This window comes from Bufo bufo, chromosome 10 (assembly GCF_905171765.1).
Source record: "Bufo bufo chromosome 10, aBufBuf1.1, whole genome shotgun sequence".
NCBI lineage: Eukaryota > Metazoa > Chordata > Amphibia > Anura > Bufonidae > Bufo > Bufo bufo.
Genome location: NC_053398.1, coordinates 4,723,702 through 4,845,597, shown reverse-complemented (window position 1 = coordinate 4,845,597; position 121,896 = coordinate 4,723,702). Strand labels below are relative to the sequence as shown.

General features: G+C 50.6%; 2 protein-coding genes across 4 annotated transcripts; both read left to right on the top strand.

Annotated features, from left to right (window-relative positions):
• Window positions 1-6,379: 6,379 nt before the first annotated feature.
• ABCC8 (ATP binding cassette subfamily C member 8) lies at window positions 6,380-91,022 on the top strand. 3 transcript variants are annotated; one of them, XM_040409928.1, is made up of 39 exons: window positions 6,380-6,632; window positions 15,629-15,770; window positions 19,399-19,520; window positions 24,162-24,328; window positions 27,939-28,181; window positions 29,365-29,553; window positions 30,236-30,400; window positions 39,175-39,330; window positions 40,105-40,239; window positions 40,463-40,625; window positions 41,521-41,561; window positions 48,414-48,559; window positions 49,601-49,706; window positions 49,782-49,901; window positions 50,256-50,331; window positions 50,417-50,522; window positions 50,925-50,957; window positions 51,157-51,192; window positions 53,831-53,929; window positions 59,779-59,863; window positions 60,099-60,179; window positions 62,767-62,904; window positions 65,270-65,395; window positions 66,555-66,633; window positions 66,978-67,216; window positions 67,317-67,483; window positions 67,571-67,640; window positions 67,920-68,077; window positions 70,530-70,622; window positions 71,766-71,868; window positions 85,036-85,140; window positions 86,048-86,168; window positions 86,249-86,379; window positions 86,462-86,540; window positions 86,985-87,093; window positions 87,176-87,279; window positions 88,603-88,736; window positions 89,585-89,647; window positions 90,824-91,022. In XM_040409928.1, the coding sequence occupies exons 1-39, from the start codon at window positions 6,434-6,436 to the stop codon at window positions 90,959-90,961; spliced, it is 4,767 nt and encodes a 1,588-aa protein (XP_040265862.1). In that variant the 5' UTR covers window positions 6,380-6,433; the 3' UTR covers window positions 90,962-91,022. The 3 variants fall into 3 exon arrangements, with proteins under 3 accessions (XP_040265862.1, XP_040265863.1, XP_040265865.1); XM_040409929.1 differs by lacking the exons at window positions 15,629-15,770; window positions 19,399-19,520 and having other exon boundaries at window positions 90,824-90,961; XM_040409931.1 differs by lacking the exons at window positions 6,380-6,632; window positions 15,629-15,770; window positions 19,399-19,520 and having other exon boundaries at window positions 24,223-24,328; window positions 27,965-28,181; window positions 90,824-90,961.
• Window positions 91,023-99,975: 8,953 nt separating this feature from the next.
• KCNJ11 (potassium inwardly rectifying channel subfamily J member 11) lies at window positions 99,976-101,207 on the top strand. The gene has a single exon (XM_040409899.1). It carries the CDS (start codon window positions 99,976-99,978, stop codon window positions 101,143-101,145), a length of 1,170 nt encoding a protein of 389 aa, XP_040265833.1. The 3' UTR covers window positions 101,146-101,207.
• Window positions 101,208-121,896: the final 20,689 nt, after the last annotated feature.

Below are 121,896 nucleotides of genomic sequence, written 5' to 3'. Positions count from 1 at the left end.
TGATCTGTCATCTACGTTCTATTACAAATAAAATATTGACATTTGCCATCTCCACATCATTGCATTCAGTTTTTATTCACAATTTGTTTAGTGTCCCAACTTTTTTGGAATCCGGTATGTAGTATTGTAATAGTTTAATAGGTTTGTTTATACTATTTTAACCAATTTATTAAAAGTTATATTTTAATATCTGGGACAAGAGAGGATATTAGCTTGTAGCTATTTGGATTGTTTATTGTTAATCCTTTCCCAGATGGGGTCTAATCTATTTTTTTGCTGGGTCTAGTCTGAGTACTATTCTATCCTCCAAGATTCTAAGATAGGGTTCTCTAATTGAGATCGCCTGTATCTCACTCAGCCTCCTTGCAGATGTGATCGCAATCAGAAACGCTGTCTTGAAAGATAGGAATTTGAGAGGACAGTTTTCCAGAGGTTCAAACGGACTCATAGTTAGGCCATATAAAACGGTATTGAGGTTCCAGGAAGAAACTCGTGATTTTAATGTGGGCCTCAGTCTTGCTGCCGCTCTTATGAATCTTCTGATCCATCTATGGCTTGCTAAGTCCGCATCAAAGAAACAGCTTAGTGCCGATACTTGTACCTTAAGAGTAGATGGTCTAAGACCTAATTCTAGACCTTGTTAAAGAAAATCTAAGATTTGTTGAATCTTAGGTCTAACCAGGTTAGGAGAAGATTCCCCTGACCAAGAGCAGAACCTCTTCCAGATTTTTAGGTATATGGCCGATGTCGCCTTTTTCCTACTGGCCCTGATTGTAACTTTGACCTTATTATTTTGACCTCAGGATCCAGGCTGTTAGTTTTAAAAATTCTGGATGGGGATATAGGATAGGGCCCTGATGTAGAAGATCTTTCCTGAGAGGAAGATACCATGGTTCGGAGATTGAGAGTGTTTTGAGGGAGGAGAACCAACTCCTCTTTGGCCAGAAGGGGGTTAGCAGGATGACGGTCGAATTCTCTTGAAGGATTTTCTGAATTACTCTCGGAACAATTGGTATTGGGGGAAATGCATAACATAGGTTCCCATTCCATGTAGTGGAAAATGAGCCTATCATCCAGGGATTGCCCCTGGGATCCAGGGAACAGAATCTGTTCACTTTCTTGTTGTCTTTTGACGCAAACAAGTCTATGTCTGGTGTCCCTCATCCGTCTGCTATCATCCTGAAGACTTCCGGATTTAGGGACCATTCAGTTTGGTCCAATACATGACAGCTGAGGTAGTCCGCTTCCTGATTGAGTCCTTTTGAGATAAGTCGCCGAGATAGACCTTTCTGCCCAGTAGAATATTTTGTTTGAAAGGCTTAGAAGCTTCTTTGATTTTGTTCCTCTTTGATGTGAGAGGTAAGCCAACGTCGTTGTATTGTCTGACAGGATCCTCAGGTGGTGATCCTGAAGAATCTCTTCCCCGATTTTTGCACCCCAGCCCGGCTGGCTGGCGTCGGTCTTGATCTGGACATACGGAGACTTCCTCCAGGCAACTCTCTGTGAGAGATTGCTGTTCACCTTCCACCAGTTTAGGGAGGTCTTTACGTAGCCTGGAACTTGAAACTTGCGATCTAGTGACTTCTGCTGTTTGTCCCAGATGTCCAGAATCCAGGACTGCATGGGACGGGAATGAAGCTGACTCCACATTACTGATGGGATACAGGCTGTCAATGCCCCCAGCAAGCTCATGGCTTCTCTCATAGAGCAGATCTTCTTCCTCTGGAAGGTCTTGATTTTCTCCCTCAAAAGACTGAATCTTGTCCGTGGGAAGGAAAGTAGTCCGTGACTGCGAGTCCAGGATGACTCCCAGGAACCGTACTCTGGTCGATGGGTGTAGACAACATTTCTGAGGATTGACAATCCAGCCTAGCTCTTTTAAAGTGAATAAAAAGGTGTCTAGAGCCGTTAGTAAATGGTCTACCGTATCTCCCACTAATATGAAATCGTCTAGATAGGGGATCAAATTCAGCTCTTTCTGTCTCAAGAATGCAACCATCTCGACCACCAGTTTGGTGAATATTTTGGGAGCCGAGGAAATTCCAAACGGAAGAGCCGTAAATTGAAAATGGCAAGTGTTGCCTTGCTGGTCTTTTATGGCGAATCTTAGAAATGTTTGAGAGTAGTGGTGATAGTACGCATCTTTTAAGTCCACAGTACACATCCATGCATTCTTTTTTATTAGGGGAATTAGGGATCCCATCCTGAATTTCCTGTAGGCAATGTACTTGTTGAGGAACCTCAGATTTATATTCATACGGAAAGACCCTTCCTTCTTTTTTACCAGAGAGAGACTGGAGTAAAATCCCTGGCCTTGTTCTGAGACTGGGACCTGAATTACAACTCCTAGATCTATGAGGTCTTTGATACTTTGCCAAATGCTGCTCTGAGCTTTCCTGGCCCAAGATTTGATATAACAAATCTTCTTGGGGGGACTGAAGAAAATTCTATCTTGTAGCCTGCCCCGACTACTTCCTGGGCCCAGGGATTTGTTGTTATCTTTTCCCAGGCAGATAAAAAATCGTTTAGTCTTCCCCCCCACTCTGGCGTCATTGTTTATCACTGCGTTTACTCTGGGGGTTAAGGAGAAACCCTTTCCCTCTTTAGGGTAACTCCAGCGGCCTGACTTCCCTCTCTGGGCGATTGTGGTTCCGGGCCTGATATATCTGAATACCAGACCTCAGATCAGTCCAACACGCAGCTCCTTGCTTTGCCAGCCGGCATTTGAACGCTAAAAACCACTGTGCGTCGCCCGCCTCCTACGTCACTTCCTGGACTCACCGGAAGTTACATCATCCAAGACGCTAGAGGGCCAGTCGGAGGACACTACCCCAGGAGCAGGCTCCGGATCAACCAGAGCGAGTCCTCCCTTCTCTCCCCTGCCCAGCATTGGTACCAGACCGCCGGCGAGCAGGGAAGTACCGCTTGTCCTGCGGATCAAAGATAAGTGCCACAGCACCTTTCTCCCCACCGGGAGATCCACAATAATCTCTCATCTTCTTTCTTCATCTTCCTGAACAACAGGGAGACCTTTCTCTGCCCTAGCTTCTGCAGGGACAGGAAACCCTGGTGTATGGTGGATGTGTCCGTGAGGCTGGTGGTACTTGACGAGACTATTTTGGTGGTGATTATAATCAATTTACAGCTCACAGTAAATGCTGGCAATGAGTTAATATCAGTATATCGAGCTATAGTTATGTATTACCTATAATATTTATCATTTATTATGATTTTCTAATTTGTCCGTAAAAAATCTTGTCTGTCCGTGATTTTGGGATAAGTTTTCCAGAAAAAATAAAAATTCTGGTTGGCAACCCTGGTCTCAGCTGGAGGAGGACCCCAGGTATTACAGGGGTCTCAGGAGGAGGACTCCAGGTATTACAGGGGTCTAAGGAGGAGGACTCCAGGTATTACAGGGGTCTCAGGAGGAGGACTCCAGGTATTACAGGGGTCTCAGGAGGAGGACTCCAGGTATTACAGGGGTCTCAGGAGGAGGACTCCAGGTATTACAGGACTCCAGGTATTACAGGACTCCAGGTATTACAGGAGATATACATGTTAAAGGCATCCCTTCTTCTGTCTCATTCAGTAGCTATATAACTATTGAGAGAGACGTATTTTTAAAAAAAATACATTTATACATTTAACCCTCCATTTTAATTATATTATTTACCCCAGTGTTAAATTCACCCCCCCTGGATGCTTTTTTTTCCCCTACAGTGGGGTAGATGATTACACACAGGGTTTTAAAGAATAAACTTCCTGACTCAGACCAAGAGCCGACTCAGCGAGTCAGCAAGTGAATCGAAGCATCCGCGCATGCGCATTGCGCAACCTAAGCTTCGGTTCACTTGCTTCTTGTCAGCTCAGCGAATGAACCAAAGATTCGATTCATGAATCGGTTCATTTGAATAAACTGATTCAAATGAACTGATTCATGTGAAAGATCCGACCTTCCCATCTCTAGTTTACTCGCAGTAAACCTTTCCGGCAACCTGTAGCAGTGTCCCCTTCTCGGCGCGTGCGCACAGTGCAAGAAGAAGCCGATGCCAGCAGTCCGCAACGGCGCATCAGGCTGAGCCTGTGCGCACGCGTGGGATCTCAAAGCGGGAGGAGGGGGAGGGAGAGGCGGCACTGAGGAGTAAGAGGCGGCGCTGGGCACGAAAGGCGATGCGTGCGGCCGAGCACCGTGCATCCACAGACCTCCCCTGCTTGGGCACCTTAATTCAATGATTGACAGGTTAGTAAAACCTGTTTTTCCGCAGAATAAAGCCACAAATAGCTTTTATAAGGCCACCTTAGAAATCAGAATGCTGCCACCCTGGACATGAGCAGATGTTCAGCTCACAGGGCTGATAGGTGGTGACAGAATCCCTTTAATCATATATATAAATAGGATAATTTGGGGTAGGGTAATGAGCCCTGTCCTCCACACCATAGAGCACAGTGTGCAGATACTGCAGATGTCTGGAAAATGTCATAAAAAGTTTGTGAAAGAAAAAATAAGAAAACATCCCTGAAATGAGTTTTTGCAGGTTGGGATGTCTGAAACACTGACGTGTGAATGAGGCTTTACATGGATCAATCGCCCGGTATTACAGGGGTCTCGGTAGGAGGACTCCCGGTATTACAGGGGTCTCGGTAGGAGGACTCCCGGTATTACAGGGGTCTCGGTAGGAGGACTCCAGGTATTACAGGGGTCTCGGTAGGAGGACTCCCGGTATTACAGGGGTCTCGTCTCGGTAGGAGGACCCCGGTATTACAGGGGTCTCGTCTCCCGGTATTACAGGGGTCTTGTCTCCCGGTGTTACAGGGGTCTCGTCTCGGTAGGAGGACTCCCGGTATTACAGGGGTCTCGTCTCCCGGTATTACAGGGGTCTCGGTAGGAGGACTCCCGGTATTACAGGGGTCTCGGTAGGACGACTCCCGGTATTACAGGGGTCTCGGTAGGAGGACTCCCGGTATTACAGGGGTCTCGGTAGGAGGACTCCCGGTATTACAGGGGTCTCGGTAGGACGACTCTCGGTATTACAGGGGTCTCGGTAGGAGGACCCCGGTATTACAGGGGTCTCGTCTCCCGGTATTACAGGGGTCTCGTCTCCCGGTGTTACAGGTGTCTCGTCTCGGTAGGAGGACTCCCGGTATTACAGGGGTCTCGTCTCCCGGTATTACAGGGGTCTCGGTAGGAGGACTCCCGGTATTACAGGGGTCTCGGTAGGAGGACTCCCGGTATTACAGGGGTCTCGGTAGGACGACTCCCGGTATTACAGGGGTCTCGGTAGGAGGACTCCCGGTATTACAGGGGTCTCGGTAGGAGGACTCCCGGTATTACAGGGGTCTCGGTAGGAGGACTCCCGGTATTACAGGGGTCTCGTCTCGGTAGGAGGACTCCCGGTATTACAGGGGTCTCGTCTCCCGGTGTTACAGGTGTCTCGTCTCGGTAGGAGGACTCCCGGTATTACAGGGGTCTCGTCTCCCGCTATTACAGGGGTCTCGGTAGGAGGACTCCCGGTATTACAGGGGTCTCGGTAGGAGGACTCCCGGTATTACAGGGGTCTCGGTAGGAGGACTCCCGGTATTACAGGGGTCTCGGTAGGAGGACTCCCGGTATTACAGGGGTCTCGGTAGGAGGACTCCCGGTATTACAGGGGTCTCGGTAGGAGGACTCCCGGTATTACAGGGGTCTCGGTAGGAGGACTCCCGGTATTACAGGGGTCTCGGTAGGAGGACTCCCGGTATTACAGGGGTCTCGGTAGGAGGACTCCCGGTATTACAGGGGTCTCGTCTCGGTAGGAGGACTCCCGGTATTACAGGGGTCTCGTCTCCCGGTGTTACAGGTGTCTCGTCTCGGTAGGAGGACTCCCGGTATTACAGGGGTCTCGTCTCCCGCTATTACAGGGGTCTCGGTAGGAGGACTCCCGGTATTACAGGGGTCTCGTCTCGGTAGGAGGACTCCCGGTATTACAGGGGTCTCGTCTCCCGCTATTACAGGGGTCTCGGTAGGAGGACTCCCGGTATTACAGGGGTCTCGGTAGGAGGACTCCCGGTATTACAGGGGTCTCGGTAGGAGGACTCCCGGTATTACAGGGGTCTCGTCTCGGTAGGAGGACTCCCGGTATTACAGGGGTCTCGTCTCCCGGTGTTACAGGTGTCTCGTCTCGGTAGGAGGACTCCCGGTATTACAGGGGTCTCGTCTCCCGCTATTACAGGGGTCTCGGTAGGAGGACTCCCGGTATTACAGGGGTCTCGTCTCGGTAGGAGGACTCCCGCTATTACAGGGGTCTCGTCTCGGTAGGAGGACCCCGGTCCGAGCAGCCGGTCTCCCGCGCCCTCCTCCGCCTCCTGCTCTCTGGCGCCCTCATGAGTCGCCTCTCGGAGCCGCGCTGCAGCAGCAGATACAGGAGCTGCCGGAGGTGATGGGTCTCCCGGCTGGATGCTCCGCACGGTCCCCACTCGCCCGGTAGAACCGCCGCCGCCGCTCACCATGACCCTGGCTTTCTGCGGCACCGACAACGACTCCAGCGCCTACAACGTGGACGGCGGCGTCCTGAACAACGGCTGCTTCGTGGACGCGCTGAACGTCGTGCCCCATGTGTTCCTGCTCTTCATCACCTTCCCCATCCTCTTCATCGGTGAGTGCAGCATCCGACCTATAGATATACAGCCCCGTGCACACTGACCTATAGATATACAGCCCCGTGCACACTGACCTATAGATACAGCCCCGTGCACACTGACCTATAGATACAGCCCCGTGCAGCATCCGACCTATAGATACAGCCCCGTGCACACTGACCTATAGATACAGCCCCGTGCACACTGACCTATAGATACAGCCCCGTGCACACTGACCTATAGATATACAGCCCCGTGCACACTGACCTATATATACAGCCCTGTGCACACTGACCTATAGATACAGCCCCGTGCACACTGACCTATAGATACAGCCCCGTGCACACTGACCTATAGATACAGCCCCGTGCAGCATCCGACCTATAGATACAGCCCCGTGCACACTGACCTATAGATACAGCCCCGTGCACACTGACCTATAGATACAGCCCCGTGCACACTGACCTATAGATACAGCCCCGTGCACACTGACCTATAGATACAGCCCCGTGCACACTGACCTATAGATACAGCCCCGTGCACACTGACCTATAGATACAGCCCCGTGCAGCATCCGACCTATAGATACAGCCCCGTGCACACTGACCTATAGATACAGCCCCGTGCACACTGACCTATAGATACAGCCCCGTGCACACTGACCTATAGATATACAGCCCCGTGCACACTGACCTATAGATACAGCCCCGTGCACACTGACCTATAGATACAGCCCCGTGCACACTGACCTATAGATACAGCCCCGTGCACACTGACCTATAGATATACAGCCCCGTGCACACTGACCTATAGATACAGCCCCGTGCACACTGACCTATAGATATACAGCCCCGTGCACACTGACCTATAGATATACAGCCCCGTGCACACTGACCTATAGATATACAGCCCCGTGCACACTGACCTATAGATATACAGCCCCGTGCACACTGACCTATAGATATACAGCCCCGTGCACACTGACCTATAGATACAGCCCCGTGCACACTGACCTATAGATACAGCCCTGTGCACACTGACCTATAGATATACAGCCCCGTGCACACTGACCTATAGATACAGCCCCGTGCACACTGACCTATAGATATACAGCCCCGTGCACACTGACCTATAGATACAGCCCCGTGCACACTGACCTATAGATATACAGCCCCGTGCACACTGACCTATAGATATACAGCCCCGTGCACACTGACCTATAGATATACAGCCCCGTGCACACTGACCTATAGATATACAGCCCCGTGCACACTGACCTATAGAGATACAGCCCCGTGCACACTGACCTATAGATACAGCCCCGTGCACACTGACCTATAGATGGATACAGCCCCGTGCACACTGACCTATAGATGGATACAGCCCCGTGCACACTGACCTATAGATGGATACAGCCCCGTGCACACTGACCTATAGATGGATACAGCCCCGTGCACACTGACCTATAGATGGATACAGCCCCGTGCACACTGACCTATAGATGGATACAGCCCCGTGCACACTGACCTATAGATAGATACAGCCCCGTGCACACTGACCTATAGATAGATACAGCCCCGTGCACACTGACCTATAGATAGATACAGCCCCGTGCACACTGACCTATGGGTATACGGAATATTTAACTTTCAAGCAAAATTTATGGAAAACATAAGACATTCCGGCTCCAGTGATCTTATATGAGGAAAGTCGGGCATTAAGTAGAAGCAGCGATGGGGATTTCCTCGTCTCAAACAATTTATTGATACAAAAGCCGACCCCAGTGCTGGGTATACTGCCACAAAACGTCAGTGTCTCAGGAAGTTGTCCTGTGGTCTTGAGCATCAATTCCAGCTTGACAATGACGTCTCCGGCTGTTCACAAGTCGTCTTATCGTCTGCTGAGGCATGGCATCCCACTCTTCTTGAAGGGCAGCCCTCAGGTCATTGAGGTTCTGGGGTACAGAGTTACGAGCCTCTACACGGCGACTCAGCTGATCCCATCGGTTTTCAATGGGATTCAGATCTGGAGAAAGTGCAGCCGCTCCATATGAGGTCCCTAGGATCCGTTCCCTAATGATGTGACCTCGATGAGCTGGTGCATTGTCCTCCATGAAGATGACATTAGGCCTGTGTTCCTGCAGAGGCTCCATGACTGGAGTAATGATGTTTGTTACGAAAGCTGGTAGTTGTAGTACCTTGTTCGCCTTTTCCTCACAAACTGCTGATCCTCGGGGATTATAGTGGCAGTTCGGGTGTGGATAGGAATGGTTCCCCAGCCAGTAGATAGTTACCCAAACAGGAGCCCAGACTTCATGAAGGGTAGAACAGGAGACTTTAATGGGGCTACAGGTCAGCCTTTTATGCAGGTCTTCAAGTAAGGGACATTCCCCATGGGGACCTTGTGGAGACTGAGACAGTTTGTTACATAAACCAATCACACGCAGTTACAGGCAGACAACACCCACCTGTGATACAATTAACCAACACAATGGGATAAGGTAATCACTCACAGGCAGAAGCTACACACTCTTCCCTTTGTAGAATAATGGGGGGGGGGGGGGGGGGGGTCGGTAGATTCCTCCACCGAACTAATAAAACCTAACATGGCCTCACATTACCCCCCCTTAGTTTCATTGGTCGGCATACCTGCCTAGACCCTGTCGGGTTGGCTTGGGGATGTCCGGGCACGATAGTTCTAACTCCAGTTCCGTTTGGCGTGAGAGGCTATCCGCATTACTGTTTTGTTTGCCTGGGCGATATTGTAATCTTCAGTTGACGGGGCGCAGGACGTTCAAAATACGGTTTTAACATGTTCACATGAAAGGCCCGTCTGGTCCTTTCATCTGAATATTTTCCTACAATGTAGGTGGTGTCGCTAATCCGCTCCACCACCTTAAAGAGCCCTTGCCAAGCCGCCTATAGCTTGTCCTTTTTGGAGGGTCTAAGGGCCAATACCTTTTGCCATTCTCAACAGGTCCTGGCTTGGATTTCTTGGCCTCTTCTATCTGGCGCTTCAACTGTTCCATACGACCATTATATTTCTCTGCCCGGGCTTTATACTGTTCGGCACTGCGCCTTTCGTCTTCCAGTTGCATTCGCACATCCTTCAGCTTTTTCTCTGAGCGACGGACTTGTTTATTTGCAGCCTCTCTTTCTTTTGTCTCAGTATCAAGCTGTTCGTCTAGTTGTGGGATCTTTGCTTCCAAGGCCGTGATGGATGCTTTGAATTTGGTTTCAATAGAGTCTTCCAATTCTTGCAATTTTGTTTTTAACTCCTTGTTTTGTTGCTCTGGTTGCTGACGGGCATTCTCTTTCTTCTGAGCATTTCTATGTTCGGCCTTCAGATCAGCAGTTATCTGGTCAATTTGGAGAATAGGTTTTCTCAGTCTGTCGTTTGCCAGTTCAGTATAACCCTGTTGGGCTTGCCTTATGGCCCGCTCTGCCATAGCAAGCTCCTCCTGCATATGGATCATCTCCATCTCCAGACTTTTAAGTTTTATTTTTTTATTTTCTTTAGACTGACTTAAAATATCATCCCTGGATGCTCTAGTGTCTTCCAACTCTCTCTGGTAATCCTTCATTTGCACCTGCACCTTACACAGTTGTTTAATAGCATCTTCTCTAGTTTTTACAGCCAACGAACGTTTCTTCCTTTCATCTTCAAGCTCTGCTTCAATTTCACGGCGCATCTGCTTGTTAAGCCTTTCTAACTGAGTCTTCATTTTAAGGGCCTCTTCCAAAGAGCATGCCAAGGAGAGCGCTTTGACCTCTCTTTCATGAGCCTCTGCTTCAGGATGGTCACGTTCTTCTGCATGCTCCTTCGGGATGGTCACGTTCTTCTGCATGCTCCTTCGGGATGGTCACGTTCTTCTGCATGCTCCTTCGGGATGGTCACGTTCTTCTGCATGCTCCTTCGGGATGGTCACGTTCTTCTGCATGCTCCTTCGGGATGGTCACGTTCTTCTGCATGCTCCTTCGGGATGGTCAGGTTCTTCTGCATGCTCCTTCGGGATGGTCAGGTTCTTCTGCATGCTCCTTCGGGATGGTCAGGTTCTTCTGCATGCTCCTTCGGGATGGTCAGGTTCTTCTGCATGCTCCTTCGGGAGGTTCAGACCTGCTAGGAAGTCTTCCACTGCCTGGGTATAGTTCTCAGACACTATACTGACTTCTCCCCACTTAATCAGGTTCATGTCCTGAACCTACTCGGGCTCTCTTTCATTTGCTTGGTTTGCGTTGTACGTTACAACATCTTTATCAACACTGCACCTGATCTCTCGACCCATAGAACACTGTGGAGACTGCTTATCCGCACTTGATACGTGTGGTACCCCCTCTAACCCTGCCACACTTTCCTGCACACTTACTACAGTGGGTTCCCTCAGCTACCATCATTATCAATCAGCATTGTCACATCAAGCAGGGGGAGCTTCTTCCCCGATCACAGCCTGCAAAAGGAAAGGGAAGGGGGGAACAGTGATCATCATCATCATCATCACATTTACATATTTCACATAACTTCGCCTTTTCTCAGTAACCACATTTACTTCAGATTTTACAACAGTTCTGTCAACCTCAGGTTTCACTATCCGGCTTCCTCTTACACGGGCTAGCATAGGATCCCTGAGTTTAGCCATCCCAAAGTTACCTCTTGTAACTGACAATTCACTTTGCACCTTATCTGCACCATTGATTCCAATGGTCATCTCCTTTACGCCTTAATTTAAAGGGATAGGCCCCAGTTCTGCCGAAGTTTCGTCACTTGCTGCAGAAGTGTCTCCATATCCCCACAAATCACGGCCCAACACTACACCATGCATGAGCGTATTTTCAACTCCAAGTTCATAAGTCCCAGTTCCCACTGGAGTCCTTGCTATCCCCATGAATGTCCAGCACACTTAAAGGGGTTGTCCGGGTTCAGAGCTGAACCCTGACATATCCCTATTTTCACCCCGGCAGCCCCCCTGACATGAGCATCGGAGCACTTCATGCTCCGATGCTCTCCTTTGCCCTGCGCTAAATTGCGCAGGGCAAAGGCATTTTTTGGAGATCCGGTGACGTACCAGGGCTCTCTATGGGGCTGACCGGAACCCCGGTGACGTCACCGAACACACTGCCAGGCGGAAGTTACCGCCCGGCAGTGTGTTATTAAAAACAAAAAAGCCCGTGCCCTGAGATGCTCCGATGCTAGCCTCAGGGGGGCTGTCTGGGTGAAAATAAGGGTATGTCCGGGTTCAGCTCTGAGCCCGGACAACCCCTTAGACATTTTGTCCAGCATATAGTCCCCGGCTACCAAACTGGCATGTACCAGGCTCCCCTGGCTCCGCGCGTCCATCACTGCTTGGACTGGACGGCCATCCACCACGATGTCACACATTTTCTTAGAGGTCCCTAGTCCCGGTGTCTTAACACCTACCAGCTCGGCACATAGCGACTGCTGCCGGCTCACACCACAGTTCAGGGCTTCTGAGGTAAGAGGGCAATGGGCAGCAATGTGTCCCCACTCACGGCACCTCCAGCACTGGAGCAACCCCGGTCTCCACAGTGGGAAGACCTCGCCGGGACCAGACTGCCCGTGGGACTCAGTCTTTAGTCCACGCCCAACCTCTACAGCCTTGCTCACTCTGTCTGCTACACGAGCAATAACCGGAACGCTCTTACCCATTGACGTCACAGGTTCGGCACTCCCAGTAGATGAGGGTGCTCCAGGAACATCATCCTTCTCCTCGATCTTAGGAACCTCCGGCCCTTGGTTCCTGGCGCCACGATCACCTGCAAACTCCTCCATGCAGTGGTTGCCATAAGAAACGCCTTGGCCTTGAATCCCGTTTTTTTTCCTGCACTGTGAGTCACACACTGTTCCTTGGATTCTCCAGCCACATCACCGACACCCTGGACCTTCACAAAGTGTCCCCTCAGCGTCGAAGACCCCCTCTTCAGGGCCAACTGCAGTTGTGCCTCCAAAGCCTCCTGCTCTGCAACAAACCGCATTAATTCACTTTGGGGGTAACCAAGCACCAATTGGCCACCTCTTCCTGTTGTTTTATTCGCCACAACCGTCTGACATATTTCTCCACGAGACCCATGGTAACACAGTCCTGTAGCAACTCGTGAACCCAAAAAAATGTTTTGTTTTGTTTCCTCCACAGATCAGTTTCTTTACTGGGGCTTCTGGCCCTTTAAATCACTGCAAGATTGCCTTGCAACACAGCAAAAAACTATCCATATCTGCAACAACAACAGATTCACTTCCAACACCGTAGCCACTTTACCTTTTCGTTACCCCTAGCTACAATGTTGTGTCCTTTTAGCATGGAGACTGCCCGCATCCTCTACCAATTGTAAGAGATCGCTCTCTCTCTCAGGGGGTCACAGTCACAGACTTCTTCGCAGACAACCGAATTTAATGTCCAAACTGGTGCTTTATTGGGGCACTTCAGCACCTGCACAAACACAAACATCAAATAAACACCTGCCCGTCTGGGCTCTAACTAATACACAGTAATGTTCCGTGACTCACCTCTAAGTACAGGTTATACTCAGGCTCCAAGGCTTAGCAGATCCGGACATCAAACACAAGTTCATACGGGGAAGAAGTCCAGCTACACGCAGCCTCGTGGCCCCTCAGCCCTCCTGGCTGAGACCACCCAGAGCCTCACTAGGCCTCTGCATACAAGTCCTCTCTTCTCCCAGACTGACACACACAGGGTTGGTTTTATGCCTCCTTAATTACAGCAGACCTTACCTGCGATGACCTCAGGCTAGGGGAAAACCTGCCGTGCAATAGGGGGTGGACTGGGAAGGTCCCACTATCAAACCTACTTTCCCAGTCCAAATAAAATCCAGCCCTTGTACTCCAACAAAACAAATAGCTCCAGCAGCTATGTTTGCTGAAGCCAGCGTCATCCTCCTGGATTTTACTTATCTCACCCAGTTGAGGAACCTGGGTGAGATATACACCCCTTCCAGGACTCTTACTGTACACCTCACCACTAATATATATATATATTACACACACACACATACACTGCACAGTACCACTTCTCTCAGTGTGTGTGTATGTATGTGTGTATTCACCCCCTTGACTTTTTTCGTATTTTGTTACATTACAGCCTTAAATTCAATGTTTTGTTAATCTGAATTCTATGTGATGGATCAGAACACAATAGTCTAAGTTGGTGAAGTAAAATGAGAAAAATATATAAATAAAACAATTGTTTAGAAATAGAAAGCAGAAAATTGTCCTGTGCGTATGTATTCACCCCCTTTGTTAGGAAGCCCATAAAAAGCTCTGGTGCAACCAATTACCTTCAGAAGTCACATAATTAGTGAAATGATGTCACCTGTGTGCAATCTAAGTGTCACATGACCTGTCATTACATATACACACCAGAGGCTGCAACAGCTAAGCAAGAGGCATCACTATCCAAACACTGCCATGAAGACCAGGGAACTCTCCAAACAAGTAAGGGACAATGTTGTGGAGAAGTACAAGTCAGGGTTAGTTTATGAAAAAATATCTCAATCTTTGATGATCCCCAGGAGCGCCATCAAATCTATCATAATCAACTGGAAAGAACATGGCACAACAGCAATCCTGCCAAGAGACGGCCGCCCACCAAAACTCACGGACCGGGCAAGGATAGCATTAATCAGAGAGGCAGCACAGAGACCTGAGGTAACCCTGGAGGAGCTGCAGAGTTCCACAGCAGAGACTGGAGGATCTGTACAGAGGACGACAATAAGCCGTACGCTCCATAGAGTTGGTCTTTATGGTAGAGTGGCCAGAAGAAGCCATTACTATCAGCAAAAAACAAAAAGGCGCGGTGTGAGTGAAAAGGCCTGTGGGAGACTCCGAAAATGTATGGAGGAAGGGGCTCTGGTCTGAGGAGACGAAAACTGAACTTATCGGCCATCAAAGAGAACGCTATGTCTGGAGAAAACCCAACACATCTCATCACCCAAAGAACACCATCCCCACAGTGAGACCTGGTGGTGGCAGCATCATACTGGGGGGACTGGGAAACTGGTCAGAGTGGAGGGAAAGATGGATGGTGCTAAATACAGGGATATTCCTGAGCAGAACCTGCCCCACTCTGTGCGTGATCTGAGGCCAGGACAGAGGTTCACCTTCCAGCAGGACAATGGCCCCAAACACACGGCTAAAGCAACACTTAAGGGGTTAAAGGGGAGACATGTAAATGTGTTGGAATGACCGAGTCACAGCCCAGATCTCAATCCAATAGAACATCTGTGGTCAGACCTAAAGATTGCTGTTCACAAGCGGAAACATCCGACCTGAAGGAGCCGGAGCCGTTCTGCAAGGAGGAACGGGCAACAATCCCAGCGGAATGGGCAAAAATCCGACTGCTCCTAGAGACTTATCCAAAGCGACTCGGAGCTGTGATTGCCGCAAAAGGCGACTCTACAAAGTATTGACTGTAGGGGGTGAATAGTTCTGCACATTGACTTTTTCTGTTATTTTGTCCTATTTGTTGTTTGCTTCACAAAAAATAAAACAACATCTTCAAAGTTGTACCACTTCTCTCAGAGAGTGTGTGTGTGTGTGTGTGTGTGTGTATATATATATATATACACACACTGCACAGTACCACTTCTCTCAGTATATATAGACTGCACAGTACCACTTCTCTCAGTATATATAGACTGCACAGTACCACTTCTCTCAGTATATATAGACTGCACAGTACCACTTCTCTCAGTATATATAGACTGCACAGTACCACTTCTCTCAGTATATATAGACTGCATAGTACCACTTCTCTCAGTATATATAGACTGCACAGTACCACTTTATTTTATTTATTATACACACTTACATAGCGTTGTACAGACATTAGCGGAGGACTCCAGCGCTGCAAGGCACCAGTCCTAACCACTGAGCCACCATGCTGCCCACTACCACTTCTCTCAGTGTGTGTGTATATGTGTATATATATATTTTTTATACTCGGGGGGTGTGCATAGTAGCGCTTCTCGCTTCTCTCTTGCAGGGTGGGGCAGTCAGAGCTCAAAGGTCCACATTCATCACAGCACGTGGCTGCATTTCCCAGGCCACAACTTGCGCTGGATCCTGACCTTCATCCTTCTCTTTGTGTTGGTCTGTGAGATCGCTGAGGGCGTCGTGTCCGATGGGTAGGTCCTTGTATCCGCTGCAGAACCTGCTGCTCCATGAGACACGCGTAAGGAAAGTGCATGCACTGTGCCAGTCCCATGCAGGAACCTGCTACAGGCAACCTCTAGATGATGATGATGATGGTGATATTTCCCTGCCTACATCGGGGAGCAGGCGCCATAGGGATGAGGGAGGGGCACATACATCGGGGAGCAGGCGGTATAGGGATGAGGGAGGGGCACATACATCGGGGAGCAGGCGGTATAGGGATGAGGGAGGGGCACATACATCGGGGAGCAGGCGGTATAGGGATGAGGGAGGGGCACACATCGGGGAGCAGGCGGTATATGGATGATGGAGGGGCACACATTGGGGAGCAGGCAGTATAGGGATGAGTGAGAGGCACACATCGGGGAGCAGGCGGTATAGGGATGAGGGAGGGGCACACATCGGGGAGCAGGCAGTATAGAGATGAGGGAGGGGCACATACATCGGGGAGCAGGCGGTATAGGGATGAGGGAGGGGCACACATCGGGGAGCAGGCGGTATATGGATGATGGAGGGGCACACATTGGGGAGCAGGCAGTATAGGGATGAGTGAGAGGCACACATCGGGGAGCAGGCGGTATAGGGATGAGGGAGGGGCACACATCGGGGAGCAGGCAGTATAGAGATGAGGGAGGGGCACATACATCGGGGAGCAGGTGGTATATGGATGATGGAGGGGCACACATCAGGGAGCAGGCGGTATATGGATGATGGAGGGGCACACATTGGGGAGCAGGCAGTATAGGGATGAGCGAGAGGCACACATCGGGGAGCAGGCAGTATAGGGATGAGCGAGGGGCACACATCGGGGAGCAGGCGGTATAGGGATGAGGGAGGGGCACACATCGGGGAGCAGGCAGTATAGAGATGAGGGAGGGGCACATACATCGGGGAGCAGGTGGTATAGGGATGAGGGAGGGGCACACATCGGGGAGCAGGCGGTATAGGGATGAGGGAGGGGCACACATCGGGGAGCAGGCAGTATAGGGATGAGGGAGGGGCACACATCGGGGAGCAGGCAGTATAGAGATGAGGGAGGGGCACATACATCGGGGAGCAGGTGGTATAGGGATGAGGGAGGGGCACACATCGGGGAGCAGGCGGTATAGGGATGAGGGAGGGGCACACATCGGGGAGCAGGCAGTATAGAGATGAGGGAGGGGCACATACATCGGGGAGCAGGTGGTATATGGATGATGGAGGGGCACACATCAGGGAGCAGGCGGTATAGGGATGAGGGAGGGGCACACACATCGGGGATCAGGCGGTATACGGATGAGGGAGGTGTACACATCAGGGAGCAGGCGGTATAGGGATGAGGGAAGGGCACACAAATATCTGGGAGCAGGCGGTATAGGGATGAGCAAGGGGCACACAGTGGAAGGCAGGCGGTATAGGAATGAGTGAGGGGCACACATCGGAAAGCGGGCACTATAGGGATGGGGGAGGGGCACATACATTGAGGTGCAGTGGGTATAGGGATGGGGGAGGGACACACAAATCGCGAAGCAGGCGGTATAGGATATGTTGGGGGGGGGGGAACACACCGGTAAGCAGGCGGTATATGGATGATGGAGGGGCACATACATTAGGGAGCAGACGGTATAGGGATGAGGGAGGGGCACACACATCGGGGAGCAGGCGGTATAGGGATGAGCAAGGGGCACACATTGGGAAGCGGGTGGTATAGGGATTGGGAGGGGCACACACATCGGAGAGCAGGCGGTATACGGATGAGGGAGGGGCACACACATCGGGGAGCAGGCGTTATACGGATGAGGGAGGTGTACACATCAGGGAGCAGTCGGTATAGGTATGAGCAAGGGGCACACAATGGAAAGCAGGCGGTATAGGAATGAGTGAGGGGCAAACATCGGAAAGCGGGCGCTATAGGGTTGGGGGAGGGGCACACACATTGGGGTGCAGTGGGTATAGGGATGGGGGAGGGACACACAAATCGCGAAGCAGGCGGTATAGGATATGTTGGGGGGGGAAACACACCGGTAAGCAGGCGGTATATGGATAGGAGAGGGGCACACATATTGGGGTGCAAGCGGTATAGGGATGAGGGAGGGGCACACACATCGGGGAGCAGGCCGTATGGGGATGGGGGAAGGGAACACTGCCAGGTACAGGGAGGACTTGAAGGCGCAATGTTCTTCGCTAGCGACTCACACGTAACATGGCAGAAGCCGAGCTCCGGGGTAACGGGAGCAGGAAAATGCAATAAATCACAACATGTCCAGCAAGTAGTGAGATCTGTTAGTCCCAGAAAAGAAGATCTTAGCATCCTCCTCATTATTAACACCTCTTCTGCCTCTTCATTATTACCATCTTCATCCCCCTGACCACTACCATCGTCCTCATCACCACCATCATCCTTTTCATTGTCACCACCATCATTGTTATGGTCCTCAGCATCATAATCACCCTCTTTGTCATCATCACTTCTGTCATTATTTTATCATCATCATCACCACCATTGTTAGAATTCCTATCCTCCTTTTCATCCCCGTCTTCTTCCTCGTCCCTGTCCCTCTCCTCATCCACATCCTCCCCATCTTCCTGCTCCTCAACCCCATCCTCCTGCCCCTCCTCCCCATCCTCCTGCCCCTCCTCCCCATCCTCCTGCCCCTCCTCCCCATCCTCCTGCCCCTCCTCCCCATCCTCCTGCCCCTCCTCCCCATCCTCCTGCCCCTCCTCCCTATCCTTCTTCCCTCCTCCCCATCCTTCTGCCCATCCTCCTGCTCCTCGTCCCTATCCTTCTGCCGCTCCTCGCATCCGCATCCTCTTGCTCCCCATCCGCATCCTCTTGCTCCCCATCCGCATCCTCTTGCTCCCCATCCGCATCCTCTTGCTCCCCATCCGCATCCTCTTGCTCCCCATCCGCATCCTCTTGCTCCCCATCTGCATCCTCTTGCTCCCCATCCGCATCCTCCTGCTCCTCATCCGCATCCTCCTCATCCACATGCTCCCCATCCTCTTGCTCCCCATCCGCATCCTCTTGCTCCCCATCCGCATCCTCTTGCTCCCAATCCGCATCCTCTTGCTCCCCATCCGCATCCTCTTGCTCCCCATCCGCATCCTCTTGCTCCCCATCCGCATCCTCTTGCTCCCCATCCGCATCCTCTTGCTCCCCATCCGCATCCTCTTGCTCCCCATCCGCATCCTCTTGCTCCCCATCCGCATCCTCTTGCTCCCCATCCGCATCCTCTTGCTCCCCATCCGCATCCTCTTGCTCCCCATCCGCATCCTCTTGCTCCTCCTCCTCATCCTCTTGCTCCCCATCCGCATCCTCTTGCTCCCCATCCGCATCCTCTTGCTCCCCATCCGCATCCTCTTGCTCCCCATCCGCATCCTCTTGCTCCCCATCCGCATCCTCTTGCTCCCCATCCGCATCCTCTTGCTCCCCATCCGCATCCTCTTGCTCCCCATCCGCATCCTCTTGCTCCCCATCCGCATCCTCTTGCTCCTCCTCCTCATCCTCTTGCTCCCCATCCGCATCCTCTTGCTCCCCATCCGCATCCTCTTGCTCCCCATCCGCATCCTCTTGCTCCTCCTCCCCATCCTCCTGCTCATTGCTGTCATTTGTATTTGCAGGTTCTCCCAGTCGCGACATCTGCACCTCTACATGCCAGCTGTCATGGCGTTCTTGGCCGGTATCACTTCTATCATCTATTATCATAACATTGAGACGTCCAATTTCCCAAAGCTGCTGATTGGTAAGGCCGGCACCATGCGGACCAATCATTGGTGAACAGCAGGGTCATGTGACTAATAGCAGTTGTAAATACAGCGCCTCCAGTGGACAGCGAGAAGATGGGGGTGCTCCACACGTGTTCTCTTATAATTGAGCCGTATTGGTCACCTGCTCCCTGTCATATACGTATTCATTCCCATATAAATTCTCCTCCCCTATAATGTTTATAATGTTCATCTATTGTTTTATCATCTCAATGTCACCCCGGAGAGCTCGGCGACCCGCGTCATCCCGGAGAGTTGTATACTGTGGGAGCGTTCTCAGGTGTTCGGACCGGTTTTGTCTGGATTTATTTCGGGTCACAATAAGTTAAGGGTTAATAAAGTTGTAAATGTGGATGTGAACCGCACGGTGATACAACAAACTCAGCTCGGCTGCCACACCGTTGTGCAGGGCTGTTATAGAGAACAGGAAATGACAGGAGATAATGAAGCCCCAAACCGCCCCCCGACCCCGCAGGGTGAACACACAGCGCCCTGTAATAGCACGTTCTCACGAAGTCAGGAACGTGTCCAGTGTCACTGGGACTGGCAGGAATCCAATCTCCACAGGACACATGAATTATTCAGTGTAGAGAGGAAATCCATCGAATGAACCGTAAGAAAGCACCGTCCCCCGCCACCTTAACCTTCTAGTAATTGCTTGTTAATGGTCCCAGCCCAAGGTCTGCACTCACAGCACCTGATTGACGTTGGCACAGAACTGACAGTCTATCCTGTTACTGCGCTCATTCCCTTCGATAATACAGGTCTGTGTAGTATGGAGAGGCAGTGTACTGTACAGCAGATAATACAGGTCTGTGTAGTATGGAGAGGCAGTGTACTGTACAGCAGATAATACAGGTCTGTGTAGTATGGAGAGGCAGTGTACTGTACAGCAGATAATACAGGTGTGTGCAGTATGGAGAGGCAGTGTTCTGTACAGCAGATGATACAAGTCTGTGTAGTATGGAGAGGCAGTGTACTGTACAGCAGATAATACAGGTCTGTGTAGTATGGAGAGGCAGTGTACTGTACAGCAGATTATACAAGTCTGTGTAGTATGGAGAGGCAGTGTACTGTACAGCAGATAATACAGGTCTGTGCAGTATGGAGAGGCAGTGTACTGTACAGCAGATAATACAGGTGTGTGTAGTATGGAGAGGCAGTGTACTGTACAGCAGATAATACAGGTCTGTGTCGTATGGAGAGGCAGTGTACTGTACAGCAGATAATACAAGTCTGTGTAGTATGGAGAGGCAGTGTACTGTACAGCAGATAATACAGGTCTGTAGTATGGAGAGGCAGTGTACTGTACAGCAGATAATACAGGTCTGTGTAGTATGGAGAGGCAGTGTACTGTACAGCAGATAATACAGGTCTGTGTAGTATGGAGAGGCAGTGTACTGTACAGCAGATAATACAGGTCTGTGTAGCATGGAGAGGCAGTGTACTGCACAGCAGATAATACAGGTCTGTGTAGTATGGATAGGCAGTGTACTGTACAGCAGATAATTCAGGTGTGTGTAGTATTGAGAGGCTGTGTACTGTACAGCAGATGATACAGGTCTGTAGTATGGAGAGGCAGTGTATTGTACAGCAGATAATACAGGTCTGTGTAGTATTGAGAGGCAGTGTACTGTACAGCAGATAATACAAGTCTGTGTAGTATGGAGAGGCAGTGTACTGTACAGCAGATACTACAGGTCTGTGTAGTATGGAGAGGCAGTGTACTGTACAGCAGATAATACAAGTCTGTGTAGTATGGAGAGGCAGTGTACTGTACAGCAGATAATACAGGTCTGTGTAGTATGGAGATGCAGTGTACTGCACAGCAGATAATACAAGTCTGTGTAGTATAGAGAGGCAGTGTACTGTACAGCAGATAATACAGGTCTGTGTAGTATGGAGAGGCAGTGTATTGTACAGCAGATACTACAGGTCTGTGTAGTATGGAGAGGCAGTGCACTGTACAGCAGATAATACAGGTCTGTGTAGTATGGAGAGGCAGTGTACTGTACAGCAGATAATACAGGTCTGTGTAGTATGGAGAGGCAGTGTACTGTACAGCAGATAATACAGGTCTGTGTAGTATGGAGAGGCAGTGTACTGTACAGCAGATAATACAGGTCTGTGTAGTATGGAGAGGCAGTGTACTGTACAGCAGATAATACAGGTCTGTGTATTATGGAGAGGCAGTGTACTGTATAGCAGATAATACAGGTCTGCATAGTATGGAGAGGCAGTGTACTGTACAGCAGATAATACAAGTCTGTGTAGTATGGAGAGGCAGTGTACTGTACAGCAGATAATACAGGTCTGTGTAGTATGGAGAGGCAGTGTACTGTACAGCAGATAATACAGGTCTGTAGTATGGAGAGGCAGTGTACTGCACAGCAGATAATGCAGGTCTGTGTAGTATGGAGAGGCAGTGTACTGTACAGCCGATAATACAAGTCTGTGTAGTATGGAGAGGCAGTGTACTGCACAGCAGATAATACAGGTCTGTGTAGTATGGAGAGGCAGTGTACTGTACAGCAGATAATACAAGTCTGTGTAGTATGGAGAGGCAGTGTACTGTACAGCAGATAATACAGGTCTGTGTAGTATGGAGAAGCAGTGTACTGTACAGCAGATAATACAGGTCTGTAGTATGGAGAGGCAGTGTACTGTACAGAAGATAATACAAGTCTGTGTAGTATAGAGAGGCAGTGTACTGTACAGCAGATACTACAGGTCTGTGTAGTATGGAGAGGCAGTGTACTGTACAGCAGATATAACAGGTCTGTGTAGTATGGAGAAGCAGTGTACTGCACAGCAGATAATGCAGGTCTGTGTAGTATGGAGAGGCAGTGTACTGTACAGCAGATAATACAAGTCTGTGTAGTATGGAGAGGCAGTGTACTGTACAGCAGATAATACAGGTCTGTGTAGTATGGAGAAGCAGTGTACTGTACAGCAGATAATACAGGTCTGTGTAGTATGGAGAGGCAGTGTACTGTACAGAAGATAATACAAGTCTGTGTAGTATAGAGAGGCAGTGTACTGTACAGCAGATACTACAGGTCTGTGTAGTATGGAGAGGCAGTGTACTGTACAGCAGATAATACAGGTATGTGTAGTATGGAGAGGCAGTGTACTGTACAGCAGATAATACAGGTCTGTGTAGTATGGAGAGGCAGTGTACTGCACAGCAGATAATGCAGGTCTGTGTAGTATGGAGAGGCAGTGTACTGTACAGCAGATACTACAGGTCTGTGTTGTATGGAGAGGCAGTGTACTGTACAGCAGATAATACAGGTCTGTGTAGTATGTAGAGGCAGTGTACTGTACAGCAGATAATACAGGTCTGTGTAGTATGGAGAGGCAGTGTACTGCACAGCAGATAATGCAGGTCTGTGTAGTATGGAGAGGCAGTGTACTGTACAGCAGATACTACAGGTCTGTGTTGTATGGAGAGGCAGTGTACTGTACAGCAGATAATACAGGTCTGTGTAGTATGTAGAGGCAGTGTACTGTACAGCAGATAATACAGGTATGTGTAGTATGGAGAGGCAGTGTACTGTACAGCAGATAATACAGGTCTGTGTAGTATGGAGAGGCAGTGTACTGTACAGCAGATAATACAGGTCTGTGTATAGTATGGAGAGGCAGTGTACTGTACAGCAGATAATACAGGTCTGTGTGGTATGGAGAGGCAGTGTACTGTACAGCAGATAATACAGGTCTGTGTAGTATGTAGAGGCAGTGTACTGTACAGCAGATAATACAGGTCTGTGTAGTATGGAGAGGCAGTGTACTGTACAGCAGATAATACAGGTCTGTGTAGTATGGAGAGGCAGTGTACTGTACAGCAGATAATACAGGTCTGTGTAGTATGGAGAGGCAGTGTACTGTACAGCAGATAATACAGGTCTGTGTATAGTATGGAGAGGCAGTGTACTGTACAGCAGATAATACAGGTCTGCAGAGATTGATGTCCTTCATGGTGCTCCCAGATGTGTGATGTACATGCTGTATGGCAGCCCCTTCCCCCCAGTTATTATTTGGGGATGCCCCTTCTTTCTGTCTTTGAGTGGAGCACTGTTATCGGCCCCTTTCTGCTTCTCACGTCATTGCTGGGGAATCGGCAGCAGTGGCCGCTCCCAGTGTACTCCGAGGGCAGAACTGGATCCTGATGGGGCTGCTGGTGACGTGACGATGATGGTGGAAGTGGTTGTGAAGAAGATGTAGTCTTATAATACTACTGGTGCTGTATTATAATGTGTAACGGGTTCTGTCGTCTCTTTTTGCTTCTGCACGCCCACTACCCTCAGCGGACTGGTCTGATGGAGATTGTTAGACAGCAGCACTGGTTTCCTGCAGCTGCACTACTGCCTCACCAGGTTACTGGCCGATCTCCATGGCATGCTGCTGGTGGAGATGTCGAAGATGTGGGCAGTGGTGATGATGGTGGTGGTGGAGCTGATGATGATGGTTGAGGTGTTGGTGGAGCTGATGAAGATGATGATGATGGTGGAGCTGATGAAGATGATGATGAGGGTGGTGATTCACTGTTGATGTATTGTTAATACTGGTGCTGTATTATGATGTGTTACTGGTTCTTTTGTCTCCCCCCCCCCCAGCGTTACTGGTCTACTGGATGTTGGCTTTTATTACCAAGACCATCAAGTTTGTGAAGTTCTGTGACAATGGCGTTGGGTTCCTGCAGCTCCGCTACTGCCTGACCGGGTTACTGGCCATTCTGTACGGCATGCTACTGCTGGTGGAGATCAACGTCATCAGAGTGCGGGTGAGTGATGTCACAGACCGCAGAGACGTCCTAGACATGTAGATAATGGACATATGTCTACACACGTGTGTGTATTTAGGCTTAGGCTCCTTTCACATCAGCTTATTGCATTCCGGTTTTGGGATCCGGCAGAGGCCCCAAAACCAAGGCCAAACGCTTCTGTTTTGTCTCCATTCATTGTCACTGGGGACAAAACGGAACAAAGCAGATCGGGATGCGTTCCGGTTTGCGAAACTGAACAAACCAGAACCGGCGCCCATTGACTTACAATGATTTTAATGCCAGTTTGTTCAGTTTCTTATTAATACAACCGGATCCGGACGAAACGCGTGCATCCGGAAGTAGTAAATGAAGAGAAGCGTGTTATTCAGGTTTAGAGATCTTCTGCCGGACGCGGATGTGAAAGTTGCCTTACACACTGGTGCTCGGAAGTTTGTGAACCCTTCAGAATTTTCCATTTTTCGGCGTAAATTTGACCTAAAACATCCGATTTTCACACAAGTCCTAAAAGTTGGTAAAGAACCAAATCAAAGAAATGAGTTACAAATATTAGACCTGGAGGGAAATGTCTGTGAGCAGTAAAAGTATGTGAACCCTTGGGAAGAACAGGTAATGGGGGGTGACAATCGGGGGTGAGCGGGTGGCAGAGGTCACAGGGACGCCTGCACAGAACATTTTACTTCCTAAAGAAAGTCTCATGCGTATCAATACATTTCCTAGCCTCTCTTGAGCGCAGGGCGCGCTGTGAACGGCGCAGGCAGCACAGTGATACGGCTAGAGCCTGAAATATCCAATACAAAGCTCTGGACAGCAAAGAGCTTTGTCATTGGTCAGTTTGTGCCGGCTGCCGGACCATTCGGCGCTCCGCTCTGAAGCTGTGGAGGAAGACTGGTGCTGCGGCGTTCCATCTTCACAGGGTAAGCAGTCTCCTGGTGGGCAGTGGATTGCACTAGAGACCTAGGACGGCAGGTAGGTAACGAGGTCGCTTCATTCATATAACGCGTTTCGAAAGTGTTTTCTGATTTATTCGTCAGACCCTTTCGGCGCCACACTTTCAAAACACGTTACATGAATAGGGCAACTCTGTGGTATCTTCAGCTGCTTCTTTTGGATGTTTTTCTCTAAGCAACTGAAGGCCTTTCTCATGTCTGCTAATGTTCATGTCCACGAGTCCACCATCAGGAGGACACTTACCAACGATGGTGTTCATAGCAGGACTGCAAGGAGAAAGCTGCTGCTCTCCATAAAGAACATTGCTGCTCATCTGCAGTTTGTAAAGGTCACCTGGACAGGGCAGAAGGCTGCCGGACAATGTGCTGTGGATGGATGAGACCAGAATAGAACTTACTGGTGTCGATGAGAAGCCTTATGTTTGAGAACGGAAAACCCTGCATCCAGCATAAAAACCTCTTCCCATCTGTGACACATGGAGCTGGTGGGGTAATGGTTTGGCGCTGTTCTGCTGCATCTGTGCAATTACCAAAGGGGTCAGACCAGATCCTGAGGGCAGGGGTTCACATACTTTTACTGCTTTTACAGATATTTCTGAGCATTTTCCTCCAGGTCTAATATTTGTGACTCATTTGTTTGAGTCAGTTCTTTATCTACTTTTAGGACTTCTGCACGTTATATGTTTAGTTTCTGATTAGTTTAGTGATGTGTGAGAAGCCGTGTAATCGGCCAGTAACACATGTGGCATTCTCCTGAGCAGGCCGCACTTCCCTACCAGCGCCACACGTGGAGATCGCATCCATGGTACTTGTGGGTCATGTCTGGGATGTCTGTATGACTTCTGGTCACATCTGTGTCACTTGTGGGTTAGGCCTGGACTATATGACTTCTGGTCACATCTGTGGTACTTGTGGGTCATGTCTGGACTATATGACTTCTGGTCACATCTGTGGTACTTGTGGGTCATGTCTGGGCTATATGAAGTCTGGTCACATCTGTGGTACTTGTGGGTCATGTCTGGACTATATGAAGTCTCGTCACATCTGTGGTATTTGTAGGTCAGACCTGGACTATACGACTTCTGGTCACATCCATGGTTCTTATGGGTCCTTTCTGCACTATATAACTTCTGGTCACATTTGTGGTACTGGTGAGTCATGTCTGGACTATATGAAGTCTGGTCACATCCGTGGTACCTGTGTAGTGCCCTGGAGCAGGGAGTACTTTTTTGGACATTTGCCTATTTCCCCTATAATTTCCCCTATACAAAGTTAAAACTTCTTTATTTCACCTAAAAGAGTTAACTTGAACTGTTTAATTCTGAGCGGATCCTTTTCCATTCAGAATGCATTAGGGCAAAACTGATCCGTTTTGGACCGCTGAGCCCTGAACGGATCTCACAAATGGTAAGCCAAAACGCCAGTGTGAAAGTAGACTTACCATCCCTTCCAGAGTGCAGCAACATGTGGTGACACCTCGACGGTGTCCGGGGGACCCAGTGTAGCGTTGGGGCCAGCACAAACCCGGCCACTGCACTTGTAGGTCATGTCTGGACTATATGACTTCTGGTCTCATCCATGGTACTTGTGGGTCATGTCTGGACTATATTGCTTCTCGTCTCATCCATGGTACTTGTGGGTCATGTCTGGACTGTCTATATGGCTTCTGGTCACCTCCATGGTACTTGTGGGTCATGTTTGGACTGTCTATATGGCTTCTGGTCACATCCATGGTACTTGTGGGTCATGTTTGGACTGTCTATATGGCTTCTGGTCACATCCATGGTGCTTTTGGGTCATGTCTGGACTATACGACTTTTGGTCACCTCCATGGTACTTGTGGGTCATGTCTGGACTATATGACTTCTGGCCACCTCCATGGTACTTGTGGGTCATGTCTGGGCTATATGGCTTCTGGTCACCTCCATGGTACTTGTGGGTCATGTCTGGACTATATGACTTCTGGCCACCTCCATGGTACTTGTGGGTCATGTCTGGACTATATGACTTCTGGCCACCTCCATGGTACTTGTGGGTCATGTCTGGACTATATTGCTTCTGGTCACATCCATGGTACTTGTGGGTCATGTCTGGACTGTCTATATGGCTTCTGGTCACATCCATGGTACTTGTGGGTCATGTCTAGACTGTCTATATGGCTTCTGGTCACATCCATGGTACTTGTGGGTCATATCTGGACTGTCTATATGGCTTCTGGTCACCTCCATGGTACTTGTGGGTCATGTCTGGACTGTGTATATGGCTTCTGGTCACCTCCATGGATGGTACTTGTGGGTCATGTCTGGACTATATTGCTTCTGGTCACATCCTCACTATCAGGTCCTTGTACTGACATTTGTTGTCTTGTTTTTTGTTTTGTTCTGGTGGTGGTTCTTCTTTCAGCCCTTATGTCCCGTGTTCAGTCACGTTGTCATTGTGCGAAGTTCTGATGTCCTTTACATTCTTGTCCTTTTAGTCTTGGCCCCAGTAATGGCGGCACTATGTGCAGGGGGTCTGCACGGTGCTGTCTGCTCTTGCTCTGTACATTTCTCTTAGTAGGCCTTGGACCTCTTCTCTGTCCCCCACCACAGGACATGTCCACCTGATGCCCCATGTTGTTCCATCATCTTTATTACGTGTTTTTTTTTCCCGCCCCTCAGAGATATGTTTTCTATAAATCTCCCAGAGAAGTGAAGCCCCCCGAGGACCTGCAGGATCTGGGTGTGCGATTCCTCCAGCCGTTCGTCAACCTCCTCTCAAAAGGGACTTACTGGTGGATGAACACCTTCATAAAGACGGCTCACAAGAAGCCCATCGACTTGAAAGCAATAGGAAAACTGCCCATCGCCATGCGGGCCGTCACCAACTACATCCTCCTCAACCGGGCCTTCAAGGCACAAAGAGTGAGTTATCCACGAGCTTCCACCATTACCGGCAGAAATACTGTATATGTCACGGAGAAGGGGGGGGGGGGGCGGCATATATTTATGTAGAAAATTTCAGATCACCCTGTGTTGCGGCATATCAGATGTGTCACCATGTGTGGTTATATCAGATGTGTCACCATGTGTGGTTATATCAGATGTGTCACCATGTGTGGTTATATCAGATGTGTCACCATGTGTGGTTATATCAGATGTGTCACCATGTGTGGTTATATCAGATGTGTCACCATGTGTGGTTATATCAGATGTATCATCCAGTGTGGCGGTATATCAGATATATCATCCTGTGTGTCGGTATACCGCCACACCGGGTGATACATCTGATATACAGTGACACAGGGCGACATCTGATACACCGCCACACATGGTGACACATCTGATATATCATATCTATCACCATGTGTGGCGATATATCGGATGTGTCACCCTGTGTGGCGGCATACCAGATGTATCATCCTGTGTGGCGGTATATCAGATGTATCATCCTGTGTGGCGGTATATCAGATGTATCAATCTGTGTGGCGGTATATCGGATGTGTCACCCTGTGTGGTAGTATATCAGATGTGATGCCCTGTTTGGCGGTATATCACATGTATCATCCTGTGTGGTGGTATATATGATTTATAATCCTGTGTGGCGGTATAACAGATGTATCACCCGGTGAGACGGTATATCAGATGTATCACCCGGTGAGACGGTATATCAGATGTATCACCCGGTGAGACGGTATATCAGATGTTTCACCCGGTTAGACGGTATATCAGATGTATCACCCGGTGAGACGGTATATCAGATGTTTCACCCGGTGAGACAGTATATCAGATGTATCACCCGGTGTGGCGGTATATCAGATGTATCACCCGGTGTGGCGGTATATCAGATGTATCACCCGGTGTGGCGGTATATCAGATGTATCACCCGGTGTGGCGGTATATCAGATGTATCACCCGGTGTGGCGGTATGTAAGATGTCTTGTCCTAGGCTCAAGGTTGCCTGCACTGATGCACTGGTCCAAAGCCTCAGCAGTGTGAGTAGGACAGGTTTCCAGCTCCTTTGGTGGTAATTGGGGCTCGGGCGGGGAGCTGATGGTTGTACATTATAGCGCCCAGTGATGACGCTGACTCCTTCCCCTCCCCGCAGTCTAAGTCTTCCCCGTGTCCCACGGGTCCCAGATCCATCTGGGGCGCTTTGTGCCACGCCTTTGGGAGGCCCCTCGTCCTCAGCAGCATCTTTCGCATTTTGGCCGACTTGCTGGGGTTCGCTGGTCCGCTGTGTGTGTCCGGGATCGTCCATCACCTCAGCCAGGAGAATGAGACCTACCACCCCCGGGTAAGTCCGGCCAGCTACTGTCCTCTCACTTGTCCTCCTCATTAGTATTGTCATATAGGTACAGTAAGTGTCCCAGCTGTATGTACCCACCTGTGTGCGCCCAGCTGTATGTACCCACCTGTGTGTGCCCAGCTGTATGTACCCACCTGTGTGTGTGCCCAGCTGTATGTACCCACCTGTGTGTGTGCCCAGCTGTATGTACCCACCTGTGTGTGCCCAGCTGTATGTACCCACCTGTGTGTGTGCCCAGCTGTATGTACCCACCTGTGTGTGTGCCCAGCTGTATGTACCCACCTGTGTGTGTGCCCAGCTGTATGTACCCACCTGTGTGTGCCCAGCTGTATGTACCCACCTGTGTGTGCCCAGCTGTATGTACCCACCTGTGTGTGCCCAGCTGTATGTACCCATCTATGTATGCCTTGGTATTGGATGTTTCTATCTGTATTTTCCCAGCCTGCTGTGTGTGTCAATCTTTGCATGGTACCCATATCTGTGCCAATATGTGCATGCCTGGCGGTACAAATCTATGTGTGTGCAGCTATATGTACCCCATGTGTGCCTGGTTGTTAGTACCAGTGTGTATGTGTCCATCCTGCTGTGTGCCCGGCTGCCCGGCTCTGTGTGGTGGCCTGTGGCACCTATGCTGCGTTTCTCATCGTCTCTATCAATTCTTCTCTCGCAGACAGTGTTTTTCGGGGTTTCCTTCATTTCATCACAAGAATTTTTGGCCAATGCCTACGTCCTGGCAGTTCTGCTGTTTTTTGCCCTCCTCCTGCAAAGGACATTTCTTCAAGCCTCGTATTATGTCGCCATTGAGACTGGCATCAACCTGCGTGGAGCAATACAGGTGACGGCGCCCGAATCCTACTGTGCCAACGGAGTTACTGTGGGTATAAAGAAGGCAGAGGACTGGATTAGGACAAGTCCAAATGTGGGCTAAGGACAGGATGAGGGCAGGGGTCTACATGGGGATGAGGGCAGAGAACAGGGGGCCGGATGAGGGCAGGGGATGGGATGAGGGCAGAGGACAGGGGGCCAGATGAGGGCAGAGGACAGGGGGCCGGATGAGGACAGGGAATTGGATGAGGGCAGAGAACAGGGGCCAGATGAGGACAGGGGATGGGATGAGGGCAGAGGACAGGGGGCCGGATGAGGGCAGGGGATGGGATGAGGGCAGAGGACAGGGGGCCGGATGAGGACAGGGGATGGGATGAAGGCAGAGGACAGGGGGCCGGATGAGGGCAGAGGACAGGGGGCCGGATGAGGACAGGGAATTGGATGAGGGCAGAGAACAGGGGCCAGATGAGGACAGGGGGCGGGATGAGGGCAGAGAACAGAGGGCCGGATGAGGGCAGAGGACAGGGGGCCGGATGAGGGCAGAGGACAGGGGGCCGGATGAGGGCAGAGGACAGGGGGCCGGATGAGGGCAGAGGACAGGGGGCCGGATGAGGGCAGGGAAATGGATGAGGGCAGAGGACAGGGGGCCGGATGAGGACAGGGGGCCGGATGAGGGCAGAGGACAGGGGGCCGGATGAGGACAGGGAATTGGATGAGGGCAGAGGACAGGGGGCCAGATGAGGACATGGGATGGGATGAGGGCAGAGGACAGGGGGCCGGATGAGGACAGGGAAATGGATGAGGGCAGAGGACAGGGGGCCGGATGAGGACAGGGGGCCGGATGAGGGCAGAGGACAGGGGGCCGGATGAGGACAGGGAATTGGATGAGGGCAGAGGACAGGGGGCCAGATGAGGACATGGGATGGGATGAGGGCAGAGGACAGGGGGCCGGATGAGGACAGGGAATTGGATGAGGGCAGACGACAGGGGGCCGGATGAGGACAGGGGATGGGATGAGGGCAGAGGACAGGGGGCCGGATGAGGGCAGAGGACAGGGGGCCGGATGAGGACAGGGAATTGGATGAGGGCAGACGACAGGGGGCCGGATGAGGACAGGGGATGGGATGAGGGCAGAGGACAGGGGGCCGGATGAGGGCAGAGGACAGGGGGCCGGATGAGGGCAGAGGACAGGGGGCCGGATGAGGGCAGAGGACAGGGGGCCGGATGAGGGCAGAGGACAGGGGGCCGGATGAGGGCAGAGGACAGGGGGCCGGGTGAGGACAGGGAATTGGATGAGGGCAGAGGACAGGGGGCCGGATGAGGACAGGGGGCCGGATGAGGGCAGAGGACAGGGGGCCGGATGAGGACAGGGAATTGGATGAGGGCAGAGGACAGGGGGCCAGATGAGGATAGGGGATGGGATGAGGGCAGACGACAGGGGGCCAGATGAGGACGGGGTGGGATGAGGGCAGAGAACAGGGGGCCGGATGAGGGCAGAGGACAGGGGGCCGGATGAGGGCAGAGGACAGGGGGCCGGATGAGGGCAGAGGACAGGGGGCCGGATGAGGGCAGAGGACAGGGGGCCGGATGAGGGCAGAGGACAGGGGGCCGGATGAGGGCAGAGGACAGGGGGCCGGATGAGGGCAGAGGACAGGGGGCCGGATGAGGGCAGAGGACAGGGGGCCGGATGAGGGCAGAGGACAGGGGGCCGGATGAGGGCAGAGGACAGGGGGCCGGATGAGGACAGGGGGCCGGATGAGGACAGGGGGCCGGATGAGGGCAGAGGACAGGGGGCCGGATGAGGACAGGGAATTGGATGAGGGCAGAGGACAGGGGGCCAGATGAGGGCAGAGGACAGGGGGCCAGATGAGGACATGGGATGGGATGAGGGCAGAGGACAGGGGGCCGGATGAGGACAGGGAAATGGATGAGGGCAGAGGACAGGGGGCCGGATGAGGACAGGGGGCCGGATGAGGGCAGAGGACAGGGGGCCGGATGAGGACAGGGAATTGGATGAGGGCAGAGGACAGGGGGGCCGGATGAGGGCAGACGACAGGGGGCCGGATGAGGACAGGGGATGGGATGAGGGCAGAGGACAGGGGATGGGATGAGGGCAGAGGACAGGGGATGGGATGAGGGCAGAGGACAGGGGATGGGATGGGATGAGGACAGGGGATGGGATGAAGGCAGAGGACAGGGGGCCGGATGAGGGCAGAGGACAGGGGGCCGGATGAGGACAGGGAATTGGATGAGGGCAGAGAACAGGGGCCAGATGAGGACAGGGGGCGGGATGAGGGCAGAGAACAGAGGGCCAGATGAGGGCAGAGGACAGGGGGCCAGATGAGGGCAGAGGACAGGGGGCCGGATGAGGGCAGAGGACAGGGGGCCGGATGAGGGCAGAGGACAGGGGGCCGGATGAGGGCAGAGGACAGGGGGCCGGATGAGGGCAGGGAAATGGATGAGGGCAGAGGACAGGGGGCCGGATGAGGACAGGGGGCCGGATGAGGGCAGAGGACAGGGGGCCGGATGAGGACAGGGAATTGGATGAGGGCAGAGGACAGGGGGCCAGATGAGGACATGGGATGGGATGAGGGCAGAGGACAGGGGGCCGGATGAGGACAGGGAAATGGATGAGGGCAGAGGACAGGGGGCCGAATGAGGACAGGGGGCCGGATGAGGGCAGAGGACAGGGGGCCGGATGAGGACAGGGAATTGGATGAGGGCAGAGGACAGGGGGCCAGATGAGGACATGGGATGGGATGAGGGCAGAGGACAGGGGGCCGGATGAGGACAGGGAATTGGATGAGGGCAGACGACAGGGGGCCGGATGAGGACAGGGGATGGGATGAGGGCAGAGGACAGGGGGCCGGATGAGGGCAGAGGACAGGGGGCCGGATGAGGACAGGGAATTGGATGAGGGCAGACGACAGGGGGCCGGATGAGGACAGGGGGCCGGATGAGGGCAGAGGACAGGGGGCCGGATGAGGGCAGAGGACAGGGGGCCGGATGAGGGCAGAGGACAGGGGGCCGGGTGAGGACAGGGAATTGGATGAGGGCAGAGGACAGGGGGCCGGATGAGGACAGGGGGCCGGATGAGGGCAGAGGACAGGGGGCCGGATGAGGACAGGGAATTGGATGAGGGCAGAGGACAGGGGGCCAGATGAGGATAGGGGATGGGATGAGGGCAGAGGACAGGGGGCCGGATGAGGACAGGATTAGGGTTGAGGACAGGGGGTCCAAATGAGGACGGGATGAGGTCATGGGCTGAGGTGGGGACAGACTCTGCAATATTGTTCTCTTCCTCATGTGAGGCAGTCGGCACTGGCGGGCAGTGGTGGGCAGTGCTCACAGTTCGGGACAGTCTGTAAAGATGTTGTCCACAGAGCTGGTCATATAAATAGTACAAAACTGTTCTCCACCAGCCTGACCGCGAAGTGTCCGATAATCTCCTGACGTAAATCTTTGTCCTGGCGCTGTCACACATGTCCACAGCTCTGGTTGATGGGTGAGGAACAGACTGCAGACGACCTGTCCATATCCCGAAGATGGGGAAGCGGTTGTTACAGGAGCAACCGAAAGTAAACAGTACTGACAAAGAGGACAATAGAGTGAAACCAGGGCGTCCAGCCACAGAGCGCAGCAGCAGGAGACCGGGCATCTGTCTGAGGACTCCTTCACTTCAGAGCCTCCATCATTACTAGTGATCATCACAACTCCCCTCGATCCCCCATGTATCACAGACACATCATCAGTACTGGTGTTCTTATCACACGTGTCACCCTCCAGCAGTCTCTATAATATCTGGTTATCCTCTAGTACTCTGTGCCCCCTCCCTCCTCCTGCAGTCTATAATATCTGGTTATCCTCTTGTACTCTGTGCCCCCTCCCTCCTCCTGCAGTCTATAATATCTGGTTATCCTCTAGTACTCTGTGCCCCCTCCCTCCCCCTGCAGTCTCTATAATATCTGGTTATCCTCTAGGACTCTGTGCCCCCTCCCTCCTCCTGCAGTCTCTATAATATCTGGTTATCCTCTAGTACTCTGTGCCCCCTCCCTCCCCCTGCAGTCTCTATAATATCTGGTTATCCTCTAGTACTCTGTGCCCCCTCCCTCCTCCTGCAGTCTATAATATCTGGTTATCCTCTAGTACTCTGTGCCCCCTCCCTCCCCCTGCAGTCTCTATAATATCTGGTTATCCTCTAGGACTCTGTGCCCCCTCCCTCCTCCTGCAGTCTATAATATCTGGTTATCCTCTAGTACTCTGTGCCCCCTCCCTCCTCCTGCAGTCTCTATAATATCTGGTTATCCTCTAGTACGCTGTACCCCCTCCCTCCTCCTGCAGTCTCTATAATATCTGGTTATCCTCTAGTACTCTGTGCCCCTTCCCTCCCCCTGCAGTCTATAATATCTGGTTATCCTCTAGTACTCTGTGCCCCATCCTGCAGTCTCTATAATATCTGGTTATCCTCTAGTACTCTGTGCCCCCTCCCTCCTCCTGCAGTCTCTATAATATCTGGTTATCCTCTAGTACTTTGTGCCCCCTCCCTCCCCCTGCAGTCTATAATATCTGGTTATCCTCCAGCACTCTGTGCCCCCTCCTGCAGTCTCTATAATATCTGGTTATCCTCTAGTACTCTGTGCCCCCTCCCTCCTCCTGCAGTCTCTATAATATCTGGTTATCCCCTAGGACTCTGTGCCCCCTCCCTCCTCCTGCAGTCTCTATAATATCTGGTTATCCTCTAGGACTCTGTGCCCCCTCCCTCCTCCTGCAGTCTCTATAATATCTGAGTATCCTCTAGTACTCTGTGCCCCCTCCCTCCCCCTGCAGTCTCTATAATATCTGGTTATCCTCTAGGACTCTGTGCCCCCTCCCTCCTCCTGAAGTCTATAATATCTGGTTATCCTCTAGTACTCTGTGCCCCCTCCCTCCCTCTGCAGTCTATAATATCTGGTTATCCTCTAGTACTCTGTGCCCCCTCCCTCCTCCTGCAGTCTCTATAATATCTGGTTATCCTCTAGTACTCTGTGCCCCCTCCCTCCCCCTGCAGTCTCTATAATATCTAGTTATCCTCTAGGACTCTGTGTCCCCTCCCTCCTCCTGAAGTCTATAATATCTGGTTATCCCCTAGGACTCTGTGCCCCCTCCCTCCCCCTTCAGTCTCTATAATATCTAGTTATCCTCTAGGACTCTGTGCCCCCTCCCTCCCCCTGCAGTCTCTATAATATCTAGTTATCCTCTAGGACTGTGCCCCCTCCCTCCCCCTGCAGTCTCTATAATATCTGGTTATCCTCTAGTACTCTGTGCCCCCTCCCTCCCCCTGCAGTCTCTATAATACCTGGTTATCCTCTAGTACTCTGTGCCCCCTCCCTCCCCCTGCAGTCTCTATAATATCTGGTTATCCTCTAGTACTCTGTGCCCCCTCCCTCCCCCTGCAGTCTCTATAATACCTGGTTATCCTCTAGTACTCTGTGCCCCCTCCCTCCCCCTGCAGTCTCTATAATATCTGGTTATCCTCTAGTACTCTGTGCCCCCTCCCTCCCCCTGCAGTCTCTATAATATCTGGTTATCCTCCAGCACTCTGTGCCCCCTCCCTCCTCCTGCAGTCTCTATAATATCTGGTTATCCCCTAGTACTCTGTGCCCCCTCCCTCCCTCTGCAGTCTATAATATCTGGTTATCCTCTAGTACTCTGTGCCCCCTCCCTCCCCCTGCAGTCTCTATAATATCTGGTTATCCTCTAGTACTCTGTGCCCCCTCCCTCCTCCTGCAGTCTCTATAATATCTGGTCACCCTCCAGCACTCTGTGCCCCCTCCTGCAATCTCTATAATATCCGGTTATCCTCTAGTACTCTGTGCCCCCTCCCTCCCCCTGCAGTCTTTAATATCTGGTTATCCTCTAGTACTCTGTGCCCCCTCCCTCCTCCTGCAGTCTCTATAATATCTGGTTATCCCCTAGGACTCTGTGCCCCCTCCCTCCTCCTGCAGTCTCTATAATATCTGGTTATCCTCTAGGACTCTGTGCCCCCTCCCTCCTCCTGCAGTCTCTATAATATCTGGTTATCCTCTAGTACTCTGTGCCCCCTCCCTCCCCCTGCAGTCTCTATAATATCTGGTTATCCTCTAGGACTCTGTGCCCCCTCCCTCCTCCTGCAGTCTCTATAATATCTGGTTATCCTCTAGTACTCTGTGCCCCCTCCCTCCCCCTGCAGTCTCTATAATACCTGGTTATCCTCTAGTACTCTGTGCCCCCTCCCTCCCCCTGCAGTCTCTATAATATCTGGTTATCCTCTAGGACTCTGTGCCCCCTCCCTCCTCCTGCAGTCTCTATAATATCTGGTTATCCTCTAGTACTCTGTGCCCCCTCCCTCCCCCTGCAGTCTCTATAATATCTGGTTATCCTCTAGGACTCTGTGCCCCCTCCCTCCTCCTGAAGTCTATAATATCTGATTATCCTCTAGTACTCTGTGCCCCCTCCCTCCCTCTGCAGTCTATAATATCTGGTTATCCTCTAGTACTCTGTGCCCCCTCCCTCCTCCTGCAGTCTCTATAATATCTGGTTATCCTCTAGTACTCTGTGCCCCCTCCCTCCTCCTGCAGTCTCTATAATATCTGGTTATCCTCCAGCACTCTGTGCCCCCTCCCTCCTCCTGCAGTCTCTATAATATCTGGTTATCCCCTAGTACTCTGTGCCCCCTCCCTCCCTCTGCAGTCTATAATATCTGGTTATCCTCTAGTACTCTGTGCCCCCTCCCTCCCCCTGCAGTCTCTATAATATCTGGTTATCCTCTAGTACTCTGTGCCCCCTCCCTCCTCCTGCAGTCTCTATAATATCTGGTCACCCTCCAGCACTCTGTGCCCCCTCCTGCAATCTCTATAATATCCGGTTATCCTCTAGTACTCTGTGCCCCCTCCCTCCCCCTGCAGTCTTTAATATCTGGTTATCCTCTAGTACTCTGTGCCCCCTCCCTCCTCCTGCAGTCTCTATAATATCTGGTTATCCCCTAGGACTCTGTGCCCCCTCCCTCCTCCTGCAGTCTCTATAATATCTGGTTATCCTCTAGGACTCTGTGCCCCCTCCCTCCTCCTGCAGTCTCTATAATATCTGGTTATCCTCTAGTACTCTGTGCCCCCTCCCTCCCCCTGCAGTCTTTAATATCTGGTTATCCTCTAGTACTCTGTGCCCCCTCCCTCCTCCTGCAGTCTCTATAATATCTGGTTATCCCCTAGGACTCTGTGCCCCCTCCCTCCTCCTGCAGTCTCTATAATATCTGGTTATCCTCTAGGACTCTGTGCCCCCTCCCTCCTCCTGCAGTCTCTATAATATCTGGTTATCCTCTAGTACTCTGTGCCCCCTCCCTCCCCCTGCAGTCTCTATAATATCTGGTTATCCTCTAGGACTCTGTGCCCCCTCCCTCCTCCTGCAGTCTCTATAATATCTGGTTATCCTCTAGTACTCTGTGCCCCCTCCCTCCCCCTGCAGTCTCTATAATATCTGGTTATCCTCTAGGACTCTGTGCCCCCTCCCTCCTCCTGAAGTCTATAATATCTGATTATCCTCTAGAACTCTGTGCCCCCTCCCTCCCTCTGCAGTCTATAATATCTGGTTATCCTCTAGTACTCTGTGCCCCCTCCCTCCTCCTGCAGTCTCTATAATATCTGGTTATCCTCTAGTACTCTGTGCCCCCTCCCTCCCCCTGCAGTCTCTATAATATCTGGTTATCCTCTAGTACTCTGTGCCCCCTCCCTCCCCCTGCAGTCTCTATAATATCTAGTTATCCTCTAGGACTCTGTGCCCCCTCCCTCCCCCTGCAGTCTCTATAATATCTGGTTATCCCCTAGGACTCTGTGCCCCCTCCCTCCCCCTTCAGTCTCTATAATATCTAGTTATCCTCTAGTACTCTGTGCCCCCTCCCTCCCCCTGCAGTCTCTATAATATCTGGTTATCCTCTAGTACTCTGTGCCCCCTCCCTCCCCCTGCAGTCTCTATAATATCTGGTTATCCTCTAGTACTCTGTGCCCCCTCCCTCCCCCTGCAGTCTCTATAATACCTGGTTATCCTCTAGTACTCTGTGCCCCCTCCCTCCCCCTGCAGTCTCTATAATACCTGATTATCCTCTAGGACTCTGTGCCCCCTCCCTCCCCCTGCAGTCTCTATAATACCTGGTTATCCTCTAGTACTCTGTGCCCCCTCCCTCCCCCTGCAGTCTCTATAATACCTGGTTATCCTCTAGGACTCTGTGCCCCCTCCCTCCCCCTGCAGTCTCTATAATACCTGGTTATCCTCTAGGACTCTGTGCCCCCTCCCTCCCCCTGCAGTCTCTATAATACCTGGTTATCCTCTAGGACTCTGTGCCCCCTCCCTCCCCCTGCAGTCTCTATAATATCTGATTATCCTCTAGGACTCTGTACCCCACTCTTATAGTAATACAGTAAATATGTGACAGAGAGGAGGGGGATTCGGGGAGGGAATAGGGATTGGGAGAAGGAGATTCTGGAGTCGATGCCACAGCATGTGTCGGTGACACATGAGGGAGACATCCGATTGGCTCAGAGGACACATCGAGCTCTGACATCACACCAGAAAGATCCCACCCACTGAGGTGAAGGAATGGAAGAGACATTAACAGAAACCCCAAAGGGGGGAAGGCCCCCCCCCCCCCCCCCAAAGCTGCAGGTCACACCCAACATTTACGGCTCCTCTACATCTACTCTGGGCCTGAAGGATGCTGGGAGTTTTAGTGATGTGCAAAGTGTAACTGTTTTTTCCTGATTGTGTTTTCCACAGACCAAGATCTACAATAAAATTATGCATCTGTCGACCTCCAACATGTCCATGGGCGAGATGACGTCTGGCCAGATCTGCAACCTGGTGGCGATCGACACCAATCAGCTCATGTGGTTTTTCTTCCTGTGTCCCAACCTATGGGCGATGCCCGTTCAGGTGCGGCGCCCTGTAGGGTGATCTGATAGAGTGAGCAGCCTGGAGTGGGATCTGACAGGGGGAGCAGCCTGCAGTGGGATCTGACAGGGGGAGCAGCCTGCAGTGGGATCTGACAGGGGGAGCAGCCTGCAGTGGGATCTGACAGGGGGAGCAGCCTGCAGTGGGATCTGACAGGGGGAGCAGCCTGCAGTGGGATCTGACAGGGGGAGCAGCCTGCAGTGGGATCTGACAGGGGGAGCGGCCTGCAGTGGGATCTGACAGGGGGAGCAGCCTGGAGTGGGGTCTGACAGGGGGAGCGGCCTGCAGTGGGATCTGACAGGGGGAGCGGCCTGGAGTGGGATCTGACAGGGGGAGCAGCCTGGAGTGGGGTCTGACAGGGGGAGCGGCCTGCAGTGGGGTCTGACAGGGGGAGTGGCCTGCAGTGGGATCTGACAGGGGGAGCGGCCTGCAGTGGGATCTGACAGGGGGAGCGGCCTGCAGTGGGGTCTGACAGGGGGAGCGGCCTGGAGTGGGATCTGACAGGCGGAGCGTCCTGCAGTGGGATCAGATAGGGCGCAGCAGTCTGCAGTGGGTTCTGACAGGGGGAGCGTAGACACCCCCAGGCCACAGGGATGAGGACGTCCGCACCCAAACACTGCAGTATGGGGGCCATTTGTCTTGTCTCCTATGTGATATATTTGGGGTGTTAGGGGGAATGTTGTGGGGAGCGGGTCTGTCTTCTGTGTGGTATATTTGGGGTGTACGCCCCGTCTTATGCTGATCTCCTTCCTTTAGATTATTGTGGGGATTATCCTCCTTTATTACATCCTGGGAATTAGCGCTTTCATCGGCGCCGCCGTCATCATCGTGCTCGCCCCCGTCCAGTATTTTGTAGCCACAAAACTCTCTCAAGCCCAGAGGAGCACACTGGTATGTATGTGTCATGTGTGTGTGATATGTACTGGTCTACATGTTATATGTGCTCTGTGTATGTGATATGTACTGGTCTACATGTTATATGTGCCCTGTGTGTGTGATATGTACTGGTCTACATGTTATATGTGCCCTGTGTGTGTGATATGTACTGGGCTGAACTTTATACATGTTTTATGTATGATACTATTTATTCTCATGATTTGCTTCCATGTTGTAGGACTATTCCAATGAGCGTCTGAAGAAAACTAACGAGATGCTGCGGGGGATCAAGCTGCTGAAGCTCTATTCCTGGGAGCACATATTCCACAGCAGCGTGGAGGAAACGCGCCAGAAGGAGTTGACCAGCCTGAAGGCGTTTGCCTTGTACACCTCCATATCAAGTATGTGACCCCCCCCCAGGGCACCTCCCCCCTCGCACTGCTGGACAGGGCGCCTCCCCTCGCACTGCTGGACAGGGCGCCTCCCCTCGCACTGCTGGACAGGGCGCCCTTCCCTCCCCCCTCGCACTGCTGGACAGGGCGCCTCCCCTCGCACTGCTGGACAGGGCGCCTCCCCTCCCCCCTCGCACTGCTGGACAGGGCGCCTCCCCTCCCCCCTCGCACTGCTGGACAGGGCGCCTCCCCTCGCACTGCTGGACAGGGCGCCCTTCCCTCCCCCCTCGCACTGCTGGACAGGGCGCCTCCCCTCCCCCCTCGCACTGCTGGACAGGGCGCCCTTCCCTCCTCCCCCCTCGCACTGCTGGACAGGGCGCCTCCCCTCCCCCCTCGCACTGCTGGACAGGGCGCCTCCCCTCCCCCCTCGCACTGCTGGACAGGGCGCCTCCCCTCCCCCCTCGCACTGCTGGACAGGGCGCCTCCCCTCCCCCCTCGCACTGCTGGACAGGGCGCCTCCCCTCCCCCCTCGCACTGCTGGACAGGGCGCCTCCCCTCCCCCCTCGCACTGCTGGACAGGGCGCCCTTCCCTCCTCCCCCCTCGCACTGCTGGACAGGGCGCCTCCCCTCCCCCCTCGCACTGCTGGACAGGGCGCCTCCCCTCCCCTCTCGCACTGCTGGACAGGGCGCCTCCCCTCCCCCCTCGCACTGCTGGACAGGGCGCCTCCCCTCCCCCCTCGCACTGCTGGACAGGGCGCCTCCCCTCCCCCCTCGCACTGCTGGACAGGGCGCCTCCCCTTGGACATAGAAATTTGTACTATAATCTGGGGATGTCTCTGCACATACATTACATATGTGTTCCGTGTTGTGTGCCGCTGTGATAACATGTTGTTTTCTCTTGTAGTATTCATGAATGCCGCCATTCCCATTGCTGCTGTGCTCATAGTAAGTGTATGGGACGTGTCCTTATGCCCCCGTCACCTCCCGCAGCCTCTGCTGATGGTCACAGCCCCCGTCACCTCCCGCAGCCTCTGCTGATGGTCACAGCCCCCGTCACCTCCCGCAGCCTCTGCTGATGGCCACAGCCCCCGTCACCTCCCGCAGCCTCTGCTGATGACCACAGCCCCCGTCACCTCCCGCAGCCTCTGCTGATGGTCACAGCCCCCGTCACCTCCTGCAGCCTCTGCTGATGACCACAGCCCCCGTCACCTCCCGCAGCCTCTGCTGATGACCACAGCCCCGTCACCTCCCGCAGCCTCTGCTGATGGCCACAGCCCCCGTCACCTCCCGCAGCCTCTGCTGATGACCACAGCCCCCGTCACCTCCCGCAGCCTCTGCTGATGACCACAGCCCCCGTCACCTCCCGCAGCCTCTGCTGATGACCACAGCCCCCGTCACCTCCCGCAGCCTCTGCTGATGGCCACAGCCCCCGTCACCTCCCGCAGCCTCTGCTGATGACCACAGCCCCCGTCACCTCCCGCAGCCTCTGCTGATGGCCACAGCCCCCCTCACCTCCCGCAGCCTCTGCTGATGGTCACAGCCCCCGTCACCTCCCGCAGCCTCTGCTGATGACCACAGCCCCCGTCACCTCCCGCAGCCTCTGCTGATGGTCACAGCCCCCGTCACCTCCCGCAGCCTCTGCTGATGGTCACAGCCCCCGTCACCTCCCGCAGCCTCTGCTGATGACCACAGCCCCCGTCTCCTCCCGCAGCCTCTGCTGATGGTCACAGCCCCCGTCACCTCCCGCAGCCTCTGCTGATGGCCACAGCCCCCGTCTCCTCCCGCAGCCTCTGCTGATGGCCACAGCCCCCGTCACCTCCCGCAGCCTCTGCTGATGACCACAGCCCCCGTCACCTCCCGCAGCCTCTGCTGATGGTCACAGCCCCCGTCACCTCCCGCAGCCTCTGCTGATGGTCACAGCCCCGTCACCTCCCGCAGCCTCTGCTGATGACCACAGCCCCCGTCACCTCCCGCAGCCTCTGCTGATGACCACAGCCCCCGTCACCTCCCGCAGCCTCTGCTGATGACCACAGCCCCCGTCTCCTCCCGCAGCCTCTGCTGATGACCACAGCCCCCGTCTCCTCCCGCAGCCTCTGCTGATGACCACAGCCCCCGTCTCCTCCCGCAGCCTCTGCTGATGACCACAGCCCCCGTCACCTCCCGCAGCCTCTGCTGATGGCCACAGCCCCCGTCACCTCCCGCAGCCTCTGCTGATGACCACAGCCCCCGTCACCTCCCGCAGCCTCTGCTGATGGTCACAGCCCCCGTCACCTCCCGCAGCCTCTGCTGATGGTCACAGCCCCCGTCACCTCCCGCAGCCTCTGCTGATGGCCACAGCCCCCCTCACCTCCCGCAGCCTCTGCTGATGGTCACAGCCCCCGTCACCTCCCGCAGCCTCTGCTGATGACCACAGCCCCCGTCACCTCCCGCAGCCTCTGCTGATGGTCACAGCCCCCGTCACCTCCCGCAGCCTCTGCTGATGACCACAGCCCCCGTCTCCTCCCGCAGCCTCTGCTGATGACCACAGCCCCCGTCACCTCCCGCAGCCTCTGCTGATGGCCACAGCCCCCGTCACCTCCCGCAGCCTCTGCTGATGACCACAGCCCCCGTCACCTCCCGCAGCCTCTGCTGATGGTCACAGCCCCCGTCACCTCCCGCAGCCTCTGCTGATGACCACAGCCCCCGTCACCTCCCGCAGCCTCTGCTGATGGCCACAGCCCCCGTCACCTACCGCGCTTTGTGTAACCAATTGGAAAACCGCATGGTCTAGATCCACATAAAAGCTTCTGCCCAGACACTTTATGTACTCTCCAGATAGGCATCTTGAATTGCACATAAAATCAGTCCCAATGCCCGACCCGGGTTTTGCTCGGCTTCGTCAGGGGCCTCCTGGATTTTCACCAAGTATGGGCGGTATTTGTTAAAACATTGCGATACCTCATTTCCGTGTCCTATCGTTATACATTTAAATATATCATAATATTCCTCCTTTTAAAATAACCAAGAAAATGCTGTTTTAAACACAATACTAGTATATTCAATAATAAAATATCCTCATCCCGATTCATTTCATCCAACCTGGAGTGAGCTGTTCAAAAAGACACGCTCCCGATCCAGTAAAGGTCTCTGTTAGGCTACTTTCACACTAGCGTTCGGGTGTCCGCTCGTGCGCACCGTTTGAAGGGGCTCACGAGCGGCCCCGAACGCATCCGTCTGGCCCCAATGCATTCTCAGTGGAGGCGGATCCGCTGAGAATGCATCCGCCTGCCAGCGCTCAGCCTCCGCTCCGCTCAGTGAGCGGACACCTGAACGCTGCTTGCAGCCTGGCCGTGCGGAGGCGAGCGGATCCGTCCAGACTTACAATGGAAGTCAATGGGGACGGATCCGCTTGAAGATGACACAATATGGCTCAATCTTCAAGCGGATCCGTTTCCCATTGACTTTCAATGTAAAGTCTGAACGGATCCGCTCAGACATCTTTCACACTTAGAAAATTTTCTAAGTTTTAATGCAGACGCATCCGTTCTGAACGCTAGTGTGAAAGTAGCCTTAAGGGGGCGGGCCCCTGTGGAGGTCACTGTCCCTTGATATGCTGGTATGCTGGGAAAGTCACTGTTAAAGGGGAAGGCTGCTGTAAAGGTCAAAGTTAAGGGGTTGGGCTGCTGTGGAGGTCCTATTTTAAGGGACGGGGCACTGTGGGGGGGGGGGGGTCGGTGTTAAGGGGGGGGGGCTGTGGAGGTCACTGTTTTGGGGGCGGGGGGCTGTGGAGGTCACTCTTATAGTGGATAGTGTTGATATCTTTTAACGACACACAGAAACATTAAATGAAATAGATGAAATCTCCCCGAGCGAAGCCGCGTCCTTCTGCTGGTTGTAAATAAAAGTGTCTTCACATTTAGCCTCATCCGATATCTGAACTTTCTACCTTACAAACGGCCAACATGAAGAACTCCCATCAGACCATCAGGTATCATATATTCAGAAGGTACCGGGTCGGCACCGCGTGTCCAGTTATTATATTTTACTCCTAATACCTAGGCACCGATCTGATGCCCCGTTCAGTATTTAACCCCTCGTGTTGTAGCGTCTGCATACTGTAAATCCACCGCCACCTGTTCCTCACACACTTCACCCCCATAAACTTCAAGCCCCTCTTAAAGTGATCCGGGAGGCTGTGTGTCCAGCCCCTTCTTCATACTGTGAATGCCATCTCTAATTCTTACTTTTAATGTTCTCCCTCCGTTTTGCAGTCCGCACGGACGCTCCAGCGCCTAGATCACCCCCTTAACTGTGACACCACGTGTTGCCTTTCACTCTAAAATCCCTTTATTGCGTCTTCTTACTATGTCGATCTTCTTCACTTATTTTCAGCTTTTGTGTTCTGTTCCCTTTGGCTGTTTCCTCCCTATTCTTTATCAATATCACCTCCTTTGCCCCTTTTCCTCACATTTTTCTTGTACTCTTAGGCTCTGTTCCTCATAGTCTTTTATCTTTGTACAATTCCTAAAAACTCTCTGGAATTGCCTTTTGGGAATATTTTTAATCCAGGGTTTATAGTGGCAACTATTTATATCTATGTAGCCGTTACGATCCGTCGGCTTAAAGGGAACCTGTCACCAGTTTTATGGTGTCCTAACTAAGGGCAACATAAATAAGTGACTGATTCTCTTAGCACAATGCTGGGTCATTTTCTGTAATTGACCCGGTCAATCTGCCAACATCTTGTATTGAAAAGCTCCAGCTGATAATGATGAGTCCTGAATATTCATGAGCTCCTGACTCTCCCCGCCCACCTGCTGCTGAATTATTTTCCATATGAATCAGCAGCAGGTGGGCAGGGGAGTGGCTATAGCTCTGAATTAAAAAAAACACTGGACTCAATGACATCACGCTGGACTCAAATCAGCTCATTAGCATGCGGCATCTTTGTGTGTATATTATGAGGTAACCATCTGTCACACCAGTAAGTGAATACATCTAAGGCACTTTTTAGTAGTTTATGATTGTATATAATTAGTTAGATTATAATCAAATATCCACAGGACAGGTTCCCTTTAAAGTAAGTCCTCGTGTGCAGCTTCCTTTCTCCCACAAAAATCTCTAGATCCAAAAAAAACGAATAGAATCCCCACTGATGTTTCCTCTAAATCTGATGTTCCAATTGTTCTCATTTATGTATTTTATAAAATCACGTAATGCCCCCTCCTGCCCTTTCCAGATGCACAGTCGTCTATGTATCTTCTCCACAGTATTAAGTTCCCATTCCCCCCCACCCTCATTTCCGAGGAGTGGAGCTATGAAAACACTTTCCCAGTCCGCCATAAATAGATTTGCAAAACTGGGCGCGAATTTCACACCCGTCGCCATACCATTCGTCTGCAGGTAATAATCACCTCCAAAAATAGTTAAGCACCAAACAGAAATCTATGCAACCTAAAATAAGCTTCCTCTGGTTCCCCTTGAGGTTCTCCTCCTATGTCTTTGGGTGTGATGGTTCATTTACTTCCTCTAGGACTTGCCCTGTGTCTTTCAGATAAGATGGGGGTAAACATCTACATATTCTGAGACTCTGCCAGTGCAAGAGTCAACCCCCGAGATGATCGCTCTACCCTGAGGATTTTTCTGAAAATAAATGACGGGTGTGATGGGTCAGATTCCCTTGTATCTAATATTCCTTCTTCACGTCCTCTATCTAATAAGCTCTTTTATATTTATTAACCAGATTACTCTTTAATAACTTGTATGTAGATGCGTCATTTAATATATTTTGCATTTCCCTCTTATAATTAATCTTATCAAACGCCACAATCCGCCCCATCAGTCGGTTTACTATGACTATTTGGTCCTTCTTTTCCAGACCCTTCAAGGCCTCCTTTTCCTTTTTTGTCAGATTCGTATTCTGTCTCTGCTTTTTACCCATGTCCTTCAGTTCTTTCTAAACTCCCCTCTGAAACGCTTCTATGCAATCATTTTCCGTGTTTTTCGGATAAAATGCTCATTTCTTTCGGAGTGAGGTGATCATGTATGTAGTCCTCTCTCTGTGTCCTGCTGTGTGATTCTACTTGAGAAGATTCACTTGTCTAACTTATCTATGAACATCAAGCTTTCCCACAGAGGTTGGGCCGCACTTGAAACCCTTCTTCAGAACCATCTTTTCATCCTTCGTCAGTTGACATGTACTGAGGTTCTAGATCCCTCTCCCTCGCCTTCTTTGCTCGAGGGCTTAGATCTCTTCTTCCCTCCTCTGTCTTCCTTTCATCTGGTATTTTTTATCTCTGCTTCCTGATTTGCACTTGCCTTTTCTACCAGTATCCGTTTGGTCATCTGATGTGGAGAATGTTCTTCTCCCATTTTTCTTTCTTTCTTCATCCGACTCATTAACCTCTGCTCTTTCTTTTTCTTTTCTTTTCCATATCTAGGATAATTAGCGGTCTGTTCTGACCCTGGAGGTAAGATGGACGGCTCTGTCTATATCCCTCTGTATCGCCAAATCTTCTTTGTTGATTATACCCAAAGTTATTATTCCTCCAATTTGATACTTCTCTATTTTCATGAGTGCACCTTCTCTGTTCTTGATAGAAATGGGCCGGTTTCTGATATCCCTGATCATACTGAGCCCCTCCATTTCCTCCCCGACATTGCCTAACCTGTCGAGTATGTCTTCCATAATGACCCCTACAGGTGTCTCTTTTGTATCCGCTCGTTTTCCCTTGCTCAGGTAAGGTCGTCAATGTTTCAGCATTTTTATTTGTCTCTCCTCTTCTCTGTTCACATTTCTCTCTCCATTTTTATACCTTATTATTTTAATAATCTTCTAAAACCTTACGGTATTTTTAGTGTTTTTTTCTCCTTTACTTCTTGTTCTGGACACACACAGCCTCCCTGTGAAGTTTTGGGGGTGAAGTGTGTGAGGAACAGGTGGCGGTGGATTTACAGTATGCAGACGCTACAACCAGAGGGGTTAAATACTGAACGGGGCATCAGATCGGTGCGTATGTATTAGGAGTAAAATATAATAACTGGACACGCGGTGCCGACCCGGTACCTCCTGACTATATGATACCTGATGGTCTGATAGGAGTTCTTCATGTTGGCCGTTTGTAAGGTAGAAAGTTCAGATATCGGATGAGGCTAAATGTGAAGACACTTTTATTTACAACTAGATCTGAAGTTGGAGGATGTCGGAAATGGGGCCGAATACAACTTACAGACGGGTTGGATGAAATGAATCGGGATGAGGCTATTTTATTATTGAATATACTAGTATTGTGTTTAAAACAGCATTTTTTTGGGTTATTTTAAAAGGAGGAATATTATGATATATTTAAATGTATAACGACAGGACACAGAAATGAGGTATCGCAATGTCTTAACAAATACCGCCCATACTTGGTGAAAATCCAGGAGGCCCCTGACGAAGCCGAGCAAAACCCGGGTCGGGCAATTGGGACTGATTTTATGTGCAATTCAAGATGCCTATCTTATGAGTAAATAAAGTGTCTGGGCAGAAGCTTTTATGTGGATCTAGACAATGCGGTTTTCCGATTGAAGGCATGACGTATAGAGATCCTCTGCGTGTGCGTGGAGAGGAGCGATATCGGAAAGCGACTCATTGGTCTCTCAGTAGAACTCGCATTGGTTACACAGAGCGCGGATCTGCTGTAGTTTTGTGGTCGAAGGAGGGAATGGAGACCTAGTCCTGGTTTTTGGATCCTACTGAAGTATGGTGGCACTTTCCCAGGGACATGCAAGTATTGATGAATAAGTTATTGATGAATAACTTCTCTTTTCATCCAGACATTTGTGGTCCATGTGCATCTCCTGAGCTACGATGACTTCTCCCCGGCCGTAGCCTTTGCTTCTCTCTCCCTTTTCCACATCCTGGTGACGCCATTATTCTTACTGTCCAGTGTAGTCCGCTCCACTGTTAAAGCGCTGGTCAGGTAAACAATAGTGAGCAGCGGTGCTGAAAGCGGGCGTGTAGTGGGTAGAGGCATTCAGTGTCTTATGGGGGTGAGGGCACTGGGAGGGGAAATCTATGGGACGTGCAGTTAAGTAATGTTCAGTTGCAGAGCAATGGTGGCGGTCAGTGGCTGAGCCGTGGTGGTAGCTCCATGGTACCTGCAGGTAAGTGTCTTTCAATTGCTGAGCTTTGGTGGTAGCTCCATGGTATCTGTGGGTAGGTGTTGATCAGTGACTGATCTCTGGTGGTAGCTATGTGGTACCTGCAGGTAGGTGGCAGTAAGTGGCTGAACAGTGGTGGTAGCTCTCTGGGACCTGCAGATAAGTGTCAGTCCGTGGCTGGGCAGTGGTGGTAGCTCTATGGTACCTGCAGGAAAGTTGCGGATGGTGGCTGACCAGTGGTGGTAGCTAATGTGGTACCTTCAAGTAAGTGGCAGTCAGTGGCTGAGCGAGCAGTGGTGGTAGCTCCATGGTACCTGCAGGTAGGTGGTGGTCGGTGGCTGAGCAGTGGTGGTCGCTATGTGGTACCTTCAGGTAGGTGTAGGTCAGTGGCTGAGCAGTGGTGGCAGCTATGTGGTACCTGCAGGTAGGTGGCGGTCGGTGGCTGAGCAATGGTGGTAGCTATGTGGTACCTGCAGGTAGGTGGCTGAGCAGTGGTGGTAGCTCTCTGGGACCTGCAGGTAGGTGGCGGTCGGTGGCTGGGCAGTGGTGGTAGCTCTATGGTACCTGCAGGTAAGTGGCGGATGGTGGCTGAGCAGTGGTGGTAGCTAATGTGGTACCTTCAAGTAAGTGGCAGTCAGTGGCTGAGCATGCAGTGGTGGTAGCTCCATGATACCTGCAGGTCGGTGGCTGAGCGGTGGTGGTAGCTCTCTGGGACCTGCAGGTAGGTGGCGGAGCAGTGGTGGTGGCTGTCTTATAGTGCTCTCCCTGACCCGTTGATCTCCTGCAGTGACGCCGTTACCTTGTTGGGCGAGGGGCGGACGTCTTGAAATGTTGATGTTTTGTATTTCCGGTTCTTGTAGCGTCCAGAAGCTCAGCGAGTTCTTCTCCAGCGAGGAGATTGGCGAGGAGACGGAGAGGTGTGCGCTCTCCCACAAGACGGGGCATCAGAACAAGTATCAGGCGCTGGTGAGTTACCGGAAATGCGAGTCACATGACCTTGACCACCGCCGCTATCACCAACACACTCTCTCCCCGGCACAGCCCCTCAAGGTGGTCAATCGTAAGAGGCCGATCAGAGACGATTGGAACGTTGTCAGCTGCCCCCAGCGGAGGCCCGAGAGCGACCCCCAAGGGGAGGAGGAAGAGGAAGTCTGTATAAAGGCGAGGATGAACCCCCAAATCTTGCACCCACGACAGGGTGGGGAGGGGGGGGGATCACTGTGTATCCAAGGGGAAGAGGGTCGGTCACTGTGTATCCACGGGAAGAAGGGGGGTCACTGTGTATCCACGGGGAGGAGGAGGGGGGTCACTGTGTACCCATGGGGAGGAGGGGGGGGGGCACTGTGTATCCACGGGAAGGAGTGGGATCACTGTGTATCCACGGGGAGTACGGGGGGGTCACTGTGTATCCACGGAGAGTACGGGGGGTCACTGTCTATCCACTGGGAGGAGGGGGGGCATTCTGGGGGAGGGGCCCCGCTATCATCCAGTGGTAACTCATATTCTCCTCTGCAGGTCAGCAGCGGGTTTTTCACGTGGACTCCGGAGGGCACGCCCGCACTATCAAGCATTGACATCCGGATTCCTCGAGGTGATTTACTCCTCCTCTCCCATGATGCTCTGCTCCTCCTGGTATACTATACAGCAGTATTTGACGGCGTTCTCCCCGCCCCCAGGTCAGCTGACTATGATCGTCGGACAGGTCGGCTGCGGGAAGTCCTCGCTCTTAATGGCCACGCTTGGCGAAATGCACAAGATCTCCGGGGACGTATTCTGGAACAGGTGAGAGCTCCAGAACTAGGGGGGTTCAGTAGTACGTCCACACTGGTTGTCAGCCGGCTTATCTATAAGTGGGGGGTCTGTGGTGTGTCCACACTGGTTGTCAGCCGGCTTATCTATAAGTGGGGGGTCTGTGGTGTGTCCACACTGGTTGTCAGCCGGCTTATCTATAAGTGGGGGGTCTGTGGTGCGTCCACACTGGTTGTCAGCCAGCTTACGCTCAGCTCATGATTCACGGTGCATTAATCCTCTTATCAGCGGGGTGCGAGGCGTGCTGTTGCTCCGGCCTCGCTGAGTGATCAGGTGCTGGAGTCAGCGTCCCGTGTACGATCGCCTCTAATCTGTTTGCTCAGCTGCAGATTGCTGCCATTTACTGCACCTAATGACTTGTGCTTTATTTTCCAGAGTTGCTGACGGTGAGGCGGCGGAGGACATGAGGTGAGTGTCCTGAGATATGGAGGGGGGAGAGGTAGCGCTCCAGTGCGTCTGCGCTAACACACCATGGGGGGCGCTGTCAACTCGACAAAGCGTGGGGGCTCTGTCCGCTCCATCGAGTGCCTTTCAAATGCTGGGATTAACGCAGTGGGGGGAGTCTTGAAGACCCTCCATGTTCTTACACCTGTCTCTTGTTTTACAGCGCAGAGCGGGAGGCAGCCATGGATGTGGAGATCAGGTGACTTCTGGGTCATTGTCCTCGCAGTTCCGTGCAGGAAAGTCACATAGCGACCAGTTGCGCTGCTCCCTCCTTTCCTGAAGATCATTTGTTTATATATTCATTTGCTCTTCGTTTTGATAAATAAAAAGAGATGGAAAGTCGCTGACTCCTCCCACCGCCTCCAAAGGTCACAAAACCGAAAGTGGTGTGACTGACTCCTCCCACCGCCTCCAAAGGTCACAAAACCGAAAGTGGTGTGACTGACTCCTCCCACCGCCTCCAAAGGTCACAAAACCGAAAGTGGTGTGACTGACTCCTCCCACCGCCTCCAAAGGTCACAAAACCGAAAGTGGTGTGACTGACTCCTCCCACCGCATCCAAATATCACTAAAAACTAAAGAGAGTATGGAGGCGCAGCAACACACTCTGAAGGAACTCCCCCTTCTTCCTCTGACAGGGGGCGCTCCCCCTTCTTCCTCTGACAGGGGGCGCTCCGCCATTTTCCTCTGACTGCGGGCGCTCCGCCATTTTCCTCTGACAGGGGGCGCTCCGCCTTCTTCCTCTGACAGCGGGGGCTCCGCCTTCTTCCTCTGACAGCGGGGGCTCCGCCTTCTTCCTCTGACAGCGGGGGCTCCGCCTTCTTCCTCTGACAGCGGGGGCTCCGCCTTCTTCCTCTGACAGCGGGGGCTCCGCCTTCTTCCTCTGACAGCGGGCGCTCCGCCTTCTTCCTCTGACAGCGGGCGCTCCGCCTTCTTCCTCTGACAGCGGGGGCTCCGCCTTCTTCCTCTGACAGCGGGCGCTCCGCCTTCTTCCTCTGACAGCGGGCGCTCCGCCTTCTTCCTCTGACAGCGGGCGCTCCGCCTTCTTCCTCTGACAGCGGGCGCTCCGCCTTCCTCCTCTGACAGCGGGCGCTCCGCCTTCTTCCTCTGACAGCGGGCGCTCCGCCTTCTTCCTCTGACAGCGGGCGCTCCGCCTTCTTCCTCTGACAGCGGGCGCTCCGCCTTCTTCCTCTGACAGCGGGCGCTCCGCCTTCTTCCTCTGACAGCGGGCGCTCCGCCTTCTTCCTCTGACAGCGGGCGCTCCGCCTTCTTCCTCTGACAGCGGGCGCTCCGCCTTCTTCCTCTGACAGCGGGCGCTCCGCCTTCTTCCTCTGACAGCGGGCGCTCCGCCTTCTTCCTCTGACAGCGGGCGCTCCGCCTTCTTCCTCTGACAGCGGGCGCTCCGCCTTCTTCCTCTGACAGCGGGCGCTCCGCCTTCTTCCTCTGACAGCGGGCGCTCCGCCTTCTTCCTCTGACAGCGGGCGCTCCGCCTTCTTCCTCTGACAGCGGGCGCTCCGCCTTCTTCCTCTGACAGCGGGAGCTCCGCCTTCTTCCTCTTACATACCCAGTGCTACAGGCGGGAACTGCTGGGAGCTGATGTATGTCACAAATCCTGCGCTCCTCAAAACGCAAAGCGGTTATACCCCGCCCTCCTCGGAACGCAAAGCGGTCATACCCCGCCCTCCTCGGAACGCAAAGCGGTCATACCCCGCCCTCCTCGGAACGCAAAGCGGTCATACCCCGCCCTCCTCGGAACGTAAAGCGGTCATACCCTGCCCTCCTCGGAACGTAAAGCGGTCATACCCCGCCCTCCTCGGAACATACAGCGGTCATACCCCGCCCTCCTCGGAACGTACAGCGGTCATACCCCGCCCTCCTCGGAACATTAAGCCGTCATAGGTTTTTCACCACTTTCTCATCAGGCAGATACTGTGCAGACATTTGCGGCTTCAAGAACTAATCTTCCTGATAAACCAGGTCTTATGTTTAGGAGACGCAGAATTTGCGGAATCCATTGGCTTCAGCGCCTCGGGCCGGAGACTGCATTCTGACTCTAGTCCCGGGCGCGGTTCTTAGTCACATCTACATCACGCTGCAGGAGATCACCCCAATCATACAGCTCCCCGAGATGGACACGGCAGGTGACAGCGCCACCCCTTTCATCCACCACAAAATGGGAGGATTAGGGGGAAAAAAGAGAGCCCCTCCAACTCAATCCCCCTGCCCTCCCTGTCACTTCCTGCCCTTCTTGCCCCTGCCCTCCCTGTCACTTCCTGCCCTTCTTGCCCCTGCCCTCCCTGTCACTTCTTGCCCCTGCCCTCCCTGTCACTTCCTGCCCTTCTTGCCCCTGCCCTTCCTCTCACTATCCTTGTTTGCCCTTCTAGCACCTCCCGTTCCTCTCCCTCTCTGCCCTTTTAACTACTTCTCTTCCTTTTAACCACTTCATGCCTTTCTAGCCCCCCCTACCCTTCACTCACTTCCTCCCCTTCTAACTTCTCCCTCTGCCCTTCTAGCCCCTCCCCTTCCTCTTACTCTCCCTTCCTGCCCTTCTAGCCCCTCCCCTTCCTCTTACTCTCCCTTCCTGACCTTCTAGCCCCTCATCTTCTTCTTACTCTCCCTTCCTGCCCATCTAGCTCCTCCCCTTCCTCTCCCTTCCTCTTCCTCTCCCTTCCGGCCCTTCTAGCCTCTCCCTTCCGGCCCTTCTAGACCCTCCCCTTCCTTTCCCCTTCCCCTCACTCTCTGAAATATTGCAGTATGGAGATGGTCAGTGTGCTTGGGCTGAAGAGCATGCACTCTATTGCGCCCCACTTAATGCTAACCCTTGTGCTCTTTTTCAGGAGGCGGGGGGCGGTGGCGTACGCCTCACAGAAGCCCTGGCTTCTGAACGCTACGGTGGAAGAAAACATCACGTTTGAGAGCCCCTTCAATAAGCAAAAGTGAGGTTCTGCTGAGTCTTTGTGCCACTGTCTGCTTGGTCAGGAAGTGAAGGGGTTAATGATAACTTACCCTCAGGATAGGTTATCAGTATCAGATGGGCGGGGGCCCGACTCCCATGGAGAAAACCTGCTCAGGGGCCCGGAGGACGAGAGAGCCTGTATATACATAGATGACGAGCCTATGAAGAAAGACTGCTCAGGGGCCCGGAGGACGAGAGAGCCTGTATATACATAGATGACGAGCCTATGGAGGAAAACTGCTCAGGGGCCCGGAGGACGAGAGAGCCTGTATATACATAGATGACGAGCCTATGGAGAAAACCTGCTCAGGGGCCCGGAGGACGAGAGAGCCTGTATATACATAGATGACGAGCCTATGGCGAAACCCTGCTCAGGGGCCCGAAGGACGAGAGAGCCTGTATATACATAGATGACGAGCCTATGAAGATAACCTGCTCAGGGGCCCGGAGGACGAGAGAGCCTGTATATAAATAGATGACGAGCCTATGAAGATAACCTGCTCAGGGGCCCGGAGGACGAGAGAGCCTGTATATAAATAGATGACGAGCCTATGGAGAAAAACTGATCCATGTCAGAGAGACCAGAGCGCCCCCTCCTGTGAATCTGCGGAGTAGTCGCCTCAGGAGCTGCTTCTGTACTGTAAGAGCTGCTTTAGAGTATCCACCCTAGGAGGTGATTCTTTACTGTAAGAGCTGTGAATCTGTGGCTTTGCCACCTCGGGGCCTGGTTCTTTACAGTGGGAGCTATGATTATGTGGAGTTTTCACCTTTCTCTACTGTAAGAACTGTTAATCTGTAAAGCAGTCACCTGAGAAACTGGTTCTTTACTGTAAGAGCTTTCGAGTAGCCACTTCAGGAGCTGGTTCTCTGCTGTAAAAGCTGTGAATCTGTGGAGTAGTCACCTCAGGAGCTGGTTCTTTACTGTAAGAGATGTGAATCTGTGGAGTAGCCACTTCAGGAGCTGGTTCTTTACTGTAAGAGATGTAAATCTGTGGAGTAGCCACTTCAGGAGCTGGTTCTTTACTATGAGCTGTGAATCTGTGGAGTAGCCACTTCAGGAGCTGGTTCTCTACTGTAAGAGATGTGAATCTGTGGAGTAGCCACTTCAGGAGCTGGTTCTCTACTGTAAGAGATGTAAATCTGTGGAGTAGCCACTTCAGAAGCTGGTTCTCTACTGTAAGTGCTGTAAATCTGTGGAGTAACCACTTCTGAAGCTGGTTCTCTACTGTAAGAGATGTAAATCTGTGGAGTAGCCACTTCATGGAGCTGTTTTTTTACTGAAAGAGTCGTGAATCTGGAGTAGCCACTCCAGGAGCTGGTTCTTTACTGTAAGAGATGTGAATCTGTGGAGTAGCCACTTCAGGAGCTGGTTCTTTACTGTCAGAGCTGTGAGTCTGTGGAGTAGCCACTTCAGGAGCTGGTTCTCTACTGTAAAAGCTGTGAATCTGTGGAGTAGCCACTTCAGGAGCTGGTTCTTTACTGTAAGAGCTGTGAATCTGTTGAGTAGCCACTTCAGAAGCTGGTTCTTTACTGTAAGAGCTGTGAATCTGTGGAGTAGCCACTTCAGGAGCTGGTTCTTTACTGTAAGAGATGTGAATCTGGAGTAGCCACTTCAGGAGCTGGTTCTTTACTGTAAGAGCTGTGAATCTGTGGAGTAGCCACTTCAGGAGCTGGTTCTTTACTGTAAGAGCTGTGAATCTGTGGAGTAGCCACTTCAGGAGCTGGTTCTTTACTGTAAGAGCTGTGAATCTGTGGAGTAGCCACTTCAGGAGCTGGTTCTTTACTGTAAGAGCTGTGAATCTGTGGAGTAGCCACTTCAGGAGCTGGTTCTCTACTGTAAAAGCTGTGAATCTGTGGATTAGCCACTTCAGGAGCTGGTTCTCTACTGTAAGAGATTTGAAGCTGTGGAGTAGCCACTTCAGGAGCTGGTTCTCTACTGTAAGAGATGTGAATCTGGAGTAGCCACTTCAGGAGCTGGTTCTTTACTGTAAGAGCTGTGAATCTGTGGAGTAGCCACTTCAGGAGCTGGTTCTTTACTGTAAGAGATGTGAATCTGGAGTAGCCACTTCAGGAGCTGGTTCTTTACTGTAAGAGCTGTGAATCTGTGGAGTAGCCACTTCAGGAGCTGGTTCTTAACTGTAAGAGATGTGAATCTGTGCAGTAGCCACTTCAGGAGCTGGTTCTTTACTGTAAGAGCTGTAAATCTGTGGAGTAGCCACTTCAGGAGCTGGTTCTCTACTGTAAAAGCTGTGAATCTGTGGAGTAGCCACTTCAGGAGCTGGTTCTTTACTGTAAGAGCTGTGAATCTGTGGAGTAGCCACTTCAGGAGCTGGTTCTCTACTGTAAAAGCTGTGAATCTGTGGAGTAGCCACTTCAGGAGCTGGTTCTTTACTGTAAGAGCTGTGAATCTGTGGAGTAGCCACTTCAGGAGCTGGTTCTTTACTGTAAGAGCTGTGAATCTGTAGAGTAGCCACTTTAGGGGCTGGTTCTTTACTGTAAGAGCTGTGAATCTGTGGAGTAGCCACTTCAGGAGCTGGTTCTCTACTGTAAGAGATGTGAAGCTGTGGAGTAGCCACTTCAGAAGCTGGTTCTTTACTGTAAGAGCTGTGAATCTGTGGAGTAGCCACTTCAGGAGCTGGTTCTCTACTGTAAGAGATTTAAATCTGTGGAGTAGCCACTTCAGAAGCTGGTTCTCTACTGTAAGAGATGTAAATCTGTGGAGTAGCCACTTCAGGAGCTGTTTTTTTACTGTAAGAGATGTGAATCTGGAGTAGCCACTCCAGGAGCTGGTTCTTTACTGTAAGAGATGTGAATCTGTGGAGTAGCCACTTCAGGAGCTGGTTCTTTACTGTCAGAGCTGTGAGTCTGTGGAGTAGCCACTTCAGGAGCTGGTTCTCTACTGTAAAAGCTGTGAATCTGTGGAGTAGCCACTTCAGGAGCTGGTTCTTTACTGTAAGAGCTGTGAATCTGTTGAGTAGCCACTTCAGAAGCTGGTTCTTTACTGTAAGAGCTGTGAATCTGTGGAGTAGCCACTTCAGGAGCTGGTTCTTTACTGTAAGAGATGTGAATCTGGAGTAGCCACTTCAGGAGCTGGTTCTTTACTGTAAGAGCTGTGAATCTGTGGAGTAGCCACTTCAGGAGCTGGTTCTTTACTGTAAGAGCTGTGAATCTGTGGAGTAGCCACTTCAGGAGCTGGTTCTTTACTGTAAGAGCTGTGAATCTGTGGAGTAGCCACTTCAGGAGCTGGTTCTTTACTGTAAGAGCTGTGAATCTGTGGAGTAGCCACTTCAGGAGCTGGTTCTTTACTGTAAGAGCTGTGAATCTGTGGAGTAGCCACTTCAGGAGCTGGTTCTCTACTGTAAAAGCTGTGAATCTGTGGATTAGCCACTTCAGGAGCTGGTTCTCTACTGTAAGAGATTTGAAGCTGTGGAGTAGCCACTTCAGGAGCTGGTTCTTTACTGTAAGAGATGTGAATCTGGAGTAGCCACTTCAGGAGCTGGTTCTTTACTGTAAAAGCTGTGAATCTGTGGAGTAGCCACTTCAGGAGCTGGTTCTTAACTGTAAGAGATGTGAATCTGTGCAGTAGCCATTTCAGGAGCTGGTTCTTTACTGTAAGAGCTGTAAATCTGTGGAGTAGCCACTTCAGGAGCTGGTTCTCTACTGTAAAAGCTGTGAATCTGTGGAGTAGCCACTTCAGGAGCTGGTTCTTTACTGTAAGAGCTGTGAATCTGTGGAGTAGCCACTTCAGGAGCTGGTTCTTTACTGTCAGAGCTGTGAGTCTGTGGAGTAGCCACTTCAGGAGCTGGTTCTCTACTGTAAAAGCTGTGAATCTGTGGAGTAGCCACTTCAGGAGCTGGTTCTTTACTGTAAGAGCTGTGAATCTGTGGAGTAGCCACTTCAGGAGCTGGTTCTTAACTGTAAGAGATGTGAATCTGTGCAGTAGCCATTTCAGGAGCTGGTTCTTTACTGTAAGAGCTGTAAATCTGTGGAGTAGCCACTTCAGGAGCTGGTTCTCTACTGTAAAAGCTGTGAATCTGTGGAGTAGCCACTTCAGGAACTGGTTCTTTACTGTAAGAGCTGTGAATCTGTGGAGTAGCCACTTCAGGAGCTGGTTCTTTACTGTAAGAGCTGTGAATCTGTAGAGTAGCCACTTTAGGGGCTGGTTCTTTACTGTAAGAGCTGTGAATCTGTGGAGTAGCCACTTCAGGAGCTGGTTCTCTACTGTAAGAGATGTGAAGCTGTGGAGTAGCCACTTCAGGAGCTGGTTCTTTACTGTAAGAGATGTGAATCTAGAGTAGCCACTTCAGGAGCTGGTTCTTTACTGTAAGAGCTGTAAATCTGTGGAGTAGCCACTTCAGGAGCTGGTTCTCTACTGTAAAAGCTGTGAATCTGTGGAGTAGCCACTTCAGGAGCTGGTTCTTTACTGTAAGAGCTGTGAATCTGTGGAGTAGCCACTTCAGGAGCTGGTTCTCTACTGTAAAAGCTGTGAATCTGTGGAGTAGCCACTTCAGGAGCTGGTTCTTTACTGTAAGAGCTGTGAATCTGTGGAGTAGCCACTTCAGGAGCTGGTTCTTTACTGTAAGAGCTGTGAATCTGTGGAGTAGCCACTTCAGGAGCTGGTTCTCTACTGTAAGAGATGTGAAGCTGTGGAGTAGCCACTTCAGGAGCTGGTTCTTTACTGTAAGAGATGTGAATCTAGAGTAGCCACTTCAGGAGCTGGTTCTTTACTGTAAGAGCTGTGAATCTGTAGAGTAGCCACTTTAGGAGCTGGTTCTTTACTGTAAGAGCTGTGAATCTGGAGTAGCCACTCCAGGAGCTGGTTCTCTACTGTAAAAGCTGTGAATCTGTGGAGTAGCCACTTCAGGAGCTGGTTCTTTACTGTAAGAGCTGTGAATCTGTGGAGTAGCCACTTCAGGAGCTGGTTCTCTACTGTAAAAGCTGTGAATCTGTGGAGTAGCCACTTCAGAAGCTGGTTCTTTACTGTAAGAGCTGTGAATCTGTGAAGTTGCCACTTCAGGAGCTGGTTTTTTACTGTAAGAGCTGTGAATCTGTGGAGTAGCCACTTCAGAAGCTGGTTCTTTACTGTAAGAGCTGTGAATCTGTGGAGTAGCCACTTCAGGAGCTGGTTCTTTACTGTAAGAGCTGTGAATCTGTGGAGTAGCCACTTCAGGAGCTGGTTCTCTACTGTAAGAGAATTGAAGCTGTGGAGTAGCCACTTCAGGAGCTGGTTCTTTACTGTAAGAGATGTGAATCTGGAGTAGCCACTTCCGGAGCTGGTTCTTTACTGTAAGAGCTGTGAATCTGTGGAGTAGCCACTTCAGGAGCTGGTTCTCTACTGTAAGAGATTTGAAGCTGTGGAGTAGCCACTTCAGGAGCTGGTTCTTTACTGTAAGAGCTGTGAATCTGTGGAGTAGCCACTTCAGGAGCTGGTTCTCTACTGTAAAAGCTGTGAATCTGTGGAGTAGCCACTTCAGAAGCTGGTTCTTTACTGTAAGAGCTGTGAATCTGTGGAGTAGCCACTTCAGGAGCTGGTTCTTTACTGTAAGAGATGTGAATCTGGAGTAGCCACTTCAGGAGCTGGTTCTTTACTGTAAGAGCTGTGAATCTGTGGAGTAGCCACTTCAGGAGCTGGTTCTCTACTGTAAGAGCTGTGGACTAACCACTGCTGAGAATCCATTATTCCAATGATACTGAGAGTCGCTTATTGCCACTGCAGATCTGTGATGTTCTCTGCCCCCTGTCTTTTTTAGTTCTCCTCCTTCGGTCTGCGCTGTTCTCGCCTTCCATTAGGCTTTTCTGATAGATTGATCCCATACCATGTATCTGCAGGTATAAAGCTGTGATTGACGCCTGTTCCCTGCAGCCAGATATTGACATCCTGCCACATGGAGATCAGACACAGATTGGAGAACGGGTAAGTAATGCTGGTATGTGGCCACCAGGGGGCACCATGTTGTCACTTGCTGGTCCCAGTTATATTGGTGAAGTCGGGATCTGTGATTGCCTACTGCTTGTACATGTGAAAAGACTGCTGGGACTAGTAGTTCTGCTGGACCTGGACAGACGGATGTATCAGTTGCCAATAACATTGCAGTCCATTAATAGAAACCTTTTCCTTTCTTATAATGGTTCCATATCTTGTATTTCAGGGGATTAACCTGTCCGGGGGTCAGCGGCAGCGCATTAGCATGGCGAGGGCGCTGTACCAGCAGGCGAGCGTTGTGTTTCTGGTGAGCATTAACCTCTTGTCTGCTGTATGTGTGAGCTGTGAATCTGGAGCTATTGGTATAGCGGCAGAGAAGAGGGATAAGCTGTGGCGCCGCTGCTCATAGCCAATCCCAGTATATGACTAGAGATGCTTTCGCATGTCTCACGTGAACTGGTAAAACTCTTCTGTCGCACTCATTATGTTCAAGACAAAGCAAAATAGAGGAAACCTAAAATCACCTGTTCTTGATACCAGGTTGTTAGCTGAAAATAGTCCTGTCTCAATGGGATTCCTAAATTAGAGGTGGAAAAGTTATTAATGGCAAGTCCATATACATTGGTACGAATCCACGTCCAGGGCACCATATTCCTCGTCTCTTCTTACACACAGGGTGTCCAGATAACGCATCCCACAGGGTGTCCAGATAACGCATCCCACAGGGTGTCCAGATAACGCATCCCACAGGGTGTCCAGATAACGCATCCCACAGGGTGTCCAGATAACGCATCCCACAGGGTGTCCAGATAACGCATCCCACAGGGTGTCCAGATAACGCATCCCACAGGGTGTCCAGATAACGCATCCCACAGGGTGACCAGATAACGCATCCCACAGGGTGTCCAGATAACGCATCCCACAGGGTGTCCAGATAACGCATCCCACAGGGTGTCCAGATAACGCATCCCACAGGGTGTCCAGATAACGCATCCCACAGGGTGTCCAGATAACGCATCCCACAGGGTGTCCAGATAACGCATCCCACAGGGTGTCCAGATAACGCATCCCACAGGGTGTCCAGATAACGCATCCCACAGGGTGTCCAGATAACGCATCCCACAGGGTGTCCAGATAACGCATCCCACAGGGTGTCCAGATAACGCATCCCACAGGGTGTCCAGATAACGCATCCCACAGGGTGTCCAGATAACGCATCCCACAGGGTGTCCAGATAACGCATCCCACAGGGTGTCCAGATAACGCATCCCACAGGGTGTCCAGATAACGCATCCCACAGGGTGTCCAGATAACGCATCCCACAGGGTCTCCAGATAACGCAACACACAGGGTGTCCAGATAACGCATCCCACAGGGTGTCCAGATAACGCATCCCACAGGGTGTCCAGATAACGCATCCCACAGGGTGTCCAGATAACGCATCCCACAGGGTGTCCAGATAACGCAACACACAGGATGTCCAAATAACGCATCCCACAGGGTCTCCAGATAACGCAACACACAGGATGTCCAAATAACGCATCCCACAGGGTCTCCAGATAACGCAACACACAGGGTGTGCAGATAACGCATCCCACAGGGTCTCCAGATAACGCATCCCACAGGGTGTCCAGATAAGGCAACAATTAGCAGCACATCTCCTGTGTAATCCGGATGAGAGACGCCCGATTATCTGCAGCACATTTCCTGTGTAATGAGGATGAATGACCCCCGATTATCTGCAGCACATCTCCCGTGTAATCAGGATGAGACGCCCGATTATCTGCAGCACATCTCCTGTGTAATGAGGATGAATGACCCCCGATTATCGGCAGCAGATCTTCCTCTATGATCAGAGATGTGATAATCCCTAAAACTGAATGAGGGAGGAATGATCGTTGGTGATCGTTTCCCCAACATTCACTTTTGCTTGTCCTTCAGGCAGTCTGATAGGGCCCTTAACGCTAGACTTTCCCGTGGCGCCATCCTCTTGGCTTTGTGATTCTGTAGATTGAGGCTTGGCACCATTTAGCCGGTGTCTGCTGCCACAGAACACCACGTGGGGGTAGTCGTCAGCCACATTACCCTTATAGGCGTCCCCTTTCTTCATGTGCAACATAAACCGCAGCGTGGCCGCAGCGCCCATCTTGTGTCCGCCTCAGACCTCCCACAGAATTGCCCCTATTACCCACACGCTCTGCATGGAAGCCTCCGACACCCCTGTGCCAGTAATATAAATGTGTCCCTCCAGCAGATATTGCTGTTCTACCAATCCTTTCGCAGAATGGCCTCATTCCACTGTCAGTGGCCGCCATTACTCCCTGCAGAAAATCGGTTTCAGTATTCAGTTGCTGTTGGTTACGACCTGCTCTGGAGCCTTGTAGTGTAGGACATAGGAACAAGGGGCGTGGTTAGTGTCACATGATCTGCTGGTGTCAGGACAAGTCTCACTTTCCCAAGGCATGATGGGACAGCAGTCACATGACAAACCAGGAAATAGGATTGAAGCACGGGGGGATAAGAAAAAACTGCGAATGAGAACAAAACAACAGGAGGAGGAATGGGAGCGAGAGAAAGTAATGAGAATAAACTTTAGAGTGAAAAGTAGTTTAAGGGCTGGTCCAGTCTTATAACCCTCCAATCACCTAATAGACACAGTCTGTACCGACCAATCACAGCGCAGCTTTCACTATTCAAGAGCAGAAACTAAATGAAAGCTGTGCTGTGGTTGGTTGCTGTGGGCAATGCAGATAAATCTCTTGTGGGGCATTTCCTCACCATTCACAGCTGAGAGTTTGTCGCATTGTGTTCTTTACTGGGGGGTATTGGGTTGGAATTGGTGTCCAGCGAGCTGCCTCCCTCACAGTTATAATTGCGAGGTTAATTTCCCACAGGACGACCCCTTCTCCGCTCTGGACATTCACCTGAGCGACCACCTCATGCAGGACGGTATTCTAAAGATGCTGCGAGACAGCAAGACGACGACCGTGCTGGTCACACACAAGCTGCAGTACCTGCCGCACGCTGACTGGGTAAGGGGCGCCCCTGAGCCCAGGCAGATTGTAGGATATTTGTGGGAAGTACCAGCCATACATGCTGATGAAGCCTCAGACCTCAGCACTGTGCTTTATACTGCGGCTCTGCCCCTTTATGGTACAGTTATGAACTGTTGTTTTACCTTAGCTGGAGCCTTAGGCTACTTTCACACTTGCGGCAGAGAGATCCGGCAAGCAGTTCCGTCGCCGGAACTGCCTGCCGGATCAGGCAAAATGTATGCTAACTGATGGCATTAGTAAGACTGATCAGGATCCTGATCAGTCTTAAAAATGCCTGATCAGTCGAAAAAATGCATTGAAATGCCGGATCCGTCTTTCCGGTGGCATCCGGCAAAAACGGATCCGGCATTTATTTTTTCACCTTTTTTTCAGTCTGCGCATGCGCATACCGGAAGGACGGATCCGGCACTAATACATTCCTATGGGAAAAAATGCCTGATCAGGCATTCAGGCAAGTCTTCAGTTTTTTTAGCCGGAGATAAAACCGTAGCATGCTACGGTTTTCTCTTTTGCCTGATCAGTCAAAACGACTGAACTGAAGACGTCCTGATGCATCCTGAACGGATTACTCTCCATTCAGAATGCATGGGGACATACCTGATCAGTTATTTTCCGGTATAGAGCCCCTGTGACGGAACTCTATGGCCTCTTTCACACTTGCGTTGTCCGGATCCGGCGTGTACTCCACTTGCCGGAATTACACTCCGGATCCGGAAAAACGCAAGTGTACTGAAAGCATTTGAAGACGGAACCGTCTTCCAAATGCTTTCAGTGTTACTATGGCACCCAGGACGCTATTAAAGTCCTGGTTGCCATAGTAGGAGCGGGGAGCGGGGGAGCGGTATACTTACAGTCCGTGCGGCTCCCGGGGCGCTCCAGAATGACGTCAGAGCGCCCCATGCGCATGGATGACGTGATCCATGCGATCACGTGATCCATGCGCTTGGGGCGCCCTGACGTCACTCTGGAGCGCCCGGGGAGCCGCACGGACGGTAAGTACACTGCTCCCCCGCTCCCCGCTACACTTACCATGGCTGTCAGGACTTTAGCGTCCCGGCAGCCATGGTAACCACTCTGAAAAAGCTAAATGTCGGCTCCGGCAATGCGCCGAAACGACGTTTAGCTTAAGGCCGGATCCGGATCAATGCCTTCCAATGGGCATTAATTCCGGATCCGGCCTTGCGGCAAGTGTTCCGGATTTTTGGCCGGAGCAAAAAGCGCAGCATGCTGCGGTATTTTCTCCGGCCAACAAACGTTCCGTACCGGAACTGAAGACATCCTGATGCATCCTGAACGGATTACTCTCCATTCAGAATGCATTAGGATAATCCTGATCAGGATTCTTCCGGCATAGAGCCCCGACGACGGAACTCTATGCCGGAAGACAATAACGCAGGTGTGAAAGAGCCCTATGCCGGAAAAGAACAACGCAAGTGTGAAAGTAGCCTTAAGTTGAGCTATCATAGTCCAGCCCCCATGCTTTACACTACATGTCAGGACAGAATGGGACACATTTGTCGAGCTCGTCTGTTTTCAGGGATATAGTCAGGCAGGCGTTTCATTCGTCTGTTTGTCTTTTGCCGATTATTTATTAATAGTCACACAGCTGTTGATGTATTAGACTTGGTGTCTTGTTCTGGTGGTTGTTTTTCAGTTACACGAGTTCATATTCACTAAGACTGGTGGCGCAAGTGAGCGGACAGTAGCACGTCGCCACGAAAGTAGGCAAAATGTGCCGCAGCTCACTTCTCAGAACAGATGAAGAAAAGTACACCAGCCCTAGGGTAGACTGTTTGTGAGACTAAAAAGCGGCGCAAGAAAACGCGCACCTACGTAAATAGGTCGGAAAATAGTCACAAAAGTTAGAAAACTTCGGAAATAGTCTAAAAAATCTAAAAAAAAATGAACGAGGCTCAAATGCCTCTAAAACAGGTGCAATTTCCATAGTAAATGCGAGTAATAAATAAAACATCATTTTTCCTCCTAAAAAAAGGCGCAGACATTATAGTAAATGTGGCCCAATCACTATAAACGACAAGTAGGTGACACAGCATGGAGAGTACTGGCAGCCTGTATAGAGGGCGGGGCCATGTATAGAGGGCGGGGCATGTATAGAGGGCAGGGCCATGTATAGAGGGCAGGGCCATGTATAGAGGGCGGGGCCATGTATAGAGGGCGGGGCCATGTATAGAGGGCGGGGCCATGTATAGAGGGCGGGGCCATGTATAGAGGGCGGGGCCATGTATAGAGGGCGGGGCCATGTATTGAGGGCGGGGCCACGTATAGATTGTTCCGCACAGTTCTTCATCTTCCGTCATCTTCTTACTTTCCGCTTTTTCAGATTATTGCCATGAAGGATGGGACGATCCAGCGAGAGGGAACTCTGAAAGACATCCAGAATTCAGAGCCTGAACTGTACGAGCAATGGAAGACGCTCATGAATCGCCAGGACCAAGAGCTGGAAAAGGTGCACCTAGTGGTTACAGCCTGTCCTCACGGGTGACATCACTGTCAGAGGCCACAGCCAGTCCTCATGGGTGACATCACTGTCAGCGGCCACAGCCAGTCCTCACGGGTGACATCACTGTCAGCGGCCACAGCCAGTCCTCACGGGTGACATCACTGTCAGCGGCCACAGCCAGTCCTCACGGGTGACATCACTGTCAGAGGCTACAGCCTGTCCTCACGGGTGACATCGATGTCAGCGGCCACAGCCAGTCCTCATGGGTGACATCACTGTCAGAGGCTACAGCCAGTCCTCACGGGTGACATCACTGTCAGCGGCCACAGCCAGTCCTCACGGGTGACATCACTGTTAGCGGCCACAGCCAGTCCTCACAGGTGACATCACTGTTAGCGGCCACAGCCAGTCCTCATGGGTGACATCACTGTCAATCGGCCACAGCCAGTCCTCATGGGTGACATCACTGTCAGCGGCCACAGCCAGTCCTCACGGGTGACATCACTGTTAGCGGCCACAGCCAGTCCTCACGGGTGACATCACTGTCAGCGGCCACAGCCAGTCCTCATGGGTGACATCACTGTCAATCGGCCACAGCCAGTCCTCATGGGTGACATCACTGTCAGCGGCCACAGCCAGTCCTCACGGGTGACATCACTGTTAGCGGCCACAGCCAGTCCTCACGGGTGACATCACTGTTAGCGGCCACAGCCAGTCCTCACGGTTGACATCACTGTTAGCGGCCACAGCCAGTCCTCATGGGTGACATCACTGTCAGCGGCCACAGCCAGTCCTCATGGGTGACATCACTGTCAATCGGCCACAGCCAGTCCTCATGGGTGACATCACTGTCAGCGGCCACAGCCAGTCCTCACGGGTGACATCACTGTTAGCGGCCACAGCCAGTCCTCATGGGTGACATCACTGTCAGCGGCCACAGCCAGTCCTCACGGGTGACATCACTGTCAGCGGCCACAGCCTGCCCACTGACATCAAGCAGAGATAGTCTAATAGAAATCCCCAGAATGTCTCCATATTCGAGACTGGAGCTTGGGATGGATTATATGGCACAAGAGAGCAGCCCGTCCTTGTCAGCAGAGCTGACGCTCTAATATCCATACCTGCCGGTGTGGCCGCCGTGTATAACTGTGATTGTTTTATGCAGGAAATCATAGAGAGGAAGAACTTTACGAGACCCTTATACTCGAGGGAGACGCTGCTGGGAGATGATGAGGAAGATGAAGGTCGGTGGAAGGATGCTGGGGACGTGTGGCAGGTGGTCGTCTCCTGCACGGGTGACTTGTGGACTCTCTGACTTGTGCAGTTTGCTCCTGACTTGGGCTCCTTCCGCTTCACGTAGGCCTCTGACTTGGGCTCCCATGAGGCAGATGTGGGGTGCCCCGACAGTGTCATACATCCCCTGCTCCTGACGTGGACACTCTGGCCCTCAACTTGTTCTCCCTTGATCCTGGTGTGGGGTGTCCTGGCCCCTGACTTGGACTCACTGCTCCTGACATGGACACCCTGACACTGGAGCTGCGTTCCTCTCTCCATGTTTATTCCTGATGTCTGATTGTCTCCTCTACAGAAGAGATCTCCGAGAGCGATGATGATGATGACAACTTGTCTTCCGTTCTGCACCAGAGGGCGAAGATGCCGTGGAGAGCATGTGGCAAATACCTGAGCTCAGCCGGGATCCTGCTGCTCCCGCTCCTGGTCTTCTCACAGCTCCTCAAGCACTCGCTCATGATCGCCATTGATTTCTGTCTGGCAAAGTGGACGTCGGATGCGATTTTCAATGCTTCGTCTTCGGGCTGTACGGGGCAGGTAAACCTCTGATGCGTGTGGTGAGGAGTGAGCAGATTGGATGCATCTTTCAGACTACCTGCTGATACATGTGCACCACAACTCCCATCCTCTCCCTCAGAGCTGCGGTTTTGACCACTCGCCATACTCCATGGTGTTCAGTGTTCTGTCCTGCCTGACCATCATTATGTGCCTTGCGACCTCCATCGCAGTCGAGTGGACCGGTCTGCGAGTCGCCAAGAAGCTGCACAACAGTCTCCTGAATGCCATCATTCTGGCGCCCATGAGGTGAGGAGGAGGCTGTAGCGGCCATGGTCCGCCTGGTCTTCAGTGGTGCTGCCTTTCACTGAATTCTTTGCTTCATCTTCGTGGTAGGTTTTTTGAGACAACGCCTCTGGGCAGCATCTTGAACCGCTTCTCCGCAGACTTCAACACCATAGATCAGGTAGGATCAGTATAGTAGAGATGGTTGTGTGTCCGACCCCAGCAGTCACGTGAGAGAGGCCCCTCCACGTGTCGTGACTCAGAAGGGAACGGCTATAGTGTCATAAGAGGCTTTATCCAGTAAGGGATACCCAACCAGTGGTGGTCTCCACGTGCTGGACCATGCAGGGAAGGCTTCCTCATCCCCAAAGAAGATGGCATGTGTATGAAGGGGTTAAACCCCGGGATGATCCCTTAGGTCTCAGTCCACGTATGTAATGTGTTCTGTGTTCTCTGGCAGCACATCCCAGCTACCTTGGAATGTCTGAGCCGCTCCACCCTCCTGTGTGCGTCAGCGCTGGCCGTCATCTCCTACGTCACCCCCATCTTCCTCATCTCCTTGGTCCCTCTGGTCATCACCTGCTACTTTATTCAAAAGCATTTCCGAGTAGCCGCCAGGTAAGCAACACTCGTGGCATCACGTGTCTGGTAATGTACACATGGCGGCATCTGGTTGTGGGCCCGTCCGCTAGCATAAATACAGACATTTCCAGCGCTCAGGTTTCGGTTACGTCCTGCGCTAAAATCTTGATCCGCTCACTGGGAAGAACTGTGTGCCGGGCGAGCTGGGTCCTTGGGTGGATGATGGGGGTAGTGCAGGGGTTAACTCCCCTGGTATCTGGATCACAATGGAATGTAAAGCCTCATTAATGTCAGCATCCTCGCTTCCCCCATGGAAAGTCAGTATTACACTGGGGCCTCATTAGCTTGAAATGGCGGCATGTTAATAAGCCCCCCGCTGTGCATGGAATGAAGTCAGACATGTCCGCTGCATGTGGTATGAAGGGTCAGATATGTCCGCTGTGTGTGGTATGAAGGGTCAGACACGTCCGCTGTGTGTGGTATGAAGAGTCGGACACGTCCGCTGTGTGCTGTATGAAGGGTCGGACACGTCCGCTGTGTGTGGTATGAAGGGTCGGACACGTCCGCTGTGTGTGGTATGAAGGGTCAGACACGTCCGCTGTGTGGGGTATGAAGGGTCAGACACGTCCGCTGTGTGTGGTATGAAGGGTCAGACACGTCCGCTGTGTGGGGTATGAAGAGTCGGACACGTCCGCTGTGTGGGGTATGAAGAGTCGGACACGTCCGCTGTGTGCTGTATGAAGGGTCGGACACGTCCGCTGTGTGTGGTATGAAGGGTCAGACACGTCCGCTGTGTGGGGTATGAAGGGTCAGACACGTCCGCTGTGTGTGGTATGAAGAGTCGGACACGTCCGCTGTGTGCTGTATGAAGGTTTGGACACGTCCGCTGTGTGCTGTATGAAGGGTCGGACACGTCCGCTGTGTGTGGTATGAAGGGTCAGACACGTCCGCTGTGTGGGGTATGAAGAGTCGGACACGTCCGCTGTGTGGGGTATGAAGAGTCGGACACGTCCGCTGTGTGCTGTATGAAGGGTCGGACACGTCCGCTGTGTGCTGTATGAAGGTTTGGACACGTCCGCTGTGTGCTGTATGAAGGGTCGGACACGTGTGCTGTATGAAGGGTCAGACACGTCCGCTGTGTGGGGTATGAAGAGTCGGACACGTCCGCTGTGTGGGGTATGAAGAGTCGGACACGTCCGCTGCATGTGGTATGAAGGGTCAGATATGTCCGCTGTGTGTGGTATGAAGGGTCGGACACGTCCGCTGTGTGTGGTATGAAGGGTCGGACACGTCCGCTGTGTGCTGTATGAAGGGTCGGACACGTCCGCTGTGTGTGGTATGAAGGGTCAGACACGTCCGCTGTGTGGGGTATGAAGGGTCAGACACGTCCGCTGTGTGTGGTATGAAGAGTCGGACACGTCCGCTGTGTGCTGTATGAAGGTTTGGACACGTCCGCTGTGTGCTGTATGAAGGGTCGGACACGTCCGCTGTGTGTGGTATGAAGGGTCAGACACGTCCGCTGTGTGGGGTATGAAGAGTCGGACACGTCCGCTGTGTGGGGTATGAAGAGTCGGACACGTCCGCTGTGTGCTGTATGAAGGGTCGGACACGTCCGCTGTGTGCTGTATGAAGGTTTGGACACGTCCGCTGTGTGCTGTATGAAGGGTCGGACACGTGTGCTGTATGAAGGGTCAGACACGTCCGCTGTGTGGGGTATGAAGAGTCGGACACGTCCGCTGTGTGGGGTATGAAGAGTCGGACACGTCCGCTGTGTGGGGTATGAAGAGTCGGACACGTCCGCTGTGTGCTGTATGAAGGTTTGGACACGTATTCTGGCCGCGTTACGAAGGGTTGGACACGTTCCCTGGGCGCGTTATGAAAGGTCAGACACGTCCGCCGTGTGCTTTATAAAGGGTCAGACAAGTACTCTGGGCGCGTTACGAAAAGTCCGACACGTCCACTGTGCGCGGTATGAAGGGTCAGACGTCCACACAGGAGGTGGCTGCTGTGTCGAGTGAAGATCATTCACACACCAGTGCAGCCGCTGCGACTTCACACTGGACCACAGAGCTTACTGTTTACATAGAACAAGAAAATGGAAAGGTGAAATGATAGGAAGCCATGACGCTGGTGTTACAGGACTGATAGGAGGATGAGGGTAGTGTTACAGGACCGATAGGAGGATGAGGGTAGTGTGATAGGAGGATGAGGGTAGTGTTACAGAACTCGTAGGAGAATGAGGGTATTGTTACAGGACTCAGAAGAGGATGGGGGTAGTGTTACAGGACCGCTAGGAGGGTGGGGGTAGAGTTACAGGACCGATAAATGGGTGGGGGTAGCGTTAAAGGACAGATAGGAGGATGGAGGTAGAGTTGCAGAACTGATATGAGGATGAGGGTAGTTGCAGGACTGATAGGAGGATGAGAGTAGAGTTACAATCTCTGCCTCTTTTTTGTATTAATTTTGCATTATTATTACTGTGCTTCAGGGATCTCCAGCAGCTGGAAGACAGTACACAGCTCCCCCTGCTGGCGCACTTCTCTGAGACCGTCGAGGGGCTGACCACCATACGAGCCTTCAGGTAAGTGCCAGGTCCAGTATGTGCCCAGGTGATGTGGTGTCCAGGTCAGGTCTGGTATGTGTCCAGGTCATGTTATGTTCAGCATGTGTCCAGGTCTAGTATGTGTCCAGGTGATGTGGTGTCCAGTTCCACTATGTGTCCAGGTGATGTGGTGTCCAGGTTTAGTATGTGTCCAGGTAATGTGGTGTCCAGGTCTAGTATGTGTCCAGGTCTAGTATGTGTCCAGGTCTAGTATGTGTCCAGGTCTAGTATGTGTCCAGGTCTAGTATGTGTCCAGGTGATGTGGTGTCCAGGTCTAGTATGTGTCCAGGTGATGTGGTGTCCAGTTCCACTATGTGTCCAGGTGATGTGGTGTCCAGGTCTAGTATGTGTCCAGGTAATGTGGTGTCCAGGTCTAGTATGTGTCCAGGTCTAGTATGTGTCCAGGTCTAGTATGTGTCCAGGTCTAGTATGTGTCCAGGTGATGTGGTGTCCAGGTCTAGTATGTGTCCAGGTGATGTGGTGTCCAGTTCCACTATGTGTCCAGGTGATGTGGTGTCCAGGTCTAGTATGTGTCCAGGTAATGTGGTGTCCAGGTCTAGTATGTGTCCAGGTCTAGTATGTGTCCAGGTCTAGTATGTGTCCAGGTCTAGTATGTGTCCAGGTCTAGTATGTGTCCAGGTGATTTGGTGTCCAGGTCTAGTATGTGTCCAGGTGATGTGGTGTCCAGTTCCACTATGTGTCCAGGTGATGTGGTGTCCAGGTCTAGTATGTGTCCAGGTAATGTGGTGTCCAGGTCTAGTATGTGTCCAGGTCTAGTATGTGTCCAGGTCTAGTATGTGTCCAGGTCTAGTATGTGTCCAGGTCTAGTATGTGTCCAGGTGATTTGGTGTCCAGGTCTAGTATGTGTCCAGGTGATGTGGCGTCCAGGTCTAGTATGTGTCCAGGTGATGTGGCGTCCAGGTCTAGTATGTGTCCAGGTGATGTGGCGTCCAGGTCTAGTATGTGTCCAGGTGATTTGGTGTCCAGGTCTAGTATGTGTCCAGGTGATTTGGTGTCAGGGTCTGGTATGTGTCCAGATGCAGCATTGACCTGTTCCACTCAGTGGTCCGTCCATGTCGTGGTCTCCTGTCACGGTGAGGACTGATGATTTTTCTCTCCCAGGTATGAGGCCAGATTCAGACAGAAGCTTCTAGAACTCACGGACTCCAACAACATTGCATCTCTGTTCCTCACAGCAGCCAACCGATGGCTGGAGGTGCGCATGGTAAGTTAATAGGCAGATGAGTGGTGGGACAGTGAAAATGTGGGGGGTAGTAAAGGAACAGAAGGACAACGACGGAACAGGGGTCAGAAGTGTAACATGAGGCAATGATGGAATTAGGGCAGTAATGGAAGATCTTGTGTATTATTGTTCACTTCCATTTTACCACCATGACGGCATATACCTGGAGATTGACCCCTGACCTCTGTAGGGGCAGGAAGCAGAGAAAGGTTGCCCCCTCCCACCAGCCTTCCTCAGTGTTATCCTGCCCCCACAGAAAGGCCTCTCTGCAAGCCGGGCAGGTGAAGAAGGAATTGCATGTATTTTTACCAGGAAAGACACATCGGGGGCTGGGGCCTTCCTTGTGGTCTGTATAAGTCCCTGCAAGATCCCCTGCTCGCCGGCGGTACCTTACCAACGCTGGGCAGGGAGATGGAAAAGGCCTCGCATCTGTTGATCGGATGCCTGTCCTTACATTTACTAGTTTCAAATGACCCACAAACCCAGGAGTTCAAGACGAATATTTCAATAGTCAAATGACTATAATTCCTGTTTCTGGCATCATAATTAAAATATAACTTTTATTTCTATCTTTAGTAACAATATACCACAAAAAAAACATAAATGTGTTATTAAAAATGCATGGAGGGCTAGTCTTTGAGAGGCAGTCCTACTATTTAGGGACAAAGAAACTATGTTCCACTAGAAGCCAAGTGCAGGCTATTTGCATCCATCTATATTGATGGCCTGTATTGATACACCTTTAGTTACTAGTGTCAGCCGACACTGAACTTGATTCGTCTAAGCCGCACCTCTGTTGGCTAATCGTTTCCCTAAGAATTCCCTAAATAGCATAGATATATATATCTTTGATAGTGATTCCTCTATCTTAGTCCTACTAGTACTATCCTATTTCACTGACCCTCAATGAGTTCGGCGCCTGCAGGTCACCTAACCCTAGACCTTTTTAGCCCTTCCATATTGCTTTAAAATGAGACGTTAGAAACACAGCTCCCCCAACATGTTTCATGAAGCCGCATAGCGGTGAAACATGTTGGGGGAGCTGTGTTTCTAACGTCTCATTTTAAAGCAATATGGAAGGGCTAAAAAGGTCTAGGGTTAGGTGACCTGCAGGCGCCGAACTCATTGAGGGTCAGTGAAATAGGATAGTACTAGTAGGACTAAGATAGAGGAATCACTATCAAAGATATATATATCTATGCTATTTAGGGAATTCTTAGGGAAACGATTAGCCAACAGAGGTGCGGCTTAGACGAATCAAGTTCAGTGTCGGCTGACACTAGTAACTAAAGGTGTATCAATACAGGCCATCAATATAGATGGATGCAAATAGCCTGCACTTGGCTTCTAGTGGAACATAGTTTCTTTGTCCCTAAATAGTAGGACTGCCTCTCAAAGACTAGCCCTCCATGCATTTTTAATAACACATTTATGTTTTTTTGTGGTATATTGTTACTAAAGATAGAAATAAAAGTTATATTTTAATTATGATGCCAGAAACAGGAATTATAGTCATTTGACTATTGAAATATTCTGTCCTTACATTGCCGCATCTTCCTTTCCCCTAGTGGGATAAGCAGGTGTACATGTATGTATGGGGAGTCCGCATGATGAGCGCGGGTGTCTGGCGTCACTTCCGGGTTCAGAATGGCGCAGCGCGTACCAGGAAGTTCATTTACTATGCGGCAGACATGGATTTAAAAAGCAGGCGGGAGAGCCCCGGAGCTACTGAGCTGAGGTCTGGTGAGCATCATGTCGGGCCCTGAACTTCAGCCCCACCAAATGTAATCCCCACCCCTAATGTACAGTTAGGTCCATATATATTTGGACAGAGACAACATTTTTCTCCTCTCTGCTCTGTCCATCACCACAATGGATTTTGAACAAAACCATTCAGACGCCGGTGAAGTTCAGACTTTCAGCTTTAGTTCAGTCGGTGGAACAAAATGATTGCATAAAAATGTGAGGAACTAAAGCGTTTTTTAAACTCAATCCCTTCATTTCAGGGGCTCAAAAGTAACTGGACAAAATAAATAATTGTCAATAAAATGTTAATTTCTAATACTTGGTTGAAAACCATTTGTTGGCAGTGACTGCCTGGAGTCTTGACCTCATGGACATCACCAGACGCTGTTTCCTCCTCTTTAATGCTCGGCCTTTACTGCCGCGGTTTTTTAGTTGCTGTTTGTGGCCTTTCTGTCTGAAGTTTAGTCTGTAACCAGTGACACGATCTATTGGGTTCAGATCCGGTGACTCGGCCATTCAAGAATATTCCACTTCTTTAATAAACTCCTGGGTTGCTTTGGCTTTATGTTTTGGGTCATTGTCCATCCGTATTATAAACGCCGACCAATCAGTTTGGCTGGATCTGAGCGCAGTCTGTCTCTGAAAACCCCAGAATTTATCCGGCTGCTTCTGTCCTGTGTCCCATCATCAATAAACACTAGGGCCCCGGGGCCACCGGCAGCCATGCATGCCCAAGCATCACACTGCCTCCGCCGTGTTCTACAGACGATGCAGTATGCTTTTTCTTTCCATCATTCTGGTAGAGGTTGATCTCGGTTTCTTCTGTCCAAAGAATGTTCTTCCAGAAGTGTGCTGTTTTTTTTTTGATGTTTTTAGCAAAGTCCAATCCAGCCTTCTTATTCTGGAGGCTGATGAGTGGCTGCACCGCGCAGTGAACCCTCTGTATTACTTTCATGCAGTCTTCTCTTTATGGTAGATTTGGATATTGATCCGCCTGTATCCTGGAGAGAGTGGTCACTTGGTCGGCTGTTGTGAAGGGGCTTCTCTTCACCATGGTAATTATTCTGTCATCATCCACCACTGTTGTCTTCCGTGGGCGTCCAGGTCTTTTTGCATTGTTGAGGTCACCAGGGCTTTCTTTCTGTCTCAGGATGAACCAAACTGTAGATTTTGCCGCTCCTAATAGTGCAGCAATTTCTCGGATGGGATTTTTCTGTTTTCGCAGATGAAGGATGGCCTGTTTCACCTGCATGGAGACCTCCTGTGACCTCATGTTTACTTCTCAGCAAAATCTTCAAAATGCAAGCACCGCACCTCAGATCAACTCCAGGCCTTTTATGTGCTTAATTGAGAATGAAATAATGAAGGAACTGCCCACACCTGCCCAGGAAACAACCTGAGAGTCAATTGTCCAATTACTGCCACATGTAAAGGAGCGGAAACTCCTAAACCCTTTATCCAACATATTATTTTTTTTTTTCGGAGTGTATTCTCTTTTTTTTTAAACTCGTTTTATTGAGAATAACAAGTGAAAATTGGTACATTAACATATGTGTCAATATTACATAGTATACACGTGAAGATACATACTCCGCAGTGGAGTCTTTCGGAATAAATAAGAATGACATACATTTCCTCAATTAGGACAATGAGAGAAACAAGAATCATATATTAACTCTTAATGATGTACAATCTCTTCTTATCCCAACTTTACCCGCACATACAATGAAACAGTGAGATAAACAATGTTATGCGTTTTGCACTGAGTGCATATGAGATGGCAATGCACTGACTGAAGAAGAGCACCAGGGTCCCCAAAGTTTCTCAAATTTCTGAGGGCACTTCCTATTGCCATACATTATTTTTTCATAGGGCAAAATCCGATTAACTAACGCTTTCCACTGACCTATGATCGGCGGTCTGTCCGCCATCCAGCGGAGAGCTATTGCTTTCCTGGCTAGGAATAGGGTCTCCCTCAAAAATGTACACACATACAGGGAGCGGATATCACTATCCACTATCCCCAAAAGACAAATCTTAGGGCAGCAGGGTATCACCTCTGTGATCAATGTAGAGAGAATATCCACTACCTTTTTCCAGAAGGGTTGTACGTACCGACAGTCCCAGATAAGATGCCAGAAATCTGCATTATTTTGATCGCATCTCGTGTGGTCTATCCTGCCCATTTTGTGCAACCTGGTGGGAGTTAAATAACTCCTGTGAAGAATGAATAGTTGAACTAGCCTGTTATTGAGAGAGGGCGATACACTTGATGGTGCACTCAAAGCCTCTGACCATTACTCATCAGTGATTTGTGGCAACCTCTCTTTCCACCTGGTCTCCACCAACAGAGGTTTGGAACGTATTTTGAGATCAAGAAGGTGTGTGTATAAAGTCGAGATCATACCCTTTGGCCCCTGCGTCTTAAGTATGCCTATCAATGGATATTTGGAAATGACTCTTGCGTCCCCATGAAACTGAAACTGAAGGGCATATCTTAGCTGTAGAAATCTGTAAAAATGAGACCGTAGAACCCCTAACTTCCCCTTTATCCAATTTTAATATCCAAATTGGTCCAGTCCAGTTCTGGATAAGATTCTTGAAAAAGCAGCTGACAAGAAAAAAAGATTCCTTGGAATCAGTCATCAAACTACAGAGAGCTTTGGGCAGTATGGAAGACTCTAAAAGCAGCATCAAATTACCTGGAGGGTCATCGTAAAAAAATCTTATCAGACAACATAACAATAGTGTCTTACCTAAGACAAGGAGGAACAAGATCAAAAGATCTAATAAATCTTTCAGGTAAGATCTTCTCCTGGGCAGAAAAGACAGTGAGCTCCATATCATCAGTTCATCTAAAAGGTTCTCAGAACCAGGTGGCGACTTTCTAAGCAGAAAGAATCTAGATAAAGGGGAATGGTCACTGAATAAAGAAATATTCAGAATGATGGAAAGCAGATGGGTCTCCCCAGTGATGGATCTATTCGCTTCAAGAAAGAATGCAAAGGTCCAAAGGTTTTGCTCTCTGGATCCCAGGGACAGTCCCTGGGCTATCGATGCATTCTTCCAGACTTCGAACTGGGATCTAGCCTAGTCTTTTCCACCATTCCAATTGATACCGAGAGTGGTTCAAAAAATCCTTCAAGAAAGATCAACAATCATCATCGTTCTGGCTGAAAAAAAGCTGGTTTCCTCTCCTCAAAGAAAGCAAAGTGATAAAGCCACCCAAGGGGCGCCACAGGCTCCAATGGTCTCTGAGTAAAGCACTAATAATTATTATAACTCATATTTGCTGCTGTAAAAACAGTTTTAACAATAAAATTCTATGTCAAAAGAAATAAGAGATACAATGACTCACTTCACTGAGGAGGAGGTCAAAGGGATAAAGCTCCTCTCCTCAAGAGACCATCTCTACAAGATCCATGGATACTCCCCAGCAGAAACAACATTCTAGTACAAGGTCCCATTGTTCATCCCCATCCAGAGTTCTTCAATTTGACAGCATGAATCCTGAGTCCGATATTCTAAGATGTCAGGGTCTTTCGGATAAAGTAATATCCACACTTAGATCTAGCAGGAAAAAAATTACTTCTGCAATTTATCTAAAGATCTGGAAAAATTCTGTTCTGGGTCCGGTGAACCCACCCCAAATCATTCAGAACCAAAGATCCAAAAAATGTTGGAGTTTCTTCAGCAAGGTTTGAATATAGGTCTTAGACCTTCTACTTTAAAAGTACAAATATCAGCACTCGGTGCTTTTTTCGATACAGACCTAGTGAATCATAGATGGGTAAGAAGATTTATCAGAGCAACGTCTAGATTAAAACCCTTCATTAGACCTCGTGCCCCTTCCTGGGATTTAAACATTGTGCTTAACGTCCTGACAGGAAGTCCTTTTGACCCTCTAGAACAGGGGTACTCAACTGGCGGACCGCGGTCCAAATACGGACCGCGGCCGCCAGTTGTCCGGACCCCGGCCATCGTTCAGAGCGCTGCTCCTCTCCTGCACACTGTGCCGTGCAGGAGGAGGAGCTTACCGCGCGCAGTGAGACAGGGCTTCCTCCACATGTAGCGCTTCTCCTCCTGCACACTCTGGCAGCTCTGCTCAATACAGCGGCGGGCACAGGAGATGATAGTTCTCAGCAGCGCAGGAGGAGTCTCTCCCTCCCCCCTATGCTGCTGCTGTCCCCGCCGCTGCCAATAAGAAGAGACGGGAGGAGGAGGGGAGGGGCTGTGGCCACTGCGCCACCAATGGAGAAAACTGAGCTGTATTACAAATACAGGAGGCGGGTGCTGGAATCAAATAGCCGACACCCGACCTCTGTGACAGGGAGCTGCGATCAGCTGCAGTTGAGTTAACCCTTCAGGTGCGGTACCTGAGGGGTTAATTGTAGCTGATCGCAGCCCCCTGTCACAAAGGTCGGGTGCCGGCTATTTGATTCCAGCACCCGCCTCCTGTTTTTGTATAAGAAACGTTGGTGGCACAGTGCGCCCCCCCCCCCCCCCCCCCTAGTATAAGAAATGTTGGTGGCACAGCCCCCCCCCAATATAATAAACGTTGGTGGCACAGTGCGGCCCCCCCCCCCCAGTATAATAAACATTGGTGGCTCAGTGGGAAGTGCCAATGAGGGTTAAAAATAATAAAAGAAAATTAACTCACCTCCTCCAGTTGATCGCTTAACTGCCGGTCTCCTGTTCTTACTTCTTTCTTCAGGACCTGTGGTGACGTCACTGAGCTCATCACATGGCCCAATACCATGGTGATGGATCATGTGATGAGCTCAGTGATGTCACCACAGGTCCTGAAGAAAGAAGTAAGAACTGGAGACCAGCAGCTAATCGATCAACTGGAGGAGGTGAGTAAATTATTTTTTAACCCTCATTGGCACTGCCCACTGCGCCACCAATGTTTATTATATTGGGGGGGCGCACTGCGCCACCAATGTTTATTATTTTGAGGGGGGGGGCACACTGCGCCACCAATGTTTATTATGTTGGGGGGCGCACTGCGCCACCAATGTTTATTATATTGGGGGGCACACTGCGCCACCAATGTTTATTATATTGAGGGGGGCGCACTGCGCCACCAATGTTTATTATATTGGGGGGGCACACTGCGCCACCAATGTTTATTATATTGGGGGGCACACTGCGCCACCAATGTTTATTATATTGGGGGGCACACTGCGCCACCAATGTTTATTATATTGAGGGGGGGCGCACTGCGCCACCAATGTTTATTATACTGGGGTGATGGGGGGGCGCACTGCGCCACTAATGTTTATTATTTTGAGGGGGGGCGCACTGCGCCACCAATGTTTATTATTTTGAGGGGGGGCGCACTGCGCCACCAATGTTTATTATATTGAGTGGGCCGCCAGACGAAAAAGTCGGACATGTAGTACTTTTAGTCTGGCGGCCTCTCACCGTGCTGCGCCGTAACTCTGCCCCCATTCCCATTATAGTCGATGGGCACAGAGCAGCGGCACGGCGAAGTAGTGGCAAGATGGATCTGACGGGGTGAGCAGCCTGTCGGATCCGTCCTGCTGCAAGTGTGAAAGTACCCTTACTAATGAGCGCTTCCATCATGGAACGCCCATTAGTACAGCCGTTACCTCCACCGCTACTTGTGCTAGTAAAAAAAAATATATATTACGGCAGTGTTTCCCAACCAGTGTGCCTCCAGCTGTTGCAAAACTACAACTCCCAAAATGCCTGGACAGCCTTTGGCTGTGCGGGCATGCTGGGAGTTGTAGTTTTGCAACAGCTGGAGGCACACTGGTTGGGAAACACTGTATTACGGTACCTCCACCTCCATTTGCTCACGCTGTGGAGAACACTCCCTGCTGACTAGAAGCTCAGGACAGGACCTACAAGATGCCATCACGTTAGAGCACCGGTCCTGAGCTTGCAGTCAGCAGCGAATGTTCACCGCAGCCAGGTGAATGCTAATATTTTTTTTTTTTTTGCAAAAGCAGAGAAGGGGGGCACTAATGGGGGCAATACTCTTACTGGGGGCACTAATGGGGACATTATTCTTACTGGGGCACTAATGTGGCCATTACTAATTCTGGGACTTACCCGGGGCGCTCCACTATAACGTCAGAGCGCCCCACGTGCATGGATCACATGATCGCATGGCATCTTTACTGTTGGCGTTCAGCTCGGACCTTCACCTGACTGCAGACCCTGGTATGTTGACCTTTAACCCCTTAAGGACCGGGCTCATTTTCACCTTAAGGACCAGGCCATTTTTTGCAAATCTGACCAGTGTCACTTTAAGTGCTCATAACTTTAAAACGCTTTGACTTATCCAGGCCATTCTGAGATTGTTTTTTCGTCACATATTGTACTTCATGACACTGGTAAAATGAAGTCAAAAAAATTATTTTTTTTGCACAAAAAAATACCTAATTTACCAAAAATTTGAAAAAAATTAGCAAATTTCTAAGTTTCAGTTTCTCTACTTCTGTAATACATAGTAATACCCCAAAAAATTGTGATGACTTTACATTCCCCATATGTCTACTTCATGTTTGAATTGTTTTGGGAATGATATTTTATTTTTTGGGGATGTTATAAGGCTTAGAAGTTTAGAAGCAAATCTTGAAATTTTTCAGAAATTTACAAAAACTCAATTTTTAGCGACCAGTTCAGGTCTGAAGTCACTTTGCGAAGCTTACATAATAGAAACCACCCAAAAATGACCCCATCTAAGAAACTACACCCCTCAAGGTATTCAAAACTGATTTTGCATACATTGTTAACCCTTTAGGTGTTGCACAAGAGTTATTGGCAAATGGGGAGGAAATTTGAGAATTTCATATTTTTGTCAAATTTTTCATTTTAACCCATTTTTTCCACTAACAAAGCAAGGGTTAACAGCCAAACAAGATTGTATCTTTATTGCCCTGACTCTGCCGTTTACAGAAACACCCCATATGTGGCCGTAAACTACTGTACGGGCACACAGTAGGGCGTAGAGTGAAAGGTGCGCGGTTTGGTTTTTGGAAGCCAGATTTTGCTGGACTGGTTTTTTGACACCATGTCCCATTTGAAGCCCCCCTGATGCACCCCTAGAGTAGAAACTCCATAAAAGTGACCCCATCTAAGAAACTACACCCCTCAAGCTATTCAAAACTGATTTTACAAACTTTGTTAACCCTTTAGGTGTTGCACAAGATTTAATGGAAAATAGAGACACAATTTCCAAATTTCACATTTTTGGCAGATTTTCCATTTTAATATTTTTTTTCCAGTTACAAAGCAAGGGTTAACAGCCAAACACAACTCATTATTTATGGCCCTAATTCTGTAGTTTACAGAAACACCCCATATGTGGTCGTAAACCGCTGTACGGGCACACGGCAGGGCGCAGAAGGAAAGGAATTCCATACGGTTTTTGGAAGGCAGGTTTTGCTGGACTGTTTTTTTTGACACCATGTCCCATTTAAAGCCCCCCTGATGCACCCCTAGAGTAGAAACTCCAAAAAAGTGACCCCATTTTAGAAACTACGGGATAGGGTGGCAGTTTTGTTGGTACTAGTTTAGGGTACATATGATTTTTGGTTGCTCTATATTACACTTTTTGTGCAGCAAGGTAACAAGAAATAGCTTTTTTGGCACGTTTTTTTTTTTTGTTATTTACAACATTCATCTGACAGGTTAGATCATGTGGTCATTTTATAGATCAGGTTGTCGCGGACGCGGCGATACCTAATATGTATACATTTTTTTTATTTATGTAAGTTTTATACAATAACTTCATTTTTAAAACCAAAAAAATGTTTTAGTGTCTCCATATTCTAAGAGCCATAGTTTTTTCAGTTTTTGGGCGATTATCTTGAGTAGGGTCTCATTTTTTGCGGGATGAGATGACGGTTTGATTGGCACTATTTTGGGGTGCATATGATTTTTTGATCGCTTGCTATTACACTTTTTGTGACGTAAGATGGCAAAAAATGGCTTTTTTTTACACTGTTTTTATTTTTATTTTTTTACGGTGGTCATCTGAGGGGTTAGGTCATGTGATATTTTTATAGAGCCGGTCGATACGGACGCGGCGATACCTAATATGTATACTTTTTTTTTATTTATGTAAGTTTTACAGAATGAGTTCATTTTTGAAAAAAAAAAAATCATGTTTTAGTGTCTCCATAGTCTAAGAGCCATAGTTTTTTCAGCTTTTGGGCGATTATCTTGAGTAGGGTCTCATTTTTTGCGGGATGAGATGACGGTTTGATTGGTACTATTTTGGCGTACATGCGACTTTTTTGATCACTTTTATTACCTTTTTTGGGAAGTAAGGTGGGCAAAATTTCAATTTTCTCATAGTTTTTATTTTTTTATTTTTATGGCGTTCACCGTGCGGGGAAAGTAACATGACCATTTTATAGATCAGGTCGTTACGGACGCGGCGATACCTAATATGTGTAGTTTATTTTATTTTTTTAATTTTTATTCAGTGATAAATGTTTTTTTTTTTATCTTAACTTTTTTCACTTTTTTTTACATTTTTTTGACCCAGACCCGCTTGGTTCTTGAAGATCCAGTGGGTCTGGTGTCTGTATAATACAGTACAGAACAATATATATTGTTCTGTACTGTATTTTACTTACACTGAACAGATCTGTGCTTTTAGCACAGATCTGTTCAGCACCATGGACAGCAGGACGCCTGAGCAGGCGTCCTGTTGCCATGGGAACCCTCCCCGTCTGCTCAGAACTTCGCAGACGGGGAAGGGTAAGGACGGGGCTGAGGGGGGCTCTCTGGGGGCTCTCTCCCTCTCCATCGGGGGGCTGCAAAGCCACAGCAGCCCCCCGATGGAGAGGGAGGGAGCTCCCTGACCAATGACAGTTAACTTTTTCCATACAGCGGTCCGTACGGACCGCGGTATGGAAAGGGTTAAACGGCTGACATCTTCACAGATGTCAGCCGTTTATACCAGGGTGCCAGCAATGTGCTGGCACCCTGGTATACCCACTAGAAGCCAACGATCGTTCATGGGGAGGCGGGCGGGGGATCGCGATCCCGCCTGCCGCACCGCCCGCCTCCCGCACCGCCCACACCGCCTGCGACACCCCCCCCGCACCACCCTCCGGCATAAAATCGTGCAGGGGTGCAGGGGGGGGTGAAAAATAATGATTTTAGCCACTCTAAAGTTTCTGATCCCCGCGGTCAGGGACCGCGGGCATCAGAAACTGCAAAAAGCGCAGCAAACCGCAGGTCTGAATTGACCTGCGGTTTGCTGCGATCGCCGATACGGGGGGGTCAAATGACCCCCCCCTGCGTTGTTACGGGATGCCGGCTGAATGATTTCAGCCGGCGTCCCGTTCCGATTAACCCCTGCGGCGCCGGAATTCCGAATTTAAGTCAGGACGTACCTGTACGCCCTTGGTCCTTAAGGACTCGGGAAATAGGGCGTACCGGTACGCCCTGCGTCCTTAAGGGGTTAATAAAACTAGTTGAGTACCCCTGCTCTAGAAGATAGCCTTGTTAAGTATCTCTCTTACAAGACCGCATTCCTAATAGCCATTTCTAAGAACCCAATCTGACAGTCCTAGATGATAGGATTATCCTAAAACTCAACCCGGGTTTCCTTCCCAAAGTGGTGACAGATTTCCATAGAAATCAAGAAATAGTTCTACCTTCATTTTGTGATAATCCTAAAAATGCAGGAGAGAGAGAATTCCATTCTTTCAATGTAGGAAGGACAGTTCTCAGATACCTAGAGGTTACAACAGACTTTAGATTGGTAGACAATTTTTTGGTACAATTTGCAGGAAAGAACAAAGGGAAAATGGTATCCAAGGCCTCCATTGCAAGGTGGATGATGCCCATTCTACCAGAGCTATGTCCTCTTCCTATACTGAGAAGGCGGGTGTATCTTTGGAACAGATCTGCAGAGCTGCTACCTGGTCCAATGTACATTCCTTTAATAAAGCGTGACTGTCATGTTTTCATTAAAAAAAAATCTATTTTAGCATATGTTACTGCTGCAGCAGCATTATGCTTAAAACAATCTTTAGTTTCTTTACATACCACTGTTTTCCTTCAGTTTTTCCCTTAGTTACGGCTGTTTATACATTTACAATTTGAGGGCCTTCTCAAGATGGCTCCTCTGCCAGTTCTCTGAGGCCAAAGCTGCTTTCCCTCACTTCCCATACTTACTTGCTGTAGCCAGCAGCTCCCTGCCAGCCAATCAGATTGGATTACTGAGAGACACGCCTCCTCACTCTGAAGCTGAATGCAGGCATGTAGTGTGAAGGACCGCCCCTCCGTCTTCCGGTCTTCTTAGCCAGAGACAGACAAGCCCTAGCAAGGGAGCAGTGGAAAGGGACAGGGGACATTAATGAAAGCTGTTATTTGACAATCCTTGACAGACTTGGGCTACTTTCACACTAGCGTTAAAGTTTTCCGCTATTAAATACCGGAAAAAAATGGTTAAGTTTTATCCTAATGCATTGTGAATGGAGAGCCATCCGTTCAGGATGCATCAGGATGTCTTCAGTTCAGTCCCTTTTACGGTATTTGGCCGGAGAAAATACTGCAGCATGCTGCGGTATTTTCTCCGGCCAAAATTCCGGAACACTTGCCGGATCCGGCATTAATTTCAATTGAAATGTATTAATGCCGGATCCGGTACCAAGTGTTCCGGAAAAACGGATCCGGTTTCCCGGTCTGCGCATGCGCAGACCTTTAAATCTGTGAAAAAGATAAATACTGGATCCGTTTTTTTCTGGACAGACGGATCCGGAAACAAATGATATCCGCTTGCATATGGATTTCCGGATCCGGCAACGGAACTGTCTGCCGTATTCTTCTAACGCTAGTGTGAAAGCACCCTAACTCAGGTATACATGCCTAGCTCTAATAAACTAGCAAATAAAATAAAAATATGACGGTTACCCTTTAAACATTACAGACTTGATCTTTCAGTAATGTCAGATCTGTCTTTCGAAAGGACCGTTCTTTAAGCAGTAGTGTCCCCCTTAATTGGTCATCTGATAGGTCTCCAGTTACATGCCATCAGGGTGGTGAATTGGAAAATCTGAATTAGCCTTACTGGTAATTCTGTTTCCATGAATCCACCATGGCGGCACAAATTCCCCCCCCCCCCCCCCCTAAAAAGATTTTTTTTTTATAGATATTGGAGAGAGAAGTTAAGGATATAATGTCTCTTATAATTTTTGAGTATGAACTAATACTCAAAAAAATAAAGTAATATAGTAATGTAGAAAACACTGAGAAGGGTGGGGGTGGGAGCAATTTAAGCTTTCTCTGTTTCCTGCCCTTACAGAGGTCAGGGGTCAATCTCCAGGTATATGCCGTCATGGTGGATTCATGGAAACAGAATTACCGGTAAGACTAATTCAGATTATCTCCCCCGCCTTCTGGTTGCAGGAATACATTGGAGCTTGTGTCGTCCTGGTTGCTGCCGTGGCCTCCATCACCAATTCTCTGCTGCCCTCTGGACAGGTCGGGCTCGGACTCACTTACGCTCTGATGGTAAAGAACGGATTATTCCAGTTCTTCTCTCCTCCCGCGCCCATAACATGCTCTTTAGAAGTTGGTGTCGTACGTCTGTGTGTGTTCTACATGTGCACAATGTTGTACGTCTATTTATTGTATATTTGTATGTTGTCGTGTTGCACATCAGCGCAATGTTATACGTCTGTGCGTGTTGCACATCTGTGTGTTGTATATTGGTATGTTGTCGTGTTGCACATCAGCGCAATGTTATACGTCTGTGCGTGTTGTACATCTGTGTGTTGTATATTGGTATGTTGTCGTGTTGCACATCAGCGCAATGTTATACGTCTGTGCGTGTTGTACATCTGTGTGTTGTATATTGGTATGTTGTCGTGTTGCACATCAGCGCAATGTTATACGTCTGTGCGTGTTGTACATTTGTGTGTTGTATATTGGTATGTTGTCGTGTTGCACATCAGCGCAATGTTATACGTCTGTGCGTGTTGCACATCTGTGTGTTGTATATTGGTATGTTGTCGTGTTGCACATCAGCGCAATGTTATACGTCTGTGCGTGTTGCACATCTGTGTGTTGTATATTGGTATGTTGTCGTGTTGCACATCAGCGCAATGTTATACGTCTGTGTGTGCTGCACATCTGTGTGTTGTATATTGGTATGTTGTCGTGTTGCACATCAGCGCAATGTTATACGTCTGTGCGTGCTGCACATCTGTGTGTTGTATATTGGTATGTTGTCGGTGTGATTTGTGTCGTTGTCCATGTGTTTGAGTCTCGTGTGCCTGTGACGTTATTACCACTGGTATTACATCTCGGTCTTCGCTGTTTGCGGCCGCGTCCTGTGTAGTCATGTGATCAGCGCATGCGCTGTCAGATGTGTACATCTCGTATACCCAGGGCATTAACATGGCAGCCGTGTCCGCAGGTGTCTAACTACCTGAACTGGATGGTGCGCAACCTCTCGGACATGGAGATTCAGCTAGGAGCCGTGAAGAGGATTAACAGCCTCCTGAAGACTGAGCCGGAGAACTACATGGGGCTTCTCTGTGAGTGGTCAGCGCCCTTCTGTGCAGGTCACATGACCCCATCACGAATAACTAATGAGCCCCCCCCCCTCCCCCTACAGCCGCCTCCCAGATCCCACAGAACTGGCCGGACCGAGGCGAGATCCAGATCCAGAACCTGAGCGTGCGCTACGACAGCTCCCTGAAACCGGTCCTCAAGCATGTGAACGCCCACATCACCCCAGGACAGAAGGTGGGGGGTGCCCAATAGGGGTGGTAGTCATAATGTCCTCACAACTCACACCCTGGAAACTCATCCGTCTCTTTCACAACAGATCGGGATTTGTGGGAGAACAGGAAGCGGAAAATCCTCCTTTTCTCTGGCGTTTTTCAGGATGGTGGACATGTTCCAGGGTGAGACCAGAGTGCGGAAAATATATCTAGATATAAACGTCTCGTGGTGTCCTCTTATTATGCGAGATGTAATGGGGCGGGGCTGTGACAACCTCTCAGACGTTATATCAGGCAGGTTGTCAGCAGTAATAGAGGAGTAGATGTTACTGTAGTATCAGGTGTGATCACATGTCATTATATCAGTGATGTCATCAGCAGGGGCGGGGCTGTGACAACCTCTCAGACGTTATATCAGGCAGGTTGTCAGCAGTAATAGAGGAGTAGATGTTACTGTAGTATCAGGTGTGATCACATCATTATATATATATCAGTGATGTCATCAGCAGGGGCGGGGCAGTGACAACCTCTCAGTATTGTTGGCGTGGCTGTGACAACCTTTTCAGTGGACCGCCCCTTTCATACATGTGACTCTGTTTTGCAGTCACCGTATTCTTTGTTTTTTAGGGCGCATTGTCATTGATGGAATCGATATCTCGAAGCTGCCGCTGCAGACGTTGCGATCTCGTCTCTCCATCATTCTGCAGGATCCCATATTATTCAGTGGGAGCATAAGGTGGGAGGCGAGCTGAGAGCGCTGGGCGTTGTCCTCTGGTGTCAGCCGGTGACGTGTAACGCGAGTCTCGTATTTTCTGCAGATTTAATCTGGACCCTGAGAATAAATGTACGGACTGCGTGTTGTGGGAGGCGCTGGAAATCGCCCAACTCAAACACGTGGTGAAGGCGCTACCCGGCGGCCTGGGTGAGGAGCAGATAATAGCCATATATTATACTACACTGCCCTCCCACAGCAAAGTGTATACACTGGTACATGATCGCACTGTTATATCGGCTCCTGCCCTGTTGGGCTTGGCTCCTCTCCAGCCCTGTTAGATCGGCTCCTTCCATGTTACATTGGCTCCTCTCCCACCATGTTAGATCGGCTCCTTCCCTGTCCTGTTAGATCGGCCCCTCCCCCACCATGTTAGATCGGCTCCTTCCCTGTCCTGTTAGATCGGCCCCTCCCCCGCCATGTTACATTGGCTTCTCTTCCGCCATGTTAGATCGGCCCCTCCCCTGTTAGATCGGCCCCTTCCCTGCCCTGTTAGATCGACCCCTCCCCCGCCATGTTAGATCGGCCCCTTCCATGTTATATCAGCCCCTGCCATATTACATTGGCCTCTCTCCCGCCCTCTTAGAAGATCGGCTCCTTCCCTGCCCTGTTAGATCTGCTACTTCCCTGTCCTGTTAGATCGGCCCCTCCCCCGCCATGTTAGATCGGCCCCTCCCCCGCCATGTTAGATCGGCCCCTCCCCCGCCATGTTAGATCGGCCTCTCTCCCGCCCTCTCCTCTGTCCTTTTAGATCAGCCCCTCCCCTGCCATGTTACATCAGCCCCTCCCCTGCCCTGTTAGATCGGCCCCTCCCCCGCCATGTTAGATCGGCCTCTCTCCCGCCATGTTAGATCGGCCTCTCTCCCGCCCTCTCCTCTGTCCTTTTAGATCAGCCCCTCCCCTGCCCTGTTAGATCAGCCCCTCCCCTGCCATGTTACATCAGCCCCTCCCCTGCCCTGTTAGATCAGCCCCTCCCCTGCCCTGTTAGATCAGCCCTCCCCTGCCCTGTTAGATCAGCCCCTCCCCTGTTAGATCAGCCCCTCCCCTGCTAGTTCAGCTCCTTCCCCGCCATGTTAGATCGGCTCCTCCCCTGTTGGGCTCCTCCCCTGCCCTGTTAGATCGGCCCCTTCACTGCCCTTTTGGGCTCCTCCCCTGCCCTGTTGGGCTCGGCCCCTGCCCTGTTAGATCGCCTCCTCCACTGCCCTGTTAGAAGATCGTCCCCTCCCCTGCCCTGTTATAGCGCTTCTTCCCCTCCCCCACCATGTTATAGCGCTTCTTCCCCTCCCCCGCCATGTTATAGCGCTTCTTCCCCTCCCCCGCCCTGTTATAGCGCTTCTTCCCCTCCCCCGCCCTGTTATAGCGCTTCTTCCCCTCCCCCGCCCTGTTATAGCGCTTCTTCCCCTCCCCCGCCCTGTTATAGCGCTTCTTCCCCTCCCCCGCCCTGTTATAGCTTATTGTGTCCTCTTTTCCCAGACGCGGCAGTCACTGAAGGAGGAGAGAACTTCAGCGTGGGGCAGCGGCAGCTCTTCTGTCTGGCCAGAGCCTTCGTCCGGAAGAGCAGCATATTAATCATGGACGAAGCCACAGCCTCCATAGACATGGCCACTGTACGTCTGACAACTTGGGCCCCGGGGCCCCTATGCATCAGATGCAGCACTAAGGCTAGGGCTACAACATTGATGTTGCATGACAATTTTTATAATGATAGTCTATGGTGTCGCAACGTGTGCCGCGACAGTCGCAGAAAAATACATCTTGGCAGTGCGACACCATAGTCGTCGTGTAGCCCTAGACTAATACTGGTGACAACCATAGTCACTGCGTCCTCCCACAATCCTCTGCTCTACATTGCTACATCATATGGGAGGGGCCTAATGGAATAATGAACAAAAGGCTAGAACTTCAGTGCACACTGACACTCCTACAGGTAGAGTTGTACGATTGAAGAAGCAGAGGGGTGAGATGCTACGTGACAATGGTAGGTGGTCAGGAACTCTGATAGAAGACTCCACGCAAGATGAGGGACAGGTGTCTCAGGTGGTCCACAGGGTCGAAGTGCTTTTCCGAGTTTTTAATACTGATGACCTATTCTCAGGATAGGTCATCTGTATCTGATTGGTAGGGGCCCGGGGCCCCTGCCGATCAGCTGTTTGAGAAGGCTCTGGTGCTCGCAGATCCCTAGTCTGGGTGATGTCACGTTCATCAGTCACATGACCTCGGAGCAGCTCATAGAAGTGAATGGGGCTGAGTGCGATACCAAGCACGGCCACTGTACGGCGCTGTGCTTGGTGAGGAGCATCGGTGCCTTCTCAAACTGCTGTTCAGTGGGTGCCCTGAGCGTCGGACCCCCACGATCAGATACTGATCACCTGTCAGGATTAACCCTCTCAATTCTGCATACTGGGGGAGGGGTGCGGGGTCTGTGGCGTCTCAGTAATTTCTTTGTTCCTCGCAGGAGAACATCCTACAGAAGGTGGTGATGACAGCGTTTCAGGAGCGCACGGTGGTCATCATCGCGGTACGTGGGGGGACACCGGTGGCTGCAGTGCTTGTCCGCATATTCAGGGACACGCTGTACTAACTGCCTCCTGTCACACAGCTGAGGGTTTGTTACAGTCTATCATTGTAAAAGCTGTTGCCTTCATCTCCCAGAGGACTGTTCACACTGACACATTGTAACAAACCCTCAGCTGCAGGACTAGGTGAGGACTCGATGTCAACAATGAATATATGAGGATGCAGAAGAGCATTCGTGAGGACTCGTTTACATGGGACTGCAGGCTCCTCATACCCCAGGACTGGAGTTTGGGGGGCTTCTGTTGTGGGACATTGGCGGCTGACCATGTTACACGCAGAGTCCCCCACAGTGGGTTCAGGGGTCTCCCAATAGGGACAGGGAGGCGTGGGATGATCTATTGGTCACAGTGCGGTCAGTCCTGGGGGGCACGGTGCACAGAATGACCCCTCTGGATGCTGCTCCCAGAATCCTCCAGGCTAGTTATTAACCCCTTCACTGCCTAGTCTCCCACTCTGGAAGGTGCGACACCGCGGCAGGTGAGGCGTCACAACGTACTGACCTCGATGTGCGAGCAGGTGGTGAAAGGGTTAAGTCTGACTGGCATTCCCCTGCGCCCAGGTTAGCGCGGATACAATTCTCTGTTCTCAGCGTTTTCTGGGTCACTGGTCCATGTGGCGCTAGAGCTCAGACCTGCACATAGAGGACATGTGTGGCCCCTGGGGGACAACAGTAAAATGGCAAAATCATATAACACACGACTAATATAACCTGTCCCCTGTTGGAGCCTACACCTCTCAGGCCTCCCCGTCCCCCAGAGCTGACACCTCTCAGGCCTCCCCGTCACCCAGAGCTGACACCTCTCAGGCCTCCCCGTCACCCAGAGCTGACACCTCTCAGGCCTCCCCGTCACCCAGAGCTGACACCTCTCAGGCCTCCCCGTCACCCAGAGCTGACACCTCTCAGGCCTCCCTGTCCCCCAGAGCTGACACCTCTCAGGCCTCCCTGTCCCCCAGAGCTGACACCTCTCAGGCCTCCCCGTCCCCCAGAGCTGATGCCTCTTGGGCCCCCGACCTGACTCTTCCCGGGCCCCCGACCTGACTCCTCCCGGGCCCCCAGAACAGGCTCCTCCTCCAATGTGTCTCCGTTCTCTGGAGCTGATGTCTTGTTTTTTTGCAGCATCGGGTACACACCATCTTGAATGCAGACATGGTAATTGTCATGAAGAGAGGCGCCATCATGGAGTACGACAAGCCGGAGGTCCTGCTGGAGCGCGAGGACAGTATGTTCGCCTCGTATGTCCAGGCCGATAAATAAGTGCAATTCACTAATCGTTTAGTTTTTTTTAATTGTGTAAATTACCTGTAAATAAAGAGGATTTCGTAATAAAGATCTTCATGCAGAGGCGGAGTCTGGTGTCACCCGGGGGCCCAGTGTGTGGCCCCTGTACCGGAACACAACACAGGTGAATCAGTGTTCATGTCACAGACTGATCCACCGCCACATGTCATCCTCTCAATGCCTGCAGCTCCCCATGACAACACCTGCACACGCGATGCAGCTCCCCATGACAACACCTGCACACGCGATGCAGCTTCCCATGACAACACCTGCACACGCGATGCAGCTCCCCATGACAACACCTGCACACGCGATACAGGGTGGCTTATCTCTATGTGACGTTCCTGTGACATGACCTGCAAGGGCCACGGCTCTATTCACATTTTCAGACATATAGGCATAAAAAACAAAAAAAGTGCTCATAGGGTAAAAGCGCGTAAAAGGAATGTGCTGGTAAAAGCGGCTCAACCTCGACGGATCTGCTGCACAGCGCTAATCAATACTTATGATCATGACCTGCACTGCGGGGTCCTGATGGCAGCCACTTCCAGACAGGAATTAGAGTGGGGTCAACCTGGCGTCACAAGGGTCGCAGAGTCCAGTGCAGGGACCTGGATACCGGCGTCGTGTGTATCCGGAGGAAGGGGCCCGAGAGCCCGAAATGTGTTGTTTTAGAAAGTCTTTTGATCGTTAAATAAATTAAAATCCTTTGAGCGTTTCCTCGATCATTCCTGTGCCTAAGGCCTCTTGCACGCGAATGTATTTTCAGTCCGTTATGTTTTGTTTTTTTTGCAGACCGTATGTGGAACCATTAATTTCAATGGGTCCGCAAAAAAAACGGAAGGTACTCCGTGAGCATTCTGTTTCCGTATTTCCGTTCCGCAAAAAAATAGAACATGTCCTATTATTGTCCGCATTACGGACAAGGATAGGACTGTTCTATCGGGGGCCGGCTGTTCTGTATAATGCAGAGGTTCGGCGATACAGTCGGAGACCCCTGTGTCACAAGCTACACCACTCTGTTCACATTCTCACAGTATAGGGAGAGAAATAGTCGCCGACTACTTTCCCTAATGTTCCTGAATTTGTCCTGCTGGAGTGACGTCTATTCCTAGCCGCGGAGGCCGTGTGTGACCCCGGGGCCTTCACATTCTTCCCCCAGAATCCTCACCCGAGCAGATTGTAAGGAAATAAGTGCAGCTGGCGAGAGGACACGGAGCGACTAGTCACTGACGTCAAGGAGAGGGTGACTGACAGGTCCGTGACTGATAATAAGAGGAGAGGGCGACTGACAGGTCTGTGACTGATAGTAAGAGGAGAGGGTATATGACAGGTCCGTGACTGATAGTAAGAGGAGAGGGTATATGACAGATCCGTGACTGATAGTAAGAGGAGAGGGCGACTGACAGGTCTGTGACTGATAGTAAGAGGAGAGGGTGACTGACAGGTCCGTGACTGATAATAAGAGGAGAGGGCGACTGACAGGTCTGTGACTGATAATAAGAGGAGAGGGCGACTGACAGGTCCGTGACTGATAATAAGAGGAGAGGGCGACTGACAGGTCCGTGACTGATAGTAAGAGGAGAGGGCGACTGACAGGTCCGTGACTGATAGTAAGAGGAGAGGGCGACTGACAGGTCCGTGACTGATAGTAAGAGGAGAGGCTGACTGACAGGTCCGTGACTGATGGTAAGAGGAGAGGGCGACTGACAGGTCCGTGACTGATGGTAAGAGGAGAGGGCGACTGACAGGTCCGTGACTGATAGTAAGAGGAGAGGGCGACTGACAGGTCCGTGACTGATAGTAAGAGGAGAGGGCGACTGACAGGTCCGTGACTGATAGTAAGAGGAGAGGGCGACTGACAGGTCAGCGACTGATAGTAAGAGGAGAGGGCGACTGACAGGTCCGTGACTGATAGTAAGAGGAGAGGGCGACTGACAGATCCGTGACTGATAGTAAGAGGAGAGGGCGACTGACAGGTCCGTGACTAATAAGAGGAGAGGGTGATTGACAGGTCTGTGACTGATAGTAAGAGGAGAGGGCGACTGACAGGTCGGCGACTGATAATAAGAGGAGAGGGTGATTGACAGGTCCGTGACTGATAGTAAGAGGAGAGGGCGACTGACAGGTCCGTGACTGATAGTAAGAGGAGAGGGTGACTGACAGGTCCATGACTGATAGTAAGAGGAGAGGGCGACTGACAGGTCAGCGACTGATAGTAAGAGGAGAGGGCGACTGACAGGTCCGTGACTGACAGTAAGAGGAGAGGGTATATGACAGGTCAGCAACTGATAAGAGGAGAAGGTGATTGACAGGTCCGTGACTGATAGTAAGAGGAGAGGGTGACTGATCGTAAGAGGAGAGGGTGACTGACAGGTCCGTGACTGATAGTAAGAGGAGAGGGTGACTGACAGGTCCGTGACTGATAGTAAGAGGAGAGGGTGACTGACAGGTCAGCGACTGATAGTAAGAGGAGAGGGCGACTGACAGGTCCGTGACTGATAGTAAGAGGAGAGGGTGACTGACAGGTCAGCGACTGATAGTAAGAGGAGAGGGTGACTGACAGGTCCGTGACTGATAGTAAGAGGAGAGGGTGACTGACAGGTCCGTGACTGATAGTAAGAGGAGAGGGTGACTGACAGGTCCGTGACTGATAGTAAGAGGAGAGGGTGACTGACAGGTCAGCGACTGATAGTAAGAGGAGAGGGCGACTGACAGGTCCGTGACTGATAGTAAGAGGAGAGGGTGACTGACAGGTCAGCGACTGATAGTAAGAGGAGAGGGTGACTGACAGGTCCGTGACTGATAGTAAGAGGAGAGGGTGACTGACAGGTCAGCGACTGATAGTAAGAGGAGAGGGTGACTGACAGGTCAGCGACTGATAGTAAGAGGAGAGGGCGACTGACAGGTCCGTGACTGATAGTAAGAGGAGAGGGTATATGACAGGTCAGCAACTGATAAGAGGAGAAGGTGATTGACAGGTCCGTGACTAATAAGAGGAGAGGGTGATTGACAGGTCAGTGGTGGACGATAAATGGAGAGGGCGATTGATGGGTCAGCGACTGATAGGAGAGTGTGATTGACATATTAGCGACTGATGATAAGAGGAGGGCAATTAACAGGTCAGCGAATAATAAGAGGTGAGGGTGACTGACAGGTCCGTGACTGATAGTAAGAGGAGAGGGCGACTGACAGGTCCGTGACTGATAGTAAGAGGAGAGGGCGACTGACAGGTCAGCGACTGATAGTAAGAGGAGAGGGCGACTGACAGGTCAGCGACTGATAGTAAGAGGAGAGGGCGACTGACAGGTCAGCGACTGATAGTAAGAGGAGAGGGTGACTGACAGGTCCGTGACTGATAGTAAGAGGAGAGGGCGACTGACAGGTCCGTGACTGATAGTAAGAGGAGAGGGCGACTGACAGGTCTGTGACTGATAATAAGAGGAGAGGGCGACTGACAGATCCGTGACTGATAATAAGAGGAGAGGGCGACTGACAGGTCCGTGACTGATAGTAAGAGGAGAGGGCGACTGACAGGTCCGTGACTGATAGTAAGAGGAGAGGGCGACTGACAGGTCCGTGACTGATAGTAAGAGGAGAGGGCGACTGACAGGTCCATGACTGATGGTAAGAGGAGAGGGCGACTGACAGGTCCGTGACTGATGGTAAGAGGAGAGGGCGACTGACAGGTCCATGACTGATGGTAAGAGGAGAGGGCGACTGACAGGTCCGTGACTGATGGTAAGAGGAGAGGGCGACTGACAGGTCCGTGACTGATGGTAAGAGGAGAGGGCGACTGACAGGTCCGTGACTGATGGTAAGAGGAGAGGGCGACTGACAGGTCCGTGACTGATAGTAAGAGGAGAGGGCGACTGACAGGTCCGTGACTGATAGTAAGAGGAGAGGGCGACTGACAGGTCAGCGACTGATAGTAAGAGGAGAGGGCGACTGACAGGTCAGCGACTGATAGTAAGAGGAGAGGGCGACTGACAGGTCAGCGACTGATAGTAAGAGGAGAGGGTGACTGACAGGTCCGTGACTGATAGTAAGAGGAGAGGGCGACTGACAGGTCCGTGACTGATAGTAAGAGGAGAGGGCGACTGACAGGTCTGTGACTGATAATAAGAGGAGAGGGCGACTGACAGATCCGTGACTGATAATAAGAGGAGAGGGCGACTGACAGGTCCGTGACTGATAGTAAGAGGAGAGGGCGACTGACAGGTCCGTGACTGATAGTAAGAGGAGAGGGCGACTGACAGGTCCGTGACTGATAGTAAGAGGAGAGGGCGACTGACAGGTCCATGACTGATGGTAAGAGGAGAGGGCGACTGACAGGTCCGTGACTGATGGTAAGAGGAGAGGGCGACTGACAGGTCCATGACTGATGGTAAGAGGAGAGGGCGACTGACAGGTCCGTGACTGATGGTAAGAGGAGAGGGCGACTGACAGGTCCGTGACTGATGGTAAGAGGAGAGGGCGACTGACAGGTCCGTGACTGATGGTAAGAGGAGAGGGCGACTGACAGGTCCGTGACTGATAGTAAGAGGAGAGGGCGACTGACAGGTCCGTGACTGATAGTAAGAGGAGAGGGCGACTGACAGGTCCGTGACTGATAGTAAGAGGAGAGGGTGATTGACAGGTCTGTGACTGATAGTAAGAGGAGAGGGCGACTGACAGGTCCGTGACTGATAGTAAGAGGAGAGGGTGACTGACAGGTCCATGACTGATAGTAAGAGGAGAGGGCGACTGACAGGTCAGCGACTGATAGTAAGAGGAGAGGGCGACTGACAGGTCAGCGACTGATAGTAAGAGGAGAGGGCGACTGACAGGTCCGTGACTGACAGTAAGAGGAGAGGGTATATGACAGGTCAGCAACTGATAAGAGGAGAAGGTGATTGACAGGTCCGTGACTGATAGTAAGAGGAGAGGGTGACTGATCGTAAGAGGAGAGGGTGACTGACAGGTCCGTGACTGATAGTAAGAGGAGAGGGTGACTGACAGGTCCGTGACTGATAGTAAGAGGAGAGGGTGACTGACAGGTCAGCGACTGATAGTAAGAGGAGAGGGCGACTGACAGGTCCGTGACTGATAGTAAGAGGAGAGGGCGACTGACAGGTCCGTGACTGATAGTAAGAGGAGAGGGTGACTGACAGGTCAGCGACTGATAGTAAGAGGAGAGGGTGACTGACAGGTCAGCGACTGATAGTAAGAGGAGAGGGCGACTGACAGGTCCGGGACTGATAGTAAGAGGAGAGGGTGACTGACAGGTCAGCGACTGATAGTAAGAGGAGAGGGTGACTGACAGGTCGGCGACTAATAAGAGGAGAGGGTGATTGACAGGTCAGTGGTGGACGATAAGTGGAGAGGGCGATTGATGGGTCAGCGACTGATAGGAGAGTGTGATTGACATGTTAGCGACTGATGATAAGAGGAGGGCGATTAACAGGTCAGCGAATAATAAGAGGTGAGAGTGACTGACAGGTCCGTGACTGATAGTAAGAGGAGAGGGCGACTGACAGGTCCGTGACTGATAGTAAGAGGAGAGGGCGACTGACAGGTCCGTGACTGATAGTAAGAGGAGAGGGCGACTGACAGGTCCGTGACTGATAGTAAGAGGAGAGGGCGACTGACAGGTCAGCGACTGATAGTAAGAGGAGAGGGTGACTGACAGGTCCGTGACTGATAGTAAGAGGAGAGGGCGACTGACAGGTCCGTGACTGATAGTAAGAGGAGAGGGCGACTGACAGGTCCGTGACTGATAGTAAGAGGAGAGGGCGACTGACAGGTCAGCGACTGATAGTAAGAGGAGAGGGTGACTGACAGGTCCGTGACTGATAGTAAGAGGAGAGGGCGACTGACAGGTCCGTGACTGATAGTAAGAGGAGAGGGCGACTGACAGGTCCGTGACTGATAGTAAGAGGAGAGGGCGACTGACAGGTCCGTGACTGATAGTAAGAGGAGAGGGCGACTGACAGGTCCGTGACTGATAGTAAGAGGAGAGGGCGACTGACAGGTCAGCGACTGATAGTAAGAGGAGAGGGCGACTGACAGGTCCGTGACTGATAGTAAGAGGAGAGGGCGACTGACAGGTCCGTGACTGATAGTAAGAGGAGAGGGCGACTGACAGGTCCGTGACTGATAGTAAGAGGAGAGGGCGACTGACAGGTCCGTGACTGATAGTAAGAGGAGAGGGCGACTGACAGGTCCGTGACTGATAGTAAGAGGAGAGGGTGACTGACAGGTCAGAGGTGGACGATAAGTGGAGAGGGCGATTGATGGGTCAGCGACTGATAGGAGAGTGTGATTGACATGTTAGCGACTGATGATAAGAGGAGGGCGATTAACAGGTCAGCGAATAATAAGAGGTGAGGGTGACTGACAGGTCAGCGACTGACAAGAGGAGAAGGTGATTGACAGGTCAGATAAGAGGACAGGGTGATTGACAGGTCAGTGACAGATAATAATAGGGTGATTGACAGGTCAGTGACTGATGAGACGGTGATTGAAATGCGTTCCGTTTGGTTGCGTTCCCATACCAGAGAGCAAACCGCATTATGTTGTGGTTTTCTTTCCGTCATGGGATGCAGAGTAAAGTGGTTTGAGCAGGACACACAATGTAAGGGCTCGTTCACACGGCCGTATGGCTTTTTCAGTGTTTTGCAGGCCGTTTTTAACGTATCCGTTTTTTGTTTCAGTAGTGTTTCCGGTTCAGTTTCCGTATGGCATATAGAGTATACAATGATTGCATGGAAAAAATTGGGCTGGGCCTAACATTTTCTATAGATGGTTCCGCAAAAACTGAACGGATACGGAAGACATACGGAGTACATTCTGTATGTATTCAGGTTTTTTTTGCGGACCCATTGACTTGAATGGAGCCACGGAACGTGATCTGCGGGCAATAATACCGGGCAGCACGTTTGCGTGGGTTTCCTGCCACACTCCAAAGACAGACTGATAGGGACCTTAGATTGTGAGCTCCTGGGGACAGACGGATGCTGATGTCTGTACAGCGCTGAATAAGTGCGTAAAATAAATAAATAATAGGACATGTTCTATCTTTCAACAAAACGGAAATACGGAATGCATACGGAGTACAATCCGTTTTTTTTATTGCGGAACCATTGAAATGAATGGTTCTGTATATGGGCCGTATACGGAACGCATAAAACGTTCGTGTGAACGAGCACTAAGTCAATGGGGACGGATCCGTTTTCTCTGACACAATAGTAAACGGATCCGTCCCCCATTGACTTGGCTATGTTAAAGATAAGGCGATCGGAAGCGTTTATTGCTGATACATAAGGGATCCAGCGAGTGTGAAAGCTGCATACACAGAGGCCGCCATGGGTGCAGACATCCTGTCCTCCAGGACGCCCCCTAGTGGCAACACGTGACCTGCAGACCCCCTGCGACATCGGCCAGAATCGCCAACCATCCGCAGTAAGAATATGGCATTTCTGGGGCCATGAGTTCAGTAAAATGTGCCGCGACTGTAACTCTCATCATCTCTCAGCGCCGGGTAACACGATCACTGGGTAAATGATTCATCTCCGGGCTGCGGATACTGGGTGTCATAGTACCTGCCATTAACCCTCACTATTCCAGCAAGTAAGTGTGCACACGGGGGCTCGGAGATATACAGGGGAGAGGTATAGTGAGGACCCCCTGATATTAAGGGGGGGGGGGTATCCGCGACATATATGAGGAATGGGTGATAAACGGGGGGGGGGGGGGCAGATAGTTGGGGAGAACAAAGTACTTTATGGGGGTGAAATAGGGGGATATTTGCAGGCAATCTTATTGGGGGGGGAATTTTGCGGGCGATCATATCGGGGGGATATTTTCGGGCGATTATATCAAGGGGGGGTAATTTACAGATTATCACACTGGGGGGGATATTTTCGGGCAATCAAATCGGTGGGATATTTTTGGGCGATCATATCAGGAGGTGGGGGATTTTCGGGAGATCATATCAAGGGGGAGTAATTTACAGATGATCAGACTGGGGGGGGGAATTTTCGGGGGATCATATTGAGGGGATGTTTTCCGGCAATCATATCAGGGGGTGAGGGATTTTCAGGCGATCATATCGGGGGGGGGGGGGGGGGGATATCTTCGGGCGATCATATCGGGCGGGGGGGGGGGGGGGGATATTTTCGGGCGATCATATTGGGGGGGGGGATATTTTTCGGGCGATCATATCAGGGGGTGAGGGATTTTCAGGTGATCATATCGGGGGGGGGGGGATATCTTCGGGCGATCATATCGGGGGGGGGGATATTTTCAGGCGATCATATTGGGGGGGATATTTTCGGGCGATCATATGGGAGAGGGGGATATTTTTGGGCGATCCTATCATGATTGGGGGGATATTTTTTGGGCGATCATATTGGGGGGATATTTTTGGGTGGTCATATTGGGGCGGGTTATTTTTCAGGCTTTCACATTGGGGGGGGATATTTTCGGGCGATCCTATCATGATTGGGGGGATATCTTCGGGCGATCGTATGGGGAGGGGGATATTTTTGGGCGACCCTATCATGATTGGGGGGATATCTTCGGTAGATCACATTAGGGGGGGATATTTTCGGGTGATCACATGGGGAGGGGGATATTTTCGGGCGATCCTATCATGATTGGGGGGATATCTTCGGGCGATCACATCGGGGCTCCTCTCCGCACCTGTGCGCTCCCGGCTCCTGCCATTCCCGGCCTCGCTGCTCCCTCTGGCGGCCGCGTCCCGGAACTTCACCACCGGCTCCAGGTGCCGTATTGCAGACGTTTGCCTTCTCTTGTGGCTCCGGTGTTTGCTGCGCTCGGCGGTACCGGCTGGAGGTCCCGGAGTGCACCGGCTTCAGGTACCAGGTGCTCCGTGCGGCGGCGGCGCCCGGCCCATCACCCCCCGCCGCCCTGTGATTGGCGTGCACAGATGGGAGCCCCGTCCGAGCAGCCCGGGCAGTGCTCTCCGGCAGCGGGCGGCTGTAGTCATGCTGGCCAGGAAGGGCCTGATCCCGGAGGACTACGTGCTGACCACCCGCCTAGCCGAGGACATCAATGAGCCCAAGTACCGGGCGCAGGAGCGGAGGGCGAGGTTCGTGGCCAAGAACGGGAGGTGCAATGTGGCCCACAAGAACATCCGGGAGCAGGGCCGCTTCCTGCTGGACGTCTTCACCACCGTGGTGGACCTCAAGTGGCATCACACCCTCCTCATCTTCACCATGTCCTTCCTCTGCACCTGGCTGCTCTTTGGGATGATCTGGTGGCTCATCGCCTTCGCCCATGGCGACCTGGACTACACCGAGGAAGGCTTTGTGCCCTGTGTGACCAGCGTCCAGTCCTTCACCGCTGCCTTCCTCTTCTCCATTGAGGTACAGGTGACCATCGGCTTTGGGGGGCGAATGATCACAGAGGAGTGCCCCTTGGCCATCCTAGTCCTCATCGTTCAGAACATTGTAGGTCTGGTCATCAATGCTATCATGTTGGGCTGTATCTTCATGAAGACGGCGCAGGCCCACCGTAGAGCGGAGACCCTCATCTTCAGCAAGCACGCCGTCATTGCCCTACGAAACAGCAAACTCTGCTTCATGTTTAGGGTTGGAGACCTGCGGAAGAGCATGATCATCAGCGCCACCATCCGCATGCAGGTGGTCAAGAAGTCCAGCAGCCTGGAGGGAGAGGTCCTGCCCCTCAACCAGATAGATATCCAAATGGAGAACCCCATCAGTACCAATGGCATCTTTCTGGTGTCACCACTCATCATCTGCCACACCATCACCAAGGACAGTCCGCTGTATGACATCTCCGCCACTGACCTCACTCACCAGCAAGACCTGGAGATCATTGTCATCCTGGAGGGGGTGGTGGAGACCACTGGAATCACCACCCAGGCCAGGACATCATACTTGGCTGATGAGATTCTGTGGGGTCAACGCTTTGTGCCCATCATAGCAGAAGAAGACGGCAGGTACTCGGTGGACTACTCAAAATTTGGCAATACGATCAAGGTGCCCACCCCGACATGCACAGCAAGGCAGCTGGAGGAAGACCAAGGTAACCTGGACCTTCGCTCCTTCTCCCCTAAGAGCACCATCCGCAGAAGAAACATCTCCATCAAGGTAAAGCCAAAGTTCACACTGTTTGATGAGGACCAAACGTGACCCTGGACCCATGACCTCTCCAGATCTGGTGTCTTCTATGCAGCAAATATCCCTTCTCCAGATCTGGTGTCTTCTATGCAGCAAATATCCCTTCTCCAGACCTGGTCTCTTCTATGCAGCAACAGTCCCTCAGGAGAGACGGGGCGGTAGAGACGTGTGTGTGTGTGCGTGTGTGCGCTGGACTCCTCACGTTTTTCAGGATTTTATATTTATTAACTTCTCGCTGTTCTCTGCAGATGCCTACCTATAGATATCTTAGCAATGTCTTAAGATTCCTCCTGTGGGGGGAGGGAGGGGAGATGTTCATGCTACTATTTATACCCAGTGACTGCAGATGCTCCCTCGCTGCATCGTGTCTCGTTCTGCACTTAGTGCTCCCGGCTGGTGGGGGTTCTGCAGCAGCTGCTTCACATTCATATCTATGTTTGCTCTCATTTTATAAAATTTTATAAAATGTATTGATTGATGACAGCGGCTCCTCCATCATTTACATCATCTGTACCATGCCGTTACCTTCTGGGGCACTGTACATAAGATATACTGGGCGGGGGGGCATACAGGGCATGGACAAGAAACCTGAGCTTACTGACAGGTGCTGAGGGCCCTTCCCAAGTGAGCTAAGGGTTTCGCTTGTGTGACCTGAGGGCACTGCCAGTGAGAGCTGAGGCTCCTGCCCGAGAGAGCTGAGGGTGCCACCCAATACCCGAGAACCCTGCCCATGAAAGCTGAGGGCCCTGCCCATGTGAGCCGAGAACCCTGCCCGAGAGAGTTGAGGCTCCTTCCCATGAGAGTTGAGGCTCCTTCCTATGAGAGCTGAGGGTGCCACCCATTAGCAGAGAACCTTGCCCGAGAGAGTTTAGGCTCCTTCCTATGAGAGCTGAGGGTGGATGCGTGCACATCTAAAAGGGCTTCACACATCCCGATGCAAACTGTATAAGGTATGAACACTCACTTGTGCCCCATACTCTATATCAGCAGCACCCCCTGGTCCACATGTGAGATGTGCTGTGAGAACCCTCTCCACAAAAGATTCCATCAACTGGAAAATCGGTTTGTGTGTCTGCAGATCGGTGAGGTGTTAAAGTGTAAGATTAAAGAGGACCTTTCACCGATTCTTACCCTATGAACTAACTATACAGATATGTAGAGCGGCGCCCGGGGATCTCCCTGCACTTACTATTATCCCCGGGCGCCGCTCCGTTCTCCCGTTATGCCCTCCGGTATCTCCGCTCACTAAGTTATAGTAGGCGGAGATACCAGTCCCTAAGTTATGGTAGGCGGAGTCTGCCCTAGCGCTGGCCAATCGCAGCGCAGAGCTCACAGCCTGGGAGGTTATTTTCTCCCAGGCTGTGAGCTCTGCAATGCGATTGGCCAGCACTAGGGCAGACTCCGCCTACCATAACTTAGGGAACGGAGATACCGGAGGGCATAGCAGGAGAACGGAGCGGCGCCCAGGGATAATAGTAAGTGCAGAGAGATCCCCGGGCGCCGCTCCACATGTCTGTATACTTAGTTCATAGGGTAAGAATAGGTGAAAGGTCCTTTTTAAGTCAAGTTTTAGATTTTCAAACACAAGAAAAACATCCCCATCATCCCCTACAAGTGAACCCTTAAACAAAACTTTAGAGCACAAACCCTACGAAAGTCCCCAGTAATGATGTAGATGTCCTCCAGTCGTGAGATCTGTGTGGACTGCCTCCCTCTTAGATACCATAAGCTTATTGACCCCCAAGGGCATCACTTTACACCCCTAAAGCGACCTCACGTGCCCTCAGACCCCTCTGAGGAAAAGAAATGCGAACCATATTAATACCCACTAGGGGCAGAAGATGGGAATCGGGACAAAGCTGGATATAGTCCTCCGCATCTCACCAGTTCCCTGGACATGAGTCCCGATGTGTCACTCCAGGGGAGCCGCAGTTTAATAAACTTGCTGTTTGCTCCCACGCACTCCCCTTTCCAGGTTCACCAGCCGGTTGATCTCATTATTAAATTCCTTACCGAGGGCCCCGCTTCCTTCAGTCCAGGCAGAGCAGTCAGCTCCTGTGCCATATACCGCATTGTGGACAAGGCAGTTTTCCCCGGAGGTGATGAGATCCTCGAAGTGGCCCAGATGGTTCAGCATGAACGGAGTATGCATCATGTATAACAGTAAGGACTTCCTCCAGACCCTGCGCTCATATCAGCAGCACATCACTTGCACCTTGGGAAAGCGAATCGGCCACGCACCGCAATATCAGCCAGGAGTTTGGGTGTCTTCTGGGTCAGATAGATATGTGACAATCTGAGTGCCTTACCATCAGGTGAGAGATTTTCCCCAGGATCTCCACCCATGATCCTGAATTCTTCCAATATCTCCATCCCAGTTTTCCTTTCTTTGAACCGAATGCTTCATTAATCTGGACTTCAGTGCTGGTCCAACACCTGGCACCCCCATGATCGGCTGGCAGCATCAGAGACTATACAGTAGATGAAATGCTCCGTTCTCTCTGAAGCTTCTACCGCCAGCATTCTGCAGCTCAGCTCCCACTGAAATGCATCAGCCACTACACCGTATCAATCTGTATAAAGTGAGCTCCCTCTAGTGGTGGCTGTATGTAGTGAGCTCCCTCTAGTGGTGGCTGTATAATCTATATGTAGTGAGCTCTCTCTAGTGGTGGCTGTATAATCTGTATGTAGTGAGCTCCCTCTAGTGGTGGATGCATAATCTGTATGTAGTGAGCTCTCTCTAGTGGTGGCTGTATAATCTGTGTGCAGTGAGCTCCCTCTAGTGGTGGCTGTATAATCTGTATGTAGTTAGCTCCCTCTAGTGATGACTGTATAATCTGTATGTAGTGAGCTTCCTCTAGTGGTGGCTGTATAATCTGTATGCAGTGAGCTCCCTCTAGTGGTGGTTGTATAATCTGTATGCAGTGAGCTCCCTTTAGTGGTGTCTGTATAATCTGTATGTAGTGAGCTCCTCTAGTGGTGGCTGTATAATCTGTATGTAGTGAGCTCCCTCTAGTGGTGGCTGTATAATCTCTATGCAGTGAGCTCCCTCTAGTGGTGGCTGTATAATCTGTATGTAGTGAGCTTCCTCTAGTGGTGGCTGTATAATCTGTATGTAGTGAGCTTCCTCTAGTGGTGGCTGTATAATCTGTATGTAGTGAGCTCCCTCTAGTGGTGGCTGTATAATCTGTATGTAGTGAGCTCCCTCTAGTGGTGGCTGTATAATCTGTATGTAGTGAGCTTCCTCTAGTGGTGCCTGTATAATCTGTATGTAGTGAGCTCCTCCTAGTGGTGGCTATATAATCTGTATGTAGTGAGCTCCCTCTAGTGGTGGCTGTATAATCTGTATGCAGTGAGCTCCCTCTAGTGGTGGCTGTATAATCTGTATGTAGTGAGCTTCCTCTAGTGGTGGCTGTATAATCTGTATGTAGTGAGCTTCCTCTAGTGGTGGCTGTATAATCTGTATGTAATGAGCTCCCTCTAGTGGTGGCTGTATAATCTGTATGTAGTGATGTCCCTCTACTGAAGGCTGTATAATCTGTATGTAGTGAGCTCCCTCTAGTGGTGGCTGTATAATCTGTATGTAGTGAGCTTCCTCTAGTGGTGCCTGTATAATCTGTATGTAGTGAGCTCCTCCTAGTGGTGGCTATATAATCTGTATGTAGTGAGCTCCCTCTAGTGGTGGCTGTATAATCTGTATGTAGTGAGCTTCCTCTAGTGGTGCCTGTATAATCAGATGATTTTCCTATTTCATGACGTAAAGTCATGATTTTATTAAAGACACGGAGGCGAGTATTGCTATTCTCCTTCTTTACTCCGACCAATAGCAGCAAAGAAAAAATGAACATGTGACCAAACCCCTCCCCATAGTCCTAGTATAATAGGCAACTCCTCCTGTAAAACCTCCTCTTTCTTTGTAACAAGAGTCCCAAAAGTCCCAACGAAACTGGAAACCGAAACATTCCGGACATCACGGGAAGGAACCGCCAGTCATCTGGGCGCGAACCAGGAACAAACCGGAACGAAGTCCTGACAGAATAGTCCTCGTCCCGTCCACTGCAATGATCGGCTGGAACCGAAACTGCCGACCCTCCAAAACCTCATGCAGAACAACGAATACTGCTCAACCTTCCAGTCTCAACCTAAAGGATGAAAAAATAGAGAGTGATAGGAGACGAATTGAATACAGGATATTCAATCTACATGGTTGCGCAAAACCTACTCAGGAAAAAACTCACAGAGTTAAAACATAATGCTCAAAACAAAGCAATCCATCAGACATGTAATCATAAATACTTACATAGGGAGGGAAAAATAAGGGCGGGCAATACTCGCCTCCGTGTCTTTAATAAAATCATGACTTTACGTCATGAAATAGGAAAATCATCTGATTTTATTACAAGACCCGGAGGCTCCTATTGCAAGTTCAAAGTCTAAGACACGTTATCAATGATGGAAGAAAACACATGAGGACTTGGTCTAAAATAAAACTCCCTGAACGTGGAGACACTGGACCAATCCGCCAACTTCAAAATGTCCTCAAGTCTGGCCCCAGAAACCGCCAACGAGGTAGCGGATGCCCCCCTAGCGGAATGTGCCGAAAAAAGAGAGACGTCCACGCCCGACAATTCCATGATCCACTTCATCCACCTCGCCAACGTGGGAGTAGTCACCGGAGCAAAAGGCCGAATCGTGGAAAGGAAGAGCTGTGGAAGCTCTCGAGATCTATAGGGAGAAGTGCGAACTTCATATTCCTTAAGGCACGCCACAGGACAAAGTGAAGGCGAAGCAGGAAAAGCCGGATAGGAGACCGAGCGTATGTGGGTCTTAGTCCTCCTAGAAATGTCAAACGTGACCCCTTCCGGGGTGTAGGAGCGGGCATCATGATCCAGAGCCCTGACATCGGACACCCGCTTGCAAGAAATCAAACAGAGAAGAGTAACCAGTTTCGCAGACAACTGCCTAAGGGAGAGTTCAGAATTCTGGGGCCAAGCAGACAAAAAGGAGAGGACACAAGACACGTCCCAAGTGGTGGTGAACCTTGGTCTCGGAGGTCGAGACATACGCGAGCCGCGCATCAGCCGGCAGACCAAAGGGTGTTGACCCGCAGGCGTCCCGTCAAAGCCTTGGTGAGACGCTGAGATGGCAGATCTGAACAGGTTGATGGTGCGATACGCCTTGCCCTGGTCGAAGAGGGAAGACAGGAAATGTAAAATCTCCGTCACAGGTGCTGAAATGGGATCCAAGTCCCTAGCCAAGCACCAGTCAGCCCAAAACCCCCAGGCTGATCGATAAGATCTCCTGGTTCCTGGGGCCCATGCGTTCTCCAGAAGGACTTTAGCTGTACCCGAAACTCCCGGGACCTCCCAGGGTCCCCTGAAATCCGACACGCCAGCAGGCGCAGTGTCCCGTCCAGGAGAAGAGGATGTGGCTGGCGGCGAGGGTCGCGGAGGAGAGTCGGCGACGTCGGGAGAAGACGAGGGATCTCTACCATCATCTCCAGAAGGTGGGGGAACCATGATTGGGAGCTCCAAAACGGGACCAGCAAGGTCAGTTCCGCGACACACCGGCGCACTTGAATGAGGGTCCGCGGAATCAGTTGGAACGGCGGGAACGCATAGAGGATCCCTCTGGACCAATCTTGGAGGAAAGCATCCACGGCCTCGGCTTCCGGATCCGGGCGCCAGCTGTAAAATCGTGCCAGTTGCGTGTTCAGGCGCGAGGCAAACAGGTCGATACAGCAAGGTCCCCAAATCGACATCAAGGAGCGGAACACCGTTGGATCTAACTGCCAGTCGCTGGAATCCGAAAGATGACGAGAGCTCCAGTCCGCGTGGATGTTGTAAACGCCCGGAAGGTATTCTGCCAAGACCACCAATTCCTTGGATAGGCAATAGTCCCAGAAGTCTTTCGCCAACCGTGATAAAATGGTGGACCGAGTTCCCCCCATGCCGTTGATGTAACGTACCGCTGACACGTTGTCCATACGCAATTGAATGCAGGATCTGGCCGTGTCCCTCGTGAAGCTCTTGATTGCAAAAGAGCCCGCCAACAGTTCCAACGCATTGATGTGGAACCCCGTCTCTATTTCTGACCAGCCTCCGCCAGTCGTGATTCCCTCGCAGTGAGCCCCCCAGCCCGATAGGCTGGCGTCCGAGTCCACCACGAAATCCGGGCGCTGACCAAAAATCGCCTTGCCGTTCCAGGCATGCAAGTTGTGAATCCACCAGGACAGCTCCTCCCTGGTTTCCTCGTCCAAGGGAATCCAGTCCGCGTAGGAAGCTCCCCTCCGTAGATGAGCGATTTTCAGGCGCTGGAGAGCCCGGTAATGGAGCGGGGCTGGGAAGACCGCCTGGATGGATGATGCAAGAAGGCCTATTATCCTCGCCAGCTGACGTAACGGGATACGGGGGGACGACCTGGCTCTGAGCAGTTCTTTGCGAATCGACCGAATCTTGGCCGATGGTAAGCTGAGGGTCCCCGCTGTGGAATCCACCATGAACCCGAGGAACTCCATCTCTCGGGATGGAGAGAGACAGGACTTCTCCCGATTGAGCAGGAACCCCAGCTCTGAGAGCAGGTCCATGGTCCAGCGAAGGTGGTCTAGTAACACCGAACGGTCCTGAGCCATGATCAGGATATCGTCCAGATAAATGATGAGGCGAACTCCCCGACTGCGGAGCCAGGCCATGGCTGGACGCATCAGTTTGGTGAAACACCATGGAGCCGACGAGAGGCCGAATGGGAGGCACGTAAACCGCCAAACGCTGCCCTGCCAAGAGAAACAGAGGAGATTTCTGGACGCGTCCTCTACCGGTACCGTAAGATAAGCGTCTTTTAGGTCCAATTTGACCATCCAATCGCCCATCTGCAGTAAATCTCGCAGTAAGTGGATCCCCTCCATTTTGAAATGGCGGTAAACCACAAACGCGTTGAGAGCGCGTAAATTGATGACGGGTCTCATCTGACCCCCCTTCTTTGCAACCAGAAAGATGTTGCTGATTACCCCGTAAGGGGGTCCCGGGGCTGGTTCTACTGCCCCCTTGCGGACCAGGTCCGACAACTCTGAGTCCACCAGAACGCGGTTCTGTTCTGACAACACCACCGGGTGTGGGAGAGAAATGGACAGAGGGAAAGACGTCAGTTCTATGTGAAAACCCCTGACCGTGGATAGGACCCATTGGTCTGAGGTGATGCGGGACCAGGCCTGAGAAAAAAGACGTAGTCTGCCCCCTACACAAGCATTTAAAGAATTGAAATGGGGCAGCGGTCTTACCGTAGGGGCGTCTGGAACCGGGTTGTCCTCTATATCCCCTGGATCTCCAAGGATTTCCTCTGGATGGGAAGAAAGGCGCAGGATCCCGCCTGTGCTCCTGGAAAGCCGGTCTTTGTGAGGAGCCTCGACCCGAGCCACGGGACTGGTACTGGGCGCGGCCGGACAGACGGCCCCTGAAACTGCCGGCCCTGGTAGAGACCCTACCATGGAAAACCCTTTTCATGGAGCTTTGGGCCTTATCTAGGGCGGTGAAAGCGCCTACATAGCGGCCTAGGTCCTTGATGAAGGACTCTCCAAATAGTAGGCCTTGAGCCTCCTTTCCCGTCTCTGTCAGTGCCAGGTTTGCGAGCTTTGGTTCAATTTTGAACAAGATGGCCTTGCGCCGTTCCATGGATAGGGACGTATTCACGTTTCCCGTAATGCAAATGGCGCGCTGCACCCATTCGCGCAACTCTACTGGGTCTACCTGACCGCCCTCAGCCCTAGCTGACTCCGCCAGATCAAAAATCTTGGCTAGAGGGCCGAACACGTCCAGGAGCTTGTCCTGGCAGGAGCGCAGGGCTGACTCCAGGCCCTTACGCGGGTTCCAACCCGCTTTAGAAAGGAATTGGATCATTTTCGGATCCACAGACGGGGTATCGCAGACCTTGTTGGGGATGATCGGTCTGGGGCATTCCGCCCTGAGCTTATTGCGGGCCTCTCTGGATAGAGGGCACCGCACCCGCGCCTCCAAATATTTGGACACATGGTCCAAAGGTAGCCATTCCGCGGAACGCGGGTGATGGAGCGAGTCAGGGTTAAATAACGGGTCCCCAGAGGGGTCCACCAAATCTGCAGGAATTGCGTCTGCAAACGATCTCTGAGTACTACACCCGGGTAGCGGGTTAGATTCCATGACCCCGGAGGGATCCTGCTCTGCCTCCTCAAAGGCGTCATCAATAGCCTCCTCCTCAGAACCGACCTCAGAGTCGGTAGCCCAATCCTGTTGTGCTCTAGCACATTTCCATTCTCGCGTGCGTTCTGCCTGACGCGGACAGGCTCTCTTGCGCGAACCAAGCGCGCCAACATTGGTGGCAACATCATCACCAGTCAAGGTTGTTCTGGAGGCATGCGGCCCGGCTGGTTTGGAAACCGTAGCGGGCTGCGGCATACTAGAGGTAGCTGGATGGGCAGCTAGGGCCTGTGCAATGGACTGGGATATGACAGATGTCATGGATCCCATAGCTGCTGCAATGGCATTTGAAACAGACATCTGCAAAGCCTGAGCTTGATTTGCCTGCATTCTGCCCTGATCAGTGTGCCCAGAAGGGGTTAAATCGGCCAGAGGAAATTCCTCCTCTGCTGAGCCCTGATCACTAATGTGGGACCTAGGCATCTTCTGGCCCTAGTATTGCCCCAACTTCCTGATCTAGGATAAAATCTATAATGGGATGTCCCTATGGAGTGAATGGCAGGGGGATTTGCCCCAAGCCAACAGAGAAAAAAGGGACAGCGCCGGAGGGAGAGGGCAAAGGTACAACCTGCATGCAGGAAACGCTGGCAATGATGTCCTGAGCGCAAGTAAACCGGAAGCGCCCGAAATCTCGCGAGATCTCGGGCGCCGCGCTCAGAAGCAGAGAGCCGGAGGCGGGAAAATCCCCCGACAGGAGAGATCAAAGAAAAAACGCCGCGTCAAGCGCAGCACTGGAAATCCCCCGCTCTGAAGACAGAAACAGGCGGGGGAAGAGCCAATATGAAGGGGAGGAAGCAGTAAGTACCCGGATAGGGGTACAGGGGTGCCAGCAATATATATAATGCCTAAGAAGGGCTAAAATAAGACCCATAAAGATATAGGCAACCTGTAGGGGCAAAATCCACACCACAAATAGAGCCAGCAGGCTCCCCCAAACAAAGGTTAAGAAACCACAAAAGCCTATAACTATATATGTATATATATATAACCCAACACAGTATAGTCACACAGTATAGTCACAGTAATGCTTTGAATGTACTTATCTCTGCGGTCAGCAGCAAAGAAAGAGGAGGTTTTACAGGAGGAGTTGCCTATTATACTAGGACTATGGGGAGGGGTTTGGTCACATGTTCATTTTTTCTTTGCTGCTATTGGTCGGAGTAAAGAAGGAGAATAGCAATAGGAGCCTCCGGGTCTTGTAATAAAATCTGTATGTAGTGAGCTCCTCCTAGTGGTGGCTATATAATCTGTATGTAGTGAGCTCCCTCTAGTGGTGGCTGTATAATCTGTATGCAGTGAACTCCCCCTAGTGGTGGCTGTATAATCTGTATGTAGTGAGCTCCCTCTAGTGGTGACTGTATAATCTGTATGTAGTGAGCTCCCTCTAGTGGTGGCTGTATAATCTGTATGTAGTGAGCTCCCTCTAGTGGTGACTGTATAATCTGTATGTAGTGAGCTCCCCCTAGTGGTGACTGTATAATCTGTATGTAGTGAGCTCCCTCTAGTGGTGGCTGTATAATCTGTGTGCAGTGAGCTCCCTCTAGTGGTGGCTGTATATTCTGTATGTAGTGAGCTCCCCCTAGTGGTGACTGTATGATCTGTATATTGTGAACTCCTTCTAGTAGTGGCTGTATAATCTATGTAGTGAGCCCTCTTTAGTGGTGGCTGTATAATCTGTATGTAGTTAGCTCCCACTAGCGGTGGCTGTATAATCTGGAGTTACAATGGGCATAGTAAAAGAGGGGTCACAATGAGCAGAGTCACAATGAGAGGTCACATATGTAATGGTATACCATTGAGATATTTCAGCCTCGGGATAACGTCTCCTATAAGAGTCGGTCATATTCGAACACCAATGTATAGAAAATAGAATAGGCACTCTTATATCTGGTTCGGTAGGTAGGCAATGCGACTCAAACAATATAATAATACTGGGTGGATTTATTGATAGCAGTATATAACAATATGCAATTGATAATGAAAACCTAATACTTCAATACTCAAATTAAATAAATAAAACACACTTAAAATTGATATATAAAATGCACATAAAACCATCCACTGTTATAGCTAGTGGACAGCTAGAGGTCCAGTCCAATGATAGGAGGGGCACGGTGTTAGTCCACTATCTAAAGCAGCGGCTAGCAGCAAGTAAACTACCAGAGAACCATGTGAATAAATATATGTGCAAATACATATAAATAAAAAATTCCTAAAGTGACGTGTTGAAACTAGTGACTAAGTAGCCAGTGTATAAAGGTGACAAGGTATATAAAACATATGATGAAAACACTAAAAGTGAATTGATATATAATAAATATAAATAAATAGGTAAGTATCTCTGGTAAATCAATATAATTGCTGACTCCCGCTTATAATGGTGTTCCACAAAGTAGAATAATAATAATGTCAATGTGGCAAACAATGTAACGGAATACCTGTCCAGGTATTCCGTTACATTGTTTGCCACATTGACATTATTGCTCTATTTGAATTGCCATACCATTGGATACATCTATACTATTGCCGTGGCCGTTTATAGATACAGCCTACCTGCTTTAATATATTCTATTTGCGGACAACTATGTGGATGAAACAGTGATCCAGACCACACGCTTTCTAACTGATAGTGACATCTTTGTGGAACACCATTATAAGCGGGAGTCAGCAATTATATTGATTTACCAGAGATACTTACCTATTTATTTATATTTATTATATATCAATTCACTTTTAGTGTTTTCATCATATGTTTTATATACCTTGTCACCTTTATACACTGGCTACTTAGTCACTAGTTTCAACACGTCACTTTAGGAATTTTTTATTTATATGTATTTGCACATATATTTATTCACATGGTTCTCTGGTAGTTTACTTGCTGCTAGCCGCTGCTTTAGATAGTGGACTAACACCGTGCCCCTCCTATCATTGGACTGGACCTCTAGCTGTCCACTAGCTATAACAGTGGATGGTTTTATGTGCATTTTATATATCAATTTTAAGTGTGTTTTATTTATTTAATTTGAGTATTGAAGTATTAGGTTTTCATTATCAATTGCATATTGTTATATACTGCTATCAATAAATCCACCCAGTATTATTATATTGTTTGAGTCGCATTGCCTACCTACCGAACCAGATATAAGAGTGCCTATTCTATTTTCTATACATTCGTTTTTTGGTGATTGGGTACAACATCAGTTTGGTGCACCTTTCCATCATAAAATCAGAGGTGAGCCGTCCCTTATTTCTCTTTTATATTCGAACACCACACTGACCTGCACATGTGATCTCTGCCTAGCATCAGGAGTGAGCGACTCCAGTCTTTACAATGCGATTATCACCGAGGAACCTGGGTCTAAACCTGACCAGCGTCATGTGCAGAGCTAGAAGAGGACAACGCTCCAATAATATCCTGCCCAGCTATCACCTTGCTGCCAGGAGTGCTGACCTACATCTGAGTGGGCGGACGTGATGCACAGCATGGCAGCGGATGATAGGAGTGATGAGCGGAGCCAGGCACTGATAACCAGTTATTCTCGTCTCGTCATACTATTTGTACTCTGTGATGGATGCATCGGAATATTACTGACCTGGCGGACTGGTCATACGAGAAAACCTCCTGATGATAGTCTGCAGCTAGTTAGCCCCATGGATCATGTATCAGAGACGTATAAAAGCAATACGCTTCTGACTGCAGGGCCCAGCCTCTAGGTGGGCCCAACCTTAGTATCCGATAAAATTCTCTTATTAGTCTTATTCTTTCAGATTTTCTATTTTAATCCATTTTTCCTGTAACACAGCAAGGGTTAACAGCCAATCAAACCTCAATATTTATTACCCTGATTCTGCAGTTTACAGAAACGCCCCACGTGGTCGTAAACTGCTTTATGGGCACACGGCAGGGCTCAGGAGGGAAGGATGGATTATGGAGGGCAGATTTCACTGGGACAATTTTCAGGTGCCATGTTGCATTTGAAGACCCCCTGATGCACCCCTATAGTGGAAACCCAAAAAAGTGACCATATTTTGGGAACTACATCCCCCAAGGAATTTAAGGTGTGTCCTGAGCACTTGGACCCAACAAGCCGTCACATTAGGGATCAGTGAGGCCCTGAACTTCGTCTGCCAAACTGTCCCTACCGGCTTGCACGATCCGCCCTAAATGACGGCCCACAACTGGATGGTGGTATCCTCCTAAGTGCAGGGGCCTACAGGAAACAAAGCAGGGACATAACAACAAATGTAGTGACCGGTGCACAGAGACACATCAGAACAGAGCCAAACGGATAAGAGCAGAGTCGTACAAGCTCAAGTCAATTCCAGGAGAATCAAATCTAAAGCCAAAACAGGAACCGGAATGCAGAAATGTACCACGCGAAGTAGTCAAACCAGGAAGTCTCAGCAGGTCCAAATAGTCAGGCAAAGGGGTAGTATTCAAAACAAGCTGAGGTCCAAGGAATCCACTCAAAAACACACTAAGTATAGCAATAACACATAAATCACAGACCACTGTGGCCAGCAGCTCCTTGCTTTAAAAGGGCACTTCCCAGGTCACAAGGGACGTCCACCCGTGTGACCTGTGAAATATCTGGGGGTCCACCTTGATGATAAATTGACTGTCACAGACAAAATATACAAGAAAGGTGCAAGTCACCTGTATTCGATGAAGAAACTGAAGTCCTTCAAGGTATTTTACCGCTCAGCAATGGCCAGTGTCATAGTCTGGGGAGGAAGCACAGGGCCGGCTCGAGGTTCATGTGGGCCCTTGGGCGATAAAGTCCTTGTGGCATTTTGCACGATGCACGCAGCAATGAAACTGTATGTATTATAGACGCTGCCAAATACAATAGACAGAGCGTGCTACAGAGTGGGTACATGTGAATCAGTCCTCATGCACCTACTTCTTTTTACCTACCCAGTGTCCCTCAGGTTGCCCCCCCCCCCCCCTCCTTTCCTAAATTGACAATATCTTACTTGTTATATTCTGCAGACTGGGAGAGGGTTGCTGAGCTGGAGCCACTTTGCCCCACAGACACACTGCTCCACTTTATACTTATGATGCCTCCACGCTGGCGCCATGTAACTAGTCAGGGCCGGCTCCACCCGTCCTCTCTAGGAGGAAGGTTCTGGAGTCCATGGCTGCCTGCTGAGGAGTAAACACCTCGGAGCAGCTACTGGAGGTAGACGCCACCCTCTACAGTCCACAAGCATCTTCTGTGCCAGCCCTCAGAAGGGGAAAGATCTATAGAAGGTTTAGCTGACAGAAAGGAATTGCGAACTGTGGCAAAGAAGGTAATTATCGCTAATCTGGCTACAGCCTCCTCTGCATGTGGTGGGAACACTGTAAGCTACAAGCTGCCCACCATAACCAAAGGGCAGGAGGGCTTCCTGTTCAGAGAGTGTGGGGGTCATTTATCAAACTGGTGTAAAGTAGAACTGGCCTAGTCGCCCATAGCAACCAATCAGATTCCACCTTTCATTTTCCAAAAGAGCTTTTAAAAATGAAAAATGGAATCTGATTGGTTGCTATGGGCAACTAAGCCAGTTCTACTTTACACCAGTTTGATAAATGACCCCATGTATTCTTCTGAAGATCCTGTTGATATCATACACTGCCATACCTCCCGCTGTCTCACCTGTCATATCTCCAGAATCTCCTGCCTCACTGCCCGCTGATGTCTCCGCCAGATATGGCAGGCGTGTGCCTGCCAAACATGTCCTCCGGCCACGCTGCCTCCATGCTCCATCACCATAGGGGGCGCGCCCGTCGCTTCCTGTCATTTAGGCTTCCAGGGGCGTGTACTTCCTGTCTCCCAGCACGGCCCCTGCGCGGGATTTCAAGGTTAAATAGCAGCTTCCTCTTCCAGGAAGTTGTCTGAGTGTTGAGTTACTATCAGTAATAGCAAAGGTGTTCTGCTCGTCTGTGTTTGACCATTCTGTTTGTCTGCCACCTGCATCGACTACTGGACCTGTCTGATCCTCTGTACCGCACTACTATCTGACAACGACTTGTGGCTTGTCTCTGACCACGATTCAGCTTCTGCCACTGACCATCATCGTCATCAGCTGCTGCCTTTACTCTACTCAACACTGCAATGTTCCGGCTTCTGCTAGAAAGCTGGACATGAAGAGGAACTTCATCTATCAGCAGGACAACGACCCAAAGCATACATCCAAATCCACCAAGGAATCGCTTCACCAGCAGAAGATTACAGTTTTGGAATGGCCCAGCCAGAGCCCAGACCTGAATCCGATTGACAATCTGCGGGGTGATCTGAAGAGGGCTGTGCCCAGGAGATGCCCTCGCAATCTGTGGGGTGATCTGAAGAGGGCTGTGCCCAGGAGATTCCCTCGCAATCTGTGGGGTGATCTGAAGAGGGCTGTGCCCAGGAGATTCCCTCGCAATCTGTGGGGTGATCTGAAGAGGGCTGTGCCCAGGAGATGCCCTCGCAATCTGACAGATTTGGAGGGTTTTTGCAAAGAAGAGTGGGCAAGTCTTACCAAGTCCAAATGTGCCATGCTGATAGACTCATACCCAAAAAGACTGAGTGCTGGAATAACATCAAAAGGGGCTTCAACAAAGTATTAGTTTAAGGGTGTGCACACTTATGCAACCAGATTTTATTTTTATATTTTTTCTTCCCTCCACCTAAAAGATTTCAGTTTGTTTTTCCATTGAGTTGTACAGTTTATAGGTCACATTAAAGGTGGAAAAAGTTCTGAAATTATTTATCTTTGTCTCATTTTTTTATATCACAGAAACCTGACATTATATATCCACTGTATACAGTATACTGTTCTCTGTAGTGTGTGTGTGTGTGTGTGTATATATATATATTTGATACACTGGCGAAGTTTTCCCACCTACAACGAATGGCGAGGTCTGTAATTTTTATCGTAGGTACACTTCACCTGTGAGAGACCGAATCTAAAAAACTGAAAATCACATTGATATGTAATTGATTATTGCATGAAATAAGTATTTGATACAATAGAAAAACTGAACATAATATTTGGTACAGAAACCTTTGTTTGCAATTACAGAGGTGAGATGTTTCCTGTAGTTCTTGACCAGGTTTGCACACACTGCAGAAGGGATTTTGGCCCACTCCTCTATAACATCTTCTCCAGATCTTTCAGGTTTCGGGGCTGTCACTGGGCTACATTGAGTTTCAGCTCCTTCCAAAGATTTTCCATTGGGTTCAGGTCTGGAGACTGGCTAGGGCACTCCAGGACCTTGAAATTCTTCAGACAGAGCCACTGCATTGTTGCCCTGGCTGTGTGTTTCGGGTCATTGCCATGCTGGAAGACCCAGCCACGACCCATTTTCAATGCTCTTACTGAGAAAAGAAGGTTGTTGGCCAAAATCTTGTAATACATGGCCCCATCCATCCTCCTTTCAATACAGTGCAGTCGTCCTGTCCCCTTAACAAAAAAGCACCCCCAAAGTATGATGTTTCCACCCCATGCTTCACAGTCTTGGTGTTCTTTGGGTTGTACTTAACCTTCTTCTTCCTCCAAACACGGCGAGTGGAGTTGATACCAAAAAGTTATATTTTGGTCTCATCTGACCACATGACCTTCTCCCATTCCTCCTCTGGATCATCCAGATGGTCATTGGCGAACTTCAAACGGGCCTGGACATGTGCTGGCGTAAGCAGGGGGACCGTGCGTGCCCTGCAGGATTTTAATCCATGATGGCGTAGTCTGTTACTAACGGTAATCTTTCAGACTGTGGTCCCAGCTCTCCTCAGGTCATTGACTAGGTCCTCCCGTGTAGTTCTGGGCTCATTACATCACCGTGACCTCCTGCGCCGGGTCTCGCAAGATTAATAATGGCCCCTCTGTATAATTATTATATATAATGGCTCCTCTGTATAATATACAGTATTTTTCGCCGTATAAGACGCACCTGCCCATAAGACGCACCTAGGTTTTTGAGGAGGAAAATAAGAAAATATATATTTTGAACCAAAAGGTGCGCTTTTGGTGGGTTTTGAACTAATGGTGGTCTGTGGATGACACTATTATGGGGGATCTGTGGAGGACACACTGTTATGGGGGGGATCTCTGGATCGCACTGCTATGGGGACATCTGTGAATGACACTGTTATGGGGGGGATCTCTGGATGGCACTGCTATAGGGACATCTGTGAATGACACTGCTATGGGGGGGATCTGTGGATCACACTGCTATGGGGGGGATCTGTAGATGACACTGCTATGGGGGGATCTGTAGATGACACTGCTATGGGGGGGATCTGTGGATGACACTGCTATGGGGGGGATCTGTGGATGACACTGCTATGGGGGGGATCTGTGGATGACACTGCTATGGGGGGGATCTGTGGATGACACTGCTATGGGGGGATCTGTGGATGACACTGCTATGGGGGGATCTGTGGATGACACTGCTATGGGGGGGATCTGTGGATGACACTGCTATTGGGGAGGGGGGGTCTGTGGATGACACATATATAGCATCTTATGCTATGTGCCATCCACAGATCCCCCCATAACAGTGTCTCTGCAGTGTGAATGACCCCCAATACAAGGGCAGGGGGCCAGCATCTGGATTAGGAATGACAGTGGGGACTGGTGCAGTCCCTGTATTCTAATGCACCGGCCCCGCTCACTGTTGTATAATATTATCTAACATGTAGGCATTGTTGAACTATAATAATCCTGTATAATCCAGCTGTATTACATACAGCTAAGTTCCGTAGCAGAGAGGAGGGAGGAGGCAGGCCGGGAGGACGACGCGTCACTCACTACGTCACGCGCCCGCGCCGCCTGCTTCATTCATAAAGTGGGTGGCGCAGGCGCATGACGTAGTGAGTGACGCGCCGCCCGCCCTGCCTCCTCCCTCCTCTCTGCTACGGGACTTAATTGTAAGTAATACAGCTGGATTACACATGATTATTATATCTTAACCACTTCCCATCTGGGCCCTTTGCCCCCTTCCTGACCAGGCCAAATTTTGCAAAACGGACATATCTCACTTTATGTGGTAATAACTTTGGAACGCCTTTATTTATCCAAGTCATTCAGAGATTGTTTTCTCGTGACACATTGTACTTCATGATAGTCATAAATTTGAGTCAAAATATTTCACCTTTATTTATGAAAAAATCCCAAATTTACCCAAAAATTTGAAAAATTCGCAATTTTCTAAATTTCAATTTCTCTGCTTTTAAAACAGAAAGTGATACCTCATAAAATATTTATTACTTAACATTCCCCATATGTCTACTTTATGTTGGCATCATTTTGGAAATGTCATTTTATTTTTTTAGGACGTTAGAAGGCTTAGAAGTTTAGAAGCAATTCTTCAAATTTTTAAGAAAATTGCCAAAACCCACTTTTTAAGGACCAGTTCAGGTATGAAGTCACTTTGTGGGGCCTACATAGTGGATACCCCCATAAATGACCCCATTGTAGAAACTACACCCCTCAAGGTATTCAAAACCGATTTTACAAACTTTGTTAACCCTTTAGGCGTTCCACAAGAATTAAAGGAAAATGGAGATCAAATTTTTAAATTTCACTTTTTTGACAGATTTTCCATTTTAATCAATTTTTTTCTTTAACACATCGATGGTTAACAGCCAAACAAAACTCAATATTTATTACCCAGATTCTGCGGTTTACAGAAACACCCCACATGTGGTCATAAACTGCAGTATGGGCACACGGCAGGGCGCAGAAGAAAAGGAACTCCACATGGTTTTTAGATGCCATGTCCCATTTGAAGCCCCCTGATGCACCCTTACAGTAGAAACTCCCAAGAAGTGACCCCATTTTGGAAACTAGGGGATAAGGTGCCAGTTTTATTAGTACTATTTTTGGGTACATATGATTTTTTGATCATTCATTATAACACTTTATGGGGCAAGGTGACCAAAAAATTGGTTGTTTTAGCACAGTTTCTATTTATTTATTTTTACAGCGTTCACCTGAGGGGTTCAGTCAAGTGACATTTTTATAGAGCAAATTGTTACGGACGTGGCGATACCTAATATGTATACTTTTTCTCATTTATTAAAGTTTTACACAATAATAGCATTTTTGAAACCAAAAAATTATGTTTTAATGTGTCCATGTTCTGAGAGCTATAGTTTTTTTTATTTTTTGAGAGATTTTCTTATGTAGGGGCTCATTTTTTGCGGGATGAGGTGACGGTTTTATTGGTACCATTTTGTGGGACATACGCGTTTTTGATCACTTGGTGTTGCACCTTTTGTGATGCAAGGTGACAAAAATTGCTTGTTTTGACACAGTTTTTTTTTTTTTTTTTACGGTGTTCACCCGAGGAGTTAGGTCATGTGATATTTTTATAGAGCTGGTTTTTACGGACGCGGCAATACTAAATATGTCTATTTTATTTTATTTTTTCTATTTTAAATTTTTTTTTTTTATTCCTTACTTGGGAATTTATTTATTTTTTACATGTGAAACTTTTTTTTATTTTATTTTTATTTTATTTTACACTTTTCGTCCCCCATAAGGTCATACAAGACCTCTGGGGGACATTTACTTCACTTTTTTTTTTTTTTTTCACAGTTGATTTCTCCTGTAACTGGGGCTGACATAGTAGCCCCAGTTACAGGACAAATACACCCCTATAGAGGCTGTACAGCAGTATACAGCGCTGTACAGCCTCAGTGCAGGGCTGACATAGTAGCCCCAGTTACAGGACAAATACACCCCTATAGAGGCTGTACAGCAGTATACAGCGCTGTACAGCCTCAGTGCAGGGCTGACATAGGAGCCCCAGTTACAGGGGAAATACACCCCCCAGAGAGGCCGTACAGCAGTATACAGCGCTGTACAGCCTCAGTGCAGGGCTGACATAGGAGCCCCAGTTACAGGGGAAATACACCCCCCAGAGAGGCTGTACAGCAGTATACAGCGCTGTACAGCCTCAGTGCAGGGCTGACATAGGAGCCCCAGTTACAGGGGAAATACACCCCTCAGAGAGGCTGTACAGCAGTATACAGCGCTGTACAGCCTCAGTGCAGGGCTGACATAGGAGCCCCAGTTACAGGACAAATACACCCCTATAGAGGCTGTACAGCAGTATACAGCGCTGTACAGCCTCAGTGCAGGACTGACATAGTAGCCCCAGTTACAGGACAAATACACCCCTATAGAGGCTGTACAGCAGTATACAGCGCTGTACAGCCTCAGTGCAGGGCTGACATAGGAGCCCCAGTTACAGGCGAAATACACCCCCAGAGAGGCTGTACAGCAGTATACAGCGCTGTGCAGCCTCAGTGCAGGGCTGACATAGGAGCCCCAGTTACAGGGGAAATACACCCCCCAGAGAGGCCGTACAGCAGTATACAGCGCTGTACAGCCTCAGTGCAGGGCTGACATAGGAGCCCCAGTTACAGGGGAAATACACCCCCCAGAGAGGCTGTACAGCAGTATACAGCGCTGTGCAGCCTCAGTGCAGGGCTGACATAGGAGCCCCAGTTACAGGACAAATACACCCCTATAGAGGCTGTACAGCAGTATACAGCGCTGTACAGCCTCAGTGCAGGGCTGACATAGGAGCCCCAGTTACAGGGGAAATACACCCCCCAGAGAGGCCGTACAGCAGTATACAGCGCTGTACAGCCTCAGTGCAGGGCTGACATAGGAGCCCCAGTTACAGGGGAAATACACCCCCCAGAGAGGCTGTACAGCAGTATACAGCGCTGTACAGCCTCAGTGCAGGGCTGACATAGGAGCCCCAGTTACAGGGGAAATACACCCCTCAGAGAGGCTGTACAGCAGTATACAGCGCTGTACAGCCTCAGTGCAGGGCTGACATAGGAGCCCCAGTTACAGGGGAAATACACCCCCCAGAGAGGCTGTACAGCAGTATACAGCGCTGTACAGCCTCAGTGCAGGACTGACATAGGAGCCCCAGTTACAGGGGAAATACACCCCTAGAGAGGCTGTACAGCAGTATACAGCGCTGTACAGCCTCAGTGCAGGGCTGACATAGGAGCCCCAGTTACAGGACAAATACACCCCTATAGAGGCTGTACAGCAGTATACAGCGCTGTACAGCCTCAGTGCAGGGCTGACATAGGAGCCCCAGTTACAGGGGAAATACACCCCCCAGAGAGGCTGTACAGCAGTATACAGCGCTGTACAGCCTCAGTGCAGGGCTGACATAGGAGCCCCAGTTACAGGGGAAATACACCCCTCAGAGAGGCTGTACAGCAGTATACAGCGCTGTACAGCCTCAGTGCAGGGCTGACATAGGAGCCCCAGTTACAGGGGAAATACACCCCCCAGAGAGGCTGTACAGCAGTATACAGCGCTGTACAGCCTCAGTGCAGGACTGACATAGGAGCCCCAGTTACAGGAGAAATACACCCCCCAGAGAGGCTGTACAGCAGTATACAGCGCTGTACAGCCTCAGTGCAGGGCTGACATAGGAGCCCCAGTTACAGGACAAATGCACCCCTATAGAGGCTGTACAGCAGCAATCCTGCGCTGTACAGCCTCACAGCAGGGCTGATCGAGGTCTCTG

Bases quoted from the DNA above. Each gene is read 5' to 3' on its own strand.
- KCNJ11 (XM_040409899.1), top strand. From the start codon at position 99,976: ATGCTGGCCAGGAAGGGCCTGATCCCGGAGGACTACGTGCTGACCACC.
- ABCC8 (XM_040409928.1), top strand. From the start codon at position 6,434: ATGCTCCGCACGGTCCCCACTCGCCCGGTAGAACCGCCGCCGCCGCTC. The intron at 49,707-49,781 runs GTGAGTTACCGG...TCCCCGGCACAG, and splicing joins AGAACAAGTATCAGGCGCTG to CCCCTCAAGGTGGTCAATCG. The intron at 67,217-67,316 runs GTAAACCTCTGA...CCTCTCCCTCAG, and splicing joins CTTCGGGCTGTACGGGGCAG to AGCTGCGGTTTTGACCACTC.